Source organism: Cupressus sempervirens, chromosome 8 (assembly GCF_028749045.1).
Source record: "Cupressus sempervirens isolate cs-2001-9-10 chromosome 8, ASM2874904v1, whole genome shotgun sequence".
In the NCBI taxonomy this organism is placed as follows: domain Eukaryota; kingdom Viridiplantae; phylum Streptophyta; class Pinopsida; order Cupressales; family Cupressaceae; genus Cupressus; species Cupressus sempervirens.
Window position 1 is genome coordinate 527,606,713 of NC_143125.1, and position 144,179 is coordinate 527,750,891.

At 32.9% G+C, this 144,179-nt stretch overlaps 2 pseudogenes; both read left to right on the plus strand.

Annotated features, from left to right (window-relative positions):
* Nucleotides 1–55,467: 55,467 nt before the first annotated feature.
* LOC149543516 (uncharacterized) lies at nucleotides 55,468–115,633 on the plus strand (annotated as a pseudogene).
* Nucleotides 103,128–107,665, plus strand: LOC149543517 (protein NRT1/ PTR FAMILY 5.10-like; annotated as a pseudogene).
* Nucleotides 115,634–144,179: the final 28,546 nt, after the last annotated feature.

Below are 144,179 nucleotides of genomic sequence, written 5' to 3' on the forward strand. Positions count from 1 at the left end.
TCTTGCATAACTGGCATTGTTTACAAATTATATTGTCATGATTCTTCAATTTAGGAAAGCCTCTTACTCTTTTCATGTTACTAATACTGACCAAGTTATCAAAGTTAACATGACATAAACTCTTGTGCCATAACCACACATCATTAAATTCTATAACAAGATAAGTAACATCATTCATATCAAGATAAAATAGATTACCTCTAGTCTGGTCACCTTTCCCAATTAGTTTCCTATCAATGTCATAGATCTTAGCTATCTTGTTCTCAAACTCAACTTTGCAACCTCAACTATTTAGTTGTGACACACTCAACAAATCATAGTTAAGTCCTTCAACATAATAAGCATTGTCACAGATTCAATCTTTTTTGTGAGTTTGATAGATCCTTTTCCTTTTACCAGACAGGGTGCATCATTACCAAACCTTACACTATTTCCATCATAATAATTCAGGGTAATGAACTTACTTTTATCTCTAGTCATGTGATGTGAACAACCACTATCAATGATCCATCTTTCATTCTTGTTCACACAAGACACTAGTGTAGTTTCCTCATCCTCATCAGAATCATCCTTCATTGCAACATACACCACCTCATCATCATCATCATCAGATCCATCTCTGGTTTCCTCCTCTACAATGTAGCAAGACTTCTGCCTTTATCTTTGTAATATTTGTTTTTTCGTCATCTCTTTTACTTATGCATTTGTCTCCACTTCTATTGTTATTCTTCTCTGGACATCTAGTAGCAATATGACCAACCTCATTGTAATTAAAACACATGATATATAACTTTCCTTTGAATTTGCCTTTGTCTCTATGAATTCTCCTTGCTAGTAGTGCATCAAGCTATTCTACACCTTTCTTATATGTATCACTATCACTAGAAAAATATTTTACCTTCTTCTTCTTCTCTTTAGGTTCCTTTAATGACAATTTAGCTTTGAAGGCAGATTTAAGATTTTTAGATTTGAATTTATCAAAATTAGAGAGTTCAAAGGTAGTGAGCCTACCTACTAGACCTTCAAGAGTTAGATTAGAACTTGGTATACATCTTTATTCTTGTATGGTATAAACTCTAATAGCATAGATTGGCATAAGTGTTTTCAATACTTTTCTTAATATAGTCTCATTATCAAATTTACTAGTAGCTCCTCTTATAGCATTAATAGCATCTTTTATTCTAGAGCAACATTGAGCAATGTTCTCACCTTCTTGCAACCTCATGTCATAGAACTTACCTGTAATGCCCCGCCAAGGGATCCAAAAGAATTAACCTAAAGTTTTACTAAGTTTTCCAAACATTTCTTTTCCTTTTCAAGAAAGATAAATAATTCATATCAAGCACATAGTAGCGGAAGCAATAACATACAATCAACTAAAAGTGTAAATAATAGGTTACACTTCTTAAGGATCCCATGATGTTGAATTACATTTAAATCTAATCAAATACTAAGTCTAACAACTACCACATCCACATGAAAGAATAATTATAAAGTCCAAAGTCCTTTCAATATACATTTGTTCTGAATGCCTCTTGGAAAATTAATTCGGAATGCTCATTCATCTAGTGTACATGTCACAAGGTATGAAAAGCTTAAAAGAATATACATATGTGAAAATTGAAATACATCATCCTCTTCAAATCCATGATGCAAATGCAATACAATAAAATAAATGAAACCATCCACCATACATGATACATCCATACATCAAAAGATATAACATCCATAATAAAATATAACCATCCATCATAATGATCTACGAATAGAATGAAGGTAAATGCCAACAAAGAATGCTCCAGCCACAGTGACTATGGATGGATCTCAATGGTAAGAGTGAAAAAGAACTACCACCCGACCCTGTGGAACCTAAATGGCCCACTCCCACTGCGCTGAGGAGATAGTCTCAAGTCCCAAACAAGATATCAAATCACATAACACAAATACTCTCTAAGTACAGGAAATCCTAAAAGTATACTAACTCAAAGGTTCCAACATAGATCAACATATAGACCCAGAGGCACACAAAGACACGTAGGAATCTACTATATAAGTGAGCAAGTGTCATCACACGAATCATGTTTGAAGTTACCCAAGCAATCCCTTAGGAATCCCGAGTCCCTAGTGATCCCTGTGGCCACTAGTATCCTCTCATATTGACGAGGCATACTATGGAATGCAAGATCTTAACCAAGCATTCTCTCTACTCCCATCCTAGTTTGTACTAGCACTCAAGGTATGGGTGAGAACATACAATTAATCTTATTAGGTTCATTTTACTCTCATTTAGTGTAAATATTATCACTTATTAAAAAAAATTACAATGAATTACCCTGGCAACCACTTAGGGCCTCGGCCCCCATTGCAAGCCACTTCCCGACACTACATATAGATGACCTACCCTAAGCTCATGAATCACAAATCAAAGAATCATAGTAAAATCATCTCAGTTATATACAAAAGTGACTGGAAAGCATCATGAAGATAATCATAATAGTCACATCAATTCTCCATGAGCAACTGAAAAACATCAAATGATAAATTACAATATCCATTGGTCCTCAACGAGCAACCGAAAAGTATCACAATATCCATTGGTTCTCAACAAGCAACCAAAAAGTATCCCAAAATAATACTGATCAAAGACTCCAAAATGGTCAAGTCAAACATGTCACAACATTACATCATCAAGAACAAATCATCCAAAACATCTCAGTCCTCTCAAAGCAATTAGAAGGCAAATCAAATATAATTGATCAATGACTCAAAAATGGTTAAGTCAGGTATCTCATATACATAATCCTTATCTTCACACAAGAAGACTGGAAACAATAACAAGTAGTAAATACAACCATATCATAGAGCAAACCATCACATTACCATGGTTGAGTAAAAAGATCAAGATCAAATCAACATGAAAACACAATCACATAACCCCTAAGCCTCTGGTAAACGTCCTAAACTGGTCAACACTCTAAGACCACCCAAACCCCAAACATAATCAGTACATAAAAGACATTATAGTTTCACAGTAAATTTGATTTGAAAACACATAGTTTGAGTTAAACAATAACGTTTCAGTTTTCAGTGTTTGTGTTCAAGTAAATAGTCTTATAGTTCAATTTGATTGATAATATACTATTGAGTTAATGCGAGGTTTCCATTTCTAGTTGAACGTATGTTTTAAACAAATAGAACCCATAGTTTACCCTTACAAATTATCTCGTTCCTATAAATGCACAATTACCCCTAATTGATTTCAAGACAAAGTCCTAAAACAATCTAAGGGTAATAATTAAATTATTATTAATAAATAAAATAACTATATTACATTTATTAATAATTTATTTAATTATAAAATTATTAATAAATAATAATATAACTTCAATATGATTTAAATTTAATATAATTTTAAAAAATTAATATAATTGAAATTAAATAATAATTATATTAATAAATTTTTTTTTTAAAACTTTTTAAAATACAAATTAAAAAGGTGTGTTTAAAGGCCCGTTGACCTGCCACTTATTGTGGTCGTCGCAGCTCTTTGTTGCTGCCACAGTAGAGTACACTGCGACAACAGTTGTACTTGCTATGTTAGCAGCAGAGCACACTGCGGCAACAATAACATAAAGAGGAGGGGGGGGGGGGGGGGGGGGGGGGGGGGGGGGGGGGGGCGGGGGGGTTTGGTGCATGGGATATTAAATTCACAAAATTTACTCAAATAATATCGCGCCCCGATTAATATTATAATTTATTTTTTTTAAATTAATTTTTTTAATATATATATTATTAATGTTTCTTTTATATATATATATATATATATATATATATATTTTAAATGTGTTTTATTATAACTTACATTGTAATTTGAATTACAAAATAAATATGATTCCAACTATATATATATATATATATATATATATATATATATAAATATTCAACTTTCTAATATGAAAATTTCTTTTTATTTCAAACCTTTCCTGAATCAAATTCTAAGTTTCTTTAATCTACAAAATAGGATTTTTCGATTACTTTACTGATCACCACATGTGCAGAAGATAATGTCATGTTTTTCAGTAATTTACAACATTGAAAAATTCATTGTTCATCACAGAGAAATTTGGATTTGCAATCCACAGTCATGAAGAAGACATAATTATTTAAATAGCAAAATTAACTATGCAATTCAAAACATAAGAACCTAGCTAGTTCTAATGCTAAAATTGCAACACCCAAAAGATTTGTAAGAGAATTCGCTTCTATCCAAGAACTTCTTTCTAACAGTCTTTCCCAAAATTTCCCTTTCCAAAACTTGCATCCAAATCCGTCTCCAAATTCATGTTCATAAAAAATGAACCCTCTAATTGTGATAAAGAGTTCTCTCCTTAAATTGGGGCATTGATTGTGCTTTCACCCGAGAGAACTCCTTGCTCACAATCCTTAACTCCATATTAACTTTTTATTAATCTTTGCTTTTTTTCTTTTTATGCACGTTAAATAAATTTTTAAATAACTTTATTTAATTTTCACTTGACTTCTATTTTTAATTAATTAATTACTTTAATCTCATGCACACTTTATGAAATTAAAATATCTTTTTATTTAATTATTTTCTTCTATTTAAACTCATGCGTAAATCATGCGAACTAGAATCCTTTAATAAATTAATATCTTTTCACTTTTTAATTTATTTTAGAAACTTAATTGATAAAATATTTATTAACTTAAATAATAATAATATTTAGCATTTATCTAAAAATGAACTCTAAATATATATTATTATTAAATTAAATAAATATTATCGTGTTCTAAATTTAAACTTATAACTTTATCTTCAAATTTAATTCTTGTTTATTTAATTAATTTATCAATTAATTAAATATAATTAAATATTAAAATGTCATAATAATTTTCCATTAAATTAAATCATTAATTTTATCTTTTTAATTAGACTTAATTAATAGAAAATCATCAAGGACTCATAAAACAACATACGAGAACCCATCATAGAAAAACACATACAAAATCAAACTAAAGGGTTATAATCACGAATTAACGTCATTCGACACATTCAAAGGGTACTCAACTCAAATACTTGTCCTAATTTTCAATTAGGACAAATGGCTTAAAGGTTTAGGATTTGGACTCAAGAATTTATCTCCCCTCTCTTACCATTGAGATAATGCGATAGGGTACGCTCATCCTGGCAATTCAGGGAAATCGATACTCGGTACCTGTAACCTACATAAAATTCACACATGTACAAACACAATATTCTAATCTAAACAAGCAATGGCAGGAAGTGGTGCATCGTGTAGATCCCAACTAGCAGGTGACTACGACTCCCTTCCTTAACCACATCAGAAATGCCATACATAAAGAAAACAAACACGCACACCATACACATGCAAGTATGGGGTAAGTATCCATAAAAAAACACATAATAATCCATCTAACTAATCATCATACATACATGAAGTAAGGAGTATCAAGTAATCTCATCCTATAACCAACTGAATGTAAAATAATATATGATAATCTTAAAACAATGTCACTAATCATAAGCATAAGACTAGCCTAAAAGAATCGCACAATGATAACAAAAAAGGCGAACTAGGGGCAGACACTACATTACCTCTAAGACTTTTAGACTTGGCTCTCAAAACATTTGCATCACCTCCATAAATGGTGTGAAGAGCATCCCACATCTTCTTTGTAGTATCATGACCCTTGATTTCATCAGCCTTAGAATAACTTAGGTCAAAGGAAATCTCCAACATTGTCTAATTATGTTCTTTCTTCTCTTTCAAATCATCAATAGTTAGGGCTCCAACAGGGTTAACATGCTTAGTGGTGATGGTAGATTATGCATGGCCTCCAAGACCTCCTAGGTGTAGCTTCATCAAACTTTTCCATGCAAGGAAGTTCTCCTTATTAAGCTTTGGTACCTCTCTTTTAGACATCTTGATCTTTTGCTTCTAGTATGTTCAAACTAGTCCTTTTGAGTATTATGGCTCTGATAGTAATTGTTGAAATTCTTTAGAACAATTGGGGGGGTGAATCAGTTATCCAATGTACAAATAATTTTTTTAAATTTTTAGTAGACCCATATCTAGAAAATCTTATTATGCATGCATCCATTAGATCATACAATACTTAAACCTTGTAGGTTACTATCCTAGGTCAAAATAACTTTGTAGAAATGTGAACATGAAACATAATAGATTCAATAACATATTTGACAAAATAATTTTATGTGGAAACCCAATTTGGGAAAAACCACCAATAATATGCTACTAATTCTCTCTTTTGAAGTGATACCCTGTAAAAGACCAACCATGTTAAAGGTTACAATACACATTGTTAAATGTGACCCAGTTAAAGGTTTTGAATCACCCTATTAGGAGTGAGCCTTGTTATAGGACTTTAGACCATTCTATTAGAATTTCACCCAATTAAATGATTCACAAATTATGACTGTTAGGTCAACCTTAATCCAAAGGACTTACCCTAGATTGACACAATTATTAGAAAGTAATAGTAAGGCTTGATTTAATAACAAATTACAACTCACTTGCAGATTACAGATCTCTATTTTAGTCCTCCTTTTTTATTGGCATTCACACACTTCAACTCTAATAGCTTGTTCATCCTTCAAGAATTCATACTCGTAAACCTCCTTCCTTTTCATGCCAATTGTAATCTCTTCTATTTGGCCATTGAATGAAGCAATACCCTAGACTCCTTATCTTCCCTAGGTTCTCACATGACAACCTTTACTTTTGACCAACTCTCTCTATAAATAGAGAATTAAGATCTTTTTTTCCTTAACTATAATCATCCATTTTAGGGTTAGGTAGGATTAGGTAGAATACAATGAATCTACCCACTTTTCCATTTGGTTCCTCTAAAAAATTCTTCAACGTCTTCCTTGAAATCATGACAAAATAATTTACCTTGAATTTTGTGTCACCAGCTCATCATAGTTATCTTCCACACGCTTCACACAATTCAAGAAAACAAACTAGTTGGTGTAGATTCATCAAATCTTTTATTTAACATAAATATTGGTACTCGGCATCAATATGTTGTCACTCGACTTCGATACTATTCTTCCACTCAGCCAACACTAGTTTACTTGGCAAACACTAAAGTATACTGATGCTCAACATTGACTAAAATTTACTTGGCATATACTAACAATCACTCAGCTTGAACTGATTTTCATCTTTTCTCGACACCTCCTTTTTTTCACTTAGATTCCACTAATTTATGCTTGGCTTGAACTGACTAATTGGCAAGGCTCAATAAACACTTTTCATACTTGATCTTCTTCCAGTCTAAACTTGAATAATCTTTCATTTTAGAATTTAAGTAGATAAATAATACACTATAGTATCAATGTCTTACTTGGTCTTAGTGCTTCTTTTACATACCAAATAACTCAACCTTTCTCTAGGTGCTATTGTTATCTCCTTTTTTCAAATCCTCTTCATCAATCAACCAAATGATAGCTTCCAGAGCATATAGTAATTGTCTCACTAGAAGGTAGGAGGTTTGGCATCATTGACAAAATAATGATTGTTCCATTACAGGTTTTTCACTTCAAAGCAATCTTATTTCAATATATTGACAGATTATAGTTTGTAGGACATATTCTATACCAAATAATTTATTGCATGCTACCACAAGATAGAAGAAGAAATTGAAGGAGAAAATGTTAGCAAGATAAGAAAATATCAATGGATTATCTGATACTTAATATTCACATATTTATGGATGTAGAAGATCATATGGGATAAATTAGAAATTAATTATAAAGGTGATGAATATGTCAAGAAATATAAATTGCAGCAATTAAAATGAAAATACAAAGACGTGAGACTGCAAAAAAATGAGAATGTTACATCCAATATGCAAAGAATAAATGATATGGATTGTTAAATAAGACTTTTTGATGGAACCTTGATAGAAGATGAAGTTATAGATAATATTTTGAAGTGTTATAGTAAGAAATGTATTAATAATGAAGAACTCATAAGGGTTAGAAAGATTTCCAGAGAAGCATTGGTTAGAAGACTTTTCTCATATGAGATGATTGGCCTTAACTAGGAAATTCTAAATGTTGAGACTCCATTCAAAGCCATAATTATAAGAGTTGGAATAATTATTGATTTCATGAACTCTTTTTCTAAAAATAATGATAGAAGCATAGTTGATTCTGACAGTTCTGAAAGTTCATCAAATTCTGCCAAATTTGGAAGGTATTCTAATGATTAGGAAGAGATTAAAGAAAAAGAAAGGAATTTGGATGAGCTTAGAAAATTAATTTCGAGGAGAGTACCTATAGTATTAATAAATATGCAAGAAAACTACCTTTAAGATGCTTTAACTATTGTAAGATCAATGGTATTGCATCTAGATGTCCTGATAAAATTTCTACAAATTAAAAGTATAAAGTGAAATTTAAGAAATAAAAACATAAGGGAAATAGAAGTTACTATGTAGGTGATGAAGGTGTAACTTGGGTAGAAGTGAGAAGTTGGGTCTCAAAACTGCAGAAGTCCTTGGATTAAGATCATCTCAAAACTACAGAATTCCTCGGATTAAGATCATGCTCTTTTAAAAACAAACACTCGTATTAGGCTCAAATGTGTGATCCAAATTTCAAAAAATGGGCATCATTTTTTTAAAACATTGGGTGCCTATTTTTTTATTTTCAAAAATCCATTGCCCATTTTTAAAAAAATAAAAAAATTTGATTTTTTTTAAAAACGAGCACCTATTTTGTAAAAATAAAAAATGGATACCTGTTTTTCAAAAATAGGGTGCCCATTTTTTAAAAAATCAATTTTAATTTTTTTTTAAAGATTTAAAATGTGTTTTAAATGTCAATTTTACTTTTTCAAAATGGGCACCCATTTTTTGAATTTTAAAAAATAGGTGCCCATTTATTACAACATGGGGTGGGATTTTTCCCTCCTGCCTCGGATTTTGCTTTAGAACAGGCTTGGAGAGACCAAGCCTATGTCTTGACCTCTCAAGATTTGGCTAAGGCATTGATATGACAAATTCAGGCCTTGCCATTATTTTTAGAGAGTCTTCCCAATCAAATTATTTTACAAAATAAAATCTCATTAGAGTTCTCACTGTCTTGATCTCAGAAATATAAATCTTATAGTGTTGTGATTTTATTTACTATGTTTGCATTATTTTTTAGTCAAAGGTGCACCCCTAAATGTAAAATAGCAAGGTTCAAAAAAACTTTAATAACTTTTTTTATTTATGGTTTTTCTTAAATTAATTTATATGCCATCAATCTAAATACAATTATTTTGAAGTTAAAAAAAAATTATTATGAAAAATTTGAATTTTGATCAAATTATGGTTTCCGTACATGAGAGGTTTTAAAATTTACCTTTATAGCCAATTAAAAATTGATATTAAAAAAATAGTATTCAATTAAAAATTAAGGAAAAATATTATCATCAATCTTTGTTGTGTTAGGTAACTTCCTTTAAAAGGATTGATACATATTCATTTATTTGTGTCAAATTATGGTGTTTGTACACGAGTGTGGTATGGTCTTGAAATATACATTTTGAAAAAGTGGTTTTTAACAATCTATACCAAAAATATATCTATTATATGGGTACAAAAATAAATTACATATTCAAATAGTAGACTCTAAGCACTACAATTTTTATTTTTGAATATTTTTAATATTCAATCCCCAAATGCCTCAAATTTTGACATCAATTGACAAGAAATTTCAAAACTAAGAAAGACACTTCCACTTTTTGCCCAAAAGTGAGACTTAACTTCTTGCACTTACCCACTGATAAAGAACTTATTACTAGTAAGGAATATATTGTTTCTGTTTCTATTAAAGAGTAAAGTACTAATGAAGAAAGAGCTTTTGTTTACGTGTTATAAAGAGAAAAGAATGGGTTAAGAGCATGTTCACATCATATGACTGGTGATAAGGATAAGTTTGTAAAATTTAAAGACTATAATATAGGCTTTGTTAGGTTTGATAATGATGCTTCTTATTGGATATGAGTAAAAGGGTCTATGTCTCCTAATGGAAAGAATAATATTGAAGATGCTCTATATGATGGAAGTTTGTAATATAACTAGTTGAGTGTTGGAAAGTTATTGGCCAAAGGTTTCAGAATGGAATTTAGGATGGTATGTGCAAAATTCTTGGAAGAAGTGGAAAAATGTATGCATTTTATGAATAAACAATTGGTAATATATTCATTGAAAAATAGTTGAGAATTCATGCTTGGTTTATATGATTGATAGTAGCTGGTTATGATATATAATATTTTTACATGTAAAGTTTGATAATGTGGTATTTAGGTTAGTGTGAGTAACATTGTGAGAGATTTTCCTAAATTGATGAAGCCTAATAATATGTATAAATAATAAGAATTAGGAAATTTGACTAGATCTATTTTTAGAAATAATACATGTATACTTAAAATTTCTTTCTAGATGTGGTGCATGCAAATTTATGTTGTTTTAAAAGAAAAATAATTTACTATGGACACAAATACTTTATTTTATTCCTTAATGACTGCTATATAATGATAAGGGTGGAATTTGTGAAAAAAAATTACAATTTTTTTTTAAAAAAAAAAAAAGATTCTTAAGGTGATTTTTCAGGCTGAATCCAAAAACATTTGAATTGCTTAAAATCGAATAGAGCCGGTGAATTCACATCTAGTGAATAATATTATCTTTGTGAAGAACATGGGATTAAGAGATAAAACTCTTCTCTACAAATTGCATGGTATAACAATGCTACTTAGTGAAGGAACAAATCAATTCATAATACACCCAAAGTCATGATTATTGAAGGAAAAATACCGCATATCCACTTGAGAGAAACAATATGTATGAAAGTGTACACATTGAATATAAAAAAGATTAACTAGGGAACCAATAAGACTTCTTATGAGTTATTATATAGTCATGCTCCTATTATGAAATACTCAAAAATTTTGGAGGTAAATTCTCTATTAAGAGAGATGAATGTGTTGGAAAGTTTGACCTTAGGAGCGATGAAGGAATATTTCTTGGTTATTCTACAGAGGGAGAAGTTAATAAATATTATATGGTCATGCTCCTATTATGAAATACTCTAAATTTTTGGAAGTAAATTCTCTATTAAGAGAGATGAATGTGTTGGAAAGTTTGACCTTAGGAGTGATGAAGGAATATTTCTTGGTTATTCTACAAAGGGAGAAGTCGATAAATATTACTATTTTAGATTGAAGAAAATTATTGAAAGTGGTCATTTTAGATTTGATGAATGTGAAAATATTTTAAAATGATTAAACATATGATAGATATGAGTAAGAAAGTTAGGGTGAGGAAAAGTGGAATCATTTTGAATTGCTATTAAATGGTTTAGTATAAAATACAAAGGATAACATGGAAAACATGGATAACAAGGAAAGTATTACAAGATCTACTCTAAAGACTCCATGATATGTAAAGATTAATTATTCAAAGAATGATACTATTGGAAACATAAATAGAGGTGTTCAGACTAGATGAAAGATTATGAGGAATGGAACATGTCTGGTATTTGAGATTGATCCTAAAGATGTTAATGAAGCACATAATGATGAGAGTTGGCTAAAATATGTGGAAAAAAAATTGGATTAGATTTAGATGCACAGTACTTGGATTCATATTCCTAGGCCATTGAAAAGAATGTGATAATAAGTAAATGGATATTCAAAAAGAAACTAAACAAAGAAGGTAACGTAGGCTAGAATTAATCAAGAATGGTATGAAGCTTATTCAAAAATAGAAGTTATTGATTTTAATGAAACTTTTTCTCCTATCATAAGAATTAAAGTATTTGGATTATTTCATGCAAATAATTCTTACATAAATTAAGATTTTATTAGATGGATGTTAATTTATCTTATCCTGAATGTGAGTTAGAGGAAGATGTTTGTATTGAGAAACTTGATGAATTTACTTTAACTAGTGAAGACATGGTTCAAATAAGTTTTGCAAAAATATGTGAATGGATTGAAGCAAGCTCAGAGAACTTGGTATGATATATTGGACAATTATTTGTTGAAAGTTATATGTTTACTAAAGGGATTATAGACAACAATTTGTATTTAAAAATAACAACTAATAATATTTTAATTGTGGAAGCATTGTTAATGAAGTTGTTAATAATAACAACTAATAATATTCTAATGAAATGCAAAAAAGAGTTTAAGAAGTCTATGGTAGGAGAGATGAAATTATTTCTTGAATTAAAAATTATATAATTGGAAAATGAATCTTTGTTACAATGTTTGAATATGTGAAAGAGTTATTGAATAATTTTAGAATGGAAGACTCCAAACTGGTTGGCACTTCTATTGTAACTGGTTGCAAATTAACTAAATATGAGGAATCCCCTTGTAAAAATTAGACTAGATATAGGTCCATGATGAAAGGATTTATTTGACACAATCTAGACTTAACATTGTAAATGTTGTTGGTAATGTTTCTACATATTGAACTAAACCAAAAGAATCACATGTTGCTTCTCTAAAGAGAATCTTTAGATATTTGAAATGAATAGCTGATTATGGATTGTCATTTGGAAAAGAGAGAAGTTTTACACTTTGTGCATATACTTATGTTGATTGGGTGAGAATTTTTTTATGATAGTAAGAGTACTAATAGAGATGATTTTTTTTGGGGAAAAATTGTGAATCTCGTGGACTACTAAGAACCAAGGTTTTATCTTATAATCTAATAATGAAGCTAAATATGATGCTTCTGCAAATAGTTGTACACATGTCATTTGAATGAAGTAAATGTTGAAAGATTTGAAGGTATGCATTGGTAAACCTAAAGTGATTAAAAGAAACACATTAATCAATAACAAAGTAAGCAATAAATTTTTAGATCATTAAAATATGCATAAATATTAAAACTATACAATTGTGCATCACCTTTCTTAATTGTCATAATATTGTCAACTATAAAAATATAATTACATTCAATAAATATATAAAAACTATTATCTTGGACAAACACTAATAAATGTAAACTCCTATATATCTCAACTAACAATTAAAATCTCAACAACTTAAAATAGAATTGATGAAAGGAACGACTTAAACATCACAAACTAAGCTTAATTCCTAGACCAAAAGTGTTAAATAGTCAAAGTTGAATTTTTTTTCCCAAGATTAATTCATCACTTAGTGTGTGATGTTTAAGGGTGACCCTGATGAAACAATTTCTTTAGATTGATTAAAAAATATTGAGAGTCACTATACAATTTTATAGTGATTTATAATTCATTTAATAAATCAAGAAACTTTAATCTTTAGCATACAGACTAGTTATGGGTGGACATGCTAATGGATTATCATGATGTCTCACCCTTAAAATAATTGATGACTCTGAAACTTTAATCTTTCCTTCTATGATCCCAAATTCTACACAGTCAACTCACTCATGTCAAAGATTTTTCCCAACAAACATAATTCAAACTATTCTTCTTCTTCAAATGTAGCCAAGATCTTCCATTCAAATAACCTAAAGAGATGGGTAATTGGAGGTATATGCATCATAGTATTCAACTTGCATCAAGAGAGGCAATTAGGGTGTAGTCTAAAAAGTCAAACTAGAGTAGATGGACGTGGCTACCCCCCCTACAAACTATCTAGTTGACCAATTTTACAACAATATAAACATGATTAATTTTTCCAAAAAAATTAGCATTTGATCTACGTGATTTGCATAGTTTGTAATAAAAAAAAACAAAAAAATTGAAAAAAAAACACTACATTTTTGTAAATCTGGAAAAAAAAAAGAAAAAAAGTTTGACTTTGTTTTATATTTAGTATATTTTATCTAGAGATTAGACTATCCCAACATAGATGGTGCTTCCACATGCCAACCAAAAAGATAGATCTACTACCAAAATGTAGAGGCCAATGTGGATTTCTTGGAAGAGTTGCACACACTAGGAGGCTTGAGCCATTTGAACTCAGTACCTCTCTTGGATTGCTACCTACGTAGCAACCAAACAATATTCATGTACAAAGTACAAACTCATCAAGAATGGGAGATTAAAAAAATCCATAGAGTGCTCCTCCATTATCATCCATAGAGACATTAGGCCATTAAGGTTCTCTTAGATGGTGCTTTTAATGCCTTCATGACAGACTAGCTTGGTGAGATACTAGAGGAGGTGCATGACATACACCAGCACTCTTGTGGCAGGCACATAGGGGTATGTATTCCTTGAGTACTCCAGGCTACCACCAAAGGTGATGTGTACAACTTGGGGAGTGGTGCTAATGTAGCTTGTAATAGGACTAAGTGTCATCAGCATGGATAATGGGCTAGAAGGTGGGCTTGCTATCTGGGTCAATTACAATCTCACTATATGAAACAACTAGGAGAAAAATCAGCAGATGTTTAATTGTTCTTTTGGTCTCCTGGATTGATGGTCTCGTAGATGTCATTAAAATATTTCATTTCAGTCTTCATTAGAGGAACCTAAATATATTTGATCCACATGTCATGGAAAGTGACACCTGCGATGAGGAGTCAAGGTTGACTACTTGCATTCTTCTTTTTCAATTACACACCGACTAACAACCATTATTATTCTTAGCTACATTGAATGCTCTAATCCCACTTTTACCTTTTCCCTTTGGTAACACTACTTGTTTCGACATATTTTATTGACAACATAATCTTTGTAAATTTTTGTCATGCATATAAAATGAGGACAACATAATAATTGCATTTGGAATTCCACTTGCGGTAAGAAGACTAACTTTTTTAATTTGATTTTAATCAATAGTCTAGCCAAGAAATTATGATTTTTGAAAAAAATTAGAAAATTTTAGTGTTCAATAATATTTTTATATTTATAATATAGAAGATTTCTTATTTGAAAGAGATGGGTTAAAATTCCTATTTAATGGTGGGAAATCATGCATACTAAATGACTACCATCAAACTAATCTTAATTGTTCATTATAGTGTAGTTTGATTGGAAGTAATATAGTTGGGTGTCTAATGAATTGAATATGAGTTTATTTATCTTGTTACTAGTTATTAACAAGGTGATGTGATAGGAGATCAAACCACTAATATAAATTTTTGGGAGACCTGTAAAACTCAAATTTGAGCAAATACAACTTCTTAATCATATTGGTTTTTTTTCTATGGCCTCCTTAAAAAAATTAACGACTGAGACAACTTCATAAGTGTGTGCGACTATTCAACCAATATGAGTCATTTGTTTGTGTTGTGGCATGCATTCCTTTTACGACAAACATTTTTTTATCAAGAGTGTAATGTGGCATTACCAAAGATAGTGACACTTTTTTTTTGAGTTGAATACATGGTTTGTTAAACACTGTGACTCCTCTCAATTTTTTTTTGGAGATATAGTTTGGGTAAAATGTATATAATTTAAAACTAACATAATTTAGGGATGAAACAAATCAAAGGCATGAAGATGACTTGCATATCACATATTTAAATCCCTACCACATCCACCTTTTCTCATATGCTCTTTTCAAAAGTAATCTTCTTGTACGCTTCTAAGGTGAATAAAATTGTCACCTATATTTATAAAAAAATAGTGCAAATTATAAAATATTTTTAAGTCAAAAGTAAAGAAAGATGAAATCTACACTTTTAATTGTATAATACACACTAATACACACACACACACACACACACACACACACACACACACACACACACACACACACACACACACACACACACACAATTATAATTAATTATTAAATTATTTAAATAAATAAATAAGTGATTGAAAATAAAAATAAAAATATCAAATTAATAAATAATTTGAATATATTTTTGGGTTAATATGTGAAACTATATTTATGATTAAATATAATAAATTTTCTATAGATATATTCATGTGGTGAAATCACTATATATATGAATGTTCTATACTTTGGATCAATAAAGACTTTCCTAAATATATATTATGTTATCTATTGAAACAAGTTAAAATATGGAAATAAAATATAAAATATCAAGAAGTCATTGACTTTTTTTATGTGTCATTGTCTTCTGTGTGTGTGTGTGTGTGTGTGTGTGTGTGTGTGTGTGTGTGTGTGTGTGTGTGTGAGAGAGAGAGAGAGAGAGAGAGAGAGAGAGAGAGAGAGAGAGAGAGAGAGAGAGAGAGAGAGAGGCGAGGGGAGGGGTAGTGGGGGAGGGAGATGCTCAACATTTACATCAATACTAACCATTTGTAATAAATTTAGCAAAATTGGAGACCTTTTCTAGAATGGGTGATATAGTTTTATTAATAATATATTTTAAAAAAATCTACATTCATTTGGAAGTGTCGATAAGGCATCATTTTCTTACCTTCTTGGTTCAACAAGCATTCTATTTGGGTGAAAGAATACATATGTGTTACCATTCAGGCTAACTTTCAAGATCCAATGGGACCGAATCCAGTTCGACACCTTTTGGTTGAAACAATTTTGGTTAAATCCAAGTGGTGTTGAGTAGGTTTGCCACATGGCGTGTACATCTCTGCAAGGTTCTAACTGAAACAATCAGTTTGCACTGGGTCTGCTGTATCGATTTTGGTCAAAACCCAAATAATTATATAATCCAAAAAAATCCAATCAGTCGATCATTTGCATGAAACAAGTTTGCTGGAATTGCGGAGTGGGAAGGGCAATAGGAGTAATTCGACCAGATTAGGTACGTTAGTAATTTTTCCAATTTTTTAATATGTTCTAAGATTTATCTTATACTTCCTTAAGTAAAAATATGGTTTTTAAATCTTTACAATTTTAAATAGTTCAAATATTTTTTATTATTATATGTTTATATTTTTAAGTAATGTATTAATTTTTTAAAAGTGTAATATTAGATAACTTAGAAAAAATATTGAAATTTAGTAAAGTGTAGACATTATTAGAAAAATTAGATTAATTATAAAACATTATTTAGAGAAATTAGTAGAAAATTACATAGAAAATTTAGAAACTTTTATAATAGTTAGAAAGTTTTGAAAGTTTAGAAAATAGTAGAAATTTTTTATTAAATATAGAAAATTATTTAGATAGAATATTAGAGAATTAAAAAAAAAAAATTGTTTTTGTTAGAAATCATTAGAAATTGTTAGGTAAAATTTTAGAAACTACTATTTGAAATATTTGATAAAAATTAAAAAAAAAAAGAAAATAGTACAAAACTTTTTCTAGCATAAGTAAAACTCTATCACTCAAGCAAATGAAACTAGTACAACCAAAACCATCAGATTGAACTAAATTAGATGTTACCTCTTATACTGAACCCAATTAAATTCTATTTGAAACCTTAACATTGAGCCTTATAAATTATAGGCAAGAGCAGAACTTAAGATTGAATATAATTAAACCACAACATTAAACCCAATCAAACTTACATTAACTAAAACTCTCACATTGGACCAAGTTAGACTTTAACTCCTATATTGAACCTTAAATCCAAATATGTTGATCTAAACCCTAAACTTTTAACCCTCTCTCTCTCTCTCTCTCTCTCTCTCTCTCTCTCTCTCTCTCTCTCTCTCTCTCTCTCTCTCTCTCTCTCGATCTCAAACTTTTGACTCTATCTCTCTCTCTCTAACTCCCAAACCCCATCTCTCTAACCCCATAATCCCTAAACTTCTTATCTAAATTTTATTTGTACCTATTATTAAAATCAAATTGTAATGTAGTTAATGTTTCTTTATATATTGTACAGTAGGTCTATTTAGCAAGATTCATTTAGTCTATTTTGATTTAATTAGTTTTTAAAATAATGTGTGTATATATGTGTATTCATGTGCAAATCTCTATTATCAGCTATCTTGTTTTTTTTGTTTATACATTTCATCATTATGGCATCTGAGAGTAGTGATTCTAAAGAGGCTAGTGTACATTGTTGTCCTCACAATGGCTCATTGTGTAGATCTATTACTAGTACCCAAGATAGGCAGACATTGTTCACAAAGACTATTCAGTTCTTATAGAGCACACTTGATGCTATTGATTAGAGCTTCCAGGCTTCACCTACCCTACAACATAGGGATAATGTGATTGCTATTAGAGATGGGTTGATCAATATGATGTACACTATCGAGGGTTTTAACCCTTATGATAGTCTCAGTTTGGATACATTTTGTAGCACTCTATCCCATAGTGTCAGTGGTGGTTTAAGGTGGATGAAGATAGATGAGATGGTGTCAATGGAGAGTGTGAAGAGCATGTTCTCATATTATTAGCCTTTTGAAAAGGTTAGAGGGTACCATGTTGTAAGGTGTATTGATCCATTGGTGACACCTTTCATATATCCTTTGGTTGGTTGCACATCACATGTGGCCCCAAAAGGATGAGTTCCCCTTATATTTTTGCAAATAATTATTTATGAAATTTCATTTACATCGAGATGTTGATTACACCGATATCCCTAGGCATTTTGAGTAGGGTCAAGGTATGTTCTCAGATAAATTTAGACACCTAGATGCTCCTGTGCTCATTAATAAATGAGAATTGATTGGTCCAAACCTTTTGGTGATGCCAAAATGTTTGGAGTTAGTTGCACTTAGAGATAGAGTGACAGATGATACACATAGAGATGTGTATGAGAGGATTGCCACTATTGCTACCTAGGTGCATGAGATGTCTTCTGATCAAGTGTACAAATACATGATAGGCTCATAATCTGCATCTACAAGTGGTCACAGTGTTGCATCATCTTTAGCTGATGATATGTATCATGAGGTTGACATCCCATCTCTAGTAGATGCCTTTGTGGAGTTTTTAATAGACCATTTGAGCACTACAAGTACATGTTTTTCTAATGATCTACTTTTAGCCTATCGATCTATTCAGTTGTTGATTGGATAACCTCTTAGTATGGTTCCATCATATGTGAGTGGTATAATTAGAGGCATGTTAGAGGCACAGGGTGGTCAGGGGCAGGAGGACATACATGTTTCATCTATAGCTCCATCGTAGACTATAGCTGAGGAGGATGTAGCCCCCCTACTGAGGTAGGTTCTTACTGACCATGATGTCCATTGTTCATAGATATGCTCACAGATTCTACACTTGACATTGGAGATATGACCTTTAGTGATACAGACTTGAGTGAGATAGGTAGACATGTATTTGTGACGATGATGTCATATGGGGACTTGCAGATACCTACACATCCTGTGCAGCATGAGACATAGGTAAAACTTTACAAATATGTCTATTTAATTGTCTGTAGATATTCTATTTATTTTTAAATATAATATTAAATTCAATTTATTAAAGTATAACTTGTGACATATTTGTTTCTTCTATTACATATAGACTACATCTACAACTCCTGAGGGTGGAGATGGAGAGATGCCTATCGACTCTAGTTATCCTGACTCATAGGTAAATATGATTGTATGCATGTTATTATTTATTGAATATGTACATGTGGTCATGATACATTTGTTCTTATATTGGACATAGGGTTCTAGATCTTGTGGCAATCGATCAAATCGGGGAGCGTGACCTGATTATATTTGATATTTATACATGTCATATACATGAGTTTGGCTCATATTTTTTAGATGTTTGATATTGATTTAAGATGATATCATTTAGATTTATTTCTATGAGACATTTTACATTTATAGAATAGTCATATTTGACATATTTTATATATGTGTCAGTTATCTAACCATTTTCTTTTATAGCAGACATATTTGATATTTTCATGAGTTATGTGACCATTTACATTTATAGTTGACATATTTGATATTGTCATGAGTTATGTGACTATTTACATCTGTAGTTGACATATTTGATATTTTCATGAGTTATGTGACCATGTTTATAAGTAGTTGATATATTTGATATTTACATTTATAGAATATCTTTTACGTAAATGTGGAAACTGTCGAGAATAAATTGAAAACAATAAAAGAGGGATATTGTTTGAGGGGGATCGTTGAGAACATACAAGTATGATCAATATGTTTCAATCATTATTTTGTTATTGATGTCAAACCTACTATTTTCTAGTAAGAAAATTGCTTATATGATTTAAGTACTATCACTTATTTGATTGATGAAGAGGATTTGATCAAAAGATGTAACAATAACACCCTAGAAAAGGTTGAGTTATGTTGATGTAAATAAGTACAAAAATTAGTTAAGACAATGATAAAATGATGTGTTGATAATCTACTTAAGGTTACAAAGGCTGGTTACACTAAGAAAGTTTAGAAAAATAAGTTACACAAAGTTTGTCTACCAAGCTTGACCAAGTGAATAGTAGGTGCCAAGAAAAGTTATTGCAAGCCAAGCAGAAAATTAGTTGGAGCTGAGTAAATGCCTATTCTAGTGTATGCCAAGTAGAATAGGGGATGCTGAGTAAAGTTTAGTTGATGGTGAGCACCAATAAACTTTAGATCATGCTGAGTGATTTTATAGAGGATGCTAAGCAATGTAGTATGTGTCGAGCATCAGAAGAAAGATAATGACAAGTGGCTACATTATTTAAAAGATCATAAATTTAATGGATCTAAGCTGACAAGTTTGTTTTCTTGGATTATGAGAACGAGATGGAAGATAAGATTGATGAGTTGGAGGCACATAATTCAAGGTAAACCATTTTTAGGCGAATTCAAAGAGGATTCAAGGAGAAGTTTCTAGAAGAGATATGGAATGTGGGGTAGATTCATTATAGCCTACCTAATCTATCCTAACCCTAAATTGGACGATCAAGAATGAGCAAAAAAAGATCTTAATTTCCTATTTATAGGAATGGCTGGTCATGAAGCAAGGTTGTCATGTGCGAGAACCTAAGGAAGACAAGGAGTCAAGGATTTTGCTTCATCAAGTGACCTAAGAGAAGAGTCTGCAATGATATATTAAGCAAGAAGGCTTAAGGGTATGAATGCTTGAAGAATGAACAAGTTATCAGAGTTGCAATGAGTGAAGACCGAGCAGAATGGAGGACTAAAACAAAGATCTATAATCTACAAATGGAGTTGTAAGTTGTTATTAGATCAAACCTTACTATTACTCTCTAATAATTGTATCAATCTAGGGTAAATCCTTTGGATTAAGGTTGACCTAATAGTCATTTGTAAATCCTTTACCTAGGTGACATTCCATCTGAATGGTCTAAAGCCCTCTAACAAGGCTCACTCCTAGTAGGGTGATTGAAATCCTTTAATAGGGTCACATTTAATAGTGCACATTGTAACTTTTAGCAATGTTGGCCTTTCATAGGGCATAACTTCAGAAGAGTAAAAAAGAGTAGCATATTACTAGTGGTTTTTCCCAAATTGGGTTTCCACATAAATCATTGTGTCAAGTGTGTTGATGAATCTATTATGTTTCATGTTTACGTTTTTGCAAGTTGATTTCACAATAACCGGAAATTTTTTTGTGATTACATAATCTTATGGATGCATGCATGAAGATAAATGTTTTATGGGTTCACTAAGCTATGAAAAGTTTTATTTATACATCTAGACCTTGGATAACTTATTCACTCCACCTCTCAGTTATTCTAACATATTCCAACAATTGGTATTAGAGCCATATGCTTAAGAGGACAAGTTTGAGGGTACTAGAAGCACATAGATTAAAATTTCAAAAAGAGAAGTACCCAAGCTTAATAGAGATAGCTTTCCTGCATGGAAATGTTTGATGAAGCTACACCTTGGAGGACTTGAAAATCATGCACAATCTACCATTACCATTGAGCATGTTAATCCTATTGATACTCCAACTACTAAGGATATGAGAAAGAAGAAATAACATAACCAAACAATGTTGGAGATTGCCTCTACGCTAAGCTATGCCGCATTTGATGATATCAAAGGTCTTGATAGTGCAAAGAAAATGTGGGATGCCCTAACCACTATATATGGAGGAGACGAAAATGTTGTAAGAGACAAAGTTGAAAGTCTTAAAGGTAAGTTTGATGATATGAGAATGGAAGAAGGTGAAAATATTGCTCAATATCTTGCAAGGATAAAAGAAGTTGTTAATGCAATAAGAGGAGCTACTAGTAAAATAGATGATGATAATGTGCTAAGAAAAGTTTTGAGAACACTACTGCCTGTATATGCTATTAGAGTTTCTGCAGTTCAAAAATTGGGATGTATACCATAGAATGATCTATCACTTGAAGGTCTGGTAGGTAGACTCACTACTTTTGAGCTATCTAACTTTGATAATTACAAACCTAGAGGTATTAAATTTGCTTTCAATGCTAAGGTATCATTCAAGGAACTAGATGAGAAGAAGAAGAAGAAGAAGTACATGTCTAGTGATAGTGATATAGATGAGGAGGATGTAACAACTTGAAGCACTATTGGCAATAAGATTCCACAAAGATAAAGGCAAGTTCAAAGGTAAATTACCTATCATTTGTTTCAATTGTAGTGAGGTTGGTCATATTGTTGTTAGATGTCTAGAGAAGAAGAACTATAGAGGTGGTGAAAAATACAAGAGTAGAAGAGATGAAGACAACAAGGACCCAAAGACAAAGGCAAGAAGTCATGCTACATTGCTAAAGAGGAAACAAGAGATGAATCTGATGAACATGATGATGAAGTGATATATGTTGCAATGAAAGAAAAATTTGATGGAGATGAGGCAACTGCACTTGTGACTTGTGCGAACAGGAATGACAGATGGATCATTGACAATGAGTGTTCACATCACATGACTAGAGACAAAAGTAATTTCATTACCCTAAATTATTATGATAGAAATAGTGTAAGATTCGGTAATGATGTACCATGTTGGATAAAAGGAAAAGGTTCTATCAAGCTCATAGATAAGATTTTATGTGACAATGCTTACTATGTTGAATGACTTAACTATAATTTGTTGAGTCTGTCACAACTAAATAATTTGGGATGTAAGGTTGAGTTTGAAAATAATATTTCTAAGATATATGATACAAATGGAAAACTAATTGGAAAAGGTGATCAAACTAGAAATAACTTATTCTATCTTGATATAGAGGATGCTACTTGTCTAGTTGTAAAATTTGATGATGTGTGGCTATGGCACAAAAGGTTATGTCATGTCAATTTTGATAACTAGGTTAGTATCAGTAACATGAGAAAAGTTAAACGTTTGCCTAAGTTGAAGAAGCCTTATAATATAATGTGCAAACAATGTTTAATTAGGCAAACTAATAGAGTCAAGTTTTAAGAGTAAAGCTTATACCTCTAAAGGAGTACTAGAGATTGTTCATACTGACTTTTGTGGACCAATTGGTGTGCAAAGAGGAGATAAGTACAGTATGCTATTTGTTGGTGACTATTGTAGAATGATGACAGTTATGTTTTTAAAATAGAAATTTGATTCTTTCCAAATGTTTAAGTGGTACATAAAAAGAGTTGAGAAGAAAATAGGTAAAAGTCTAAAGTGTTTGAGATATGAAAGAGGAGGAGAATTCACATCACATGAGTTTGAGATGTTCTATAATGACATTGGAATCAAAAGAAAGACATCTACACCAAGAATCCCTCCACAAAATAGAATAGCTAAAAGGAGGAATAGATCTATAATGGACTGTGCTAGAACACTCATGATGGAGAAAAATGTTGCTTTGAAATACTAGAGAGAAGTTCTAAGTACAACTATCTTTACCTTGAATGTGTACAAGTCAAGAAAGGTACTCATTCAACTCTTTTTGAACTATGGTATGGATACTCACCCAATGTAAAATACTTTAACATGTTTGGAAGCAAGTGATACATTCTTAAAGAATTCAAGAATGGTAAACTAGATGCAAAAAGTGAAGAAGGTATATTCTTAGGATATTCCACAAGAAGTAAAGCTTATAAGTGTTTAAATACTAACACTAACAAAGTTGTGGAAAGTGCAAATGTAAATTTTGATGAATATACAAAAGTACATGAGGCTAAACCTATCAAAGAACTAGAACAATACAAATCATTTGTATACTTTAATGAAGGAATGCCTATTGAAGAAGATGCTATAAATCAAGCTACAAACAAACAACAAGTTTCAGTGATTGTTGAGTCACATACTATGAATGTTGAGTTTCATTCAAGAACCAAGCTACATTCAAATGCCAAGTTACAGAATGAAGTTGATACACATTCTAATTCTAAGATTAGTGTACATGAAAGAGATGCTAAACTACCTGATAGAGATGTACACAATGACTTTGAAGCTAAAAGAAAAATTAAAGAAACTAGAGCTGATCCAAGATTGTCCAAATATGTCAAAAGACATCATCCTACTACACAGATTATTGGAAGTAAAGATGCTTAACCAATTACAAAAAATAGATTGAGAAATGATACATTTTTGCTGAGCATGATGGAACCCAAATTAGTAAGATATAATTTAGAAGATCTGGACTAGAGTAAAGCCATGGAAGAAGATATTGAATGAATTGAGAAAAATAAAATATGGACTCTAGTTCCTAGACCAGAAGACAAAAATGTGATTGGCACCAAATGATTATTTAGAAACAAGCTAGATGAAAACGGTGAAGTCACAAGGAACAAGGCAAGATTAGTTTGCAAGGGATATGCATAAGAGGAAGGAATTGACTATGGAGAGACATTTGCCCTTATTTCCAAATTGGAAGGTGTAAGAACTCTACTTGCTTATTCTGCATACAAAGGTTTCAAATTTTATCAAATGTATGTTAAATCTATAGTCTACATAGAGAAGGCAAAAGGTTTTGTTGATTTTAACAATAAGAACATGGTATGTAGATTACACAAAGATCTATATGGTTTGAAACAAGCACCAAGAGCATGGTATGAGATACTTCATAATTATCTTGTGAAGATTGGATTTCAAAGGACTGTTGACAACAACAATGTGTGCATGAAGATAGAGAAAGGAAAAGGTATCTTGTTATCTAAAATTTTTGTTGATGATATCATATTTGGAGGTCAAGATGCTTTATGTAAGGATTGTGCAAATCAAATGAAGCAAGAATTTGAAATGTCTATGTTTGGAGAGATCAAATTCTTTGTGAGTTTGCAAGTATATTAGATGAAATATGATATCTGCATCACTCAGTCGAAGTATGTCAAGGAAATAGTAAAAACTTTTGAGTTAGAAGATTCCAAACTAGTAAGTACACCTATGGTGACTAGACACAAGTTGTCAAAGAATGACGATTTAGCTGAGGTGAATCACACATTGTACAGGTCTATGATTGGAAAATTACAATATGTAGTACATAGTAGACCTAACATTACATTATCTATAGAGATAGTTGCAAGATTATCTGGTAATCCCTAGGAGAATCATTTGATGGCTATAAAGAGAATAATGAGATATCAGAAAGGAATAGAGGAGTATGCTGTATACTATAAGAAAAATAAAAAATTTGAATTAAGAGCCTACACTAATATTGATTAGGCTGGAAACATTAATGAAAAAAAGAGCACCAATTGAGGAGCATTTTTCTTAGATAAGAGATTGGTTACATGGACTAGCAAGAAACAAAATTGCACCTCACAATCTACTATTGAAGCTGAATATGTTGCTGCTACTATAAATTGTACAAACATTGTATGGATCAAACAGTTACTCAAAGGTATGAAGGAAGATATCACAGAACCAATGACACTTTATTGTGACAATACAAGTGCTATCAATGTATCAAAGAATTATATGATGCACACAAAGACTAATTACATTGCAATCAAGTATCATTACTTGAGAGAATTAGTTCAAGATAAAGAGGTGAAGATGGAATATGTTAACACTAAAGAAAAAATTGTTGATATCTTCACAAAAGCATTACCTAAGGATGCTCATGATTATCTAAGAGGTAAACTAGGGGTGATACTCCTATCAAAGGCTATCTAAGTAACAAGAGGAGTGTCCTATATCAAACAAGTTGTTGTTCATATGTTACACATTGATCCAGAGGATCTTACTTTAGAAGTTTCTTAAAGTAATCAAAGAGTTGACACTTCAAATCAGTCACAAGAAAGGTGGCAAAGAGAGAAATTGAAAGGATTGAAGAATCCCATATTTGCATGTTAAGAGGACAAGTCTTTGACATTATTGTCAAAGAGGGATATAATTTCTAATTAAAGGAAAAGTAATTATTGATCAAAGGAATGATCAAGGGAGATAATTGATGAGGAAGATATGTAGTGATCAAAGGAGATAATAAATCAAGAAAGAGGGAGATACTAAATCTAAGAAAGATAGAGATAGTTATTGATCGGGAGAACAAAGATAGAAGAAATCCTAACAACTACCTAATAAGAGGGAGATATAAGAAGAAATTCTGAGGGATTTATAAGGAATATTTTTGTAACCTATTTAGAAGATGGAAATTGTTGATAGAGCAAGAGATTTCAATAGAAGGAATCATTTTCTTTTTGGTATTATAATACTATTTTAACCTAGTCAGTTTGGTTGATCAATTTGGTTTGTGATCAATGCCAAAGAGGGAGATTGTTGAGGGGTATGTGCAAGATCATGGTGTACCAAACTATGGCCTTAAGTGGTAGTGAAAAATCAGAAAATTAGGGTTATGTCAACTTGACACATAATTTTAAAGTGGTTATGGACTTTATATCAAAAAGTTGTAAGAAAATAATTTGTAGGAAATTGAATGTAGTTTCTAAACTACTAGGCCTTATTAAGAAAAAAAAAAAATTGATTGGTCAAAAGTTTGAATTTTAATGCAGTACTACAAAAATTTTAGGGCAAAAATAAAAAGTAGGTGTATTTCTGACCACCTTAATCAAAATCAAATGATAATATTTTTTTAATATAATTATAGATATGAAAAGTAGACTCATGCCCAGATGTGACGCATATTTTTTAGTATTTTTATTCCAAATAAATAATTAAATATGAATTTTCTATCAAAACTTTTTTGAAAAAAAAAAGTCTCGTGTCTGACCACCTTAACTAATAGAAAATTTTACCAAATTTAATTTATTTTTTCTTATACTAGGCAAAGCATAGAATGTGATGCAACTTTTAGATTTAAAAAATGTTATACCGTTTGAAAATGATAGCTATTTTTCAATCAGTATGTCAATCAAAACTTTACAATAATCTTCATTGATAATTAACTAATAAATACTTATCGATCTTAGAATTTGACAGAAATTATATTGATGGAATCTTGAGAGCGATATTAAAAAACCTTTTTCGTCCCATTCAATTTCAATCAAAATAACATTGTCAGATGACTACTCGAAGTCTAAGTATCACTAAAACCCTCTTCAAACACGTATTTTGGGTTGACCGGGCAGGCTTGGTAAAATACCAAGCCTAATCGGATATCGAATTTCAAATTGGATATCGGATTTGAAATCGGATATCGGATTTCAAATCAGATATCCGATATGGCTAGGTGAATTTTGGTGGGAAATTTGAAATTCCAACCCATTTTGGAGAGAAAATCAGATTTAAGACTTATAGCTTATGATTTATAAATTATTTTTGTTATATTACTATATATATATAATAACATAATATTTTTATTAAATATAATAACCTTATATATATATATATATATATAAGTATGTTATTAATATATATATATAATAACGTAATATATATTATAACATAATATTTTATAGATTATGATTTATAAATTATTTTTGTTATATTACTATGTTAATATGTATTATAATATATATATATATTATAACATAATGTAAAGATATAACATATAATATATTAATATATAATAATATATTATGTTATTCTCATTATAATCTATTAATATAATTTATATTATTATTATTTTTACTAAATATTATAACGTAATATATATATATATATATATATATATATATATATATATATATATATATATAAGTATGTTATTAATATATATATATAATAACATAATATTTTTATTAAATATAATAACCATATATATATGATTAATATATATTATTATATTAATATGTATGTTATTAATATATATGTATATTATTAATATATATGAGTCAAAGGGCGTCATAGGTTGACCTATGACCCCCTTTGACCCATTACATAACAACATATGTCTCTAGAGGTCCTAGGACCCCTAGTGACATATTAGAATCATTCTTATGGGTCGAAGGAGGTCATAGGTTGACCTATGACCCATTTCAATGCATTACATGATGACATATGTCTCTAGAGGTCTTAGGACCCCTAAAGACATATTAGAATCGTTCTTATGGGTCAAAGGGGGTCATAGGTTGACCTATGACCCCATTCAACCCATTAAATGATGACATATGTCCATAGGGATCTAGGACCCATAGGGACATATTAGAATTGTTCTTATAGGTCAAACTGGGTCATAGGTTGACCTATGACCCCCTTCGACCCATTAAATGATGACATATGTCCCTAGGGTTCCTAGGACCCCTAGGGACATATTAGAATTGTCCATATGGGTCAAAGGGCGTCATAGGTTGACCTATGACCCCCTTTGACCCATTACATGATGACATATGTCCCTAAGGATCCTAGCATCCCTAGGGACATATTAGAATCATTCATATGGGTTGAAAGGGCTCATAGGTTGACTTATAATCTACTTCGACCCATTCAATAATGGCATATGTCCCTAGAGGTTCTAAGACCTCTAGGGACATATTAGAATTATTCTTATGGGTCGAAGGAGGTCATAGGTTGACCTATGACCCTCTTCGACACATTACACGATGACATATGTCCCTAGGGGTCTTGGGACCCCTAGGGACATATTAGAATCATTCATATGGGTCAAAGGGGGTCATAGGTTGACCTATGACACCCTTCGACCCATTACATGAAGACATTTGTCCCTAGGGGTCCTAAGACCTCTAGGAACATATTAGAATCATTCATATAGGTCAAAGGGGGTCATAGGGTGACTTAGGACCCCCTTCAACCCATTAAATGATGACATATGTCTCTAGGGGTCTTAAGACCCGTAGGGACATATTTGAATTGTTCATATGGATCAAAGGAGATCATAGGTTGACCTATGAACCCCTTCGACCCATTAAATGATGACATATGTCCCTAGGAGTCCTAGGACCCCTAGGGACATATTAGAATTGTTCATATTGATCAAAAGGGGTCATAGGTTGACCTATGATCCCCATCGACCTATTAAATGATGACATATATCCCTAGGGGTCCTAAGATGCCTAGGGACATATTAGAATTGTTCATATGGGTCAAAGGGGGTCATAGGTTGACTTATGACCCCCTTTGACCTATTACATGAAGACATATGTCTTGAAGACCCCTAAGGACATATGAGAATCATTGTTATGGGTAAACGCGGTCATAGGTCTTTAACACATTACATGACGACATATGTCCCTAGGGGTCCTAGGTACCCTAGGGACATATTAGAATTGTTCATATGAGTCGAAGGGGGTCATAGGTTGACCTATGATCCCCTTCAACCCATTAAATGATGAAATATGTCCCTAGGGGTCCTAGGACTGCTAGGGACATATTAGAATTGTTCATATGTGTCAAAGGGGGTCATAGGTTGACCTATGACCCCCTTTGACCCACTACATGATGACATATGTCCCTACGACCCCTAGGGACATATGAGAATCATTCTTATGGGTCAAAGGGGATCATAGGTTGACCTATGACCTCGTTCAACGCATTACATGATGACATATGTCCCTAGGGGTCCTAAGACCCCTAGAGAAATATTAGAATCATTCTTATTGGTCAAAGGTGGTCATAGGGTGACCTATGATACCCTTCAACCCATTACATGATGACATATGTCCCTAGGGGTCCTAGGACCCCTAGGGACATATTAGAATCATTCTTATGGGTCAAACAAGGTCATAGGTCAATCTATGACTTCTTTTGACCCATTACATGATGACATATATCCCTACAGGTCATATGACACTTAGGGACATATTAGAATTGTTCATATAGGTCAAAAGGGGTCATAGGTCACCCATTACATGATGACATATGTACCTAGGGGTCCTAGGACCCCTAGGGACATATTAGAATGCTTCTTATGGGTCAAAGGGGGTCATAGGTTGACCTATGACCCCCTTTGACAAATTACATGACGACATATGTCCAAAGGGGTCCTAGGAACCTTAGGGACATATTACAATTGCTCTTATGGGTCAAAGGGAGTCATAGGTTGACCTATGACACCTTTTGACCCTTTACATAATGACATATGTCCCTAGGGGTCCTAGAACCCCTAGGGACATATTAGAATCGTTCTTATGGGTCAAAGGGGGTAATAGGGTGACCTATGACACCCTTTAACCCATTACATGACGACATATGTCCCTAGGGGTCCTAGGACCCCTAGGAACATATTAGAATCATTCTTATGGGTCAAATGGGATCATAGGTCAACCTATGAACCTTTTTCACCTATTACATGATGACATATGTCCCTACAAGTCATAGGAACTCTAGGGACATATTAGAATTGTTCATATGGGTAAAAGGGGGTCATAGGTTAACCTATGACCCCATTCAACCCATTAAATGATGACATATGTCACTAGGGCTCCTACGAACCCTAGGGACATATTAGAATTGTTCATTTGGGTCAAAGGAGGTCATAGGTTGACCTATGACCCCCTTCAACCAATTAAATGATGACATATGTCCCTAGGGGTCTTAGGACCCCTAGGGACATATTAGAATTGTTCATATGGGTCAAAGGGGGTCATAGGTTGACCTATGACCCCCTTTGACTCATTACATGATGACATATGTCCCTAAGACCCCTAGGGACATATGAGAATCATTCTTATGGGTCAAAGGGTGTCATAGGTTGATCTACAACCCCCTTCGACACATTACATGATGACATGTGTCCCTATGGGTCCTAGGACCCATATGGACATATTAGAATCATTCATATGGGTCAAAGGGGGTCATAGGTTGACCTATGATGCCCTTCGACCCATTAAATGACAACATTTGTCCCTAGGGGTCCTACGACCCCTAGGGACATATGAGAATCTTTCTTATGGGACAAAGGGGGTCATATGTTGACCTATGAACCCCTTCGATGCATTACATGATGAAATATTAAAATCATTCTTATGGGTCAAAGGTGGTCATAGATTGACCTATGACTCGCTTCGACCCATTACATGATGACATATGTCCTTAAGGGTCCTCGAAACTCTAGGGACATATTAGAATAGTTCTTATAGGTCTAAGGGGGTCGTATGTTGACCTATGACCTCCTTTGACCCATTACATGATGACATATGTCTCTAGGAGTCATACGACCCCTTAAGGACATTTTAGAATGATCCTTATGGGTCAAAGGGGGTGATAGGTTGACCTATGACCCCTTTCGATGCATTACATAACAACATATGTCCAAATGGGTCCTAGGACCCCTAAAGACATATTAGAATCGTTCTTATGGGTCAAAGGGGGTCATAGGTTGACTTATGACCCCCTTTGACCTATTAAATGATGATATATGTCCTTGGGGGTCCTAGGACCCCTAGGGACATATTAGAATCATTCATATGGGTCAATGGGCATCATAGGTTGACCTATGACCCCCTTCGACCTATTACATGACGACATATCTTCCTAGGGGTCCTAGCACCCATAGGGACATATTAGAATCATTGATATGAGTCGAAGGGGGTCATAGGTTGACTTATGATCCCCTTCAACCCATTACATAATGACATATGTCCCTAGAGGTCCTAAGACCCCTAGAGACATATTAGAATCATTTTTATGGGTCAAAGGTGGTCATAGGTTGACCTATGACACGCTTCTACATATTACATGATGACATATGTCCCTAGGGGTCCTCAAAACCCTAAGGACATAGTAGAATCGTTCTTATGGGTGAAAGGGGGTCATAGATTGACAATTGACCCACTTCGACACATTACATGATGTCATAAGTCTCTAGGGGTCCTAGGACCCCTAGAAACATATAATAATGCATCATATGGATCAAAGGGTGTCATAGGTTTACTTATGACGCCCTTCGACCTATTAAATGATGACATATCTACCTAGGGGTCCTAGGACACCTAGGGACATATGCAATCATTCTTATAGATCAAAGGGGGTCATAGGTTGATCTATGATCCCCTTTGACCTATTAAATGATGACATATGTTCCTAGGGGTCCTAGGACCCCTAAAAACATATTAGAATCATTGTTATGGGTCAAAGGGGGTCATAGGTCACCAATTACATAACCACATATGTCCCTAGGGGTCTTAGGACCCCTAGGGACATATTAGAATCATTCTTATGGGTCAAAGGGGCTCATAGGCTGACCTATGACCCACTTCGACCCATTAGATGATGACATATGTCCTTAGGGGTCCTAGGACCCCTACGGACATATTAGAATCGTTCTTATGGGTCAAACGGGGTAATAGGATGACTTATGACCCTCTTTGACACATTACATGATGACATATGTCCCTAGGGATCCTAAGACACCTAGGGACATATTAGAATACTTCATATGGGTCAAAGGGTGTCATAGGTTGACCTATGACCCCCTTTGACCACTTAAATGATGACATATATAGATAGGGATCTTAGGACCCCAAGGGACATATTAGAATAGTTCATATGGATCAAAGGGGGTCATAGGTTGACCTATCACCCCCTTCGACCAATTACATAACGACATATGTCCCTAGGGTTCCTAAGACCCCTAAGGACATATAAGAATCGTTCTTATTGGTCTAAGGGGGATGACCTATGACCCCCTTCGACCCATTACATGATGCCATATGTCCCTAAGGGGTCTTAAGAACCCTAGGAACATATTAGAATCATTCTTATCGGTCAAAGGGGCTCATAGGGGTACCTATGATCCCCTTCGACCTATTAAATAATGACATATGTTCTTAGGGGTCTTAGGACCGCTAGGTAGATATTAGAATTGTTCTTATGGGTCGAAGGGGGTCATAAATCAACCTATGAGCCACTTTGACCCATATGACCTATGAGCCACTTTGACCCAAGGGACATATGTCATCATGTAATGGGTCGAATAGGATCATAGGTCAAACTATGACCCTATTTAACCCATATGAACAATTCTAATATGTCTCTAGGGGTCGTAGGACACCTAGAGACATATGTCATCATGTAATTTGTTGAAGGAGGTCATAGGGGTCATAGTTCAACCTATGACCCCCTTGAACCCATAAGAATGATTCTAATATGTCTCTAGGGGTCCTAGGACCGCTAGGGACATATGTCATCATTTAAAGAGTCAAAGGGGGTCATAGGAAAACCTATGACCCCCTTTGACCCATAAGAATGATTCTATTATGTCCCTAGGGGTCTTAGGACCGCTATGTACATATGTCATCATTTAATGGGTTGAAGGGGGTTACGGGTCAACCTATGACAATCTTTGACCCATATGAAGCATTCTAATATGTCCCTAAGGGTCTTAGGACTCTTAGGGACATATGTCATCATGTAATGTGTCGAAGTGGGTCATAAGTCAACCTATGACCCCCTTACACCTATAAGAACGATTCTAATATATCGCTAGGACATATGTCATCATGTAATGGGTTGAAGGGGGTCATAGGTCACCCTATTAGCCCCTTTGACCCATAAGAACTATTCTGATATGTCCCTAGGGGTTCTAGGGCCCCTAGGGACATATGTTGTCATGTAATGTGTCCAAGGGGGTCATAGGTCAAACTATGACCTCCTTTGACCCATAAGAACGATTCTAATAAGTCCCTAGGAACCCTAGGGACATAAGTTCCTACCCATATATACCATTCTAATATGTCCCTAGGGATCGTACGACCCCTAAGGACATATGTCATCATGTAATGTGTAGAACGAGGTCATAAGTCAACCTAGGACCCCTTTTAACCCATATGAATTATTTTAATATGTCTCGAGGGATCCTAGAACCACTAGAGACATATGTTGTCATCTAATGGGTCGAAGATTCTAATATGTCCCTAAGGGTCCTAGGACCCCTAGGGATATATGTTAGCATTTAATAAGGTCGAAGGGGGTCATAGGTCAACCTATGACCCCCTTTGACCCATATGAAGCATTCTAATATGTCCATAGGGGTCCTACGACCCCTAGGGACATATGTCATCATGTAATGGGTCAGAGGGGGTTATAGGTCAACCTATGACCCCCTTTGACCCATAAGAATGATTGTAATATGTCTCTAGGGGTCTTAGGACCCGTAGCTATATATGTCATCATTTAATGGGTCGAACGGGGTCATAGGTCAACCTATGAGACCTTTTGACTCATATGAAGCATTCTAATATGTCCTTAGGTGTCCTACGACCTCTAGCAATATATGTCATTATGTAATGTGTCGAAGTGGGTCATAAGTCAACATATGACCTCCTTTCACCCATAAGAATGATTTTAATATGTCCCTAAGGATCTTAGGACCCCTAGGGACATATGTCGTCATGTAATGGGTCGAAGGGGGGTCATAGGTCAACTTATAACCCCCTTTGACCCATATGAATAAATCTAATATGTTCCTAGGGGTCATAGGACCCCTAGGGACATATGTCATCATGTAATATGTCGAAGGGTGTCATAGGTTAACATATGACCCCCTTTGAGCCATAAGAATGATTCTAATATGTCCCTAGGGGTCCTAGGACCCTCAGGAAGATATGTCATCATTTAATGGGTCAAAGGAGGTCATAGATCAACCTATGACCCCCTTTGACCCTTATAAAGCATTCTAATATGTCCCTAGGGGTCCTAAGACCCCTAGGGACATATGTCGTCATGTAATGGGTCAGAGTGGGTTATAGGTCAATTGATGACCCCCTTTGACCCGTAACAACGATTGTAATATGTCCTTAGGGGTCCTAGGACCCCTAGCTATATATGTCATCATTTAATGGGATGAAGCGGGTCATAGGTCAACCTATGACACCCTGTGACCCATACGAAGCATTCTATTATATCCTTAGGTTTCCTACGACCCCTAGCGACATATGTCATCATGTAATGTGTCGAAGTGGGTCATAAGTCAACTTATGACCTCTTTTGACCCACAAGAATGATTCTAATATGTCTCTAGGGGTACTAGGACCCCTAGGGACATATTTCATCATGTAATGGGTTGAAGGGGGTCATAGGTCAAGCTATGACCCCCTTTGACTCATATGAATGAATCTAATGTTTTTAGGGGTCCTAGGACCCCTAGGGACATATGTGATCATGTAATATGTCGAAGGGTGTCATAGGTTAACATATGACCTCCTTCGAGCCATAAGAAAGATTCTAATATGTCCCTAGGGGTCCTATGACCCTTAGGAAGATATATCATCATTTAATGGGTCAAACGAGGTCATAGATTAACTTATGACCTCCTTTGACCCATATGAAGCATTCTAATATGTCCCTAGGGGTCTGAGTACCCCTATGGACATATTTCGTTACGTAATGGGTGACCTATGACCCCTTTTGACCTATTAAAAAGATTCTAATATGTCCCTTGGGGTCTTAGGACCCCTAGGGACATATGTCATCATGTAATGGGTCGAAGGGGATCATAGGTCAACCTATGACCCCCTTTGACCCATAAGAACATTTCTAATATGTTCCTAAGGGTCCTATGACCCCTAGGGATATATGTCATCATTTAATGGGTCGAAGGGGGTCATAGGTCAACATATGACCCCCTTTGACCCATAAGAACAATTCTTATATGTCCTTGGGAGTCCTAAGACACCTAGGGACATATTTCATTATTTAATGGGTCAAATGGGGTCATACATCACCCTATAACCCCTTTTGACCCATTAGAACGATTCTAATATGTCCCTAGGGGTCCTAGGGACATATGACATCATGTAATAGGTCGAAGGGGGTCATAGGTCAACCTATGACCCCCTTTGACCCAAAGGAATGATTTTAATATATTCAAAGGGGGTCATAGGTCAACCTATGACCTCTTTTGACCCAAAGGAATGATATATATCATCATTTAATGGGTCAAAGGGGGTCATAGGTCAACCTATGGAACCCTTTGACCCATATGAAGCATTCTAATATGTCCCTAGGTGTCTTAAGACCCCTAGGTACATATGTCATCATTTAATGGGGTGACCTATGACCCCCTTTGACCCATAAGAATGATTCTAATCTCCCTGGGGGTCCTAGGACCCCGAGGGACATATGTCGTTATGTAATTGGTTGAAGGGGTCCTAGGATTCCTGAGGACATATGTTGTCATGTAATGGTTCGAAGGGGGTCATAGGTCACCCTATGACCCCCTTTGACCCATAAGAACAATTCTAATATGTCCCTAGGGGTCCTAGGACCCCTAGGGACATATCATGTCATTTAATGGGTAAAAGGTGGTCATAGGTCATCATATGACCCCATTTGACCCATATGAAGCATTCTAATCTATCCCTAAAGGTCCTAGGACCCCTAGGGACATATGTTATCATGTAATGTGTCGAAGGTGGTCATAGGTCAACCTATGACTCCCTTTGACCCATACGAACGATTCTAATATGTCCCTAGGAGTCCTAAGACCCCCAAGAACATATGTCATCATTTAATGGGTCGAAGGGGGTCATAGGTCAACTTATGACCCCCTTTGATCCATATTAATGATTCTCATATGTCCCTACAAGTCCTAGGACCCCTAGGGACATATGTTGTCATATAATAGGTCGAAGGGGGTCATAGGTCAACCTATGACCCCCTTAGACGCATATGAAGATTTTAATATGTCCCTAGGGGTCCTAGGACCCCTAAGGACATATGTCATTATGTAATGGGTCATGAAAAATTCTAAGACATTCCTAGGGGTCCTAAGACCCCTAGGAAAATTTGTCATCATGTAATTGGTCAAAGTGGGTCGTAGGTTAACTCATAAGAATGATTGTAATATGTCCCTAGGGCTCCTAAGACCCCTAGGGACATATGCCATCATTTAATGGGTCGAAGGGGGTCATAGGTCAACCTATGACCCCCTTTGACCCATATGAACGAATCTAATATGTTCCTAGGGGTCCTAGGACCCCTAGGGATATACGTCGTCATGTAATATGTCGAAGGGGGTCAGAGGTTAACCTGTGAGCCCTTTTTAGCCATAAAATAATTTTAATATGTCTCTAGGGGTCTTAGGACCCCTAGGGAGATATGTCATCATTTGTTTGGTTGAAGGGGTTTATATGTCAACCTATGACCCGCTTTGACCAATATGAAGCATTCTAATATGTCCCTAAGGGTCTTAGGACCCCTATAGACATATGTCCTCAGGTAATGGGTCAAAGGGACCTATGAACCCCTTTGACCAATTAGAAGGATTCTAATATGTCCCTAGGGGTCTTAGAACCCCTAGGGACCCCTAGGGGTCTTAAAACCCCTAGGGACCCCTAGGGACATATGTCATTATGTAATGGGTCGAAGAGGGTTATAGGTCAACCTATGACCCCCTTTGACCCATAAGAATGATTCTAATATGTCCTTAGGGGTCCTAGCACCCGTAGGGACAAATGCCATCATTTAATGGGTTGAAGGGGGTCATAGATCAACCTATGAACTCCGTTGATCTATAAGAACAATTCTAATATGTCCCTAGGGGTCCTAGGACCGGTAGAGACATATGTCATCATTTAATGGATCAAAGGGGGTCATTGGTAAACTTATGAGCCTTTTTGACCCATATGAACGATTCTAATATGTCCCGAGGGATCCTAGGACCCCTGGGGACATATGTCATCATTTAATGGGTCAAACGGGGTCATAGGTCAATCTATGACCCCCTTTAACCCATATGAATGATTCTAATATGTCCCTAGGGATCCTAGGACCCCTGGGGACATATGTCATCATGTAATGGATTGAAGATTCTAATATGTCCCTAGGACCCCTAAGGATATATGTTGTCATTTAATGGTTCCAAGGGGGTCATAGGTCAACCTATGACCCCCTTTGACCCATATGAAACATTCTAATATGTCCTTAGGGTTCCTAGGACCCCTAAGGACATATGTCGTCATGTAATGGGTCAGAGGGGGTTATAGGTCAACCTATGATCCCTTTTGACCCATAAGAACGATTGTAATATGTCCCTAGGGGTCCTAGGACCCCTAGCTATATTTGTCATCATTTCATGGGTCGAAGGGGGTCATAGGTCAACTTATGACACTATTTGACCCATATGAAGCATTTTAATATGTCCCTAAGTGTCCTAGGACCCCTAGGGACATATGTCGTCATGTAATGTGTCGAAGAGGGTCATAAGTCAACCTATGACCCCCTTTGACCCATAAGAACGATTCTAATATATATGTTGTTATCTAATGGGTCAAAGGGGGTCATAGGTCACCCTATGAGCCCCTTTGACTCATAAGAATGATTCTAATATGTCCTTAGGGGTCTTAGGACCCCTAGAGACATACATCATCATTTAATGTGTCAAAGGGGGTCATAGGTCAACCTATGACCCCCTTTGACCCATATGAAGCATTCTAATATGTCCCTAGGTGTCCTAAGATCCCTAGGTGTCCTAGGACCCCTAGGGCTATATGTCATCATGTAATGTGTCGAGGGGGGTCATAGTTCATCCTATGACCCCCTTCAAACTATATGAAAGATTCTAATATGTCCCTAGGGGTCTTAGGACCCTTAAGGACATATGTCATCGTGGAATGTGTCGAAGGGGGTCATATGTCACCCTATGATCCCCTTCAACCCATATGAATATTTCTAATATGTCCCTAGGGGTCTTAGGACCCCTAAGGACATATGTCATCTTAGAATGTGTCGAAAATGGTCATTGGTCACCCTATGACCCCCTTCGACCCATATGAATGATTGTAATATGTCCCTAAGGGTCTTAGGACCCCTAGGGACAAATGTCATCTTGTAATATGTCGAAAGTGTTCATAAGTCATCCTGTGACCCCCTTCGACCCATATAAACTATTCTAATATGTCCGTAGGGGTCCTAGGATCCCTTAGGGACATATGTCATCATGGAATGTGTCGAAAGGGGTCATAGGTCATCCTATGAGCCTTTTTGACCCATATAAATGACTCCACTAGAAATAATATAGTAAAAATAATAATAATATAGTATAACAATCATATATATATATATATTATAATAATAATAACATAATATATTATATGTTATAATTTACATATGATAATAATAATGATTATAACATAATATATTATTATTTATTAATAGATTATATATTATATCTTTACATTACGTTTTATATATATATATATATATATAGATTATATATTATTTTATAAATAATAATTATGTTATTATATTATATATTTATAGATTATATATTATATCTTTACATATTTCATAACTCAAATTAGTTATATCACTTACAAATTTGTTTTTCCCTCTAATTTTTGTGCCTTTCCCTCTAATTTTTATGTCGCCGATATTGAATATCGAATCTCATATCGGATATTTGATCTCAAATCGAATATTCGATAAGGCTTGGGCCTTACTTTCTAGGTTTGGTACATGGATATGTGAAAAAAAGTCAAAGCAGATTTTGAAGTGCTTTTAGACATGTTCAAACTCTATTTTTTTCACATTGCCACTTTTTGGCACACCATGATCCTGCACATACCCTGAGAATAGATTGAAAACAATAAAAGAAGGAGATTGTTTAAGGGAGATTGTTGAGAACATACAAGTATGATCAATATGTTTCAATCATTATTTTTTCACCAACGTTGAACCTGCTATTTGCTAGTAAGATAACTGCTTATATGATTTAACTACTTTCACTTATTTGATTGATGAAGAGGATTTGATCAAAAGATATAACAATAGCACCTAGAGGAAAGGTTGAGTTATGCTAATGTAAAAAAGTACAATAATCACTTAAGATAGTGATAACATGATGTGTTGATAATCTACTTAAGGTTACAAAGGTTGGTTACACTAAGAAAGTTTAGAAGAACAAGTTACACAAAGTTTTTCTACCAAGCTTGACCAAGTAGATAGTAGGTGGCAAGAAAAGTCAATGCTAGCCGAGTAGAAAATCAGTTGGAGCCAAGTAAATGCCTATTCTAGTGTATGCTGAGCAGAATGGTGGATGCCGAATAAAGTTTAGTTGATGTCGAGCACCAGTAAACTTTAGTTTGTGCCAAGTGATTTTATAGAGGATGTTGAGCAATTAGTATATGTTAAGCATTAGAAGTAAGATAATGTTGAGTGGTTGCATTATCTAAAAGATCATGAATTTGATGGATCTAAGATGACAAGTTTGTTTTCTTGGATTATGTGAACTAGGTGGAAGATAAGATTGATGAGCTAGAGGCATAGAATTCAAGATAAATTATTTTTAGGTGAATTCGAAGAGGATTCAAGGAGAAGTTTCTATAAGAGATATGGATTATAGGGTAGATTCATTGTACCCTACCTATTCTATTCTAATCCTAAATTAAATGATGGAGAATGAGTGGAAAAAGATCTTAATTTACTATTTATAGGAATGGCTGGTCATGAAGCAAGGTTGTCATGTGTGAGAACATAAGGAAGACAAGGAGTCAAGGATTTTGCTTCATCAAGTGACGCAAGAGAAGAGTTTGCAATGGAATGTTAAGCAAGAAGGCTTAAGGGTATGAATCCTTAAAGGGTGAACAAGCTATTAGAGCTGCAATGAGTGAAGGCCAAGCAGAATGGAGGACTTAAATAGTGATCTATAATCTGCAAATGGAGTTGTAAGTTGTTAACAGATCAAGTCTTATTGTTACTCTCTAATAATTGTATCGGTCTAGGGTAAATACTTTGGATTAAGGTTGACCTAATAGTCATTTGTAAATCCTTTAACTAAGTGACATTCCAAGTGAATGGTCTAAAGTCCTCTAACAAGGCTCACTCCTAATAGGGTGATTGAAATCCTTTAATAGGGTCACATTTAACAGTGTACATTGTAACCTTTAGTAGGGTTGGCCTTTCACAGGGCATCACTTCGAAAGAGTAAAAAAGAGTAGCATGTTACTGGTAGTTTTTCCCAAATTGGGTTTCCACATAAATCATTGTGTCAAGTGTGTTGATGAACCTATTATGTTTCATGTTTACATTTTTGCAAGTTGAATTGATAGTAATTTACAACTTTTTTGTGATTGCATAATCTTATCAATGCATGCATGAAGATAAATGTTTTATGGGTTCACTAAGCTGTAAAAAGTTTTATTTATACATCTGGACCTTGGATAACTAATTAACACCCCCGCCCCCCCCCCAAATTATTCTAAAGTATTCCAACAGAAACATGTTTTTGAAATCTCTATACATTATTTTTTAGATAATTGTTAATGTGTAAGAACTTTACATGTTCTATAAATTTATGAAAATGTCTTACATAATTTTTGAGGTGTGTTGTAAATGTGTATAGAAAATGTTTTAGATATATTTGCATGTGCTAAATTTACAATTAAGTAAAGATCTACATTTACATATAGCTATTTCATCTAAAGAAATAATTACATTATATCTACATTTAGACACTTAAAGAAATGTAAAAATAAAAACATTTATAAATATTGAAAAAAAACACTTAAAGCAATGTAAACAAAAAACAATTTATGTATATATAAAATTTGAAATATTTTTATGAATCATTAAACATATCTATAAATGTACATGCATAAGAAATACATACATATCTAAAGAAATTAAAACAATATATGTACATTTAGACACTTAAAGCAATGTAAAAAAAAAAGAAGGAACATATAAATATTGAATAAATACTTAAAGCAATATGTAACGAGATGATAGGTAAGTAACTTGTACATGTACATGTTAAAGTAGTACAAATATATAAGACATATATAGAGTAATGAAATATAACTACTTAACAGAAAGCTATGATACATATGGTTGGTATCCTCTCTATCTTTAATAATCCCCAACAATTTTTCATGCTCCTCAATATCTAATCTCCACTTTGGTTTATTGTACGTCCTTATTTTTGGCACAATGTCAATTTGAATCTTTGTGGCTAAAACCAAGCAGTTGTAATGCAAAAAATTGGCCAGGCATGTATTCAAAAAATTGAATACCATTGTGGTCAATTTTCCTTTGTTGATAATAGGTGCCTACAAAATAAGATTTACTTCATTCAGTATTCTTAATAATATAGAATTTTTTTTTTTTTTATAATTTATCTCTCACTCTCTAATTACTTCTATAGATCTCATAAGGGAATAATCGATACCTTCTATAACAATTGTTCCAATTGGATATGACTGGTTATCATTATCTCTAGTTGGTTCAATCAACTTCATTTTAGCTTGTGTGCATCTAAGTAAATAATAATCTACACCTTCCATATTTTCAGGATCCCCATACATAGCAAAGATTTCACCTACAAATGTAAAAAAATAATGGAAACTATAAATAAATAAATATGGAGACAATTAAATTTAAAAATGAAAGATGTTTGTAAAAACTCAACTAGAACAACTAAATCAAAAACTCGCTCATAATTAGCTCAATACATAGGATTATGAATGTCTATGTCATTATCATCTTCTTCATAAGGAAGACTTCTAATTATGTGTTTCTATGTCCATTCAGAGTGATACCCATTTGCAATATTCTCACATTGACCCATCACATTATTTTGAATGTAAACATTACAAAAACATGATTTTTCTCTTTTGAATTATCAGAGGTTTGTGTTGTTTGATAGTCATTAGTTGATGTGATCTTCTAATTCCAATAATGATTTGACAATTGTAAGGATTTCATCGATCAATATTTGTAATACATTAAATTGGAAAATTTCTATGTCAATAATCAAAATATAAAGGTAATCAAATCAAAGAAAAATGGAAAGCTTACCTTTCACTTCCCAAAAAAAGTGTTTATTATATGTCATGTCACGAGGAGAAAAATGAGATTTGCACCATTCAAAAATTTGGTTTTCTTTGTCTATCTTTGCACCTGCATAGGAAAGAAAATTGTATGAATATTAATAAAATATAAAATAATTATCTGGCAAATGGTCATACATCAAATTGGATTAGTACATAACAATATTATACTTGAAAGTTCATGTTGGTGAAGTTTGCACTTTACACATGCTCCTGCTCCATCATGCTCTCCTTTTCCATGACCACTTTCAAAGAAGTTCCAAAGGAACTTAATATTTTGTCTTGCATGTTGCAGTGCAAGCCAATTCAATGCTTTTGTAGACTTTAATTTCACTACGAAAAAAATTAAACTAAATTTATGAGTAATCAAATATATATATATATATATATATATATATATATATATATATATATATATATATATATATATATATATATATATATATATATATAAAATTATTTATTTAATTAAATATGTGCATGAAATTTTAAATTTTAACTTTCAAATACATGTACCAATGCAACCATCAAACATTTATCCTATGATTCACAAGATCGTAAAACAACATTACAAAACAATGAGTTACATAGCTCCTATCATTAACCCTATCATCACTAAGATAAAAATAGACCTCCTTGATGATAATGTGTTCATCTAGATCAATACTTTCTACCCCACCCACCTCAAATTGTGCATGTCTATAGGAAACTTGTACAAAAATTGCAACTTGATTTGAGTAATAATATTTAGCTTGAATTTTAGACTGAGGGAAAAAAGTATAGTTTTCAAAGAAGTCTACAATTGACAAAATACATCCTAGTGAAATAATTTTTTGAATCTCAAAATTGTTTCACTTGCCATCTTGCACCATGACAATGTTAGATGTGTGGATAAATCATGGTTCTGAATTTATCCACAAACTCACCATATGGAAAATTTCTCTCCTTCAATGCTATTTTTAAAAATTCTTCTCCATTATTTGTTTAATATATCTCATACTCAAATCTATTTGAGAGGACTGGTGTTGGAACATCAATATTGTCCATTTCATATGAAAATTTTTACAACTCTCCATAATTTGTACATGCATTTTTAATGTATTGTACATTGAATTCATCTAGCTCTTCAAAATTATCACATAAAAAGACTTTACAAATTATGTTGTGCTTCTAGGAATTATCACATTTGGCTTAAGTGCTGGCATAGCTTTTCTAAAAGATTGCAAATAAAGATGAAACTCAACATGATTTCAACAACAACAAGCTTTACATACCTTATTTATGCATACAAAGCATGGGTGCAACCTCTCAAAAATTCTTTGCAAAATTTGCAAATTATTTTTTGAAAGCTTTAAATAATTCACTTTGTGTTATGTCTACAAAGTGTTTTGGATGTGTTATTTTCATACCTGCCTCTTTATCTTTGATATTTATAGTGTCTCTTCTATTGGAAGAAACACGTGACTGGTTGGTCCAATATTCAACAACCTATCTTCCAAAATATTTATAAATTCTATCATTTTAAGGAAGCCAAAAAATATTAACCCAGTTATTTTCAATGTTCTCAACAAGAACATTTCTCCTTTTTATGTATCTTTGAATAGTTTTTCTAGATAGATTGAGCATTTCAGAAATTTCTTGAACGTTTTTTCTATGACAAGTCCTTTTTCATAATCATAGTAATCAATGCTCTCCATGCAACACTTAAATTAGCTACTTGACTTCTATTATCAATAGCATTTAATGCATTTGTCAAATTTTGAACTATTGTTGCCTTGGCATTATCTTCAGAGCTTCTTTTTATTGTTCACACCTAGCAAGTCCAGAACAAGAATCATTTCTCCTTTCCTAAATAATCTGGAAAATAATTGTGCTTTACCAATCATATATTAATTTAAAAAAAAAATTCTTACACATATTTTCAAATGTAGCTTAACTATACTTCCATGCATCATGTGTTCAAATGATTCAATTTCTCTAAAAAGAGTGTCTTTGTCCATCTCCAACAAAGTTTCCAATCATAAACTATATTTGCTAAATGTCCTACTACTTTTTGGAACTTTAACATGATCTTCTTCAACTTCAATCAATGGATCTTTAATTGGTGGCTCTATATTACATTTTGTTCATCTTTCTCCTAGTCATCTCTTACTCGATCATATATTTTTGCTTTTTTTTTTTCTTTATTACCCATTGCACAAAAACTTGAATAGAGAGCTTGAAATCACCTGCATATAAAAGACTTCTAAATTCAATTACATAAATAATAGTAGATCATAGACAATTTAGAAAAAGCTTTCAAGTTTAGAAGCTTGTTATGTTTGACTATCTGTAAGACTAGAAAATCTTAAGACAACTAGTTGCATTAAAGCATTGCTAAATTTAGATTAAGCAAATTATACAATATATTAAATAATTAAACTATTCAATAATTTTAATAGTTTTTATAAATTTTTAAAATAATTAAATTGATTTACATCAAATTAATTAATAAATTTAAAATAAACAATACATTTAATTAATTGATTTCAATACACAAATAATTAAAAAAAATAATTTCCAAATACTTCTACAATAAAACTGATTAATTCAATAAAACTTAATAAAACTTAACTTTTTTAATAGTACAAATGTAAATATGAATAAAATATACAAATTTAAAAAATTAAACTTTACCTTTAAAAAAAAAGCTTATTTTATTATTTAAACCAAATAAAATATTTAGGCTGGTGTTGGCGCTCAAAATTGCCTTCCCGATTTTGAGCACCATTGAGAAATTTCAGGCCTATAAATGCCTTATGAAGCTTATGTACCCCACTATTGAGTTAATGCATAAATGGTGTTTAATGTTTCTAACACCTTTCATTTAGTGTGTCTATGTGTTCTATGAAGTTAAACTGACATTTTGAATCATTCTGCGAAGTCCCATTTTGAGCTAGTGTCAAAATTTGCAATTTTGCCCAAGTGTCAAATAACGATCAAAGGCCCAGTTTGCATCTGAATTTTTTTAACCCAGGAATGTGTCATGACTAGCTACTTTGGGGATGTTTAGTATGCATAATAAAGAACCTATGTTTCAATTTTCAAGTCATTTCAAATCTATTTGACTAAGTTTTGCACCCCTCAAAGTTGGTCATTTACTGTTTTGTGCATTTGACTAGTTGTTCACAATTCTGGGAAGCCCTGTTCGACCAATCATATCTTTGACCCAGTTAACCCAAATGAAAAAATTCTTTTTGCATTGTGTTCCAGTGGTAAGACACTTCATATGTTCCAATTTTGAGATCATGTTGAATCGATTTGATCAGTTTGCTAACATGATCAAAAACGCAGTTTATATTATCTTGTTACGGCTAAGGTATCCTGATTGATCCGTACCCTTGTTCGACACATTATAACTTTGATCCTATGATTGGTGAGCCTAAATGGATTATATCATTGTGTTGTCTCCTAAAAATCCTTGAAGTATGCCAGTTCCCAAGTTATGACAAATCCATTTGCATACTTTCTTATGTTCGTACATTTGCCAAAAATTACTTTTTAACACATTTCTCAGTTAAAATTTCCAAGTGCCTGTTTTTGAAAATTCACAAAATGTTCCCTATGATTCGTCATGAGCCCAAACCATGGAATTATATTCTCTTTATGGCAAAGAACTTATATCCTAGTTTTCAAAACCTCAAGTGATCAATAACCCAGTTTATAATGCCGAACCCGAGCCCAGTTTATGTTTTTTTTAACATTGTTTGCCTGCAGAGTAATTGAAGTATGGATGTTCGGCAATTAAAATCTTTTTACTAGAAAATCATCATGGGCTAAGAATTTGCAGTATGATAGAGTGTGCAGGATTGAACACTCATGCTAATTTTTATGGCCTGGTTATTTGATTGTATTAGTTTTTAAGGCCAGCTGGTGAGCCTCCAGACACAAATCCACAATTTCCACAATTGATTAAAAGAAGTTGGATAGAATGGAAAAAAACATATTGAAAGGTTTTAGAAGAAGGCAAGTGTTGATTAACCCCAATATTGTTTGCTCTTTTTCACCAAATGAAAATGGAAGCCACAGGTTATCAAAGCAAGGGAGATTTTTAATTTTAATTGTTTTAGAAGTTTGCTGACATTATAAAGGAAATGAGGCATCCATATAATTATAAAAAAGGAGCCGGCCAAGAATAAATTGGCATAAGGAAAAGAAAAGCTGCTATCATTAGGGAGAATCCATGCCAAGTAGAAGGAGCAGCTGGCCACCATTTGAGAACTCAGCATCAAAGAATGGTAAAGGCTCACCGCATGTTTTTTGACATAGTCTATTGCAACCTCTGTGAAAATGAAAATGAAAAGGGGCAGCCCATGAACAGAAGAATAAATGCTGAAACAAAAGCACCAAAATATAGAAAGAGCTATCCAGTTTAAAAGGAGTCGCATTGAAAGGAGCGGCCACACTGAGGTAAGCCATGGTTGAATTAAAAGGAGACATCCATAAATAAATAAAATGCAGCCAGAGGAAGGAGCAGTCCACGTTTTTAATAAAATGTACAGATTTTTTGAAGAAAACAAAGCTCAAGGAAGCATGTATCCACATTTTTGAAGCCCATGGCTTCCTCTAGCAACAGTATCATGTTTTTTACAAGGGGGGAGCTTCATTTTAAGTGACCATATGCATAAGAAATGACCATCACTATGAAAAGTCTACTGATTCATGGCAAAAAATGACCAACAGGCAGGGATATTTACATAAAAATGAAGCTCCATTATGGAGCTATCAATCACAAGGTTAGAGCTCCATGTAAGAATGAGCAACTCATGCCAAAGGAGTTGGAACAGTACACACATATGCAGTAGAAGAAATCAGCATCTACATGATAGAGGGAAAAGTAAAACGAATTATCCCACATCACTTATACAAGGGAAGTTTTTGTTATTTAAATACTTTTGCACTCAAACATGTAGTGTCAACAATATAAAGGCTTTTGAAAGTTGTGTGATGTGTGGTGGATTTTGTGGGTACCAGTCGGTTGGAGGACAGAGTATAATTTTGAATGGGCATGCAATTCAAAGGTCAATGACGTCAGCAGAATGAAGGTGACCAAAAAAGTCAAAAATCTGGTACTTGGCTACTTCGCTAGCCGAAAAATTTCAAAAAATCTAGCTAGCAAGGTAGCGACTAGCCGAAAAACTTCCAAAATTTGGCGAGAGCCAAAAATGGTCATGGGTTTCACTTGCAATGAATCACAAGGTGCCATGTGGCACAGACTTCAAGACAAACATGATGTGGCAAGATCGTTGAATGAGATCATGCCACGTGGCACATCCAGCGATTCTCGTTATCTCGGTAAATGAAGTTGCTCATAGGTTAAGCATGGAAAAGTAGAGAGAAGATGACACGTGCCGCTGATGAGGATGTCCAATCAGAATGTGACATGTGGTACTACTTAGGTTCGAGCCAATCAAAAGATGACATGTGTCAAGCATGGTCAAACCAATTTTGACTCGGACGGAACTTGTGAGGAAAAATTCAAAAGTTTTAGAAAAATTTTAAAAATTAAAATTTAAAGATTTTCCTCCAAACATGCAGGTCAGACATTTTAAATAATGTCTAAACTTTATTTAGTTTAAACTTTAATGAAAGTTTAATTTTTTTGCATAAATAATGCAAAGCCATGAAGAGAGGCCTGATTTTCAAATGGCCATATCTGGGGCAATTTTTAACCAAATTGGGCACTCCAATATACCGTTGGAACTGGGAGAACCTGAAATTTCCAAATTTGGAGATTTTTTTTGCACAGGTGCTTCCTGGTTCAAGTTATAGGACAATTTATGAAATTAGAGGCATTGGTGACAGAATAGGTTGAGTTCTTTAGTGATGATTAAGATTGGTTAGAGGACGGTTTTAAAGGTCTGTTGCAATTTGAAAGTGAAGAAAATCAACTTGAGGTTGTTTTCTTGTCTTCTCAAGGCATTTTCAACTAATTTGTTACTTTTACCTTGAATTCACTTTTACATCAGGATTAGTTACATGCTTTTCATCATCAAATTTTTGAGATATTTCTACCTAGTAGAGGCCAAATGATGAGGATTAGATATGATATGGAGTTGTAGAGAGAAGGGGGAGAGAGGTTTTTTCATCTTCTTGAAGGGAAATTCTGAAGGGACACTTGTCGATTGCAAATTCAATTCGAGAATTGCCCTCTTCATATTTATTCTTTCTTCTCCTTTGAAAAAAGGTTGTTGGTTGGTTTTCTATTTCCAGTTCTTGGAGCTCTGCTCAGGCTGTGAAAGCCACACACCCAACATTTCTCTTTTGTATTGAGCAGCATTCATGTTTTATGCAGATAGTTCTAGTCTGTTAGGTGATTTATGAGTTGTTTTCTATACATTTCATGTAGTTGGTTTCAAGGAAAGCAAATAAAGAGTAGCAAAGGTTTTAAGTTCAGTTTGAATCTTGTCTCTTGATTATGGATCTGTTATTTCTTCTAATTTGTGATCAAAGATCATAGATTAGGTTGCATTTCGTTTAGGAATGTATGTGATTAAAATGTCTTGCTGGTGGGGCAAAGAACCATGTAATTGCTTGATGTTTGTCACAGGGTTTGCAGATTTCGTGATAGGATGTTCTAAGTATGAGATTCATTCTGTAGCAGATGTCTATTCACAAGGTGAAAGATAGATCAGGGATCTTGATGTAGGGATATGTCTGAGGTTTCCAAGAGATGTATGGTTATGATTCATTTAATTTCCTAATAGATAAGGCACTGATCATAGATAGGATATTTAAGTTCTGTTGCTCATACTTGGGTCTTGCTGATATCAACATACTAAATCATTTTTCCCTTTTATGTTGAAAGCTATTCAAATGTTAACCCGCACTTAGCTTGCCAGTTTCATGAGTTATGTTCTTAGCTATTTCATGCTTGTGATTCTTGGTTAAGTATATAAGATTTAGGGGTTTTTATTTTCTTTACATTAGATTCAGTGTATGCTTTGACAACTGGTACCATATAAAGAATCTATAGGTTCACCCGCCTAGGTTTTGTAGAGCCTGAAGAAGAAGAATGGTCTAGCCTTATAGTTGGCCTAGGTTCTTGGTGAAGTGTGTCCATTATTGGAGATAGCTACCCATAGATGCATTCTTGCCTTGCATACTTGGTTGTTTAACCTCTGTTAAATCAGGAGCCAACAAAATGGCGACTTTGCTGGGGAGATAAGATGGCAATCCATTTTGTTGAAAGGACAAGAATCTCTGGTGTTCATTGAAAATTTTAGTCCTACTCTCAGTTTTGTTTTGCCCATCCGAGTCACCAAAAAAATGGTGACTCTTCTGGGGAGTTGCATATAGAAAGAACCAAAATCTCTGCCATGAAACAAATTGGATATAGCAAATCTAGAGCAAGATGTGTTCCATTTTCTTTGCTAAAGTTTCATGTTCCTTAGTTAAGCTTTATTCATTATCAGCAGTATGTTGAAACTAGATGAAAATTGTGTTCTATGACTGTCATAGGTCTATCTTCAACCAATCCAGTTTGCAAATACTATTGAGAAAGTTTCAAAGTCAAGAATTCATTTATAAAGTGTAAATTATTTTAAGATAATAATGATCTGCAAGTTCTCCTACATTGAAAGTCTAGTTCAGATTTGTCAAGTGACAAATTATGTTTTATTTCTCACATGAGTAAGTGGCGACTCTCAAATCTCTGTACCAATTGTTCCTAGTTGATTTCATTCTGAAATTTTTGAAGGATTTTCAATTGTGTGGGCAGATCTAAAACTATTGGTAGTTTCTTAAAAGGAAGTTTTAAATTCTTGATAAGTTTTAAAGTGCTGTTTGAAATTTGCTGCTATAAAGAAATTGAAATGTAAAAAATTAATCATAGTAGTGGTTATTTTATTCCTCTTGCAAAGAGGTGGCAACTCTACAAAGTTTGATCAGTGGTGTGAAGGAATTCCAGTCTTGCACCTGTGCCAAATTAGCAGATCGAGGTTCAACATCAGCACTGGAGCTATTTTGATTTTCATGCTTCTTTTCATGGAAGTCAAGTGTTTAAAAAAGTTGCCTCTATTCAGTGATTTTCAGCACTAGAAAGAAGAGGTAGAAATTTTGTTTTATAATGGAGTCAGATCTTAGATCTGAGATTAGGTTGCCAAATTTTGAGAGTCTAGAAACTGTGAATAATAACATTGCTTTGTTGAATAGACTGATCTACATAAGGATTGTCAATATTATAAGAACTGAAGTAGGCAGTACTCAAGGTCTAAGTGTCGAACAATGTTATTTAAGGCTTAAGTCAGTAATCAATAAGATGCCTTTTCATTGTAGACCTGAGGAATCTTCACTGCCTAGTGTTTTCCTTGATGTTCTAGTACCTGATTCAGTCAATTGGCCAATACCTATAAGATTACAAAGAATTTTGCGAATTGAAAAATTCATTAAGGAGATGGAAGATGATGATTATAGATTTCATGAAATATCTCCTAATGATAATGAGTGTGCTGAAAGCCAAGGTAATAATGAATACAATGAGTCCGTAGAGCAAGATAATCTGTCTTTCGATCTAGAGAGTAGGACTAAAATTTATCTTCTCTTTTATTCTGGCATGAAAAAGATGGATATAAAAGAGAAGATAAATTTTGTTATAGTACATATGAAGTTGAAGAAAGTTGTAACAACAGTAGATCTAGTGATTGCCACGATAAGAAAGAATGTTGTAATAATGTTGATTTTCCATATTGTTACACTAAGGATCTTGCTGTTGTAAGTTCTTCATGTTATCCAAATGATAACCATAGCCAGGAGAAGATTTGTGAGGTAATCTTCTTGAGCTCCGATGAAATCGCAGAATTGTTGGCTCATGCATTTGAAAAGCATGTAAGTATTTCTAAGGATCTTCATATTTTCTCTCATAATACTTTCTCATTTAGTCAAATCAATTCCCCAAAGTTTGATGTAGAAAAAGATCTAGAGTCTAAACAATCCTTATTAGATTTTGGAGGTGTAGATGATAGTACCTCAAATGTCTTTGCAGATGATGATTTGTTGAATGCTGATTATGTTAGTGAAGGGAAGTTTAATGTTGTTTCAGATTCTTTTCATGCTGGTTATGCTACAATAAGTTTTGATATTTCATGTGATGAAGAGGAAAACAGTGAATATTGTTAATCAGATTATGGCTTTTCTTTATATGCTAATAAGTCTTGTGAAGATAAGTTCAAGGTGTATTCTGACTTTCAATTTGATGAAGAAGATGATAGTGGTCAACATAGTTTAGATAAGCACTTTTAGAATGAGTTTCCAATTTTGGTGACTAATCAGTTGTTTGAAGAATGTGAAGAGGTTTCAACAAATGATAAATCTGACTTGATGAGTAACATGGTTGCAAGTAGGCATAAATCATATTCTACATACTCTTCACACCTGGAGGCACAAGGTGAGTTACAAATTGATTCATGTAACTCGTTGAACGAAATAGAGTACCAAGCTTTTGTGTTTCCGGTTAAAGGAATCCATGATTTAGTTAGAAGTGATCAGTTTCAGCTTGATATCAGTTGTTATGGTCATGCTGATCCATTATTTCATAGTGGGCAAGATGAAGAAAGTATGTCTGATTTTTATTCGCACTATGAAGATGATGATAGTTTTGTTTTACCTATTGAGCTGATCGTGAATAATGATGTGTTGGGTAAGAAAAGGAAGAATGAGAGTTTCAGTTTGCCTTAGTAGAATGTGAATGAAAATAAGGTATATGACAGAGGTAAAAAGTTCTAAAACTTTTCAATGGCCTGGGGCCATCTCTTGTACATAGTTAAGAGTAGTTTTCCTATTTTCAATAAAGTTGTTCGAGAAAGTTTTGCTGTTCAAGTGTGTGGTCTACTTCTCCCAGAGATTTGAAATCTTGCCATGCCTGCAAGGGACATGGATCCCTAGATAGAGCCACTATTGGCGCTCAAAATTGCCTTCCTGATTTTGAGCACCATTGAGAAATTTCAGGCCCATAAATGCCTTATGAAGCTTACGTACCTCGCTATTGAGTTAATGCATAAATGGTGTTTAATGTTTCTAACACCTTTCATTTAGTGTGTCTATGTTTTCTATGAATTTAAATTGACATTTTGAACCATTCTGCGAAGTCCCATTTTGAGCTAGTGTCAAAATTTGCAATTCTGCCCAAGTGTCAAATAGCGATCAGAAGCCCAGTTTGCATCTGAATTTTTTTTACCCAAGAATGTGTCATGACTAGCCACTTTGGGGATGTTTAGTATGCATAATAAAGAACCTATGTTTCAATTTTAAAGTCATTTCAAATCCGTTTGACTAGGTTTTGCACCCCCAAAGTTGGTCATTTACTATTTTGTGCATTTGACTAGTTGTTCACAATTCTGGGAAGCCCTGTTCGACCAATCATATCTTTGACCCAGTTAACCCAAATGAAAAAATTCTTTTTGCATTGTGTCCCAGTGGTAAGACACTTCATATGTTCCAATTTTGAGATCATGTTGAATCCATTTGATCAGTTTGCTAACATGATCAAAAACGCAGTTTATATTATCTTGTTATGGCTAAGGTATCCTGATTGATCCGTACCCTTGTTCGGCACATTATAAATTTGATCCTATGATTGGTGAGCCTAAATGGATTATATCATTGTGTTGTCTCCTAAAAATTCTTGAAGTATGCTAGTTCCCAAGTCATGACAAATCCATTTGCATACTTTCTTATGTTCGTACATTTGCCAAAAATTACTTTTTGACACATTTCTCAGTTAAATTTTCCAAGTGCTTATTTTCGAAAATTCGCCAAATGTGCCCTGTGATTCTTCATGATCCCAAAACATGGAATTATATTCTCTTCATGGCAAAGAACTTATATCCTAGTTTTCAAAACCCCAAGTGATCAATAACCCAGTTTATAATGCCGAACCCGAGCCTAGTTTATGTTTTTTTTAACATTGTTTGCATGCAGAGTAATTGAAGTATAGATGTTCGGCAATTGAAATCTTTTTACTGAAAAATCATCACGGGCTAAGAATTTTCAGTATGATAGAGTGTGCAGAATTGAACACTCATGCCAATTTTTATGGCTTGGTTATTTGATTGTATTAGTTTTTAAGGCCAGCTAGTGAGCCTCCAGACACAAATCCACAATTTCCACAATTGATTAAAAGAAGTTGGATAGAATGGAACAAAACATATTGAAAGGTTTTAGAAGAAGGCAAGTGTTGATTAACCCCAATATTGTTTGCTCTTTTTCACCAAATGAAAATGGAAGCCACAGGTTATCAAAGCAAGGGAGATTTTTAATTTTAATTATTTTAGAAGTTTGCTTACATTATAAAGGAAATGAGGCATCCATATAATTATAAAAAAGGAGCGGGCCAAGAATAAATTGGCATAAGGAAAAGAAAATCTGCTATCATTGGGGAGAATCCATGCCAAGTAGAAGGAGCAACCGACCACCATTTGAGAACTCAACATCAAAGAATGGTAAAGGCTCACCACATGTTTTTTGACATAGTCTATTGCAACCACTGTGAAGATGAAAATGAAAAGGGGCAGCCCATGAATAGAAGAATAAATTCTGAAACAAAAGCACCAAAATATAGAAAGAGCTGCCCAGTTTAAAAGGAGTGGCATTGAAAGGAGCAGCCACACCGAGGTAAGCCAAGGCTGAATTAAAAGGAGACATCCATAAATAAATAAAATGCAGCCAAAGGAAGGAGTAGTCCACGTTTTTAATAAAATGTACAAATTTTCTGGTGAAACAAAGCTCAAGGGAGCATGTATCCACATTTTTGAAGCCCATGGCTTCCTCCAGCAATAGTATCACATTTTTTACAAGGGGGGAGCTTCATTTTAAGTGACCATATGCATAAGAAACGACTATCACTATGAAAAGTCTACTGATTCATGGCAAAAAATGACCAACAGGTAGGGATATTTACATAAAAATGAAGCTCCATTATGGAGCTATCAATCACAAGGTTAGAGCTCCATGTAAGAATGAGCAACTCATGCCAAAGGAGCTAGAACAACTCACACATATGCAACAGAAGAAATCAGCATCTACAGGATAGAGGGAAAAGTAAAACGAATTATCCCACATCACTTGTACAAGGGAAGTTTTTGTTATTTAAATACTTTTGCACTCAAACATGTAGTGTCAACAATACAAAGGCTTTTGAAAGTTGTGTGATGTGTGGTGGATTTTGTGGGTCCTAGCTAGTTGGAGGATAGAGTATAATTTTGAACGGGCGCGTAATTCAAAGGTTGATGACTTCAGCAGAATGAAGGTGACCAAAAAATTCAAAAATCTGGTGCTGCGCTACTTCGCTAGTCGAAAAATTTTTAAAAATTCGGCTAGCGAGGTAGCGACTAGCCGAAAAACTTCCAAAATTTGGCAAGAGCTAAAAATGGTCGTGGGTTTCACTTGCAATGAATCACAAGGTGCCACATGGCATGAACTTCAAGACAGACGTGATGTGGCAAGATCGTTGAACGAGATCATGCCACGTGGCCCATCCAGTGGTTCTCGTTATCTCACTAAATGAAGTTGCTCACTAGTTAAGCATGGCGAAGTAGCGAGAAGATGACACGTGGCCTTGATGAGGATGTCCAATCAGAATGTGACACGTTGCATTGCTCAGGTTCGAGCCAATCAAAAGATGACACGTGTCAAGCATGGTCAAACCAAGTTTGACTCGGATGGAACTTGTGAGGAAAAATTCAAAAGTTTTAGAAAAATTTAAAAAATTTAAATTTAAAGATTTTCCTCCAAACGTGCAGGTCAGACATTTTAAATAAGGTCTAAACTTTATTTAGTTTAAACTTTAATGAAAGTTTAATTTTTTTGCATAAATAATGCAAAGCCATGAATAAAGGCCTGATTTTCAAATGGCCATATCTGAGGCAATTTTTAACTGAATTGGGCACTCCAATATACCGTTGGAACTGGGAGAACCTGAAATTTCCAAATTTGGAGTTTGTTTTTGGACAGGTGTTTCCTGGTTCAAGTTATATGAAAATTTGTGAAATTAGAGGCATTGGTGACAGAATAGGCTGAGTTCTTCAGTGATGATTAAGATTGGTTAGAGGATGGTTTTAAAGGTCTGTTATAGTTTGAAAGTGAAGAAAATGAACTTGAGGTTGTTTTCTTGTCTTCTCAAGGCATTTTCAATTGATTTGTTACTTTTACCTTGAATTCACTTTTACATCAAGATTAGTTACATGCTTTTCATCATCAGATTTCTGAGATATTTTTGCTTGGCAGAGGCCAAATGATGAGGATTAGATATGATATGGAGTTGTAGAGAGAAGGGGGAGAGAGATTTTTTCATCTTCTTGAAGGGGAATTCTGAAGGGACACTTGTCGACTGCAAATTCAATCCGAGAATTGCCCTCTTCATATTTATTCTTTCTTCTCCTTTGAAAAAAGGTTGTTGGTTGGTTTTCTATTTCTAGTTCTTGGAGCTCTGCTTAGGCTATGAAAGCCACACATCCAGCATTTCTCTTTTGTATTGAGAAGCATTCATGTTTTATGCAGATAGTTCTAGTCTGTTAGGTGATTTATGAGTTGTTTTCTGTACATTTCATGTATTTGGTTTCAAGGAAAGCAAATAAAGAGCAACAAAGGTTTTAAGTTCAGTCTAAATCTTGTCTCATGATTATGGATATGTTATTTCTTCTAATTTGTGATCAAAGAGCATAGATTAGGTTGCATTTCGTTTAGGAATGTATGTGATTAAAATGTCTTGCTGGTGGGGAAAAGAACCATGTAATTGCTTGATGTTTGTCACAAGGTTTGAAGATTTCATGATAGGATGTTCTAAGTATGAGATTCATTCTGTAGCAGATGTCTATTCACAAGGTGAAAGATAGATCAGGGATCTTGATGTAGGGATATGTCTGAGGTTTTCAGGAGATGTATGGTTATGATTCATTTAATTGCCCAATAGATAAGGCACTGATCATAGATAGGATATTTAAGTTCTGTTGCTCATACTTGGGTCTTGTTGATGTCAATATATTAAATCATTTTTCCCTTTTATGTTGAAATTTATTCAAATGTTAACCCACACTTAGCTTGCCAGTTTCACGAGTTATGTTCTTAGCTATTTCATGCTTGTGATTCTTGGTTAAGTATAGAAGATTTAGGGGTTTTTATCTACTTTACATTAGATTCAGTGTATGCTTTGACAACTAGTACCATATAAAGAATCTATAGGTTCACCCGCCTAGGTTTTGTAGAGCCTGAAGAAGAAGAAGGGTCTAGCCTTAGAGTTGGCCCAAGTTCTTGGTGAAGTGTGTCCATTATTGTAGATAGCTTCCCATAGACGCATTCTTGCCTTGCATACTTGGTTGTTTAAACTCTGTTAAATCAGGAACCAACAGTTGGGACATGTGACCTTGTGCATACGACTATTATGTTAGTCACTTTGGCTAAGTCTAGTCTAGTCAAATTTCTCTAGCTAGATCCAATCCATTTGAAAATGTTTATGTGTCATCTGATGCGGCACTTTCTATGGTGCTTTTTGTAATTATGAAGAACTTAACAATTTAGAGGCTAATTTCATCATCAAAATTAGGGTTTCAAAAAAAAAATCATTGGATAAAGCTTGTAGTCATAATTATGCACATATTTTTAATAGGTGTAACAATATCGTTTACAATAATTGCAAAATAATGCAAGTAGGTATTTCATCATTGAAGATGATGCACATCCGAAAAAATATTTAAAGTTTAGTAGATGGTATAGAATTTAAAAATAAATTGAATTGGTCTAGAGGAGAGAGTCATCTTTGATAATATATAACATTTGTAATGGTTAACATGTATTTACTAGGGAAAAGATGGTGGAAATGAAAAATTGTTAAATTGTGAATAGCTCAACTTAAAATAGCTAAATATATAATATTTTTTGAGTATTTCTTTTTTATAGTTCTAGATACATATGTCATCAAAAATATAATTCAAATTTAGATGGAAAAACATTTATTTGTAGTTATTTCTATGGTGGGAACTATAGAAGAGGAAGGTGGGAGGGAGAGAGAGGGAGAGAGAGAGAGAGAGAGAGAGAGAGAGAGAGAGAGAGAGAGAGAGAGAGAGAGAGAGAGAGAGAGAGAGAGAGAGAGAGAGAGAGGAGCTGATTTTTTACACTATCAAAAAAGGTCATTGAAATTTATAAAAAAAAATATACTTTTTTTATTGTTAATTTTTTTTAAAAAAATAATAGACAGAAACTTCATCATTTTATACACATTTCATCAGTTTACACCAAATTAAAATTCAAAATAGAAATATAATTTTTTCATTGTTGAAGTTTAACACTTTTTTCGATAACATTAGTCTTTTCCTTTGTAAAAGGGTGACACATGTTTGCACTTTTACCCATCATGAATGCTTGCATATATATTAATTTTGTGTGTGAAGGTATGATACATTCAAAGAATCACAAGGAAATGTACTTTTATATAATAATTAATGTGCATCCTTGTTGATCAATATTGTTGATGCCAATTAACACTCTTTGAATAAGAACATAGAAACACTTGTCGTGACTTTCAAAGATGATTTCACTTGTACATATTTATCAATCCAATTTACTTTATATGTATGTATGTATGTACATCTACACACACACACACACACACACACACACACACACACACACACACACACACACACACAAGTTTTATACATGTGATATGTGAGGAAGTAAATGGTTATTCTTAGGTGCAAGTTTGGGTAATTAATGAAGTTTTGTTATGAACTAAATGATGGGTAATGTGTCATTCATCTCTTGTCTACACAAATTCAAGTTAATGTCTAATAAAAAATGTATAGTTTTGAAAGTGTACCACACTTGCTGTCAAACTACTAGTAACATAAGATGTGGCACAACATTTTGCCATTGTCAATATCATATCCTAGATCCCAATTACCATATGAAAATAATGTTTATAACATGAACAAAAGTAAAAATACTTAGTTGACCTTCCATACTTCTACGACGTACCCATTTCACACTAAGGTGTGATTGCTACTTATTGAAAACAATGTTCTAAGGGTTGACCGCCTCCATCTCTTAAAATTATTTTCCTTGACTGCCTTACTCAAGCAACCTCTAAGCTAAGAAAATTATTTTTTGACATCTAAAAGTTTAAAAAAATGAAATCTTGAAAAAGCATTGGTGAAAAGAATGTTTAAAAGAGAACAAGGTTTAAAAGCATGTATTTAATTCCATTTTTCAACAACTAAAATTATCAATTCAATAATTGACAACAATTCCCTCATTTGTAAGTAAAGATTTATTATGTATATGAAATGTATTAACATTAATTTTTTTAATTAATATTATAATATAAATTTGTAAATTATCATTCATATAATTTTTTTTAGATTTCAAACAATTAAATAATTTATTTTGAATAAAAGCTATAATTTTTTGAGGGATGAGTTTATAACACAATGGTAAATTGTGGGTCTCTCATTTGAAAGGTCTTGAGTTCAAATCTACTTGAGCATGACACATAATAACAATTAATTGAATAAATCGTAATAAATAAATAATATAGGCTTCCATAGTAAACCCAAAAATAAAAAGCTATAATTTTTGTGATAATTATATAGAAAAGTTTAGAATTTAAAAAATTATTAAAATATATAATAGATTTAAATTGACATTTGTATATTAATTTTTCTCTCTTTTTATGTATTAAGATTTAATTTTTCATAATGATTATTTATCAACAAATAGCTTTAGAATTAGTATATAAAAATAACAATTTGACCATAACTAGTATTTATATAATTTCATAGTTTTAAATTTTCATTGATCAATTTTTTTCTATTGAATATCAACCAACTATGCTAAACCCCTTAGACTTCAATTGAACAATTTAGAGTTAATGTACATCATGATAAAACACCCAATAACTACTAACACCGTGGAACAAATTGTATGGCCCAAAAAATATTTGTAAGCCTAAAACAACAATTTCTATGCCTTATTTTACCTAGTCCATTCACAAAAAAAACTTCTACTACCCCCAAGAAAGGAAATATAATTGAAACAACTATATCATACATATGACTTCAAACAATTTAAGTAATACTAAGATAATAAAAAAAAGGAAAAAATAATGTAAAAATATTGAGAATTTGTACTTTTAATGAATTTTTTTTTTCATCTTCCTTTTCAAAATCATAACATGATCTTTGATAAATCTAATTTATCATATAATCAATTTGAAATTAAAAAAATCTATATAAAAACGTGTCATGCTTAAAAAATTTAGCCAACATTCAAAATTATTAGTGTAATAGAGTATATATAAGCAAATGATTTTTTATTATATAGATTCATAAATGAAATGGTGAATATTTATGTAAGTAATTTTATCTATATAGTATTCGTCATATAATTTTTAGTAATCTTCTATTATTTTATTACTACTAGTAAAATAATACAATATAACATTTAAACTAACAATAATAAAATAAATTAGTGTAAAATATAGTAAAGCTAATTCTACTTTAAATGTACTCTTAACTCTAATTATGAAATCCATAAACTCGACACTAGCAATAATTATAAATAATTGAATCTAAAACCTAATATTTGATTTCAATTATATACTTTCAATTGATAAATCATCTTCAAATGTTATTAATTCACTTATATTATAAATATTATGAATAATGCATTATTTTTGTGTGCTCGTTAGATTAGTTTTTGGATTTGAAGTCTTTTTGAAAATATTGAAATCAATACATAGAATTAAATTTAAAAATATAAAACTCAAATCTAAGATTTAATGATAAACAATACATGGTAATATTCTTTCAATATTGCAATGATTATTGATTATTTTAAATAAAATGACATTAGGTTCTCAATAAGTTATTGTTGACATATCTAAAACAATCCCAAACAAAAGAAGATTAGTAGTTGTACACTAACTGTGCGAGTCTATTGAAGTTACAACTATTAGTACTATAGGATAAAAATATTAATTTGTCTAGCTTTAAAAATATTAAAAATCAAAATTCAAATAAAGATAGTTTAAATGAAGAATTAGTTTGAAAAACCATGTAAAAATAATAATTTTCTTGAAAAAAAATCTGAAAAATCCTTCCAAACATACTGCACATATCTTTTATATATTTTTAGTATGTCAAATAATAATAACTTAAAAAAATATGTAACAATTTTATTAATTTTGCGAAAAGACTTATATGTTTCATTTTTTTAAATTTGTAGAGGAGGAGGAGGAGGAGGAGATGGAGAGAAGGAAGATGAAGAAGAGGGAGAGGAGGAGGAAGGGGAAGGCAAGCGGGAGGAAAAACGGGAAGACGAGGAAGAAGAGAAAGAGGAAGAGGATAAGTGGTATGAGGATATGAAGGATAGAGGGAGGAGAATGTGGCAGATGAGGAGGAGGAGGATGAGGAGGTGATAATGAGGAGGAGGAAGAGGAGGAAGTGACAGTAAGGAAGAATAAGAGGAGTAGGAGACAAAGAAGAAGAATAAGGGGAAAGGGGAAATAGGAGATGGAGAAGGAGAATAAGAAGTAGAAATAGGAAAATAAGGAAGAGGAGGATAAGATAAGGAGGAGGAGAAGGAGAAGGAGAGTATGAGGAGGAGGAGAATATAAGGAAGAGGAAGAAGATGGAGTCAAAGAAAGTGAAGAAAAAGGAGCATTGACAATTGATTTTACTTTAATGAATTAGCTGAGAAGTATTAAACCAGATATGGAAGTCTCTGCAACAATGTCACCAAAAACAATTAAGAGATAATATATGGTGTAAGTTGAAAAACTCATTATATTCAAACTATTCAAATTTGTGAAATTAAAATGATAGGATAAGTTGTGCAAATAGTTACTACACAACATGTTGGTTGTTGGATGCATATTGCAATTTACTATGTGAATTAAAATACGCTAAGTATTAAAGAGTGAAAATCTTTTCAACATTGAAACATGTAGTCAACATTTTGCAAATGACACAATATATATCTTGTGATCAATGTAATCCTTCACTGAGAGGAAAAACAAACAGAAATTAACTTTCCTATTTGGTGTCTAAGCTTTTTCCTAAAATACTAGAGTACTAAATATATTTTACTATTAACTAAATCATTGCACCTCTTTTAGGTGCAAGTGCTAATAATATGTTTGGGTGAAAATTTATTGTACCATTTAATAAAATGGGTGTATAAAGATAAGTTAGATGGATCCAACTACTATAGGCACTCATTCTCTCACAAGGGGACTTTTAAATAGCACATACTTTACTAAATAGGATTCCATAGAACACAATACTACCAAATTCAAAAACTTTTGAATTTACTACAATAATCTTATACAACTGCTTTGTTTGATCATTGCATTTCATTCAATGGTATTTGGGTTGAGTAGCATGAAAATAGAAATGAGGATGAGTATGTAGTGAGTCCAATAGGGGAGTTTTTGAGCTCAACCAACTAGTTGACATCTCCCATGCAAAGAAAGCCATCCAAGTTCTTCTCCCTCAAGGCTCACGCTTCTCCTCTATTGTGGTACATTTATTTTCCCATTCTCACATATACCCATCATAATTAAATGAGTTTATTGTATTTTCACAATCTATTTTTGTATCATTTAGTTTTTTCTAGACTAAGAATGAGAAGAATCCCATTAGTGTATTATTTAGTTGATTTTGTTGGAAATATCAGGTAGGCAAGGTTACTAAGAGGGGGAAGGGGGGTGAATAAGGAACCAATAAAACTTCAACTTATTTCACAATTAATCCTTCATTAAATATTCTGATCTAATTGCATGCATGAAAGAATGAAAGCAGTAAAATATTCATAACACTTTGACACAAGATATGGTGACCTGAAAACCTTCCAAATAGAAAGTAAAACTAGGGTTAGGATGATAACCACAAGCTTTATTACTACAGTATAAAGTTGGCTGGTTAAGGCTTATAATTGATCACTTTTGATGATCTTCCTTATGAGAAATAAGGACTACTAGGTCTACCTTGTGAAAGGATTTACAAAACATACAATGAGGTATGAATTCGATAAAGAGATTTGTCAAAGATTGTTAAGTTTACCTGGTTAAAGGATTTATTTGATACACCTGTTAGGATGAATTAGTGGCTGATCTCTAATCTATAACTCTAATTTTCTAGTTGAGATTCCTTTGAAATGTAAAGATCACCTTGTTGTGATAGATAAATCTTTGTTGTCCCTTATATTGCTTATAGCCTTCACAATTCACACTTCAACTCTCTATATTTGCTTTATACCTTTTTTTCATATTTGGATGTGATATAATACATTACATATATACCAATCTAAATCACAATTCATCAAAGTCAGCTACAACATAGGTTTCCATCAAGATCACAAAGTTGGCTCAACTAGTGGCACTCAGGTTCTGAAGAAAAACTCGGTGAGGTTCTAATACTTGACAACCATTGTCAACACTCAACATCGTCATGAACTCTATAGATGTAGAAGCTCAGTTCATACTAATCACTTCCAATTAGCTTGAACTCAGTCAACACTTGCATGACTCGATGAGCATTGCAAAACTTGACATATTAACTGAATCACTTGGTTGATGCTTCATGGCTTGGTCAACATTAACCCTGTGATCTCAGTATAAACTAAATCATTTGGGTGACACATCTTGGTTTAGTCAACACTAAATTCACATCACTGATACCACAAGCTTGGTAGATACTGAAGACCACAATTGACAATGTGAAACTCGGTTAATACTATGAAGCTTGGTTAGCATTATCACTGATAAACTCGGTAAATGCTACTCAGCATGAACTGTGTAATGATTCTAGAACTTGGTAGCAATTATAAGACTTAGTAGTACCTAAATTACTTGGTTAACACTGCAAACTACAAGATAAGCTTGATAGCAGTTTAACTAATTGACAAAGTGTGAGTTACTAATAAACAAACTTTGACCTTAATGTCAACAATCTCCCCCTTTGGCATTAGTGACAAAAACACTTATCATTTCTAAACTGAATACTCAAAATTTCAAGTGTAAACATTATTTTTATCTCCATCTTGTATCTACAACTCGGTAACATACTCTATTTTTGAGATTTTTCAAAATTGCTTTTGTAAAAGATGTTTTCTGATTATATGTATGTATGTGTGTATGTATGTATGATATTATACTTCTCCCCCTTTTTGACATGAATGCTAAAGGTGTATGCTACATGGTAATGCCAAAATGTGACAAGAAGTTACAGTGTACCTTCAAAATCAATGCCATTATCTTGTCCCAATTTTCCTGTAACATCTTGCTTGTGTGACATGCAATCCACACTTCTACTGATAACTCCATCATGTGATCAGTTATGGAGAAGTTATTGTCATGGATGAGAGTTTTGGCATGTGCAATGTGTTTTTGCAATGCATCTATGTTCAAAAGAATCATTCCTTGGATGTGTACAAGTGTGGCCCTGATCCTAGCTTCTTCCCTTAATAACTTGACTTTCAAATATATTAGATATCTAATATTGAATAGTAAGTAGAACTATAGCTTGGATCAAGTGACAATTGGTGTGCACTCGCCTTCAAGTCTTCATCTATCTTAGATTTTTTTCTTTGATTTCTTGGGTGAAGATAGATGTATCACACAACTTAATAAATGATAAAGTTACATTATTTGTAGATGTCTGCAATGAACTAAGAATAGTAGACAATTCTACTTGATTTATTTCAATTTTCTACGCTACTTGTTCCAATACCTTATTCTCAAATTTTCTCTCTACTCTTTGTAGAAACTTATCTTTTCCATTTAGATCTTCATTGAATTTCTAGACAACTTTTACTAACTGATCCAAAATAGGTTGTGTACTATCAACCTCAATACTCAATGCATCTACAAGTATGTTCTTTACATCTTCAAGCACTTGGATTTCCTTGCTCTTCTCTTCTCTAAGCTTCTATTTCTTAGCTCTCTTTTGCAATAATTCACCCAGGATGTTCATTTGATCAGGATTCAGAGTAGAGATATCCCAATTTAGGATAACTATATCCTATTCTAGATCAATCTCTTCTTCTTTACCCTTATCCTTAATTGAAACTTTAGTACTCCGTTGAGACTTATGCTCAACTATCCTTGTACTAACTGAATGTGGAATAGAAACAATATTAGAAATTGAGGGGTAAGAAACAAAAGTAGATATTGCACTGATAGTAGAAATACCTTGTTGTTGCATTGTCAAATTTGATGATGATGGAGGCAATAGCTATTTGGTAAATGAAGAGTTGATCACTTCAATCAATGTAGTACTCAGTTGAATAGGTGGAAAGATTGGTTGGGTGTGTGTTATTGGAGTGGTTTCCACAACCAACTTAGCATAAGCTTTCTCTGAGCTTGATGGCATTAAAGCTTTGCTTGGAGAGTAAGGAAATGAGGCCATTATTGCTATTGCTATCTTCTCCAAGTTAGTTTCCTCAATACTCTAAATCTCAGGGAGATTCTCCTCTATATCTTATTGTTCTTCCTCCTCATTATCTAGATTTACATCTTCTATTTCCATATCTTCTTCATCATTATCATCATCTTTACCACTAACATGAACAATGAAGTCACTCAATTCATGCAGGTTGTAAATGTTCTTCCATGTGGTAGTAGCAGATTTTACCACATCTTTTATGTCTTTCATCAACACAAGACATGTGTTGAACTTAAGAGTGAGATTTTCTTCATTCTTCTTCAAAGATTCTTTCACCTGTTTCTCACTAAGACTCAACATGAGTTACCTTAGAGTCTATTCAAATAAGTCTTTTTTTGTCTTGCATTCTCTCATCTGGGTTTTATTGCATGTAAAATCTCCGTAGGAATTCGTTGAGCAAGTTGATTAGGTGAGTACTTCCACTTATCCAATTTTGACATCATCATGTCTTCAATCTGTTTCTTCTCATCTACATTTCTGGTTTCATATTTGAGAGATTTGAAGTTTGTCATTCTAACTCCTCCTTCTATTTCCTTTATTTTTTCTTGAAATGTAGGTGGAAGCTTTTTGAAAATAATTTCCTCGGCATCCTCCTTACCTAACTTCAATTTCTTCCTAGATTTTGATGCTCTTCTTGTGAATACAACAGTGGATGACTTGGTAGGTCTGGTTATCATAACTTTACCTTTCTTCCTTATAGGCTCTTCTTTCTTAGACTTTTTTTCTTCTACTTCATCCTTTGCTTCATCTTCTTCCATGACATCTCCTTTTCCCTCTGTCAATAGGAGAGTAGAACTTGCTTGCCTTAGTTTTTCTATCCTCTTCTTTCCTTTGTTAACTACTTGAGGAAGCTTAATTTCAAGTTTTATCCTTGCCTTTCCTTCTTCATAAGTACCAAAATATGTGTCCTTGGGATCCATAAGTTCATTCAATAGTGCCTCAATGATATATTTGGTGTCATCACTATTAACCTCATAGTTTAAAGGCTTAACCTACACCACTCTAGGTTTGACTGCTTGTGCACTTTGTCATAGTCTACCATGAAACAACTATCATCCTTGTAGTCTTCTACAAGTTTCTTTGGTATTATATATCTACTATTCATCTTTTCCTTGAATGAGTCAAAATAGTTGTCCATGATACTAACAAAGTTTTCACCCATCTCTGCTACATATTCACTAATTTGATACAAAACTAGTACATCTTTTCTCCATACGATTGAACCTTTAGAAGGGAAGAATTTTTGCACATAGAAGAATAAAAAAGTTAAGAGTGAACCAAAATTACATGGATTATTTTTGGAAGTTTTGATGCTCTCCATGTTCTTTATGAACTAATTCAACATTAACTCGGCAAGGTCGAAGGACATGTTGTTCTTCACTACCTTGAGAGCCAGATCAACTACCTCACATGATACACTGTTAAGATGAATGGACTTGTAGATCTTATGAGAGATCACATGAATTCCAAATTTTAGTTCTATGTCAATTACATTGTTGATCTTTATTCCTCTTCCATCCCACTTGGAAAGAGTCTTGTTTTCTAGTTCTACCTAACTTAGGGTTTTGGTAGTCTTGGCTTTGTTCAACATTGGGAGCCTTGTGATTTTATGAATCATTTTCTTTGTGATTTGAATAGGTTGCTCCAACCATAACTGCCTATTGTGTACTTATCTAAGGATAAACCTAATCCATTTTATTTGAAAGTCTTGGGGCATATACAGAATGTGTGTTAAACCCTTGGTCTCCAAATGTTGATGCTCGGGTTTCAACACACCATTCACACATAACTTCTCTAGAGTTTCATCCATCTCTAGGTTTCAAGTTCTTGTATCAAATAGTGAAAATATGAATGGATATCATGAATAAGTAATAGCATGGGCATAATCTATGATTGAGCTTTAATTGGGTCAAGTGCTTTTGCAATTGCCAGACTCAACTTGAAGTCTAGTGCCTTCCAATCAATTCCTCGAACCAACATCTCAGATCCTTTTTTGATTTTTCTACTAGAAGATGCTATGCTCTATAGACTTTATAAAAACATGAATATCTTCAACAAAAAATACACAAATCACATGGAAGCACAGAAATTGCTCTTTGCAAATAGCTCTCAAAAATTCACAATGAAATATAAATTTGATTTCCTTCCTTTTAACAATTATCACTTTTCAAATTCCATAAATGCTTGGTACATTCACTCATTTAGTGACAAACTATCTTCCACTTGGTTCAACCTTAATTCTTAGTAGAGTCATTCATAACTAAGTGTCTACACAATATTTCAATGTATCCTGACCTTGCTTGGTAGAGTCTTGTGACCCAACCTAGCTTGGTAAGTTCTATGATTTCCACAATCTCTCAGTGATCCTTGTGCATCTTAAATGCTGATATGGATCTTTCCTTCTAGCTAGCTGGAACTAATGTGAAATGTCTACTTCAAAGTCTCAATTCTAGTCATTCCATAGGGAATTCAAGTTGAGATGCTTCTGTCACCCAACTCTTGAGTGACATCTGCTTCATGACTCAGACTTGCATTCTTAGGAGATTTAGGTATCCTTTGCTACTTCATCTACTTTCTGATATTGTTGGCTTTGGTTTTCTTTTCATCTTCAGTCCTTCTAGTGTTCATATAGTTCTTGGCAAGGTGTCCAATTTCTATACAAATAAAACATCTTCTAGTGGTTTCTCATTTCCTCATGTGATGTTTCACATAGTTTTCTCCAATGTGCCCAATTCTCCACAGTAGTGGCATCTACACTATGTATTGTAGTCCCATCCAAATATAGCTTTCACAATCTGTTCTATTGGATTCAATATCTTGGTTTTGCATTTAGAAAATTTGTGTTCTTGTTTCTTGAAATTGTGACATTTACCTTCAAACTTAGGTTTCTCCTTGCATTCACTTGCTCTATGTCCATGCTTATTGCAACTGTAACACTTTCCATTGAATTTTTCATTACCATTACCCCAACATTTGTTTGATGTATGACCTAACTTACCAAAATGATTGCAAGTAGTTCTTTGATTATTTTGAGCTCCCTAATTGGATGATTCACCTTTTTCTGTGTATCCTACTCCCATTTTGCCTATTGTCTATACTAACTTTGCTCATTCAACCAATTCATGCTTTCTTGAGATTTCATTATCTCTCATTGATTTGATTCTTAGTGTTTAGATCATTCTATAATCTTTCACTCTCTAATCTTAGATTCATGAGTTCTTCATTTGCATTGATGAGTTGATCAATGAAGTCTACTTGCTGAAGGGATAAATGTTGAGTTTTATTGTTATTTTCTTGTATCTCTTCTTTGGATTTGTTTTTTTATTCCATGACTTCACATAGTTTTATTGACTAGATTTATTGTTCCCCTTTCAACTTTCTAACTAATTGAATATTGGAATACTTTTCAAGAAAATCTTTGATTGCTTCATCAACTTCATCTAAGTTTCTTTTAGGACATATATCTTCAATTCTTTCTTCAATGTAGATATTGTCATTCTTTTGTACTACAAGATCTTTCCTTCTTTTCAATGATTGAGAGAGTTTCTCCTTTACTTTATTCATATGGCCAATAGCCAATTCAATATCCAAATTATCATTCTCAATAGCCTTGTCTAGCTTGTATACCTCCGTTACCTTTGATCTTTGCTCAAGCTTTTAAATTTCTTCTCTAAGAACCACAGAGCTCTGATACCAATTATTGGAAATATAAGGTAGGCAATGTTACTAGGGGGGGGGTTGTGAATCAAGAACCATTAAAACTTTAACTTATTTCGCCAATTAATCCTTCATAAATCATTCTTATCTAATTGCATGTATGAAAGAATGAAAGTAGTAAAATATTCATACCACTTTGACACAAGATATGGTCATCCAAAAACCTTCCAAATAGAATATAAAACTGGGGTGGGGATGATACCCACAAGCTTTAGTATTGTAGTATAAATTTGTTTAGTTAAGGCTTACAATTGATCACTTTTGATGATCTTCCCTATTAGGAGCGATAAGGACTACTGGGTCCACCTTGTGAAAGGATTTACAAAAAATACAATGATGCACTCAATAAAGAAAATTTTCAAAGACCATTAATTATACCTAGTTTTAAAGGATTTAGCTGATACACCTATTAGGATGAACCAGTGGCTGATCTTTGATCCACAACTATGATTTTTTGGTTGAGAGTCATTTTAAATGTAAAGATCACCTTGTTGTGATAGATAAATCTTTATTGTCCCTTATACTACTTGTAGCCTTCACAATTCACACTTTAGCTCTCTATATTTTCTTAATACCTTTTTTCCATATTTGGATGTGATATAATACATTACATATATACCAATCAAAATCAAAATTCATTAAAGTCAACTACAACTGATGCAGGAGAATCCAGAGGTATAAGGGCAATCCTGTGTCACCCAAAAAAAAATGTACTTAGACTTAGTTTTTGTTTCATGTGTTTTCATTTATGGATACCCATTTGGGTCAAATAAAGGTTCCAACTCTCACAATTTCACTATTAGTGTTCTAAGATAGAGTATTTGAGCACCTTGGGATACGTGTAAATGTAAAAAAAAATAGGAGTATGTAATTGAGCCATCATTTTGGTGAACTAGAAGGTGTAAATTGGTTAGATGATTGTAATTATAATTTAGAGCATTCTAGAAAAAGAATTAGGTCAAAAGGCCCCACGGTTTGAAAGTTATTGCAGTTTTTCAAATTTTGGAGACATCCTAAGAATGCTTCAAAGTCGGGTTAGGGGCATTAAATGACTTCGAACAAGGACAAAAATGGGGGATGAGCAAAGCTGTCCATAGGGCTATAGATCGCTTTGAGAGCTTTTCAAAAATGTAAATGGTTTGTCAATCAGAGCTACAGTTCAAAAGTTATGCCTCCCGAAAGTTCAGTTACCATTTCTGGATTCTTCTAATTTTGTGCCGACTTCTAATGCAACTTCTAGAGCCTTCTATTTGGTCGGTGGATGCCAACTAGCACTTTCTAGAATGTATTCCTAATCCTTAACCCTCTGGGGTCTATTTAAGAACATTTCTGGCATTGTAAAAGGCAGTTTGGAGTGGAGTTTGAGAGAAGGTACTGGGAGAAGAATTTATCTCCAAATTTATGCTATTGTAAGCCCGTAGGGCATGTTTTGAAGTCTATTTTCTATGTACTGAATGTATTAGCTTATTTACAAAGTTAATAAAATTTTCCCTTTCCTATTGTGCCCATTTTGTGCCTGGGTTGTGTCCCCATCAACAACATAGGTTTCCATCAAGATCACAAAGTTGGGTCAACTATTGGCACTTGGGTTCTAAAGACAAACTTGGTGATGTTATGATACTCAACAATCATTGTCAACACTTAGCATCATCATGCACTCAGTAGACATAGAAGCTCAGTTCATACTAATCACTTCTAAGTAGCTTGAACTTAGTACTTGCATGACTTGGTGAGCACTGTGAAACTTGGCATAAAAAGTGAATCACTTGGTTGAGAGTTCATGGCTTGGTCAACAATAGGGTAAAAGCACAAACTTGTGTCACCTTTTATAAAGGAGAAGTGATATCAGAATTTAAAGTCTTCAACTTTAACGAAATAAAAGTGGCATTTGTGCTTAGAATTTGAAGATGATGTAAACTAATGAAATGTGTAAAATTGGATGAAGTTTATGTCTATAATTTTTTTTTAAAAATTGAGTGAAAATTTTGTTTATTTTTGAATTTTTAAAGTGTATTTTTTAATTTTTTAAAAATACTAAAAATATAGAGTTTTTTTCCCATCAAACAAATATATGCAAATGTTCATATTTTGGTTTGATTTTGGAATATATTAGAGTTAACATGTATACCTGGTGTACCGAAAAAGAAAAATTGAAATTTGGCTAATATTTTTGAAGTTATAACTGGTCAAAGTCAAAGTTATCAGAAATAGATAGTTTTTTTCTCCCGTCAAACTTTTTCCATCAAATCTACATTTTTTTTATAAAAAATTACATATTCTTGAAGAAGACTCTCTCCTCTAGTGCACCATAAAAAATAAAAATAAAAATTAACATGATTTACTATTTTTTTCTTATTTTTGAATAGACATCTTCCTGAATCTTAAGATACCTACTTGTAATATTTTTAAATTATAACATATTATTCATAATCAAAACTTTAAAAAAATTATACAATCATAATCGTGACTCCGAGAACTACAATAGTATATTTTTAGTTTTAAAAAATACTTCAATTTAGTAGGTCAAATTGGCCTTCAAAGTGAGATGTTTACAGAAGTTCTAATTTTTGCTTGTTTGGCTGCCACATAGACCGTTATGGCCAAAACTATTTCGATCGTAACTGTTTCAGCTGAAACAGTTCCAGCCGAAACCCCCAGTTGGCTTGAGAAATCGCTAGCGGTTAGTGTGACTTTTTGATATAAAAAAATATTGTTTTATCTTTTTTAAATAATTAAATATAAAAGACAGCAAAAATTGGAAGAAGATTTGCAAAAAATAATTAATTTTGAAGCAATTTTCAACAACTGTTTTGCGGATTTAATCAATATTGCGAAGGATCGAATATTTTGAAGGTGCTTTTTTTCTCTTCTAATTATTTTTATTTTTATGTATCATATATTGAACCATTAGCTGATATTTAGTGAAATCTAAATTTTTATTTTTATTTTTTCTATAGGTTGAATTATTCAATGGGTAGTAAAAGGAAAAGATCAAGGAAATATGATAGAAAAAGAGATGACAAAATGAAAGGCCATACAAAACATGCTCAAAACCAACCTACTGAAATTCTTGAACATGATGAGATTCATGAAGAAAATGAAAGTAATTAAGAGGAAGAAATTGGAAGTTCTATTGATAGAGACAAATTAGAAAGCATAAAAAAATTTGATGGATTTGGATGAACTACTTTTTAACCAAATTCCATCTAAAGATATGATAAATGATAACACTATCAAAAAGGATTGTCAGAACATGTGGGATGAATATTTCAAGGATAAAAGTATATTTGGACAGGCACAATTATTTGTCAAGTTATTAAGGAGAAGAGATATGAGACCTGTCTTAGAGTTGTTGGGTGTTGATAACAGGAAAAGCCATGCTCATAATATTAATAAAACAATAGTTGAAAATTTGCAAAATGCTTATAACAAAATTGACAACACAACTCGAGGAGGTGATTTGAGTAATGCACGTAGAGCATTGATGACTACTATATCTAGTAAAAAATTGACACATAGAAAATAGGTACGTGCAATTTATGATGTACTACATATATCTAAAAGAACTGTCCAGAGATACATCAAGAGGAGAAATATGCTAGATGATAACATTGAGAATAACTGGGTGAATATTTGTAGAGTTCCTCAAAAAGACAGGATTTTTGAAGAAGTAAAAAGACAAGTTATTGAATTTTGGACCACACATTCTCATGTTTCTTCCAATAGGCGTGATACTATACAAATTAAAGATCAAGAAACAGAGGCCAAAATTGAACATCCAAAACATTTCATAGATATAACTCAAAGTGAACTTTTTGAAGCATTCAAACAAGAATTTTAAAATGTCAAAATATGTCAGAGAATGTTTGAGAGTTTACGTCCTTCCTTTGTACGCATAAATAAGATGCAAGAAACTTCTTGTTGTAGAAATCATGTTGAATTTGGTCTACACTTGCAATCATTTAAAAAAGTTATGGCAATACTTGATCCTAATTTGGTCATCCCTAGCAGTACAACACAATTTGTGAGGTCCATATTATGTGATAAATTAGAAGATTCAAATGAATTCAAAGTGCAATGCATCAAAAATCAGTGTGAAGTTTGTGTAGATTTACACAAATTTTTTCAAATTATGCAAGTTGAGAATATTAATGAATCCACACCAGTTTCATGGATGAGATATGAATATGAGACATACCAAAATAATAGAGGGGATGAATCCAAAAAAATTGTATTGAAGTAGAGTGAATTGCATTATGATGAGTTCATGGCCAAGTTCTGTCCATTGATATATCCACATATCCAACATTGTCATGGTGCACGATGGCAAGCTAAACAGTTTCGTGATTCCAAAAAAAATTTTCCACCTAGTTGTATACTTTCAATTGTAGATTTTTCTGAGAATTATACATTTGCACCTCATACAAAGCTCCAAAGCCAATATTATCATTCTGAACAAGTTGCAATATTTGTGCAAGTGACCTATAGACATGCACAATTTGAGGTGGATCAGATAGAAAGATTGGATGAAAATGAACGCATCATCATCAAAGAGGTTCATTTCTATAGTAGTGATGATAAAGTTCATGACAGGAGTTATGTGGCTCATTGTTTTGCAATGTTCTCTGAAGATCTCAGAAATCGTGGAATAAATGTTTCAGAGCACTAGATTTGGTCTGATGGATGTGCAGGTTAGTATACACGAAATAGTTACACATTTATTTAACTTTATTTTAACTTGTATTTATTTGGACATGTCTATTTCTATTTAATATATGTACTTGGATAATTGTAGATACTTATCATGTTTCACGTTCACAGGACAATTCAAATCTACAAAAGCATTTAATTGGTTAGCAATGCAACATGCTAGAACCAATGTTAAGTTTTTTATGGAATTTCTTTGAAAGTGGACATGGAAAAGGGGAGCATGATGGAGCAGGAGCATGTATAAAATGTGCGCTTCGACAACATGAACTTGCAGGTAAATATATGCATTTTTTAAATGTAAATGTTTAATACTCTAATAGCATATATTTTAAATTTTATATATACATGCATATTTTATGTACATATAGGGAATAGGATAGAGAGGGCAAATCAAATTGTTGAATGGTGCAAAGTTCATTTTGCTACTCGAGATACTGAATACAATAAGCGTTACTTTTGGGAGGTGAAAGGTGAACTAAGTTATATTTATTTTTAATGTCTTTTTCAAATCAAGTTGAGTTTTTAATTAAATATTTATTTTGAAATATGACAATTAGTTTTTGTATTTGTAACAGATATAGATCGATCTAATCCTTACAATTGTCAAACGATTCCTGGAATTAGAAGTTTACATCAAGTGATGACTACAGGAAACCATAAACCTCTAGTACTTAAAGTAAGAGAGAAAACATGTTTTTGTGATGACTGCATTAAGGACAATGTAGTGAGTGAATGTGAAAATAATGAGAATGGATATGTTTCACATTGGGATTTGAAGGAGATAGTTAGAAAGCCTCCTTTTGAAGATGTTGACATTGACATTGGCATTCATGATCCTGTATATTCAGCTAATTATGAGCGCATTTTTGATTTAGTTGTGGCAGGTTTGTGTGCATATATACATATATGTAAATTAATATACATGTATATTTGTTTTAAAATTAATTTATATTTCTCTTTTTATATACATGTAGGAGATATTTTTGCAGTTCAAGCCTTACCAAATAATGTAGAAAATGTGGACTATTATCTTTTAAGATGCACAAAAGAAAAACACAAGTTGCTAGAAGGAACTATAGATGCTGATGAACAGTCATATCCAATTGGATTAGTTGTTATTGAAAGAACATATTATCAACAAACAAGGGTAATTGGTAGTGGTACTGAATTTATTGAATACAAGCCTGGAGAAAAGGTTTTACACTATAGTAACCATGTTATAGCAACCAAATTACAATTTGAAGCAGTACAAAGAAAAGGATGTCGTGGAAATCAAAAGTGGAAATTGCCTATTGAAGAACATGAAAAACTTCTAGAGATAATAAAAAGTAGAGAGGATCCTAACAATACATTGTTTGTGGAGCTCTAGTTTACCTATGTACTTATTGTGGAGCTCTAGTTGAGTTATGCCTGTATAGCTCTTATACTTTCATACTTAATATTGATAGGATATTTGTTTTATATAAATTTTTGTACATTGGATCATTTATCTTGCATATGCAAAATTAGACATGTATTGTTATTTTTATTTAAATTCAACATGGATATCTCATTTAAGACCAGGTCTCTTAGGACCTCCCCTTAAGACAACCTTTTTAGTATTTGTATGTATTTGTATGTACATATAATCTTCATATGTTCTTATATGATACATTCTTTATGTTTGTATATAATCATTATGTTAAGATTACATGTATATGTTATATGAACTATGTTACATATAATTACATGTACATTATATTTTATTAATTAAATGTTGTTAATTATAGTTAATTAAGAATGTATGTCATTAAATACAGTTAATTAAGTCATTAAATAGAGTTAATTATTAAGACATTAAATATAATTAGATTATATATAGTTAATTTAAAGGTTAAATATTGTTAATTAAGGCATGTCATTTTATAGAGTTAATTAAGTCATTAAATAGAGTTAATTATTAAGACATTAAATATAATTAGATTAAATATAGTTAATTAGATTAAATATAGTTAGTTATAGTTAATTAGGTTAAATATAGTTAATTATAGTTAATTAAGGCATGTCATTAAATAGAGTTAATTAAGTCATTAAATAGAGTTAATTAGTAAGACATTAAATATAATTAGATTAAATATAGTTAATAGGATTAAATATAGTTAGTTATAGTTAATTAGGTTAAATATAGTTAATTATAGTTAATTAAGGCATGTCATTAAATATAGTTAATACATGATCTACATTAAATATAATTAGACTAAATATAGTTAATTATACAGTTAATTAAGACATGTCATTAAATATATGTTATGTTGTTATGTACATCGACCATTAAAATTATATAGTTAATTACACTTAGATTAAGGCATTAAGATGAATAACTATACATATACATGTAAACTTGAACATTGAAAATATGAATAACATATAGAAACATGTGCATAACACATACATAAGTTACATAAAAGATGAAGACATCAAAAGATCAATAAAATAGACGTCTAATTAAAAGATCAATAACATACATGTGCATATATCTGGAGAATATAATGTACCCATATTAAATGTATAAAAATAGATCATGTAGATCAAATGTCTTGAAATAACATATATAAAGCATCAAAATCTCCATATAAGCATGTATCTCGAAATAACATATATAAAACATCAAAATCTCCATATAAGCATGTATCTCGAAATAACATATAAAACATCAAAGTGTCCATATAAATCATGTATCTAAAAATAACATATAAGACATCAAAGTGTCTGGATATAAAATGTATGCATATGGAAATAACATATAAAACATCAAATTGTCCATATAAATATGTATCTAGACATAACATGTGTGTAATAAAATAAAAGGCCACATATGATCTAATCAGCTACATCCCCCCTCCTGATCTTGGGCCTTGTCCCCAAAAGGGTCTATCAGTTGCATCTGAACCCTGTGTCAAATGATAACAAGTGAGCCATTTAATTATGTGTACAGACAAATTATATCAAGATCTACATGTATATAAATAAAATATATATATATACATATATATATTGTAACATACCTGGGACTCACGACGTGTAGGATCTGTCGGTGTCTGCAGATCAGCAAAACGTAATATACTATCACTCAAACCCTATAACACATACACAAAAACACACATATACATTAATTTAAACATATAGACATATTATTTACTATAATAAAAATAAATCTAAACATATAGAGACATTTACCGTAGCATTATGTAATGCTCTGCCGATCTGACTGATATCTGAATCATGTAATGAAAAAATAGTATCAGCATCCAAGTCAATAGTGCGGCCCTAATCTGAAAGCATGGAAGTAAATAGACCAGGCTGTATGGTGCCACTGAGATCTCGAGTAGGGGGGGGTGTTGTAGGGTCCTGAGTAGCTGGGGCTGGTGCTGTAGCCTGGGCCTGTGTAGCAGTAGGGGTAGTAGAAGGTGCATGAATGTCCTCCTGCCTCTGTGAATCCTCAGGGACTGCTATATGTGACAAAATATGTCTAATCTGAGAGCTCATGTCACGAAGTGGAATCCCTGAGAGTGTAGATAATGCTTGATATGCATCTAAAAGATCAGATGCTAAATATTATGTCAAATGATGCAATGCATCCACCTCTAAGACTGCAAAAATGTCTACAGGAGAAGGTATGTCTGCAACTCAATAATCATCATCAACAGGTGTGCTAGATGATGCAGCTGTGGGAGCGGTACCTCAAGACCATAGCATATATTGACTACATCGATCAAAAGAAATCTCATGTAACTATGTGGTGACGATGGCAATGCTCAAAAAAATCTGTGTCCTAATTGTGTCATTAGGAACACTCTCACCTACAGTAGCCATCTATGGACCTCTCGGCATAACCCAAAGGTTTAGACCCACCATTGCCCATTTTTTAACGGGCACAGGAGTGTCCGCAGGTCTAAATCTATCAAAAAGTCTCCCCTGACCCTGCCCAACATGCCCTGGATAATTTGTATAGTCAACATCATAGTGTAAATGAAATTCTGCAAACAATTGTTTGTAGAAATATAGGGGGAACTCATCCTTCTGTGACCATCTATGATGAGTAGCCAACCAACGAGGATACATCAATGGTGGGACGAGTGGATCAGTACACTTTGTTGCAGAGTAGCCTCTAACTCTATGACAATCTGCATAAGATGGAAACATGGTTTTCACCATGCTGGTGGAAACCTCAGTATCAATCTGTGTGTACTTCACAGTGCCAGTGACACTATGAGATAAAGAAGAATAAAATGTCTCAATGCTCATATCATCAAAAGGGTTGTATGATTCAACTGTCTGAATCATACGAAATAACTCCTCTTGCATCGCTATGACCTTCTCCATATTAGGGAGGGTGGTAGAAGAGGAAAGCGAGTTATCCAAAACCTGCATAGCACGAGATAATCTCGCCACTGTATCTCTAAATAACTGTTGTCTATCATGGGTGGAGGTCGATCTACATGCTGTACCAGACTCAGCACTCTGACCCCCACCACGAACACTGGCATCCCCTGAGGATGCAGGAGCACAATCCCCAGAACTGGATGCCATAATGTATGTATGAAAATAAATATGACAATATGAATGTGAAGCTACAATCTGAGTGATAAATATCTAGAGATCTGCATATGCATATATATACAAATATAAACATACAAGTCTATTTAAATTAAAATAATTAAAAGTTAAATTTAATTTGAAACACATGTACATATAAATACACAACATTAAATGTATGGTGCTAAATGAACAATCATGTAACATACATATGTATTTTAAAACAAATTATCTTAGAGACCATATCTAATGTACATTGTAACGTGCTCATGCAAATGTGAAAAATAAATATTCGTACATGTACATGTATATGCAATAAAAATAAAATAAAATTTCTTGATTAAATGATAACTAAGTGCACACATGTACATACATGCAATAAAAAAATATAATTCTTGACTAAAATCTAAATTTTGATGTAAATGCTTTGATGATTATGGGGAGTGTAGATGAGAGTTAGGACATAGGGATAGAAAATTTGTTACTAGATAAGTGAATGAGTTTAGTTAGCAAATGTTAATTTACAATTTAGAACTCATGACTTAATTTAGTAGTTTGAATTAGAGTTAAGAATGTTAATAAAGTAAATGGGATATAGTTTTATTAAGGTTGATAGTAAGGTCAGTCTATTATGTGCTAGTTTAAACATATGAATACCTATTACAACCTATAACAAACGTAATGACCTAGTAGGAGTCCCTAGGTCCCCTTAACATATATATGGATAAAAATACCTAAAAATGTATCATGAGGTAGTTATGTGTCATTTGGTAATGTAAGAATCATCATTACCTAATAAGACCTATTATATCCTAATAATACATATTAAGATTTATTAGAATCTATAAAAAATATTATGACCTATTACAACTCCTATGTCCCCTTAAGACACACATGTATGGATAACGTATTGAAAAACGTAGTTGACATAAGTGATCAAGTAATGTGTTGTTTGGTAATGTAAGACTCATTATTACTTGACAATACCTATTATGTGCTAGTAAACATATAAATACCTATTACAACCTATAACAGACGTAATGACCTAGTAGGAGTCCCTAGGTCCCCTTAACATATATATGGATAAAAATACTTAAAAATGTATCATGAGGTCGTTATGTGTCATATGGTAATGTAAGAATCATCATTACTTAATAAGACCTATTATATCCTAATAATACATATTAAGATTTATTAGAACCTATAAAAAATAGTATGACCTATTACGACTCCTATGTCCCCTTAAGACACACATGTATGGATAACCTATTGAAAAATGCAGTTGACATAAGTGATCAAGTAATGTGTTGTTTGGTAATGTAAGACTCATTATTACCTGAAAATACCTATTATGTGCTAGTAAACATATGAATACCTATTACAACCTATAACAGACGTAATGACCTAGTAGGAGTCCCTAGGTCCCCTTAACATATATATGGATAAAAATACCTAAAAATGTATCATGAGGTCGTTATGTGTCATATGGTAATGTAAGAATCATCATTACCTAATAAGACCTAGTATATCCTAATAATACATATTAAGATTTATTAGAACCTATAAAAAATAGTATGACCTATTACGACTCCTATGTCCCCTTAAGACACACATGTATGGATAACGTATTGAAAAATGCAATTGACATAAGTGATCAAGTAATGTGTTGTTTGGTAATGTAAGACTCATTATTACTCGACAATACCTATTATGTGCTAGTAAACATATGAATACCTATTACAACCTATAATAGACGTAATGACCTAGTAGGAGTTCCTAGGTCCCCTTAACATATATATGGATAAAAATACCTAAAAATGTATCATGAGGTCGTTATGTGTCATATGGTAATGTAAGAATCATCATCACCTAATAAGACCTATTATATCCTAATAATACATATTAAGATTTATTAGAACCTATAAAAAATAGTATGACCTATTACGACTCCTATGTCCCCTTAAGACACACATGTATGGATAACGTATTGAAAAACGCAGTTGACATAAGTGATCAAGTAATGTGTTGTTTGGTAATGTAAGACTCATTATTACCTGACAATACCTATTATGTGCTAGTAAACATATGAATACCTATTACAACCTATAACAGACGTAATGACCTAGTAGGAGTCCCTAGGTCCCCTTAACATATATATGGATAAAAATACCTAGAAATGTATCACGAGGTCATTATGTGTCATTTGGTAATGTAAGAATCATTATTACCTAACAATAACTAGTTGTTAAAATGAACATCATCAATATTTAAGTGTGGTTCATTCGGTTAGTAGAGGGCCTATGTTATGGTTAGAATGGGGTATGGTTTATGATTGTAATTAATATAAGGTTATGTTAGAAGGTGTATTTAATGTCAAAATTAATTTCACCATAAGATATTATTGTTTCACCTCTAGATCCATCAGGTTATGTTAGAAACTCAATAGTGTTCCCTAAAAGTTTGCTACATTTTTTACTAATATTTTTTTACATGTTTACTTCATAACCTAATATTTTTCTATATTTTAACCTAATGTTTTTCTATATTTTAACCTAATGTTTTTCCTAATATTTTTCTACACTTTTAATTAATGTTTTTCTACATTTTTATCTCATGTTTTTCTACACTTTTAACTAATGTTTTTCTATATTTTACCCTAATGTTTTTCCTAATATTTTTCTACACTTTTAATTAATGTTTTTCTACGTTTTTTTCTCATGTTTAACTACATTTTTGTGAACAAATTAATTTAAATACCATTCTAAAATAATTTAAACATATTAAAAAATAAACAATTTAAAGCATTTCACTCACAAAATACGTAAAAAACAACTATTTTAAGTATGATTAACATCTATTAATCAAAAAATACATTTAAAAACTATTAAAAAATAGGGAGGAAAAAACCACCAACCAGTTATGGCCGAAACCCTTAACCCACTCTCCAAACATTCAGGAACCGCAACAATAACAATGATAGCCGCTAGAGGTTTGCACCGGGTTTTATTCTGCCTTGGGGTTTTGGCCAGAACCCTTTCGGCCGAACTTGTTTCGACTGAAACAGTACGCGCCATGTAGGTGTGCAAAACTGCCATGTGTGTACAGCCGGATCTGTTACGGCCGAAATCGTTACGACCGAAAGGGTTCCGGCCAAAATAGTACAAGATATCACAAAAGGTGACACAGGTTTGTGTTTTTACCCAATAACACTATGAGCTCGATATAAAATGAATCACTTGGTTAACATATCAACACTAGATTCACATCACTGATACTGAAAGCTTGGTAGATACTAGAGACCATGGTTGACACTGTGCAACTTAGTTAATACTATGAAGCTCAATTAGCATTGTCACTGATCAACTCAACAAATACTACTTGGCATGAATTGTATAATGATTTTGGAACTTAGTAGAAACTATAGAACTTGGTAGTACCTGGATTACTCAGTTAACACTACAAACTACAAGATAAGCTTGGTATCAGTTTAACCAATTGAATAAGTGTGAGTCACTAATAAACAAACTTTGACCCTAATGTTAATAGATTCTAAATTTGATTAGGTACAATTTTTTTTTTTACATTGTTTGGTTATAGGCTAAGAATGGGAAAGGGAAGCTACAATGGAAGCCGACAAAGGTGAATGTTGATGACCATGTATTTGTTCCACAATTACCTGTCGGTCACATATTTTATGATAAATTTGTGGAGGAGTATGTATTTGATATGCATTCAAGACAACTTCCCCTCTCTCACCCTCTTTAAGAGTTCTACTTCCTTAACTACAAAACCACAATGGTAGAATCCACACTCATTATAGATTTACATCATATGCTTAGAGATGGTGTTTCTCTTAAGGCTTGTTTGGCTGTGGAAATACAAATATGGGAATAGGAATTGTTATTCTAGAATAGAAAATAGGGATACATTTTCCTATTTTCTATTTGGTTTAGCTAGAATTTGATGGGGAATTCATGGACCCAAAAATTTATGTTTTCTAAAATAAATAAAATTGGAATAGGAATACATATTCCAATTCTACCTATTTAGGTAGAATTGCAAGTGCTCTTTTTGGGCCAAAATTGGAATACATATTCCTATTTTATTCCAATTCTCAATTCCAATTTGGTGCACCTAAACAAAGAATTCAAAATTTTAAGAATTTTTATATGACTATTCCACTCGTATTCTCATTTCCTAATGGACCCTTATGTCTCTAGCAATAGCCTTCACTACCAGGGTCCATAATCCCACCATTCCACCAAGATTTCCTCTTTCTTCATAGTAGAAAAAGCCTCCTACACAAATTCATGAAAGCCCATACATTGGTTTTCTTGGTTTTCAATTTCTTTACAAGATATGGAGTCTTCTTTCCACACTTATGGTTGTGATGGTTTTCACTTTTAAAGACCTTATTACTAGTTTTTTACATTTGAAAATATGGTATTTGTCCAAAAAATATTATCCTATTATTGTTGTATGTACAAAAATGCTCTTTTAAGGTTGTGGTTATTGATAAATACCAAATGATAATTGAGTTCTATTATTTCTAACTTCTACAAAAAAATGGTGTAGAATCTAGAGGAGATGAAGCCAAGAACAAAAATTCCATGGGGAAACTAGTCGGGATTAGAGCGCTTAAATATAACATAGTAAGTTTCATTCCAATACTAAAAGTGTTAAATAGTCAAAGTTGGCTTTTTTTTCCAAGCTCAATTTTCTCTTTAGTGTATGATGTTTAAGGGTGGTTGGTGGGGATTTATTAGGGAAAAGTGGATAGTAGATAGGAAGAAATTGTTTTGGCAGCCAATATAACCAATAAATTGATAGGTTACATTACACGACTCAGAGGTCTTAAAGTAAGTACTACACCTCATAAATATGTATTATGTATTCTTTGAAGAATTGTATTATGTATTCTATGTTTTTTTCTGGCAGACCACAACTAAGGCTCTGTATAGTACTATGGCCAATACCATGTTTATTGCAACAAATATGAATGGACTTGCAGAGAAGGTAAAGTTGGCAGGATACAGAGTTAAAATTTGGTAGTTTTCAGTGCTAGACGGTTCTTAGGTGAAGTGATTTTTGTACGTTATGATTTAATTGACCTAATTTAATTTTGTAATTATTCTCCTTGCTATTTTTACCATAGTGGATATTACTAAAATTATTATTAGATTCTTGGATAGGGACATAGGTATCCTCTCAATGTACTAAAATGCTAGCATTATGCATACATACCATCCATCTTTGACATAACAAATGGAGTAAATGGAGTAAATAGAGAATACTTTGTCAAGGAAAGCATAGCTAACTTCATCTTTTATGATTTGATTGATGAAAATTCATCACACATAGAATGCATACTTTAGTTTTAAAAATTAATCCTTCTTTTATATTTATATTATTATTAAAAAAATTCAATTACTATTATTTTATATTATTATTTTCTCATTTTAAAATTAGAAGCCTAAATTGTGTGTTTTGACATTGAAGGAGTGGCTTATCGTATGAAGATTTTATTGTTAGTTTCACATGATCAAAGGTTGAAATTGTTCTCAGGTGCTAAAAACCATAGTGTTTTTTTGACATCAATGGAGTTTAGTTTATTGTAGGAAGATTGTATTTCTCATTCGACATGATCATGTGAAACAACGTGTATTACAAGATTTCAAACCAAAAATATCCCATAGAAGATTACCCAACAATATTGTGCATTGCAAGATTGTGACATCTCAACATCACAATATTGCAAATTCACAATATTGAATGAGCGAAAAACTATTCCTTCGATGCATGAAACCACACAACATTGTGAGATCACAACAAGGAGTCCCTTCACTTCAAACAATCTTGGGATTTGTAGAAACAAAATGTACCACATTTTTGACCTACAAATTTTGAATGAGTAGAAAGATATTCATTTGATATTTGACTCATTTTATGTATCTCCTTTGATGTACAAAACTACACATCACAAGATCGCAACAAAGAGTCCCCTCACTTCAAACTATCCTAGAATTCTGTGCAAGCATGAAAATGCATGACAATTTTTGACGTATGAATGACAAATGAGAAGAAAGATATTCATTTGACATTTGACTCATTTGGTGTAGCTGCTTTGATGCATGAAACTATACAACATCATGAGACTACAACAAGGATTCCCTTCCCTTCAAACAGTCTTGTGATCTTGTGCAAGCATGAAAATGCACTACAATTTTTGACCTATGAATGTCGAAATATAGAAAGATATTCATGTTCTATTTGACTCATTTGATATAACTCCTTCAATGCATGAAACTACATAATGGCTTTTTGCACCCAAGAATTCTTGAAACTGCACAACTATATATTGCCAAAAATATGTCAATTTTTCTTCAAATAAGGATTATGATTTGAGGTAGTTGTTATGCTAATATGTTTTCGCATGTTGTATATAGAGAAAACCTTGATATAAATTTATTTAAATAATAATTTTTAATGCATTATTATTATTTTAAAAAAATAAACATTTAATGTGTTCAATCATGTACAAATTTGAAAGAATCTTATTTATTTTTAAAACATAAAATAAAGATTTTAAAATTATTTGTAAAGAATAAAAGATAGACAAGTTTATAGTATCCAAAAAAGAAGAATATTGATTTAGCATTTTATGTTGAATTTGTTATTGACATCACATAGATTCTAAAAATATATTTTAAATAAATAGATTAAAATATTAAAAATCTAATAAAGAATGCAAAGAACCTTGTAAAACATAGTTCCAATTTATTAATAAAATAAGATAGATAAAAATTGTTTTAAAATAATCTACACTAGAAACATAATTTCCCTCCAACCAAAAGAGTTACCTTAATTTTTTAAACATCCCTTTTAATTTAGAATCTTTATCATAAAAAACATCAAATGACTCTATTCATTAAAATTGAACCTTAATCATTTTGAACTCGATTAAAATGTGTAGTGCCTGCCCCTAAGTTGCATTGTTGCTATCATGGTCGAACTCTTTTAGGACAAGCTTTATGTTGATGGTTAGTAGCATTGTTTTGAGATTATCAGATATTGTGCTATGGATTCAGTTTATATGTGATGAGATTACTTAGACTGTACATTTCATGGATGCATGATGATTATTACATTGCTTTCAGTTATTGATGATGATTAGATTAGATGGTTATTATCACATGTGTTTTATTATGGATACTTACCCCATACTTGCATGTGTATGGTGTGCATGTTTGTTCTTATGTATGGCATTTCTGATGTGGTTAAGGAAGGGAGTCGTAGTCACCTACTAGTTGGGATCTACATGATGTACCACTTCCTGCCATTGCTTGTCTAGCTTAGCATATATATATTGTATGTACATGCATAGATTTTATGTAGGTTCTAGGTATCAAGTATCGACTTTCGTGAATTGCTAGGATGAGCATACCCTATCGCACTATCTCAATGGTAAGAGAGGGGAGATAAATTCTCAAGTCCAAATCCTAAACCCTTAAACCTTTTGTCCCAAGAGGTAGGACAACTATCTGAGATATTTTACCTTCCAAATGTGTCAGATGACACAATTCGTGATTTTTAACCCTTTAGACTGATTTTGTATGGATTGTTCTGTGATGGGTTTTTATATTTTATCTTGGAGTTCGATGGTGAATTTTCTATTAATAAATTTTTTAATTAAAAGATTTAATTAATAATTTAATTATTTTGAAAAGAATTAATATAATATCATGATCTTTAGATATTTTGATTTTAATTAATTAAATGGGAATTAATTGAGAAAATAATTAAATAAAAGAAATTAATAATTAATAATAATAATAAAAATAATAATAAATAATAAATAAATAATAATAATAAAAGTAATAAAAGAATTAAAATAAAATTTATAAGTCTACCTAGGAGTAGATGCACCTCTTCAATGCACGTATGTCAACAACATAGGAGTTAGTGCACAAATTAAGCACATAGTGTCTACAACCTTGTGACTCATCTAGAAGGTCGGAAAAGACTCATGCTTAGTTGTCAACACCTTCTGGTTGTTTCTAGAGACATTCTAGGTGCTTCTTGAGAGTTCTTTATATTTAGGCACTCCTAGAAGCTTAGAGAGCATTTTTGGAGGACCTGGGAATGTTGGGGAAGGAAGGACCTTGCTCTGTGGATTTTGAGGAGAAGTGATTTAGCATCAGTTTTCAAGTAGACACTTGTGATTTTGGCATATGATATTTCGCTTCTTGCACTTCCTATCTTCTTCGTGTCTTCTAAATGCTTTCTGAGGATTTTTCATATCTTGATTGCATGCTTTTTCATGGGTAGTTAAATTTTATATAAGAAAATCCCTCATGCGTAGATCTAAGAATTCTATGGGCTAGGTTCTAAAAGTTTATAGGCAAACCTATTAGGAGGATTAATAGGTAAATCTAGAGATCAATCAATATAGGGAGAATTCTTAACTTATAAAATTGAAAAGCCCTATTTCTTTAAAAAATTATGTTATATTGCAAGCGTTATTGTAAATGTTTTCCTTGTTTAAAATATACATATATGTTTATTAATCTGCATACACATGCGCGCACGCGCGCGTGCACACACACACACACACACACACACACACACATATATATATGTATATATATATACATATATATATGTATATATATATATATGTACATATATATATATATATATGTACATATATATATATATATCTACATATATATATATATACATATGTATATATACATATATATATGTATATGTATGTATACATATATATATATATATATGTATATATATGTATATATGTATATATCTATGTATATATGTATACATATATATATGTATATATATACATATATATATATACATATACATATATGTAGATATATATACATATATATGTGTAGATATATATACATATATGTATGTAGATATATATACATATATATATAGATACATATATATATATATATATATATATGTTTGTTAAAAAAAATGCAGTGGAAAAATCATTTTTATAAAATTCGAATTGCGCATTTGATAAACATTTATTAAAAACATTTTTAATTAAAAAAATTTAACAAAATAAAATGGGGAGGGACAAACTCATACCCCCTCCTCTCTCTCTTACCGACAGCAACATTTGCTTCCGTGCAGGTAGGCGTGATCGCAGGGTACCTGCAATCAGCAGGCCGCACTTATTGCAAGGGTCGGCAGCGATTTTTAAATTGCTTTTAATGATTGTTTTTTTTTCAATTAGCACATGTTATTATATATTGTATTATTTGTTAATAATATATGTTAATATTAATGTTTTATAATTATTATTATAATAATAACAATGTTAGATATAAATAATAATTTATTAATTATTATTAAATTGAAAAGAGATATTAATATTCATGAATTTGGTATTGTAAATTTAATTAAGATTAGATAATATTAGGTGGAGTGTAGTTAATTATTGGTCAATTTAAGTGAATGAATTTGAAGAGAAGTTGTTTTAAGTCTTAGAACCATCAAAAGATTATAAATTTGATTTTGATAGAATTCTCAGAAAATCATTAAGTGATTCTAATTTTCCTTATTAATAGATTTTTGCTTACGTATGTGATTATAGTTCTTTTTTTAAATAAACTTATTAATTAATAATAATTAATGGTTACTGAAACAATGATAGGATACTATTAATGTAATTAATTGTGTAATGTAATCAATCTATTAGATAATCACATTATGCAATGGGGTTGAAGTTGAATCATTATATCGATCTTAAGGAAATTGTAAGTTATTTTCATCGAAAATAACAAGTGTCATTCTAATGAATAGAATAATGGAAGACGCTTCTTAAAATTAGGGAAACTTAATTTAATTGATTTTAGTAAAGTCATGCAAATGTTTTGATTAAAGTCAATGGATACTAGCTCAATAATGCAGATAAGTAAGAGCATTGTTTTAAATAATGAAGATATAGATCTATGTTTCTTTTATCGAGGGATTAAACAGGTTGGATTGTAGATCAAATGATAAATCTTATATTTTTGGAATATACTTAAAACAAAATCTTAAATAAAAATTGGAAACTCCATACTTTATTCAACTATGTAATTTTAGCAAACCAAAACATGTGATTGCATTGTAATTTCTCTATGCTTCTTGTTTTGGGTTTTTGGGCTGTCTAGTTGTTAACTAGTTATAGGACATCTACCAGAGGCTTGGGGGTTATGATTGTGATGTCATGATGATGTTTCATGTATGACATATGATTATATTTACCTTATTGCATCATGGATTAGAGTAGGATGATGTACTTTATTTCACATATATATATTCTTTTAAGCCTTTCATACCCTGTGGCATGTATAGTGGATGATTGAGAATTCAGAAATGTGATGTATAGACATTGGACTTTTAATTATTATTTCATGTGGATGTAGTGTTAGATGGAATCATTAATATTAGTTGATTTAGATGTAATTCAATGTTAAGGGATCCTTAAAGAATGTAACCTGTTACGTATGTTTATGTTTACTTTCACTTGAATTGTTGCTATTGCTTCCGTTATCATGTGTATGATGTAGATGGTTTAACTTTCATGTTCAAAAAAAAAAATGCTACCAAACTTAGTAAAACTTTAGGTTAATTCTTTGGATCCCTTGGCGGGGCGTTACATTTGGTATTAGAGCTCGAGTTTCTACATTGGGAGCTATGGGTATTTTGGAACAAAACTAGGACTTTGAACTATCATGTGTATCTTCTCAAACTTGAAAACTAGGTGAAATGAAACAGAACTTTAAACTGTTACTTGCATATGCAACACTTAGCTTTCAAACTGAAAATTTTATTTAAACCTAAACATAGGCAAAACTAAAATTGAACTTAGTCTATTTGCAAAAACATGTGTCTTTTGGTTGTAATAGTATTTTATATTATGGATATTGTTGTAGGATGGTATCTAGGACTAGGTCTTCTGTTAGAGGCCATGGTAGAGGCTGTGGAAAAGGCTATGGTCATGGCAGAGCTATTAGTGTCTATGAGTTTGTCTGCGGTGGATCTACTCATGAAGAGAGTGGAGGAGAGCATGTTAGTGAGCAGCAGGAAGAGAGCCATAAGGGTGACCAAGATGAGTCTAAAGAGTTTAACTTGAGACAATTGATGCAGACCATTCTTGATCGCCTACCTCCTACTCATGAACATCATAGAGCACATTAGATAGAACAAGAGCATAGACCTAGGTCTAGGAGCCCTCAGAAGGATCGACAGAGATCCATTGTATCTACTTAGATGAAGGACCTTTCGAGATCCAAGGTCAAGCCCTTTGATGGGCAAGGTTTTGGATATGTGTCTAAACAATGGCTTATTGCCCTTGATAGGATTTTTTCTATGCAGGACTTTGACAGTAATGTTAAGGCAAGATTCGCCATTACCAACTTGGAGAATTTTGGGGCCACTTGGTGGACAATTGAGGAAAAGAAGCTAGGCATAGATATGAATAGTATCACTTGGGAGCTATTCTTAGAGAGTTTCTATGAATGATTCCTACTAGAGGAATGGAAGTAGCAAAGGGAAAATGAGTTCCATAACCTCAAGCAGTATTCTATGATTGTAACATAGTATGAGCATAAATTCTATGAGCTCATGTCCTTTTCCAGATTCAATGACAACTCAGCTCAACTGACACAACACTTTATTAGAGGATTGAACAACCGTTTTATTGGGGGTATTAAGGTTTTTGAACCCAAAACCCTCAAGGATGCAGTACATCGAGCCATCCTTGTAGACCAGAGTGTGAACCTAGGACATGGGGGTTTTGTAGGAGAACCTTCAACATTAGGTTCGAAGGGTGGTCAGGGAGCAAGTGTTAATAGGAAAACTCCTTTTGTGGGTAATCAGTGGCAGGGAGGAACTTACCCTCCAGCATAGAGTGGTGGCGGTGGTTCCAATACTAGGAACTATCACAACTCTCAGTGCAACAAGCACAACTAGTATGATCAGCCATCTCAGAGTGTTCAGTCTTATCCTATTGGGGGTAGCTTCCAATAGTCTAGCGCACCTAGATTTTAGAGGAGCTTCAATGGAGAATGTTTCTCATGTGGACAATGTGGACACAAGTCATATCACTACCCTCAAGGAAAACCACAGTTCTTAGGCCAGGGAACCACAGCTTCAGAACCTACAGTTAGTGACATGGGTAGAGCCCAGAGAGTGTACTTAGTGGAGTCACATCCTCTTACAAAAGGAAAGGGTCCAATGGGACCTGTACAGTGAGTTCTTAGCTTTACTTTTCTTGTAGGCTTCCAGGAGTAAGCCTAATTCTAGGGGGTGTGGGTGTAGTGCCTGCCCCTAGGTCACATTGTTGTTATCATGGTTGAACTCTTTTAAGACTACTTTTATGTTGATGGTTAGTAGCATTGTTTTGAGATTATCAGATATTGTGCTATGGATTCAGTTTATATGTGATGAGATTACTTAGACTCTACATTTCATGGATGCATGATGATTATTACATTGCTTTCATTTATTGATGATGATTAGATTAGATGGTTATTGTCACGTGTTTTATTATGGATACTTACCCCATACTTGCATGTGTATGGTGTGCGTGTTTGTTCTTATGTATGGCATTTCTGATGTGGTTAAGAAAGGGAGTCGTAGTCACCTGCTAGTCAAGATCTACACGATTTACCACTTCCTATCATTGTCTTTCTAGCTTAGCATATATATATATTGTATGTACATGCATGGATTTTATGCAGGTTGCAGGTACCGGGTATCGACTTCCCTAAATTGCTAGGATGAGCGTACCCTATCGCACTATCTCAACAGTAAGAGAGGGGAGACAAATTTTCAAGTCCAAATCCTAAATCCTTAAAACTTTTGTCCTAAGAGGTAGGACAAGTATCTGAGATATTTTACCTTCCAAATGTATCGGATGACATGATTCGTGATTTTTAACCCTTTAGACTGATTTTGTATGGATTGTTCTGTGATGGGTTTTTATATTTTATCTTGGAGTTCTATGGTGAATTTTCCATTAATTAAGTCTTAAATTAAAATATTTAATTAATAATTTAATTATTTTGAAAAGAATTAAATAAAATAAATTAAAAATTATTAATAATAATAAAAATAATAATAAATAATAAATAAATAATAATAATAAAAGTAATAAAAGAATTAAAATAAAAGTTATAAGTCTACCTAGGAGTAAACACACCTCTTCAATGCATGTATGCCAACAACATAGGATTTAGCACACAAATTAAGCACATGGTGTCTACAACCTTGTGACTCATCTAGAAGGTTGGAAAAGACTTATGCTTAGTTGTTAACACCTTCTGGTTGTTTCTAAAGACATTCTAGGTGCTTCCGGAGAGTATTTTATATTTAGGCACTCCTAGAAGCTTAGAGAGCATTTTTGGAGGACCTGGGAACGTTGGAGAAGGAAGGAGCTTGCTTTGTGAATTCTAAGGAGAAGTGATTTAACATCAGTGTCCAGGTAGACACTTGTGATTTTGGCATATGATATTTTGCTTCTTGCACTTCCTTTGTTCTTCATGTCTTCTAAATGCTTTCTAAGGATTTTTCATATCTTGATTGCATGCTTTGTCATGGGTAGTTAAATTTTATATAAGAAAATCCCTCATGTGTAGATCTGAGAATTCTACAGGCTAGGGTCTAAAAGTTTATATGAAAATCTATTAGAAGGATTAATAGGTAAGTCTAGACATCAATCAATATAGGGAGAATTCTTAATTTATAAAATTGAAAAGCCCTATTTGTTTAAAAATTTATGTTATATTGTAAGCGTAATGTTTTCCTTGTTTAAAATATACATATATGTTTATTAATCTGCACACACACACACACACATATATATATGTATATGTATATATGTATATGTATATATGTATACATATATATGTATATATGTATACATATATATGTATATATGTATACATATATATGTATATATGTATACATATATATGTATATATGTATACATATATATGTATATATATATATATATATATGTTTGTTAAAAAAAATGTAGTGGAAAAATCATTTTTATAAAATCTGAATCGTGCATTTGATAAAAGTTTGTGGAAAACGTTTTTAATAAAAAAAATTTAAGAAAATAAAATGGGGAGGGACGAACCCGTACCCCCTCCTCTCTCTCTTACCGGTGGTAGCATTTGCTTCCGTGCAGGTCTCCATGATCGCAGGGTACTTGCGATCAGCAGGCCGCACTTATTGCAAGGGCCGACAGCAATTTTTAAATCGCTTTTAATGATTGTTTTATTTTTAACAATTAACATGTGTTATTAAATATTGTATTAATTGATAATAATATTTGTTAATAATATATGTTAATATTAATATTTTATAATTATTATTATAATATTAACAATTTTAGATATAAATAGTAATTTATTAATTATTAATAAATTGAAAAGAGATTAATATTCATGAATTTGGTATTGTAAATTTAATTAAGATTAGATAATATTAGGTGGAGTGTAGTTAATTATTGGTCAATTTAAGTGAACGAATTTGAAGAGAAGTTGTTTTAAGTCTTAGAACCATCAAAAGATTATAAATTTGATTTTGATAGAATTCTTAGAAAATCATTAAGCGATTCTAATGATCCTTATTAATAGATTGTTGTTTAGGTATGTGATTATAGATCTTTTTTTTAATAAAATTATTAATTAATAATAATTAATGGTTACTGAAACAACGATAGGATACTATTAATGTAATTAATTGTATAATGTAATCAATCTATTACATAACCAAATTATGCAATGGGGTTTGTAACACTACCACTAACGAAAACAAATAACTTGAAACAAAGAACAAGAACAAAGAATGAACAATGACGCAATAATTTTTTTTTTTCCAATTCAACTTATTACAAATACAAGTACAAGGATTGAGCCATTCTAAATCTGAAAATATCAAAAGATACAAACACCTATGCCCAACATATGGACCCTACAAGTAATTATATGCTGATTTAAGAAGAACTTCAATAAACATCCTTAGCTACTTGAAAACTCGAAGCACTTGAAAAACACACATAAGCCAACACGACACAAAAGGGGGCTCAGTACACATTGTGTTGAAAAAACGTAATCCACCTGCATACATGTTAAAATAAACATATACCTAACCATAATGCAAATATCTGATCCACTTAACATAGTGCAATTCTGAAATTAATATGCAAGAAGTAAACATTTACTTAACAATGCAAAATTAAACTCTCACTAAGAATAACCCATAAATGAATCATATATATACTGAGGTGTCATCGTTATGGCACTAAGATTCTGCATCCATGTATGGTATGCTCATAGTCAACACATAACGGTAATCTCTATTATACTTGTCAATGACAGAATAAAGATATGCCTTGTTCTTCGTACTTAACCATATAGATTTAAGTCATAGGTAAGGCCAATTATCTTTTAATAAGTAATTAACCCATCCAATTCATTTTAAATTATCACTAAATTAATTAACTGAATAGGACAAATTGATATTCAGCCACCTCGATATATGATCATTACAGATATCCTTAAAATACACATCAAATAGATATTCTAAAAATGCACAAGTAACGAATAACAAATCAGTTTACTCATGATAATTACAATCTTCATCTTTTGAAAATCTCATCTTTTACTGTCAAATTCAAAAGTAAACTTAGACTATTTTAATAGTAGAAATAAATGCTTACAATATTATGTTCTCGTAAATATAACTGAAATCGATACAACAATTCAATGATATTTACCAGTCATAGTACTATACTACATATTCCTACTGCTATAATAAACTAAACTTATCTTTCGAAATGACCAAGATAATAAAACAATGCTCATATGATAATCTTTCTTTAATTGATACATTATCAAACATTTATCATAAATCCGCCTCATACACAAAATAGCTTTCCATTTTGATTATGAATTGAAATACATCTTTATAATAAACAAATTCTATTTCAAACATCTTATGTCAATATGACCCGTAAATGCTATTTAAGCACTTCATAATCAAAATTAAACATAATAGAAACTAAGTACAGCCAATGCTTAACACATGACCATTAATGAGGTTATTAAAAAGTAAGTGTCTATTTAAGTTTTACCTCTGTTTGACAATAAGCCACCACTCAACTATAAATACAACAACATATAAAATCATAATATCTAAAACAATATAAAACACAATTCATAGAATTAGCATTGTAACTTCATCATGCCAACAACTAAAATAATTAGGATGTAATCTTTCCTATACTATAGGATGTAAACTAATTGTTCACACTATGACCACATTGACGTTGAAATAACAACATTTCCCTATGTCTTTGTTTATCAAATAATTTCATATACTATTGTGAACTATTTCTCAAAACATCAGTTAATAATAACTTAATTTCCATCAGATTATAATGAACAAATGATACTATCTCCATGTTATCACTGTAATTACGAGTTTCACATTAAAATTTCTCATAACGCTACCTTTGAAAACTAACAGAAATCTTAACCATCCAACATCTAAATCACAATTAAATATTAACTCATAATTTCCTTATCAAAACAATTTCCATAAATATTTAAAAAGTGATTTATAACGTTTGCATAGAACTTCTACTTGTTTCCAATTTACCTCCTAACTGTCTGACCAAATGCCGCCCTCAGTATAATGTATGTGTTTGATGGTTTACCTATGTTTTAAGTTCATACAATTTCACATACCAAACTAAACTTTTAAAATACTAATGTTTAAAAACAAACACTGTGGATTGGACTGAGTCTCATACTCATATGCAACTATAAAATTCAAGAGATAGACTCAGGTTTTTTTATACCCCAATTCTTTCTGCAAAATAGAGATACATCCACTCTAATATTCACAAAGCTAACTAAGTATGACATTTGCAAAAAATTTCCAAATTAAACTTATACCTTAACTTCCTGCAAACCATATGACAAAATGCCTCGGCTTTTACTATACAGTTCTACAATGTTCAGTTTCAAACTAACAGTCGAAAGCATGTTTTCAAAGACAATACGACTTGATAGAAAACATGAATAGATTTATATACATATATACAAACTGTTTGCCCAAAATCAAGTCAACTAAAAACCCAGCCCAAATCTTGCTAAAGTTCTAACAGAATAGTCATATTAAGAATGCATGCAAACTATTTCTATCAAAATGTTCATTAACAAAATGCACTGAAGTTTCAAACACACAGAGCATGACTGAAAGAAAACTGAAAACATCACTATAACACTTATTACCATAACCCATAACAAATATGCTACAGCATGGCTATGTTACCATAGCAATCTCACCATACCCACATCCAAATGTGGAAATATATAGAGTCCAACAAATTAATTGCTGACCCTGCATACTTCCACCCTTGGGTGTCGATATGCGAGACCCTAAACAAACCATTTTAAACCAATCTAGTTAACAATTTTAAATGAAACACACACAACCAAGAGAGAGTAGGGTTTAAGAAAGGCCCCCTACCTCAAATCACAATTGATTCCAAAATGCTCGATGCAAAGCTTCTACAAATAACTCATTGCCAAAGCCCCAAAACAAAAACACACTCCAAAACTAGGCACACTGATATGCGAAAGAAGGATAATGATTGATAGGGAGATCCCAAACTAAGCCCAGGTTCATAAACATGAATGCTCTACCGACTAATTCCTCCATGCTGCTATTTCTTAGCAACCATCAACCCAGATGCATAATAGAACAAAGTTGTGAGGCCAAATTTTTGGCCCATTTCAACAAGAAAATCCCAAATCACATACAGATAAGGTTAGCCAAACTTCAGTGCCATAAAAACTCATAAATATTCATTGAATACAATTGCAACACCATCATTATATCGAGTACACATAACAGATATTTGCCACCACCATATATGGCTTTTTAAAACAATAAACATAATACCTTATGGAAAACACTCGACGCCCATCTAGGGTTACTTGCCAATAAGATGTAATTAATCCTACTTAGGGTGATGAGCAATAATCCAATCCCTTCTTAGTCACACAAATGTGGATATAATAATAGGTTTCAACACATACAACATAAAGCATACAAATTTAAAGCTTTCTTTCCAATATAATTAAAACAAAAAATACTATTTACGTCCAGTCTAAAACATAACAAACATGACCAATACCCAAAAAACATGAAATTATAGTTTTCAAATCATAACATTATAAATAATCTTCAAAACTAAACAATAGTTTTGAATAGAAAATACATTCATCATAAGTCTCAAATTCCAAAAGATACAAAAATATAACCAAGTAGCGCAATCAAATACAAAATATCAACTCAAATGATCACCAAATTGTAAAGTCTAAAAATACTGAAGAACAGAAGTAGTGGTCAGGCATGACAGGGTTGAAGTTGAATTATTATATCAATCTTAAGGAAATTGTAAGTTATTTTCATCGAAAATAACAAATGTTGTTCTAATGAATAGAATAATGGAAGATGCTTCTTAAAATTAGGGAAACTTAATTTAATTGATTTTAGTAAAGTCATGGGAATGTTTTGATTAAAGTCAATGGATACTAGTTCAATAATGCAGATAAGTAAGAGCATTGTTTTAAATAATGAAGATATAGTTCTATGTTTCTTTTATCGAGAGATTAAATGGGTTGGCTTGTAGATCAAATGATAAATCTAATATTCTTGAAATATACTTAAAACAAAATCTTAAACAAAAATTGGAAACTCCATAATTTATTCAACTATGTAATTTTAGCAAACCAAAACATGTGCTTGCATTGTGTTTTCTCTATGCTTCTTGTTTTGGGTTTTTGGGTTGTCTAGTTGTTGACTAGTTATAGGATGTCTACGAGAGGCTTGGGGGTTATGATTGTGATTTCATGATGATGTCTTTTGATCTCGATTTATAAACCAAACCATGGTTATGTGATGGTATGCTCTATGAGATGTTTGTATTTACTGATTGTTATTGCTCATCAATCTTCTTGAGTGAAGCTGAGTTATATGTATCTGAGACACTTGACTTAACCATTTTGAGTCATGGATAAGTTATCCTTGGATTACTTTCCAGTTGCCATGATGGGACTGAAGTGTTGATTTATTTCTTGATGTTGTCATGTTGGGACATGTTTTGACTTGACAATTTTGAAGTCTTCAATTAGTATTATTTTATTTGAGATACTTGTTGGTTACTTGTTAAGAACCAATGATTATTGTGATTATCAGTGATACCTTCAGTTGCCGATAGAGAACTATTTTCGTCATGATTACCAATGGATTCTTTTAAGTTGCTCATGGAGATTTGATGTTCTTATTTGGATTATCTTTTGGTATTTTTCTAGTTGCTTGTATAGGACTGTGGTGATTTTATGATTATGATTCCATGAGCTTAGGGTAGGTTATCTAGTTGTAGTGTCAAGAAGTGGCTTGCAATGGGGGTCGGGGCCCTAAGAGGTTGCCAGGGTAACTCATTGTAAGTTGTTTTAATAAGCGAAAACATTCACACCTAATATTGACTTAATGAACCTAAAAAGATAATTTTTTGTTCTTGCCCATGCCTCGAGTGCTAGTATAGACTAGGATGGGAGTAGAGAGAATGCTTGGTTTTGACCTTGCATTCTGTAGTATGCCTCCTCTATATGAGAGGATACTAGTGGCCACATAAGGATCACTAGGGGGCCGGGGTCTATTGAGAGACTGCCAGGGTAACTCTAGCATGATCTGTGCGATGAAACTTTCCCACTTGCATAGTAGGTTTCCTACATGTCTTTGTGTGCCTTTGGGATTAGATTTTGATTTGTGATTGGAACCTTTGAGTTGGTATACTTTAGGATTCTTGGACTTAGAGAGTTTTTGTGCTATGTGTTTTGATAACCTATTTAGGACTTGAGATTATCTCCTCAACGCGGTGGGAGTCACTAGTACATTTGATCCCATTTTTAGACCAAAATTTTTTACCATCTAATAGAATGAGGTCAAATTGGTCATTTTATGCAAGGCAACGTATATAATTTTTTTAACTAGAAGCCCATGTTGGTCAAAATTTTGACCAACACGAACTTACACTATGTCAAAATCCAAAAAAAGCTCTTTGTTGCGCCCTAATTTCAATCTTGCCGCGTGACCGAAAGAAAGGCTCTGGATGTGTGGTTAATATTTATTGTTTACTACATTTTGTGGTGCCAGCAGAGGAAGGGTTTGAAGATTACATGCCAACAGTGTTTTACTGCTATTGCCAACAGCATTTGACAACTTTAGTGCAACCTCCGCCGGAACAGTAAGGAAGTTTTCAGTAATCAAAACTATATTTGCATTGCTTAATGTGTATGTTTCATATTGCTTCCACATTGTGTACCATAGCGTTGTATAAACTTTTAAGGAAAAAAATAGTTATAACTTAATAGATTAATTTTTGTCGGCTACCTGAGAGAGGTGTCACAATAGTTGGATCATAACGTTGCTTAGTTTCAATACATTATGTGCAAATATGAACAGTGACATGCTTATCATATTTGTGAAATGGAAAAACAGTTTACCTTCATTTATTATTCAGTAATTGAGTGGTATAAAAGTCAAGACATTACATGCTCCTTATCAATTTACAATAGGCCATTCATTTCTTATCAATTTAGACAAAGGCCATCCATTTGAATAGATCGTTCATCTGAAAGGTCACTTTATGTTCCATCGTCCAATTATTCCTTTCACTATATCACTAATTGTCACTAATTGTCAAGATTATGACTAATGATGTAACATTATAAAGTTTACCCTCCCATGAAAATTTTTGTAAGCATCTCCATTATTTTTCCTTGAGATTTCTCTACATCAATGTTCCCCTTACTACACTGTGGTATTATATTGCTGACTTCATGCATCTAGATGGGGCTAATTTTAATTCGGATATCCATATCGAGGTTGAAAATTGTATGTTTTATTAGATATTTGGTTCCCAATCTCTTAGATAAATTCCAGTGCCATCCATCATCCATGGCAACCCTCAATAATTTCTACTAGTTGTATCCTTCTTAAAACAGTCAGGAATAAAATTAACTTGACGATGTTACCCAAATTGTTTTGGATCTAACAAAGAAAACTCTCTATAGAAGGCCATGACTTATCACTTGAACTAGGAATTCCCAAGAACAAATTATCAATTCCACACAATTGGTTTTGGTTATGAGAAATTCTTTGGAGATGGAAATTTGTATCTCTACTCCCTCTTTGTAGGATTTTAAATTTGATTCCACTATCACACCTATGGGATCTTTCATTCTTTTATTATTTCATCTTCCAAAATAATTTTTTTAGAGGAAATTAAGATTAATCGAATATATATCAACAATCAGTTTACACTATTCCACATATAATGATAAGGAACATTTGCAATAGACAATCACAATGAATGTGATAATGTTGGAATGGGCTACAATCAATATTAATGTTATTACAGAAGTTGTGTGATACATAAAATGGAATAAATAAGATGCTTATACAATAATTCTCTTTACACAATGTTTCTGACCTTTAATTCCCCAATTCATGGCAACCTTAAATAGAGGAGTTTTCTAACACTTGTGTAATAGAACTTGATGCTATTATACTCTGCAATAGAACACATCAAAGTCAATAATCATTGAAAGCTACCAATTTTAACAACTTGAGAGAATTCTAGGTCGGAGATTAGTATTTTCTTTTATTGTTTTATAGGTTTGAAATGTCTATAACCCAACCCCCAACTCTAATTTGGGTGAATTGGGAGGATACTAGTCAATAATAAATAGGCCCACATCTTATTTTAAAGAAGAATGACCAAATTAAAAGTTAAATATAAACTTACTGATCATATTCAATATTGATTGTCCCTGTTGTGGAAGTAGCAATATCTCTAAAGGCATCAGCAGAGAGTTGGAGTGTTCCATTGCAGTTAGAAGAGCAGTAATGGAGTATCTTGACAACAGTGGAATTGGTGTTGTCTGAGCATGGATTTTGTGATATTTGATTTGTACCAATGAGACATCTGACACTGTACTGTCTCCCACAAGCTGCTCCATTGTCCCAAATTGCATCACTCACTGCTGCAAACAGATTTCCAGCTGGAAACTACTTTGCATTACTACTTGTGTTAGTAATGTAAACATAGAATAGTTTCTTTGGATACAGTCAGTGATTGCTCCTTCATGGTTTCCAATAGATTAAATGCTATATGAGCTCTGCTATAGTGGAGAATAATAAAAATTCAGAACTGTTATCTCTTGAGTTTTCATATTGTTTGCACATTCCTTTGGTCTTGTTACTATGTTCCCATGAGTGATTTCTTACAGTAGTATCCAAGCTTAAGACTTGGGTTACATGCTAACTATTTGACAAAATACTTCTAGCCCAAACTTGATCTCCTTGATCAGAGCAAGCAGGGATTATTACACTGTTCCTGATATCAGTTATTCTCATTTCAATTTTATGAGTTTCATTGGTACATTCAGCATTACAAATTTGATTCTCATATTTAGAATTGGCTTAGTTTGATGAATTTTTAGTACTGTCATTTCTTTCCAACATATTATCTAAAATTCAGACTAGAAGAATCACTTAAAAATCCCATAAGAAACTACATAACGGTGAGGGTTAGTCATTGTCAAATTGTTTGATGAAATATCAAACAACTAGATTGGAAAGGAAATTGGTGCTTATTGAAGCCATACCCAGTTGGGGTTATTACATAACATTGATCTTTATGCAATTTTGACAGTTTTCTTGACCACTTAGAACATTTTCATTGATTGTTCTATATGGCTCATTTGATATTCACTGTTTCAAATCACAGAGTAAGGTAGTTCATTTTCTTGTTTGAATACTTAGAAATTATTTGATATTACCTCGTTGAAAAGGCTTATTTGCCTTCCATTCTGAATGGATAGATCTGATATGTATCAGTCATTGTAAAGAAGTAAAAGTTGTGCTTTCATTTTCATAATCTAAATTGAGATAAGATTGATTTGTTCAGAAGGATTTTGAATTTCTTGTTTAAATGTAGACCTAAGTCTTTGAGTGTATATACAAAGTTCAACTAGTCATTGAACTAAGACATATCTTCCTCATGTATGTTGGTATTAAGGATAAAGGGACCTGCATGGCACATAGTCATTTAAAGACTTTTTGACATTTTGTTAGTAGGGGAGTAGTGAATGGTATAATCGTCCCATGTTGAGATTTTCACTATCTAGCCACTTGTCCTATTGACAAAGCATTTTGGGACATGTGATTCTCTATATGTTATCCTTGTTATTTAATTTTGACCAATGTAGGATTTAATTCAACGACAATCCAATTATATATTTGTGTTAAGTAATTGAAGGCTTCTACCAGTATTTATGGTTACATTTCATTTAGAAATTTGATTATATTACTATGAGTTTTCATTTCAAAAATTTCATTTTTCCACATATATTTTGCAAATAACTACAAGAAAAGGGGTTACAATTAGCACACAAGCACCTTTAGTCATCTGGTAGTAGGAGGAAAGGATGTATAATCCATTACATTTACAATTTCACCCTCTTTCTTGGGTCATATATTATATTCATGGGTCAATGGGTTTGACTCAAAAAATGTACAATTGAATCGTGATAGCAATATCACAATTTCACTTGCTGTGGAAAATATCTTAGGCTTATCTATTGATGAGCTCAACGGGCTTTCTAATGAATGGTTCATAAGGCACAACACTTGTTGTAGGTTTTGCAAATGGGATTCCAAGTAGAGTGGTTTAAACCATGGAGGAAACTCCATAGTTAAGCCTTCTTGAGCTGAAGTAGTACTGGAATGGTTGAGCCTTTGAGCAAGTCATGGTGCTTTATCTTTGTGAGCACTCCCTCGATGCAATGAGTGCAAAGTGTTCATTCATTCTCATGAGAAATGAGTCTGTGTGAACTACTATGCATGAATCATGGTTCAATGAGTTTGACTCAAAAACTACACTGTTGAATCTTGATAGCAATATCAGAATTTGACTTGATGTGAAAAATATCTCCTACTTATCAATGATTTATGTGTCTTAAGTTTTAACATATTACTTCAATAATAAATACACCTTCAAAGTTCAGAGTTCAGACAATTCTGCTTTTCATCTTCCTACAACTTTTTCTTAACTTTTGCTATCTCTAGTCCCTTGTGGACATTAATATAATTTTCTTTTCTTTCTATACACAAGGTATGGTTTGACTGTTTTCTTTTGAGATTTTATCCTAAAGTTCATTTGGTAATGCTAAACTATATTGATATTTAAGCTTCCTTTGGAACTCAATGATTTCTTTTTGGAGGCTGATTTCTATTTACTTGTTCTGCCTGCAGTTTCCATCGTCTTCTTTCTCATGGGACATGACAATATTGTAGGCATAATCTTCTTGGTTAATTGGAACGTGCCTTTTGATCCAATGCATGTGGGATCCAATTTAAGTCCTTTGTATGATGATAACTTATAAAGTGGCTATAAACCCCAGATGTAGTTCCTTCAAACAAAGAGTAGCACAAGAAATTTATTAAGTTTTTCCATAATCTGTACAATATTTATTAATTATTGTGCATTATAGTCTTTATTAATTATTGTGCATTATGGAATATGTGTAAATGGTATTGCATCTGGTCCAATTGAAGGTATTACTAGAATGGGCATACTTTCACCCAAGGAATTCTTACGTGATCTTCAGAAAAACCAACCTCTTTATAAAGAAGGAGAAAAATGGGATGTTGCTATGGTGATCATCTATTTGGCATCTGACACTGGTTAGTATCTCTTGAACCTATCTAATAATCAATATTCAAATCTACAACTCTGGCCTCATGTTGATATTTGCCTACAAGTCTACAAAATAATGTTTGAATAATATAAGAGGGCATTTGTTGATTTCAAAGTACATCATTTCAAAGTACATCTCTTAAAACCATTTGACAATGGTCAAAGCTCTTGGTGCATAGCAACGAGAGTATAGCCATCGATTGTTCTTGTTCCTTAGGGGTGCCTGTATCAAGCAGCTCTGCTATAGTCATGATGCAACCATTAGTATTGGCAATCACTATTCTTCCATCTTCAATGGTAGCTAGATTATATAAGATGCTAATGCAAATTTCTGTAAAATCAACTTCATAGACAGTGAGGAGATGAACAATCTTGGAAACGACATTTGCTGACACCATTCTAGACTAATTTTCAGCATTTGTGGATAAATGATATAATGAGTTTAGAGCATCTTGTCTACATTGGTAGGAGTTTAGGAGTTTGAGCTTAGTAGTTTAATTAAGTAGTGGCTACTATATATTACATTAAGATTTCTTCTGGGAAGACAAGACTCTTTATTGTTATAGATTGAACATTGGGATTGGAGCTGCCTTGAGTAAGAGAGGTCTTAGGAGGATAGCTATTGACTATAGGATCATGAGGGTTTGCATTGGTGATTTTCTTGGTTGATTTAGCTGACTCACTCTACCTATTTTTATTTTTTTCCCACTTAGTATGACAGAATAGGAATTTATAGGAAGTTCACTTGATTTTCTCTAAGAAAACAAGCTAATTGGGTCTCATTTTTTCAAAGCTGTATGCGTTTTGTATTAGAAGTGGTAAAGCAGTCATCATTAATTTGTGTATGAATAGATAATCTCAAAGCCCTTAAAATAAATTGAAGCAGCATGCTTCTTGTGCAACATAAAACTGACATTATGAAATGAAGATGTTGGATTTGATTGGAAACAAGTTAGGAAGCAGTGCATGAAATGAAAAAAATCAATAAAAGGAATCAGAAAAATTGCATTTAAGAGAATATATATCAAGAAGATGAATTAGTCGTTGCTTATTTTGTGCAAAATGATACTCTAGGAATCAATTATTTCTCTGATGTATGGATCATACCCACATCAAGAGAGTTCTATAAGTGTCATGCCAATTGAATGAGAGGAGACGTGAAGCTCATCTAGACTCTAGTAACATCCTGGATAAAAAAATAGTGGACGGAACTGGAATTAACTCATTTGATTTTCTAGGTCATGAGGCATACCTTCTCTAACAAAATTTTAACCCACTTAGTACACCAGTACATAAATTTATGTGAGCTTTGTGGCAAGGTAAGCATATTTTATGATGATATTGTTGTAACTGCCACACAAGACAAGGGAGAAAAATGTGAATACAACAAGGGGGACAAGAAAAAAAAAATAAAAATTATATCAACTTGTGGAATCAATAACTACAGTTGTTTTCTAGGATTTACTTGGAACAAACACAAAAATACTCACTGCCAGTGTTGATCCATATGGAAATTTAGAGTTCTGAAAAAAAATAAGAACAAGCCTATTAGCTCAACTTCGTGTTCATAATTTTGCAATTACAACTCAAAATGACACCATTCAAAAAGTGCATCGGAAAGTTTCACCAATTATAACATAACAAAGAGGTGCAGAACTTTGATTGCCACACATCTCACACTATGTAACAACATGAGATGCATGGTTGTATGATTGATTGTGCAATTATCCATGTAGATCAAAATATAGACAAGGTGATTTGAGATAAATCAATCTCACACAATGAAGTTGATTTTTCATCAAGTTCTACCACCTCACCTTGCCCCTAAGACATTAGTCATTGATTCAAGATTAATCAATGATGGATCACAAAGATGCGCATTAACAGTAGTTGTGATGTTCTTTCTACTATCATCCACTCCCCAGTAGCTCCATGATCCATCTTCCTTATTGAAGAAAGCTGACCTTCAATTACCTTCTGTAAGGATGCAGATATAATTCCTCATTGTCAAGAATCTGTACTTGGATAGACCATCAAATAATAGCTGCTTACCTAAATTCAAAATCCCATACTCTGGGAAATGCTCCTCTTACCATAAGATGTGCTTCATCAGATATTTAGAAATATGCATATGCTAGTTGTGCCAAGGATTAAATGATGTCATGTTTTCACTACACTCTCAACTCTCAAGTTTGCATTCAATGTAATAAATTTAAAGTATCTAAAGGCTAAATAATAGTGTTCTCTTTAAGGGGAGCAAACAGTGTGAGGTGGAAAGGTCTTTAGTGTAAGTGTTTGTTAAAATTGCTCTTGGTGTTTCCTATTGTATTGCATTGCTTACCCTTGCTATCAGAAGTGGTTTTATAAGTTTTACAGACGATTTTTTTCAGTTATGTTTTCTCCATCTGGATTAGTTGAGTTTTCCTTTGCTGTTGAAGCCTTGAAGGTTCTTTTCAGCTACATTTTCTCCATGTGGAGAGAAGTGGACAAGTATTTTTAAACATGACCAACCCTTTTCTCCTTTGGTTTTGAGGAGTCTATCCATTCAGAGGCAATTTTCAACCATTAAATTTATTTGTTAATAACAAGGGTGGAGATTGCAGAGAGGTTTGCTCATGCCGACATATCTTCAAATTTGATGATTTATCTCACAAGTGTTTTGAATGAAAGCACTGCAACTGTTGCATGCAATGTGAACATATGGTCAGGGGTACAATATATTTTGCCTTTTTTGGGTGCTTTTGTTGCTGATTCATATTTGGGTAAGTACTGGAAAATCCTTGTTTCTTCTCTCATCTACCTACTTGTTAGTATTCTTTTCCTTCATAAAATCCTTTTCCTTAACGGTACAATTAATGGGTAGAGTAATTTGGAATAAAATTCCTTAACCAGTATTATCTACAGATTTAAGAGTTTTTGTGAATAAAGAAACTGAATATGCACTTGTTGGAAATTGAATCAGATGTCCATTTGCTTTCAAAGTAGCTGAATAAGTTTTCATTTTCTAGTGTTTTAACATGCCCAAGTAACACTTCATGCAATGCAACATGGCAGGGGCTAATCTTGGTGACTCTATCAGCCTCCCTCAGGAGTCTCAAACCCTCACTATGCAAGTATATGTCAGAGTTTTGCTCTAGACTCAAAACATCACATTTTAACATTGGTTTTTTTTTCTTCTCACTCTACTTGGTTTCTTCTCACTCTACTTGGTTGATGCTAAAAACTGTCCCAGGATCCCAGAAAAGAAAGCAAACATTTAATATGGATTGTGAAAATTTGATAGACTTAGATGATAAGTTTTGTGTTTTCAAACTAGGAATGGACCAAATTGGTCGTGGTTTAATATGAGGCTGAGGGGAATTTCAGAATGTTTGCCAAGTTTCCATTATAGGCATGCCAAACAAAAGGGATGTTGGATGCAATTTCAAATTCTAGTTCAGTAACAACATTTGGGAATAATGCTAGTTCAAATGCTTGGAGTTCTCAACTGTGTTTGTTTTGGGCCTATATGCTTGGGAGATTCCTTTTTGATGAAACTCATAGTCTTGTTTTTTCAAGTTTCTTAACAAAGCAACAATTGAAGATGAACTAGACTTTGAGTGCAAAATAGCACGCAATTGGAGACTTTGCACAGTACAACAGGTCGAAGAGGTAAAACTCCTCCTGGGCATATTACCCATTTGGATGGCATGTTTAATGTATGGCGTTGTCTTTGCACAATCCTCAACATTCTTCACAAAACAGGGCAGCACAATGGATAGAAAAATTGGCTGACATTTTGTGATCCCTTCAGCAAGTATGCAATGTTTCATGAACATATCTATAATCCTATTGCTCCCTGTCTACGACCGTATCTTTGTTCCAATTGCAAGAAGATTATCAGGGAATGAGAGGGGTATAACATTGCTCCAAAAGATAGGAATTGGTATGTTCATTTCTGCCATTTCAATGATTGTTGCTGCAGGGGTAGAAATTAAGAGAATCAATGCAACAAGGGATAGTGGACTCATAGACGTTCCCTCGGCAACAATCCCAATAAGTGTTTTTTGGCTACTTCCACAATATGTTCTTTTTGGCATGGATGATGTCTTTACAATGGTAGGAATGCAAGAGTACTTTTATGATCAGATGCTAGACATAATGAAAAGCTTGGGTATTGCTATTTATTTGAGTTTTTTAGGAGTTGGTAGTCTCCTCAGTAGTTTCCTCATTTTGATCATTGAGAAGGCTACTTGTGGAAAGCAGGAGCATTGATGGTTTGCAAACAACTTGAATAGATCTCATTTAGATTACTTTTATTGGCTTCTTGCTTCTTTGAGCTTACTCAATCTGGGCATGTTCATGACCTTTGCTAGCTGTTACAAGTACAAAGAGACTACATCTACTGACACAGAGAATGCTTCCTAGAAACTAACTTCATGTTATACCTATGAGGGGTGACACTACTGCTTCATGTTATTCCTAGAATGACTCTATTTTATGATGATAGTGTAAATATTTTGTTTCCATCAACCACATTCATATCATTGTTCAGTCTTTTTAAGCAAGAATGTTTACATTCTTTCCTCTACGATTGATAGAGAACATTTTATTAAACAGAATTTTACTATGAATTATTTCCTCTCGATTATTTGTTCTCTACATGAGTGCATTTTTTTCAACATATAATTGACTGAGAATAAATATATTTTCTTACAATTGTTCAATTGAACCCCTTCTTTAGGTCTAAGTGATAATTGAAAAGCTCATTATTTCTCTTAATTAGACTATTTGAGAGTTATTTTTTTATTCATAATCCTTATTAGGCTTAAGAGTACAAATTGTTGTTCATTTTTAACACCTAATTAAATTAGTTGAGTTATAACTTATTCAAAATGTCTAATTAATTTAGATGTAGATTGTAGAGTGCATGCACACATTGGTTAGGTTAGACATAAATAAATATGAGAGAAAAAATAATCAATTGCACAGCTGCTAGTGAACAACATTGGGTAGTAAGTGATTCTATAATTGTGCAAAAACCAAATCAACTGTATTTACTCTTACAAACATAAATAAATCTTGCATATTCATTAGATTCTTGGCATTTTTACGTCAAGTTCACCAAAATGGGGACTACAAAAAGGGGTTACATATCACATGATATTAAATGCGGGCCACAAAAAGCTAAATAGCATCGTGATGGCATCAAAAAACCCATAAAGACAAAATGTAGACAAGCACAAAAATTCAAGCAGTTAATTTTATGTTTGTTTTCTGTTGTTGGACTTGAGATTGACAATAGTTGCCTTTTCAGGTAATTTCAAAGCTTCATTTGATTCTTCGGCCATTTCTCCTCAGAAGACTGAAGGAAGAGGTAGAACAGAATCTCCCAAAGAAAAAATAAATAATCCTGTATGCAAATATGATGGAACATCAAAAATAGATACAAGAGCATTTAGTCAATAAAACACTTGAGGCCTACCTGCAGAGTAAGGTAGAGAGAGGTAGGGTAATGTGTTCTCTAATTTTAAAAAGTTATTTTGTAGAGCTCCTACATAAGTTGTGTTCCTTTATTAAATTGTACTATCAGCCATTTAGCCAGTCTTATTTTCTTGAATAGTAAAAGCTTGGTATGACTTCCTTCATCCATTTTAGGAACAAGTATCAGAACAAAGCTACAAAATTTGATGATTCAACTAAGAAAGAACTGCAATCATCCTGATCTGTTGGAATCACAGTTTGATCAATCAAGTAATGTTTTAATTAGTAATTAAGCTTGGTTGTTTTGAAACTAATTACTAGTGGGACAAATTGATTTAGTGTTATGTCTAACATTGAGCTTTCTCTTCAGTTGATTACCCACCAGTGGCTCAGTTGGTTCAGCAGTGTGGCAAATTTGGCTTGTTAGATAGACTTATATTGCATTTGAAAGATTGAAAACATAAGGTACCAATATCAATTTGCATTAGTTAACCTTCATTTTTACTGCGCCCTTAAGTTTCTTGTACTGATTTCAAGTAACACAGCAATCAAGAGAAGAGTTTGCTTGTTGTTCTCAAGTCTCTGATTTGGTCCTAGATATTTGTTAGATTTTTATTAGCATTCTAGAAGTAAAGTTTAGGTGCAATCATTGTCCCTTGTAACTCTTATTTGGTTTCCTTTGTACTGTATTTGTTTAGATTCCTAAAGGAGGGTTTAGTTTGTGGCATAGTAGGAGATAGTATGCTACAGTGACATTAGGAAGTTTCACTAAATCCATTAAATAGTACTGTCAGTTAGAAACTCAATTATATATATCTATTTAGAAGTTTACATAGATATTATCTTTATAGTTGAAGAATCAATCATGTGATATGTTCAGTGAGATTTAGACATTCACATGCTGCCCACTGCGCACAACCCAAAAAGCACTGAGTCTTGCATGTGCTCCTTTACAAGATGCCCACCTTCTCTTTATATGTTTAATGTATTGAAAAGTCTTCTAGTATAGGTGGGTCATTCTCTTGCAGTTTATTTTGAATCTTTTCTCTCTGAGAGAATGATGGAATGAGATATTAAAGTTGCAATAAAATCATGTTGTAGTGTTTCAAGGTACTGTTCTTCTTGTGTGTGTGTAATGTTTCACAATTTCATGATTCTGTAATCTACCTGTTTGGCCTAACTTTTTTGGTTTCTACAGTAGTATTTTTGCTCCAATAGTACGGACAAATGAATTGTGTCATCAGTATTTTGAAGCTTGTGTGCAAGTCTACAAAGAGATGGGTGTCAAGGTTATAGATTCATTACTACACTCAGGAATGGGCTCATCTTCAATCTTCAGAAGATTGAATATGAGCCCATTCCCGACTGTGGTAATGAATCTCAAAGCTCCTTCAGCCTGAGCATATCATGTCCTTCGGATGATCTTTTTGAAGCTGCTTCAACATTGTATCCTTCAGACTTTAGAAAAATTTATGTGATATGATTGTGAATGCTTTTCTGGAGATAAGTTTTACTCAATAAATTGTGAAGCGCATGGAATCTTCTATGATTAATCCAAAAAAATACATATGCCCCTTTATAAGTTAATTATTTGTTTGAGTATATATAATATATTTCTTGATAGTGTCTTTGGTTGATGTGCAGCATCAAGATTTGGGTTCTGGTATTTCTTCTGCAGTCACAATGAAGGATTGTATATTACTTACAGCTTGTGGAGTAGATGAGATTCTTCCTTAGAGTCCTGAATTTCTAGTTGATATCTTTACTTGATGTCTCACAACACCTATTAAAATTGTATTGTGATGGTATTATCTTATTCTCATACCTCTAATCATCTCATTCTTTTTACACATGATTGGGAAACTGCAATTTGTGATGTGCTAATGGCTAGCTCCTTTGCTGGGTACAACAACTGGACATATTAGGGAGTGAATTAATAGCATGGTTTCTCATACAAAATAAATTTAATATAGAGTTTTGGTAATGACTATTTATCTATCTTGTATCTTAAATTATTCTCATTTCCCTCAAATATGTGTCGCAATGGATATAGTGTTTACATGTATCATAATATTGAAACGATTCTCTGAGGCAGGAAAAAGTTGTTTACTATGCACAAATAGGTCACTTCTAATGGAATGGAACTTAAAAACATTGGGATACTAAAATTAGTGATCCTTTTATTCCTGTCACATGAAATTTTTGGTTTTTGCAATGTATGTTACTAGTTTTGGATTTCTATTTGCTAAACATGATTACATCTTTATCTAACAAGACATAAAGAATTACCAAAATGCTTGTCACCCATCCTTGTACAATGCTAATGATTCTTAGTTGGAGTAGTTCCAAGATAAGTCACCTCTTGGGAAGTCTTGATGCTTACCCCTTAGAGCATTGCCTGAATTGAAAAGTGACAAGTGGACCATTCATGCCCATGAGATGGTTTTCCACGATCCGCATTTCATGAATTATGGGTCAACAACTTTGATTCAAAAAACTATGCAGTTGAATCCTGCTATGGCATAATGTAAAAATTACCTTATTTGTCAACTTGATTTCTGTGTATGATTGATAATACATTAATAAATAGCAAATTAAGAGCTAAAATTCAAGCCATAGTATGCCGATTTCGCACACAAAAACTTGGCCTTATCTGTCCCAGCCAAAACATGGCGAGCTGACTTGGTGAGCAAGCTCGATGAGCGGACCTAAAGATTGACCTTGATGAGGCACTTTGGTGGGGTGACTTGATGACCGAACTCAAAGAGTCAACTTGGTGAGCATACTTGAACAGTTGACTTGGTGGGGCAAGTTGGCGAGCTGACTTAGCGAGTCCACTTGGTGAGGCAAGAGGTGAGTCAACTTGGTGAGCTGACTTGGTGAGTGAACTTAAAGACTAACCTTGATGAGGTGCTTTGGTGGGGTGACTTGATGAGCGAACTTAAAGAGTCAACTTTGTGAGCGTACTCGAACAATCGACTTGGTGACATGACTTGGTGGGCTGGCTTGGCGAGCTGACCTAGCATGCATACTTGAACAATAGACTTGGTGAGCTGATTGAAAGAGTCAACTCATTGAGGTGACTAGGTGGGAGTGACTTGGCGAGCTGACCTGGAGAGTAGACCTAGGGGATGGGCTTGGTGGGCTGACTTGGAGAGTTGACCTAGGGGGAAGACTTGGTGAGCGAACTTAAAGAGTTGACTTGGTGAGCGTACTTGAATTGTCAGCTTGGCGAGCTAACTATGGGAGTTGGCCTGGCAAGCTGATATGGCGAGTCGACTTAAAGTGGTGACTTGGTGGTGCAAGTTGGTGAGCTAACTTACCGAGGCCACTTGGTGAGGTGATTTTGTGAAGCAACTTGGTGAGACGACCTACTAAGTGTACTTAAAGATTGACCTTGATGAGGCACTTTGGTTGGGTGACTTGATGAGAAAACTTAAAGTGTCAACTTGGCATGTCGACCAAGTGAGTTTACATGGTGAGCGAGCTTAGAGAAGAAACTCTATGGGGCAAGGTGGTAAAACCACTGGGTGAGTAGACTTTGTGAGGTGACTTAATGAGTAAACTCATTGAGGTGACTGGGTGGGGGTGACTTGGTGAGCTAACCTGGAGAGTTGGCCTAGGGGGTGGACTTGGTGAGCGAACTTAGAGAGTTGACTTGGTGAGCATACTTCAATTGTCAGCTTTGCAAGCTGACTTGGGGAGTCAGCCTGGTGATCTAACATGGTGAGTGGGCTTAAAGTGGCAACTTGGTGGGGCAAGTTGGCTAGCCGACTTAGTGAGGCCACTTAGAGATGTGACATGGTGAGCTAACTTGGTGAGAAAGCTCGATGAGCGGACCTAAAGATTGACCTTGATGAGGCACTTTGGTAGGGTGACTTGATGAACGAACTCAAAGAGTCAACTTGGTAAGCATACTTGCACTAGTGCATTTGGGTTCATTTTTTGACCTTCATTGATCAAATTTTCGACCCAATTTTTGACCAAATTTGACCAACCCATTGGTCAAATTTTTTATGGTCAAAATTTTGACCAACTCACTGGTACATGATTTGTCTCAATCATATAACTAATTATATGTTTATCATATTAGTTACTATCAGTGTTTTTCAGGCATTCTGTAAAACAGTTCACATGCCTTGCGTATGATATGATATTTTGCATGCATCCTGCACTCTCACTCATCTGGCTAATGATGGATTACATAGAGTGATCTGAAACCATGATGCTAAAAAACACACAATCAAATCCAAAATGAACTTGCACTACAAATGGATTGTAGAAATCTAATATTGGTAAAATTGCATGCATGTCTACCAAGACAATAACAACTTAAATATATATTTGTCCTGGTAGACATGCATGCAAAATTAACAATATCAAATTTCCACAATCCATTTGTAATGCAAGTTCATTTTGGATTTGATTGTGTGTGTTTTTTAGCATCATGGTTTCAGATCACTCTCCGTAATCCATCATCAGCCGGATGAGAGAGTGCAGGATGCATGCAAAATGTCATATCATACGCAAGGCATGTGACTGTTTTATAGAATGCCTGAAAAAAAAATTTTAGCTACCTGTTGGTAGAAATTTCTACCTTCATTGGTCAAAATTTCTACCTTCATTGGTCAAAATTTGTGACCTTCATTAGTCAAAATTTCTACCTTCATTGGTCAAAATTTTTGACCTTCATTGGTCAAAATTTTCTACCATTATTGGTCGAAAGTTTGACCTTCATTGGTCAAAATTTCTACCTTTATTGGTCGAAATGTTTCTCTTCATTGGTCAAAATTTCTACCTTTATTGGTTGAAATTTTCTACCTTCATTGGTCAAAATTTTGACCAATTCCTGGCAGAACTTGCACCATGGCTATGGAGGTTTTTCGACCAACCAGAAGGTTGGTCAAAATTTTGATCGAAAAAATTCCGACCAATGGGTTGGTCAAATTTGGTCGAAGTTTGGTCAAAAATTGGGTCAAAATTTTGACTAATAATGGTTGAAAAATGGTCTCAAATGTACTAGTGAGTGGACCATCTAGGTACCACGCAGTCAGGTGGTAGTGCTTTTTCACTCTTATCATTTGAGATCTGTTTGAGACACCGTGGTTGATGCATTCTTTGTTGGCATCTATCTTCTTTCTGTTCATGGATTATGATGGTGGACACATATCCTTATATTGATGATTTGCATATGTTAGATAATGCTATCTTATGCTTTACTTTGCATGTTAGATTTCTTTTCTGCATATGATATGGTATGATTTAGGAGTGACATTCCTAATATTTCAATACCAATGATCTCTTCAGTGATTTGGAATGTTACACACGGAGGGATGGCTAGGACCCACGATGGTCTAATGATGCTATTTACAATTGGGAGGAATTGTGCACTTAGTTAGTTATGTTTGTGATGATGATGTTTCATGTATGACATGTGATTACATTTACCTTATTGCATCATGGATTAGAATAGGATGATGTACTTTATTTCACATATGTATATTCTTTTAAGCCTTTCATACCCTGTGGCATGTACAGTGGATGATTGAGCATTCAGAAATGTGATCAATAGACATTGGACTTTTCATTATTATTTCTTGTGGATGTAGTGTTAAATGGAATCATTAATATTAGTTGATTTAGATGTAATTCAATGTTAAGGAATCCTTAAAGAATGTAACTTGTTTGTATGTTTATGTTTACTTTCACTTGAATTGTTGCTATTGCTTCCGTTATCATGTGTATGATGTAGATGGTTTAACTTTCATGTTCAAAAAAAAAAAATGCTACCAAACTTAGTAAAACTTTAGGTTAATTCTTTGGATCCCTTGGTGAGGCGTTACAAAATGGCATAAATTGGTTGAATGCGTAACAAATTATAATAGATTTATTTTATAAGAAAATTGTTAGCAGAGAAATTTTTCATATGGGCTAACTTTGATATCAACTACATAAGTTGATTTAAATCCACACTCAATAATTTTGTTTATTCCTTATAAACTAGAGAGAAAAACTATATATTTGTCTTTTGCCTTGACTTCTTTGTAACCTACAATAAAATAAAAAATCTTTATAAATTAAATGAAAGATAGCTGAGATTTTTTTTTAAAAAAAAAGCTATCATAATATTTTGTTAATAAAACATAGATGAAAAAAGAGACAAAAACTCTATTTTTTAATCGTCAATAATCATTTTTTCTATAAAAGATATTTGAACCACAAGCAAGGCCAAATATATGCATTTTCCTATCAATTTGTTTTGCAAAAATTAAAAAAACAAATAATAAAGAAGTACAAAGTGGCAGATCATAAAGGAAATATTGCTTGTGCATCTCTAGAAAAAAAGATATATATAAATATGATAACAAATCCCGTACATGGAGGATTTTTTGAGAGATTACCTAGTCCCAATTCATCATATAATATTTGATGGATAGAAATTCATCACACATAGAATGCATAATATAGTTTTCAAAACTTTTGTTACCATCTCACCCTTTATCATATTTGGTATGGGATGGTATGATATATTTTCATGTCTTATAACATGCATACATGGATGATTTATTGGGAGATTTAGTTAGTCCCTCTAGATAGATTGTCCATGAATCTAATTATAGATCAAGCATTCAGATCTAAAATGTTAGTGATAAAACACCAACATGATCAAACTAAATTTTTATCAATAATATTTATGGATTGCATAAATTTGATTTTATTTGAAGCATAAATTTTTACAATGCATTTCAAAAGAAGAATTAATACAATGGTATCCGAACTTTTCTTGTTACATGTATTAGGTATGCAAACAACATAAGAATGTAAATGATCATGACCAAAGGTTATGTGGATGCAAAAAAACTTTCTATTGAGAATAGATTGAAGAAGCTAATCAAAGAGAGAGATTTTTGAGAGCATACAGGTATGACTAATATGCTTCAATCATTGTTTTGTCAATGATGTCAAACCTACTATTCGTTGGTAAGACAACTACTTATAAGATTTAAGTACTATCACTTATTTGATTGATGAAGAGGATTTGATCAAGAGATGTAACAATAGCACCTAAAGGAAAGATTGAGTTATGATTATGTAAAGGAGTACAAGAATCAATTAAGAAAGTGATAACATGATGTATTGATAATCTACTTAAGGTTACAAAGGTTGGTTAGACTAAGTAAGTTTAGAAGAACAAATTACACAAAGTTTGTCTACCAAGCATTATCAAGTGGATAGTAGGTGCCAAGAAAAGTCTATGCAAGCCAAGCAAAAAATTAGTTGGAGCCAAGTAAAAGTTCATTCTAGTGTATGCTGAGTAGAACAATGGATAACAAGTAAAATTTAGTTGATGTTGAGCACTAGTAAACTTTAGTTCATGCTGAGTGCTTTTTCAAAGGATTTCGAGCAACATAGTATGTGTCGAGCATAAGAAGTAAGATAATGTCAAGCTACTACATTATTTAAAAGATCATGAATTCGATGAATCTGAGTTGACAAGTTTGATTTATTGGATTATGTGAACCAGGTGGAAGATAAGATTAATGAGCTAGGCATCCTACCTAATCTATCCAAACCCTAAATTGGGTGATGAAGAATGAGTGGCAAAAGATCTTAATTTCCTATTTATAGGAATGGTTGGTCATGAAGTAATGTTGTCATGTTCAAGAACCCAAGGAAGGGAAGGAGTCAAGGGTTTTGCTTCATCAAGTGACCTAAGAGAAGAGTCTATAATGGTATGTTAAGTAAGAAGGCTTAAGGATATGAATGTATGAAGGGTGAACAAGTTATCAGAGCTGCAATGTATGAAGGCCAAGTAGAATGGAGGACTGAACAATGATCTATAATCTATAAATGGAGTTATAAGTTTTTATCAGATCAAAGCCTTACTATTACTCTCTAACAATAGTATCAGTCTAGGGTAAATCCTTTGGATTAAGATTGATCTAACAGTCATTTGTAAATATTTTAATCAGGTGACATTCCAAATGAAAGGTCTAAAGTCCTTTAACAAGGCTCACTCCTAACAGGGTGATTGAAATCCTTTAATAGGGTCACACTTAATAGTGTGTATTGTAACCTTTAACAGGGTTGGCCTTTCACATGGCATCACTTCAAAAGAGTTAAAAAGAGTAGCATGTTACTAGTAGTTTTTCCCAAATTGGGTTTCTACGTAAATCATTGTGTCAAATGTGCTAATGAATCTATCATGTTTCATGTTTACATTTCTACAGGTTGATTTGATAGTAACCTACAAGTTTTAAGTGATTTCATAATCTTATGGATGCATGCATGATGAAGGTAAATGTTTTATGGGTTCATTAAGCTGTGAAAAGTTTTATTTATACATCTGGACCTTGGATAACTAATTCACTCCCACCCCCTCTCAATTATTTTAAAGTACTCCAACACATTCTTGTTTCAATTTTTTAGAATAAGAGGGAGGGGGGGTTCAATTATCTAAGGTCCAAATGTACAAATAAAACCTTTCAGTGCTTAATAGATTCATGTCCATAAAACCATATCATGTATACATCTGTTAGAACATCAAATACCTTAACTTAGTAGGTCACTATCCTAGGTCAAAATAACTTTGCATAAATGTAAGGCATGAAATACAACAAACTCATTCACATAATTTGATACAAGGATTTTATGTGAAAACCCAATTTGGGAAAAACCACTAGTAACATGCTACCCATTTTCACTCTTCTGAAGTGATGTCTTGTTAAAGGCCAACCTTGTTAAAGATTACAATACACACTATTAAATGTGACATGCTTAAAGGATTTCAATGTGAGCCTTATGAGAGGACTTTAGAACATTCCATTAGAATGTCACTCGGTTAAAGGATTTACAAATGATTTTTAGGTCAACCTTAATCTAAAATATTTATTCAAACTAATATAGTTATTAGAAAGTTATCCAAAATACAACTCACTTCTAGATTATAGATCTTTAGTTTAGTCCTCCATTGTGCTTGGCATTCACACTCTTCATTTGTGAAAGCTTTTTCACCCTTTAAGCATTCATCCTCTTAATCATCCTTGCTTTGCATGCCAATTGTAGTCTCTTCTATTTGGCCACCATATGAAGTAACATCCTAGACTTCTTGTCTTCCTTAGGTTCTCACACATGAAAACCTTTTCTTCTAGCCTGATATCTCTATAAATAGAAAATTTAGGTATTTTTCTATTTAACCACTATCATCAATTTTAGGGTTAAGTAAGTTTTAATGAATCTAACCACTTTTCCATTTTAGTCCCTCTAGAAACTTCTCTTACAATCCTCTTTGACTTTGCCACAAAATGGTTTATCTTGAATTATGTGCCACTAGCTCATCATACTTATCTTCCACATGCTTCACACAATTCAGAATATCAAATTAGATGGCTCAAATTTGTCAAATATTTTATTTAACACTTTTTCTTGTCACTTAGTATCTATACTATTCACTTGTCAATAATAGTCTTTTGATGCTCGCCCAACACTAGGTTGCTCAGCATCAACTACTATTAGAAAAAATATAGTCCACCAACATAACTAAGAGTTTCGAGGGGGGGGAGTGGAGGGGGGCAGGTGTGAATCAGTTATCCAAAAATTAAAACATTTATCTTCTTTAAACAAAATTAACCATTCAACCAAAGTAAACAACAACCATAATAAGATGTGTATAAACAATTAAATTAGATATGTTAACTAGGGAAACCCTTGATTAAAGGAAAAATGCTAATGGGAACGATGTCCACAAGATGATGTACTAATTTAAATATTCCTTGTTAGATGATGAACCCTATTAGGAGTCTATTACAACATTTAGTACATATGAGTCCTTCTTAGGAGACTTTGAGTCCCTATTAGGAGATTCCAACCCTATTAGGAGATGTGCCAACCCTATTTGGAGTTGTAGTACAATGTATGCAAGATGAGCCCACTGCCTAAACATGCAATTTTAACTACAAGAAGAGCTCACTACTCAAACATGCAATTTACTTATATGTTATTCTTTCCTTTTTTCTATTAACTGAACCAAACACTATCAAACCTTGTAGACTAGGTCACAAACCATAGATCCAAATACCAAACCTCAGATCACACAATAGAACCTCGGCAATGAAGTTTCCTTCACTTCCAATCTACTCTGCTCAACTTTTCATTCCACTCTCTTTGCTGCTTACAATCACTTCTCATCAATATATATTCCCATTTTTTATAAAGGAAAATTTCCTTCCTTTATACTGAGTCCGTAAAACCATTCCCTGAGTCGACTGTTACACCTTCTCAATTATTTATTATAGGACCACATTAAGAACACATTACACTTAGTGATAAAATTAATCTTTTTCCTTTCAACTTGAATAATTTTCCATACATGTAATATAATGACAAGAAATCTTGACCACGTCATCATCAACATGTCTTCTACACATCCCCAACCTCAATTCTCAAAATAATAATTATGCTAAGAGATATAACAAGTTTACCAGAACATGCCTATGTAAACTCTATCTCATAACATACATCACCAAAACTTACATAACTTCTTCCAACATTAACTACATATACTAGATACACAAAAGTATCTTCCATAACCTTGGATAGTGAGAATACTCAACTAATCATCTATACTAGCTTGATCTTTCTATTATTCTTTTGTCAGATACAATAAAAGACTGTTATGTTGACATCAATGACAAACTCAGTCATGAATATAACATATCATCATAGTAACATATCTATAATGCTCCCCCATAGGAATATCATCAACATTTATGCTTCCAAAAATCTCCCCCTTTGGCATTAATGGCAACATAGATTAAAAATATCTAGTTCCAGGAATACCAACAAAACATTATTAATCTTTCTTTTCAAATCCTCTTCATCAATCTTTCTCCCCCATTGATATACCTCAATGTGCTTTCCATCAAACTGTGCTTTTTTCAAACACGCTATACTTCTTCTTTCCATGATGTTCTTCTTCATGCTCTTCTTCCCCATGATGTTTTTCATGTTGTACTTCTCCCCTATTGACATCAATGTTAAAAGTTTCAGCAACCATCAAACTCTAAAACAACTAATTCTTACTAGCTCAAGTGTCCAAAGAAACTATTCAAAACAACATCCAACAAGAGCCCTAGATGACTCTATCCATCAAAAATCCTCCCCCATATAGGAAGCATCAACATTCATTCTAGACAAACAATGGTGCTTTGTTACAATAGAATAATGCACTCTTATATCTTCTACTCTAATGTAGGAAGAGGCATAACCCCTAGCATACCTCGCAAATACTCAAAAGTCTCTTTGGGAAGAGGCTTAGTGAATATATCTGCAATCTACTCTTTAGTGCTCACATAATCCAATCTAATTTCTTTTTCTACAACTTTCTCTCTCAACATGTAATACCTGATAGAAATGTTCTTAGTCTTCAAATGAAACACTAGATACTTAAACATATTTATTGTTCTTGTATTGTCACAATGTATGAGAATAGGTTCATTGATTTCTATCCTTATATCCTTCAATATCTGCTTCATCCAAACAACTTGATTATAATTTTTTTTTGTTGCAACATATTCTACTTCTATTGTACTCTGTGAGGTATAATCTTGCTTCTTGCTTAGCCAAAAAACCAATCTTCCTCCAAGAAAGAAGGCTTCACCACTGGTGCTCTTTCTTTTATCTATACTACCTACCCAATCAGCATCAGTATAAGCATATAGAGTGAAATCATTAGACTTTTCATACCACAATCCAAACTTTGGTGTTCCTTTTAGATATCTAAATATCCTTTTGATTGCCAAATGTATTTCTCTAGGATTAGTTTGAAATCTTGTAATAATTTCAGCTGCATTTGCTATATCCAACCTTTTATAAGTTAGATATTGCAAACCTTCGATCATAGATTTGTACTTCTTCTGCTCGATAGTAGGTGTCTCATCCTTTTTACATAACTTGTGTTTGGTTACCATAGGTGTTCCAACAGGTTTACATGTTTATGAACTAAACTTTTTAGTAAATCCTTCAAGTACTTAGTCTAAGAAATGAATATTCCTTCTTTATTCTATACAATCTTTAGTCCTAGAAAATATTTCATTTCTCCAATCATACTCATTTAGAATTATTTCTTCATTTCTTATGCAAACTTTTCACTTTTCTCGTCATTTCCTCCAAATATGATATCATCAACAAATATTACCAAAATCACCAAAGCATCATCAATTTCTTTCCAATATAGATTACTATCTTTCATACCTTTTCTATATCAAATCTTTGTCAAATGCTTGTCCAACTTTGCATACCAAGTTTTAGGTGCTTGCTTCAAGCCATACAATGCTTTCTTCAATCTACATACTATGTCCTTGTTTTCTCTCAAAGGACATCCTTCAAGTTTCTCTATGCACACTTCTTCAAGTTCTCCATTTAGAAATGTTGAATTTACATCCATCTGATACACTTTAAATTTCTTACATGCTACATATGCTAAGAATAATCTTACTATTCTATTGTTTCCACAATAGTCCACTAAGATAACTGAAAGGGTGGGGGGGTTGAATCAATTATCCAATAGTTAAAACATTTATCTTCTTTAAAAAAACTTAACCATTTAACCAAAGTAAACAACAACCATAATAAGATGCACATAGATAATTACACCAGATATGTTGACTAGGGAAACCCTTGATCAGAGTGAAAACCCAGGTGGGAATGATGCCCACAAGATGATGTACTAATATAAATATTCTTTTTTGGAAGATGGACCCTATTAGGAGTCTATTACAAAATTTAGTACCTATGAGTCCCTATTAGAAGACTTTGAATCCCTGATAGGAGATTCCAACCCTATTAGGATTTGTAGTATGATGTATGCAAGAAGAGCCCACTGCCCAAACATGCAATTTCAACCACAAGTAGAGCTTGTTTCTCAAACATGTAATTTACTATTATGTTCTTCTTTCATTTTTTCTATCGACCGAGCCAATCACTATCAGACCTTGTAGACCAGGTCACAAACCTTAGATCACTCAGTAAAACCTCAGCAATGAAGTTTCCTTCACTTCCACTCTACTCTATTCAACTTCACATTCTACTCTCTCTACTGGTTAGAATTCCATACAATACCATACTTTAAGATAAAGGAAAATTTCATTCCTTTATACTTCTTCCAGACTTATCATTTCTTCTTTTAATGTTAACCACATACACTAGATACTTAGAAGTATCTCCCATAACCTTGGATAGTTAGAATAGCCAATTAGTCATTTATACCAATTTGATCTTTCCATTTTTCTTTTGTCAGATACCACATAAAACTACTATGTTGACATTAATGACAAACTCTCATGAATGTAACATATCTACAATACTCCCCCATTGGAATATCATCAGCATTCATGCTTCGAATAATCTCTCAAGATAGGTCTTATCATAGTATATTCCTTCTTGTTGTGAGTAACCTTTACATACCAATCTTGCTTTGTTCCTTACAACTTGTCCTTGTTAATTTATTTTGTTCCTAAATACCCATTTAGTTCCCATCACATTCTTGTCTACTAGTTTGGGGACCAATTCCCATGTCTCATTCTTTACTATTTAATCAAATTCTTCTTTCATAGCTTGTTTCCTATAATCATCTTTACATGCTTCATCTACATTCTTAGGTTCAACTTGAGATATCAAGCATAGTTCTTCATTGACTCTCCTTCTTTTCATCACACCTTTATCTCTGCTTCCAATGATCTTCTCAGATGGGTGATTCTTTATCATATTATTTCCTAAAGTAGGAGATACTATCTCAACTCTTGGCTCTACTAAATGTTCTAAGCTTTGCTCCTACCTTAGCTCTCCCTCATTCTGCAAATTATTGTTAGTCTTGAGAAATACTTCATCAATCCTTGGCTTAGTAACAACATCATCATATAAATTGCAATAAACTATTCTCTCTTGTATTATAAATTTATCATCAACTCTTACATTTATAGTTTCTATAATAGTCTTAGTTCTCTGATTATAACATCTATAAGCCTTGCTTTTCAATGAATAACCATGAAACATACCTTTATCACTTCTAGTATCAAACTTACCAATATCATCATCTCTTTTGATATAACACTTACTGCCATAAATTCTAAAATACTTAATTGTAGGTGAGTAAACAAACCATATTTCATAAGGGGTCATGTTTGTGTCTTTGCTAACTTGTACTCTATTTAGAGTGTAGACTAATGTATTCATAGCTTCTCTTCAAAAAAAACTTGGATACATCATTCTCAACTAACCTAGCTCTTGCAACTTCTATTACTAATATGTTCCTTCTCTCTACTATACCATTCTATTCAGAGGTTCTTAGAGCTGATAACTATCTTTTGATTCTATTTTCTTCACAAAACATGTTAAACTCATTTGAGGTAAATTCTCCTCCTCTATCTAATCTCAAAAATTTAATCTTCATGCCTGATCCATTCTCAACTCTATTCTTGAATATCTTGAAATTATCAAGTGCATCATATTTCTCTTTAAGAAATGCAACCCACATCATTCTAGAAAAGTCATTAACTAGAATCATGAAATACCTTTCACCATAGAATTCTTTAGTCTTTATATGACCACTGAGATTTGTGAGTACAATCTCCAATTTTTCTGTAGTAGTAAACTTCTTGTAGGGAAAATAAGTTCTATTATGCTTGGCCAAAACACACTTCTTGCAAATTGTATTAGAAGGTTTTACAATCTTAGGAAAATCTCTAACTGTAAACATACTACTAGTCTTCACAATGCTGTCAAATTTTATATGACAAAATCTCTTATGCCATAACCAACTTCCATCTACTTTTGCAACCAAACATGTCATTTCAGTAGGATTCAACTAAAATACATTACTTCTAAATTTGGTTCCTATTCCAATTACCTTTCCGTTTTTGTCTTTGACCATGCATATTTTCTCTATGAACTGCAATTGATAATGTTTGTCCACTAGTTGTCCAAAACTCAAAATATTGTGCTTCAAACCATCAACAAAATATATATCCTTAGTTTTACTTTTACCATCAAGAGTTATAGATCCAATATCTTTAACTTGGCATGATGCATTATTTCTAACTCTGACAATGCCTCCATCCTAACTTTTGAAGTCAAAAAACTTGTTCATATCACTAGTCATATGATGTGAACAACCACTATCAATTATCCAATTAGAATTCTTTTCAACTCAGGACAACAAAGCCACTTTCTCTGGATTTTCTTCTTTGATTGCTATAAATCCTATTTCATCATCAATAGAACTTATTGCTAGTTCATCAGTTTCATCTTCTTCATTTTCATATTAACACTCTCTATCTCTTCTAGGTTTGAAATTTCCTTTATACTCTTTCTCTCTTTTAGTACACCTAGATGCATAATGTCCAAATTCATTGCAACTCCAACATTTAAAGATTTTCTTACCATCTTTTTCTCTCCTTACCAGAAGGGCAACTCCTTCTTCAATCTTTCTATCCTCATTAGATTTGTTGCTGCTAGCAAAATCTCCTCTAGCACTTGTGCTCCTTGATAGAGTAGGTCAAATATTCAAGGCACTAGAAGTTGTTTCTATTCTAGTCAATTCTCTGGACTATCTAAGCTCATTCTCAACTACTTCAATTCTTCCAAGCAATGTCTCCTTTTTTAAATATTTGGTACAAGATATCAAAAACTATATCATTTGAATTGCTGGCTTAAATGGTGGTGTTAAACTCTTCGATATCTTCCATATCACCTCATCATCTTCTTTGGTTCCTCCTTGAGATCTAATACCTGTAGTGATTTCTGATATTCTACCTACATATGATCTTATAGATTCATCTTCCATCATTTTAGCATCTTAAATACACAAATTCAATTTTGTAGCCTCAACTTCTTAGAATGTTCATCACTTTCAAAACTAGTTTCCAAAGCTTTCCAAATCAAATGTGAAGTAACAAGTGACTTTACCTTATTGTACTCAATTTTAGGAAGTGCATTCAATAGTTCTTCTCTAGCTTTCACGTTGTACATTAAAAAATCTCTTTCATTGTTGGTACAAGATTCCAAATCTTTTTCAGAATTGATTGTCTTTGATGTTTTTGTCAAGGTCTAATATCCTGAACCCATATGCAATAGATGTGTATTCATCTTTTCCTTCCAGCTATCATAACTTGGTCCATTGAAATTTAGCCTATCTTTCCTAAACATTCTTTCCATAGATCTCCCAAAGTTGTTAAACTATATCTTCAAGGACCTGATGCTCTGATACCAATTGTTAGAAACAATAGTCCAACAAGAGAGGGTGGGGGGGTGGGTGGAATCAGTTATCCAACAATTAAAACATTTATCTTCTTTAGAAAAACTTAACCATTCAACCAAAGTAAACAACAACTATAATAATATGCACACATAGACAATTACACTAGATATGTTAACTACCATTGATAAAAGGGAAAACCTCAGTGGGAATGATGCCTGCAAGATGATGTACTAATATAAATATTCCTTGTTAGAGGATGGGTCCTGTTAGGAGTCTATTATAAAATTTAGTACATATGAGTCCCTATTAGGAGACTTTGAATCCTTGTTAGGAGATTCCAACCCTATTAGGAGTTGTGCCAACCTTGTTAGGAGTTGTAGTACAATGTATGCAAGATGAGCCCATTGCCCAAACATGCAATTTCAGCTATAGAAAGAGCTCACTGCTAAAAAATGTATTTTACTATTATGTTCTTCTTTCCTTTGTTTTGTTAACTAAACCAAACATGTTAGACCTTTTAGACCTGGTCATGAACTTTGGATCCAAATAGAAAACCTCAGATCACATAATAGTACATTGAAAATAAAGTTTCTTTCACTTCTACTCAACTTTGCATTATGCTCTCACCATTGCTTACAATCACTTCTCATCAATATATATTCTCATTTTTTGATGAAGGAAAATTTCCTTCTTTTATATTGAGTCCATGAAACAATTCCCTAAGTCGGTTGTTAGACCTTCTCAATTAATTATTATAGGACCACATTAAGAACACATTACACTTGGTGATAACATTAATCTTTTTCCTTGCAACATGAATAACTTTCTGTACACATAATATTATGATGAGTGAGCTTGACCACATCATCATCAACATGTCTTCTACACATCCTCAACTTTGATTCTCAGAATAAAAATTATGCTAAGAGATATAACAAGTTTACTAGAACATAGCTCTATAAACTCTATCTCATAACAAACATCACCAAAACTTACAAAACTTCTTCCAAACTTATCATTTCTTCTTTTAACATTATTTCATGCCCAAAATATAAGGGCAAAACACACACAATTTTTTTTTTTTTTAAATTTATAATAATAAGGTTCTCAAAGGTTTAAGAGTTTGATTCACGAGAATGCATCTACTCTGTTCATCTAAGTTCATGCTCGAGGGAAGAATTACTTTGATAAAGTTACATCCTCATCATTAAAATGGTATCAAAATTGATTCTTTATTATATTAATATAACCACAATGTATTAAGATTATTCTAATATCGATCGATGGAATATAAGAACAACTATTGCATGGCCTAGACATCAAGGAACTAATTACTACGTTATCATGAAATAAATTGTCTAACTACATACAAACTCAATTCTAAAACTAATTATAATTAGGTTGATGATCTATTGAGAAACGATGATAACGAAAATAAAATATATAGCTTCAAATTGAGTTAACTAGAATCCAAAACTAAATCCCCTATGACAATTTATAATTACAACATAACCATTAACTTTTCTTACCAAAGAGCACTAGAGTTACACTAATTAAACCTTTACTAACCACTTAATTTTAAATCTAAACTCATTGGAAATAAAACATTTCTAGGAGTAACAACAATATAATTAATTTAACTACGATTAGATAAAAACTAAAACAAGCTTTCATGACCTATCAATCTAACATTTTAATTTAAAAGTTATCTCCAACATACTTATATCAATCTAATTTATATTAATCTATCATTACAATTAAAATTCGAGACTAACGTTAATTCAAAAGGATCTATAAGTCAAACTAAACTTCTTCTTTTGAATAAAACTATTATAAATTTAGTACTACTCTTAATATGAAATATTAACAAATCTTAAAACTAACCAACACAAAACTATACTAACCTAAACTTCATACTAAATATTACTATCAAACTACACCACAATATAACTCTAATAATTAAGCAAAATTAGAATAGCATTATCTATCGATTTATGCTACATTAATATTAATGCTAACGAATCTACTACATTACTAACTATCAAAATAAAAGAATTACAATCTAAAACATACTATACTAAAAGAATTAATTATACTATTATATATATATATATATATATATATATATATATATATATATAACTAATTAAAATTTGAAACTAATAACAACTTTAATAGGAACTAACTTCAATATGCTAACACTAAAGCTAAATGATGAAAACTTAAACCAACTTAAATGAAAATTAAAAGAAAATATACTAACTATATTTAATATAACTAATCATCACAAAAACTAAAACTAACCTAAACATCTAATACTACTAACTAATACTAAACTGACAAACCTATTTCAAAACTAACTTACTATCTTAACAAGGTAACCTACACTAACCTCTCACTGACCCCTACCCACCAACCTAGCTCTATCACCATCATGCTTGGGCGAATTCCCAAGCATTGCTCACTGCCCCAAGCCTTCAAGTGCAGACTTGTCCCCCTTACCCCTTGCATGAGTGTGTTCAAGCATTTTATCTCGCGCAAGAAGGAAGTTTAAGAAAATCTGAATGGAGAGCAAGGTTAAAATGGAGTTCATAAATCCTTCCAACTGTCCACTCCTCACCAACGACTCAATCTCCAAGGCTCTGATAATACAGATTTAGATGCGCTGCCCAAGGAAGTGTAAGGCACTGAAAACGTGTGCTCTTTCTTCTTCTTTAGCTTGTGCACCATCCAAGGGGTAACCTTCTCTGCCATGCTTACATTGACCAAGGCATGATTTTCCTACTTTGCAATGCGTGATGCAAGTATGGCCACTCAATACTTCTCCCTGATGCTAAAGCTCTCCACGCTGATAGGGTGGGAGGGAGACTTTTGGAACCCATCATTCATTCTCGGTTGATGCACCCTTCAATGGAGAGATGTGCAATTCTCTTGGGTTCTCCTCCAACCACATTGAAGTGCAACCAGCTCTGCATTAGGCAGTGTCAGCATTAGTTATTGCGCCTAGGGATTTGCCTATGATTTAAGCTTGCCAAAATAATGATGATTGGATGCAAGTTGAGGAAATTCGATAGGCTAAGCTTATTCTATTGTCATTTATTATTTCATGTCTGATTGACTTCCAAATGAGACTTTCCTTTATGTTCAATTTCGAGACTACCCAATTGAAAGATGCTGATACGTACCTAGTTGTAAATTAATGAGATATTTTATTGTACTATGCCATTCTATGCTAGTATCTTGTTATTAGTATTATTTATTTAGCTAGAAGATACTTGTGCATATTCTTTTATTATTATATTTGTCTGTAATAGGAAGAATACTAAATTCTTGTTCTCATATAATTTCCAGAGAACAAAATGTGCACCTACAGCCATAATATTTACACCTTATACCCCCACTATCATCTATTCAGTTCTCTTCTTCTATAGGCTAGGATTCTCATAATAAATTATTACCATGATACTTTAGAGGTTACTAAATATGTTGAGATAGCCTATACCAAAAAAATTTACTGGTTCATTTGGGCAATAAATCCATACAAAAGCACATATAGAAAGCATGACATGATTCTTATAAGGACAAAAGATTATTCATATCTTGCAAATAATGAAATTTAGTAACCCTTTTACATGCAAGAATCCATTTCATTGATGCATATACTTTTATTGTTCTAGAGATTTGAATTGATGATAATATTCCATAAAACCAATTCTCTTAACAAGGCTATTCATACATAGTAATTGAATTCTAACTTATAATCTACATAGGAGTAAACAGACTCAATATCTTTAAGAACCAAGATGACTTGATTTCCAACACAATACAGGCTTCTACAATAATTCTTACCATACTCACAAGGTGGTGGAATTTTTGTAGTATGACAACACTTTTCATATCTTACAACTAAAATGTTTCACCACTAAACACCAAGCAACTCTTCCATTCTCATATGATTGAGGAGATACAAATATCAAGGGATAATATTCACGCTTTTCTTCCAAGGTAACATTATACAAATTTCCCTCTTCAGCTCTTCCAAAATTTAAACAATAATAAAACAACAATATTACATGGGAGCAATACAAGGAAGTTTTCATAATCTTTTTCATTTCTCTATTATGCATCCCAGTTTAAGGCTCCATTAAGAAAGAACTAGTAAGAAAAATTGATGGCGTTGCCAATACATCCATATTCAAAATACAATTACATAGGATTACATTTCAAAAGAAAACACTTTCAAATCCTTCACAAATTCTTTCTTCCAATACCTTCAAACTTCATGAAATACAAGGAGAAACCAGAGCTGACCCGGGGTAACATCACAATGTCAAACAATTCAAGCATACAACCATATCCAATTTTGCACAATAGATCCAAACATAGGACCTAACTGGGGGGGGGGGGGGGGGGGGGGTGGATTTTCCCCATGGGAGATGTCAATCACCATACCTTAACATAGCCCTTTCAGGGCTAAAATCTCAGAAACTTTCTTTGTTCCACAAATGCCCTTTTGAGGCCAATCCAACAAGGATTTTCTCTCCTTTTCATACTCATGATTTCACAATATCAACAAGGTATGCGATGACCAGTAGGGGCCCATACACCCTACCCTTTTTCCCTCCTCTCACCATGAAAGGAGACTCTGCACCATTGAGGTCCAACTAAAGCCCTACCCCCGTACATGGCCACTTCTTACCTATCCAAGGGTGAGTAATGCCAAAACAATCCCCATGAAATCCCCCTCAAAAAAACCATTCATCAAGATAAACAAAAGAAGCATCAAGAACAACCGCAGAACCCCTCCAAATCAAACCCAACAAATAAGCAAGAAAACAAATAACAACTCAACACTATATGCAAGAATCAAGCATGATCAACATGGAGATCAAAATACAAGAGCCAAGACTCCTACCTTCACCAAGAGTGATGGTAAATGAAAATTTGAGGAGAGCTTATCCCTTTCCTTCCTTCCATCCCCAAACTATCTTCCAAACCTTCTCTAAAACTAGAGATTGGGTGACCAACCCAAAACTATTCCAAAATGCCACTAAATAGGATTTCTTAACTCAACTAGACTTCATGAAACCTCAGGATGGAGTTTGAGTCCAACTCAAGTGGATGACAATCCATTTTCGAAATCAACCATGAATAGGATTTTTAGGTGACCCTAAAAATCAAATAAGGTGGCTAAAGGGGTGGAAAGTACTCCCAACCCATACCCCTTACCCTTGGGTGCTTAAATTTAATGATTCAAAACCTTAAAGTCTTAATATGAACACAGACAAAAGCTAGGAGAAAATAATAAGACCAAATAACAACCTATAAAGATGGACAATGCAAAGATAACATAAAATAGACAAGGGGTTCAGCTTTGTCTTTCCATTGGGTTTCCTAGCTAACTTTCTTGCACACTCATTGCACACATTAGTAGTTGAAGAAACATATGTATATACATATAAAAATACGCATCAGAATTTTATGTAATTTAAAGCATCCATTCCTACAATTCAATTATTCAACTTATTCTATTTATTAAAGTTGGAAGGTTGAACGTGTTCATTCGCATTCATTCACTTCATCAGCATACATGTTTATAAAGCATTAAAGATGAAAATCAAGTATCTAAAAGTAAAACATCATAAAACATACAACATTCCTTCATATCCATTACAATCTCCTATAAAAGTTTTGACAGAGAATTCATATTTAATAAGTACATGCGAGAAGGGACCTAACACATTAATTTCATATACTAGATACTGAGAAGTATCTCCCATAACCTTGGATAGTGAGAATACTCAACTATCCATCTGTACCAACTTGATCTTTCTATTGTTCTTCTATTAGATACCACAAAAGACTGCTATGTTGATATAAATGGCAAACTTAACCATGAATGTAACATATCATCATAGTAACATATCTACAATACTCCCCCATATGAATATCATCAACATTCATGCTTCCAACAACAATGTCTTCTCAGCTTAATTGCCACTTTTATTTCCCTGATGCTTAGGACTTACTATATTTTCCTAACACTCGACATGTACTAACTTTCTTCTCAGCCTAAACTAGGTTTTCTTGGCTTACACTATTTTCTCAGCCAAGCTTGGTAGACACTTTTTTATGAAAGCACTTCTTGGCTCAACTAAAGTAACCATTTAATTTAGCCTTAAGTAGATCAACAAAATGATAGCATCAATGTCTTACTTGGTCTTAGTGCTCCTTTTTACACCAAATAACTTAACCTTTCTCTAAGTATTCTTATCATCCTATCTTTCTAAATCCTCTTCATCAATCAAACAAATGATAGAATACAGACCAATAAATTAGTTGTCTCACCATCAAGTAATAGGTTTGACATCATTGAAAAAATAATGATTGTTCCATGATAGGTTCTACACTTCAAATAATCTCTTCAACAATCTCCCTCTTTGGCATTGATGGTAAACCAATAACAACAACAATACCAAAATGAAAATTAATATCTTTGAAATATCTCTCTCTATCAATATGTGTCCCTCCTCTATATAGGGCAGTGTAATCTTTGTCAATCTCCTTCAATTTATATTCTCCCTCTGACTTCTATTAGTAATATTCTATCAGTGATATCTTCCTTAGCAATGTATCTCTCCCTCATTCTATGTATCTCTCCCTCTTAAGATGTTCCATATATATCAATCTCTATCTCCCTCTTTAGGGTACATCTCTCTTTGAAAACAATGCCAAAGACTTATCATCTAATCGTGTAGATATAATCAATGCAAGTTCTCCCTTTATCACATTGTATGTGACTATAAATCTTCTAATTCAGCTCCTTCATTACTTTAGGTAGCTCCTAAAGTAAGATCCAGTTCACCAAATAATAAAATATGACATTCAACTCAGTTTATGCAGGGCACTATTCTTTCTTCTTAAGTAGCTTTGGATAGGGGAATTACCCCTAGTTTACCTCTAAGATATTCATGTGCATCCTTAGGTAATTTTTTTGTTAATATATTAGCTATCTATTTCTTTGTATTCACATATTCCATTCTTACTTCTTTGTCTTGAATTGACTCTCTCTAGTAATGGTACTTGATTGCAATGTGTTTTTTCTTTGTGTGCATCACAAGATTATTTGACATGTTCATAACACATGTAATGTCACAATAAAGTACCATATTTTCAGTAATATCTTCCTTAATTCCTTTGAGTAGCTATTTGATCCATACCACAATTGTACAATTTACTACAATAGCCACATATTCAACTACAATAGTAGATTGTGATATATAATTTTATCTCTTATTGGTCTAGGTGACCAGCCTCTTTCCTAAGAAAAACACTCCACCACTTGTACTCTTTATGTCATCAATGTTTCTAGCCCAATCAACATCTGTATAGGCTCTTAGTCCAAACTTATCATTCTTCCTGTAGTATAGACCATAGACTTCTATTCCTTTCAAGTATCTCATGATCCTTTTATAGCTATCATTGTTGACATTTGGCTAATAGTGATATGTAATTTTTGTCATTTATGGCAACACATGATGTACATGCTTGCAGGAAACCTCAGAAACAAAGATACTTAGTGTTTGGTAATCAAAAAATAATCTAAGTATAGAATTTGGTTTATAGCAATGTATTTTTTTGTTTATAACTTGTTGTTGACGTCATATTATGAATAGAAAAGTTAGCTGGAGATAGCATACATGTTGATGATGACATGTATAACCTTGAAAGTTAGTACAAACTATACAAAATAGAGTTAGTCATTTTTGAAGTGAAATGGGACAATGGAATTGAAGGAAACAATTAATTTATTTACAAAATAATTACTGGTCCAATTAGGGCCGACATCCTAGATGTTTACTCTAAGGTTAAAAAGTAGATTGTGGTCTTAGTCAACCCAGCAAAAATATGTGTAAAGGCATGGTATTTATCCAAAGGACATTGTGTGATAAGAAGTGTAAGTAATGGTGATTGCAAGTGCTATCTTGTAATTGTGATTACATGTGAACTTTTGTGAAAGCGATATATGCAAAGTTTTATATGAGCTATTTTTTCATCCAAGATTGAGCTAAAGATTAGAGATCAGTTAAGGAAGAAGTTATAGTAACTATATTCTAGAATTTTGATTACTTGTTTGGGCAATGAGCTCTTCTTGTAATTGGAAGTGCATGTTTGGGTAGTGAGCTCATCTTGCATTTACCGTACCACAACCCCTAACAGGGATTCAAAGTCTCCTAATAGGGACTCCTTATACTAAATTTTTTGATTGACTCCTAAAAGGGTCCATCTTGTAACAAGGAACTTATATATTAGTATATTATCTAGTGAGTATCATCCCCACTGGTGTTTTCCCTTGGCTAGGGTTTCCCTAGTTAACAAAATACGGTGTTATGAGTTATCTTTGTGTATTGTTACTGTTACTATTCAACATTACTTTATTTCTTTTTTATGCATGGTTCAAAGTAAGAAATAATATCTAGTTGGTGACTAAAGTTTGTAGATTATTGATTCAACCCCCCCCCCCCCCCCAAGTAATTCATATTTCTAACAATTGGTGTCATGGCACAGTTACTTTGAAGAGGCTTAATAACTTGAGTAAGATCTCTATGGATATGGAATAGTTGATGAATAAACCTTGAAGAAGCTCTTGAAAAAATTGATCTCCTTATTGAGGAAAGAGATAAGTTGAAAGATAGATATGAAGACTCCAAAGTATACATCAGTCAATTGAAAGAAAAGATTAAACATCTCAAATACAAGCCTAAATCTACTAAATCTAGAAGTAGTGATGATGCTTATTCAAAATTAAAGAAAAAATACAAGATCTTGTAACATGAATTGAAGATTATAAATCTAAAGTTGACTTTGAGGAATGATCCTGGCAAAGTTGAATCCAATTTGAAGACTAAAAATGAAAATCTAAGAACAAGTTTGGCAAAGAAAACATTTGAGTTTGAAACATTGAAAGAAGATCATGAAGAACTTCACAAGTACAATACTACTGTGAAAGGTGAATTAACCTAGTGTAGGCAACAACTTGATAAGCTTTATTCTAGCTGAAAAAAGCTTGATGATTCAATTTCAACACAGAGACCTACTTATGATAAGACTAGTCTAGGTTATCTAATTAACATGTTTGCTAAGAAACTTGAGATTAGATCAAATCCAAAAGAAAAAGGCAAATCTAATGATAATATTGAATCTAGTCAATCTTCTGATAAATCCAAAGAAGTTGGACAAGACAAGGAAGTTAAAATTTTGGATGAACCAAAGCAAGTGGAATCTCTTGAGGAAACTAATAATGAATCTAAAGGTAAGTGCTTTTTATATAATGAAATCGATCATATGAAAATAGATTGTACGAATAAGTCATTTAATCATGTTAAGAAAATTTATTGTCATAATTGTCATGGTATGGGTCATAATGCAATTGATTGTAGGAAACCTAAGTATGATAATGATAGAAGAAATAGTAAAATGTCTAAAAATACTAACCCTATAGATAGAAGAAGATCTAATGAAATGACATTGAGAGAAGGAAGATTTTATGAAGATAGAAGATAGATAATGTGTTATAAGTGTAACAACTTAGGACTTATTGCTCAAAATTGTCATGTGCTTGATTATCAACAGAATCTTAGAAGCAGAGCACTAGTATGTTAGTTATGCAATAACTTCAAACACACAGCAAAGTACTATAGAATGGAAAGAAACTTTGGAGATAGAAGGAACAATGGAAGAAACTTCACGAATAGAAGGAATGATGGAAAGAACATTGGAAATAATAGAAGGAAGAATGAAAGGAACTTTGGAACTAATAGAGAGAATGAGGAACCAAGAAATATTTTCAATGAACTTTGAGAAGAACTTATGAGGAATTTGTAAAAGGAGTAGATATCTCAAAGGAAAAACTAGATGATTTTGAGATAGGAAAATCAAAGTCAGTTGTTGAGTTTGATTTAATTAAGTTCAATTAAGCTTGTTCACAGACTCAGAATTTGAAAACTCCTTTCATAGATGGAACTAGAGGTAGTGAAGTTGGGAAAGGTATATTTAGCTATGTTTAGATGGTACCTAAGCTCACTTGTAATTTGGAGCTTATGTAAACAAGTTATGAAGGAATTCAAAGTTACTAGTATTATAGAAAAAAGGTCAATTCTATAACAAAAGATAAAAAATATGTTTTTACAAATAATTTCATGATGCGAAGTTCAGTAGAGTTTTTTCATGATGGAGACTAGCTATGGCAAACCTTGAGTAACATTTCACAATTAGATAAATAATCTTGAGTAGTTATTTGATTACAGAAAGTAATTGATAGCTTTTTTGTGTTTGCAAAGTATGAAATTAATGGAAGTTCAAATTGACAGAATAAGTGAAGGACAAAATTTAATTTCACTTCACTATGAATTCATTTGAAGTAAAGAGCACTCAGAAGCAACTTGTTAGAGCAATTTCAAAGAAAACAACAATTTTTTTTGGTAAAAGTTTATAATTAATAGAATCATGGAAATGTCAGTAGTGTACAATGTTGAGAATGAAGATAGACCTAAGTTGAAGGTTGTTTTTGTAAAACCTACTGAAGGAAACCCTAACTCAACATTGTCTATCACTCTAAACAACATAGTATATCTTGGAAATGTAGGAAAATATCTAAATAGTAAGCTTGAGTCTATTGGTAGTGAATTCATGAACAAGGATATGGAATTGGTTTTCAACCGTGACATGACTGTGAAGCCCAAATTTGAACATCTAAGGGAACTAGAGCTATTTAAATATCACTTCTACCATAAATTAGATACAGATGAATGGACACATATCATATTGAGTGGGATACATGATGGTAAATTATAGATGCAAGATAATTTAATTGACATTTTTGTTGACCTTATTCATGAGGAAATTGGTCTTAGTAAAAAAGGCAGTGTACCTATAGGTGAGAAAATGGTCAAGAAGAAAGTTGAGAGTTATACTAAAGCAATGTATAATGGAAAGGCTATGGTGATCAACATCATCAAGCAAGATGATGTAATAATTTTAAGTAGAATTATTGCCTATTATGTTTGTGCAATCTCAAAAATTGATGAAATATTAGCCGAATTCATCTATGTAGCATATAAGATATGTATAGAGAAGGACCAAGTGAATCTTAGTGAAATTCTGAGAATGCAACTCTTAGAAAACCTAGAAAAGATCAAGAGGACAAAGAATGGTGTGTTTAGATTCCAATCATTGATCAATCACACATTCTTTCATCTATTAAAATATTTCCTTACTTATTGGTCATAGACATAATGAGTAGTGATAGATGTAAAATGGAAAATATTACAAAAGAGATTCTACAGATAAGATATTGGACAGTGGCAACTTGATAATGAGAACATTTTAGAATGAAATAAAACAAAGATTCAGAATTGTACATGCAATTGTAGATAGATTTAAGGAAGACATTTGTATTTTGGTTGATACAAATTATACCTATATTCAAGTAGTGGAACCTTAGGAAACATTTATTAATCCCTTGAGTTATGAATTAAATGATGATATAACAGTTGGTTACATTGATTCATTGTTGAATTTAGATAAAGACAAAGTAGAATACATATTTGGTACCTATGATGAGATCACTTAGACAACTCATCAAGTAACCTTAGAGAAGGCATCACACAAAAAGGTAGAGCCTATAATGAAGAACGCACTATCAGAGGCTGGAATGATAGAAAGTGAGGCTGAGGCTATAAGGCAAACAATGAAGCAAGGAATACTAAATATTCAATCTTTGTCAGTATCTATTGCAGAGACATCTTTGTAACAAAGCATTCCATATGTAGTAGTGTCAGATGTGCAACCCAGTGAACCTAAGAGAAAATCTAAAAAATTGGTGGAAGAAGTAACTATTAAAATAAAGTGAGTAAAACAACAAGCCATCGGACTAGGAAAAAGACAGAAAACATTGTTGACAATTTTTGAGTTCAGTGATGAAGAAGAACAAGAACAAGAGATTAAGAAAGAAGAGAAAGTAACTCCATCCAAGCAATCATCAGGAAAACCTTGGAAACCCTAGAAGCCAAAAATGGAGAAGATCAACACAATTATTGCTAATGAAGGTAACTTTGTTCAGATGAACAAGTTTTATGACTTGTATAACAGTTTTGAGAAGGATCAGATTGATATATCTACTGTGAGATATATTATAGCAAACAATTTGAATTTGAAGGATCTTGAGAGCATAATTAACCAAAAAGTCTATGAAAGACTGATTCAAAAGAAGGCTCATGCAAGGAAAGAAGATCTAGAACTTTAGAAATCTATGCTTAGAACTATTTGCAAGATTGATGATGAAGAAGAGATTAAAATATTGTTGAATAGCCTCGCACCATATTTAAGGAATAAATTGAGACAATTTTTATTTATGGTTGGTGAAAAAGATAAACTAAGAAGTGAGACTATGGCACCAATCAATCAAACGTTGATAGAGTCAAAGGAAACATCTCCTCCAGCAGCTAGAACCTTGGAAGTCTTAGTGAGTGGTAACACTATGCAAATGTATCAAACCAATGTTACCATTAACATTGATGATACAAGGTTTCAAACTTAATGAACTAGATACTGAGGATATTGAGGACAAATTGAGATAGATTGAAGAGGAGAAGAGGCTACTTGAAGAAGAGAAAAAGAAAATAGAGCAGCCCAAGAAGAAATTATGTGAGGAAGAAAAGAAAAGAAAGGAAGAAAAAGAGAAGAGGAGAATTGCATAAGAAAAGATGAGAAAGAAAGTTGAGGAAGATGAGAAGAAGAGATTCGAAGAAAAGAGATAAAAGGAAAAAGAAAAGAAAGAAGAGGAAGAGAGAAGAACAAAAGAGGCAGCTAAGAAACAAAGGGAGGATGATACTAAACCATCTAGTTTATCCACTTTTCTCTCTTGTGCCAATTTAGCTACTGATGGTGATGATCAAATAGATTTGATCTCATCCTTGACAATGCATATTGAGAAGAATAGGAAACTGAAGAGCCTACAAAGAACTCTAATGAAGTTAGTAACGGACTACACAGTACCTTGGTAGTACAACACACTAAATTAGATCCTAAATAGAGGGCACAAGTAGTGCTAAAATCATTTGATGAAGAGTTTACAAATTTTTTGAATGTTGTGGAAGTAAAGGCATAGATTTCCCATGATGCCAAATTTTTTAGCACCATCCATCAAAACATTAAGAATGATTTGGTTAATCTTGATACTTGTATCAAGGAACTTCATAAATGCAACTAGGATGGGAAAATTTTGTATGTCAAGTGTACCTTATCAAAAAAATTGACTAAAGACATTGATAGTCAAATAGAAGGTAAGATGAGTGAGCTAGAGGCTCTATCCAACCAAATCCAACATCCATCTTGCAAAGTAGATGATTTTGAAGGACAAGTGGCCAATATCCACAAGGATATCAGGAAACTAGAACTTTAGAAGGAACAAATTTTGAAGAGGATATTAGATTTTAGAGAATCTATTGCTCTAAAATTATCTTTTTTTGAGAAGTAGTTGGAGGAATGTGTCAAGGCCAAGGACACATATTCTAACTTTTTGTATTCAGATCTTAATGCAGTTGAGATTGCATCATATGCTTTATGTGAAATTCTCACCTCAACTAAATCCACCAAGGAAACATGGACTAAGGTTATGGATAGTTTGAAGGAAAATTTTGATGATTGCATGAAGATCATATCAGCATAAGGAAGGACAACAATTTTTATTTTATTTTATAGTTTTGGACAGGTTTTTAACATTTTGACCCTTGTCATTGATGTCAAAAGGGGAGTAATTGCAAAAAATTGGAAAGTACTTGAATTATCAAAAGAGGAGAATATTGTAAGTACATAATGTGAAGCATATTGTAAGGGGGAGCTTATGTAAAGTTGGAAAAATTGTAATAGATGTAATTTTATATGTTTTTTTTTTTTGTATGTTAAGTTTTTGTCACTTACCCAATTTTCCCTATTTTTTTGCCATCAATGCCAAATGGGGAGATTGTTGAAAATTGGCCAATAGAGACATGTAATTGTTGTCATTTATGGCAACACATGATGTACATGCTTACAAGAAACCTTAGAAATAAAGATACTTAGTGTTTGGTTATCAAAAAATTGTCTAAGTATAGAATTTGGTCTACAATAGTGTATTGTTTTGTTTGTAACTTATTACTGACATCATATTATATCTAGTGAAGTTAGCTGGAGATAGTATACATGTTGATGGTGATGTGTATAACCTCAAAAGTTAGTATGAATTGTATGGAACAAAGCTAATCATGTTTGAAGTAAAATGGAACAATAGAATTGAAGGAAAGGATTATTTTGTTTACAAAATAATTACTTGTCCAATTACGGCCGACATCCTAAATGTTTACTTTAATTTGAAAAATTAGATTGTGGTCTTAGCCGACCCAATAGAAATTTGTGTAAAGGGATGGTATTTATGCAAAGGACATCTTGCAATAAGAAGTGTAAGTGATGGTGATTGTAAGTGCTATCATGTAATTGTGATTACATGTGAACTTTTGTAAAAGCGATATATGCGAAGTTTTATATGAGCTATTTTGTGATCTGAGATTGAGCTAAAGATTATAGATCAGTCAAGGAAGAAGTTATAGTACCTATATTCTAGAAATTTGATTACTTGTTTGGGAAGTGAGCTCTTCTTGTAATTGGAAGTGCATGTTTGGGTAGTGGGCTCATCTTGCATTTATTGTACCACAACTCCTAACAGGGTTGGAATCTCCTAACAAGAACTCCTTATACTAAATTTTCTCATTGAATCCTAATAGGGTCCATCCTCTAACAAGGAGCTTATATATCAATATATTATCTAGTGGGTATCATCCCCACCGAGGTTTTCCCTTGGCCATGGTTTCCCTAGTCAACAACATATGGTGTTATGAGTTATCTATGTGCATTGTTACTGTTACTATTCAAAATTACTTTATTGCTTTGTTATGCATCATTTAAAGTAAGAAATAATATCCTGTCGGCAACTAAGGCTTTTATATTACTGATTCACCCCCCACCCCCCGTTTCTAACATCTTTAGGATTTGCAGAAAACCTTGCAACAATCCTAACAACTAGTAGTACAAAAACAACAATATGTGACTAAAAAAAACCACTAAAACCTATTTATGTGACTAAAATCAATCAAGTGACTAATAGTACTATACTACTAAATTTAGTAGTATATTTTAGTCACAAATCAAAATTTGTGACTAAAATTTCTAATTAGTAGTATATTTAGTAGTGTTACAAATGACTAGATATTAACTACTATTAGTCTCTTGACTAATTTGTAGTAGTATATTTTAGTCGCAGATCAAAATCAGTGACTAAGATTTCTTAGTAGTATAATTAGTAGTGTTATAAATGACTGGATATTAACTACTATTAGTCACTTAACTGATTTTAGTCACTAATTTTGATTGTTGATATAGACACACATTTAATCATATAATTAGTAGTATATTTAATCACATATTTAGTCATAAATTTGAAATTTTTTGATAAGATAAATAGGTTTTAAAGGGACCCTAAAACCTAAAAGTAGCTACATAAACAAGGCTGATAATAAGCAAAAGAAGTCCAACCATAATAAAACAAGTCTAATGGTTGATAATAAGCACGAGGCCTAGGCAACAACAAAGGCCAACAAAAAGGCCAAAACAAACTATCTTTTACAGAACAAAGCAAAACCTAGAAAAAAAAGCCAAAAGAGAAACAACATAAACATAGAAAGACAGAACAAGAGGGCTACTCTTCATTCTTCTTCTCGAGATCCTGCAGGGTCTAGGTAGCCTCATAAATCTTTTGGTGCTCCTCGGCCTTCTGCTCCTTGACATTATCCATATCTTGGTCCAAACTGGTAATGGTGATATTAGTGGCCATATCATCCTCAGACCTAGCCCTTCCTTTTTCCTTTCTGTCCTTACCTACCAGCATGCCTCTATCTTTGAACACGCCGATTAAAGAGACAATATTATCATTGATCAAATTAAGGAGAGAGATCATCTAACTAGCCAAATTATGATTGTAGTTTTCAAGATTCTTAATTCTCCTCTCAACCAAAGTGGCTCTATCATTCTGATCCTCCTGGTTCTCATTTTTAGTCTTCTTGTTGTTGCCCTCCAATTGACAAACCTTCTCTTTGACCTCTTCCAACTCATGGTATAGCCACTTGATTGATCTAAAATTATCAATCATACCATTACGAGCATTTTTTAGAAGGTTCATACCTATCTCCCTTGCATTATCAGAGATGGCCACAATAGCAAGGTCTATGAGCTCTTCAAGCCGGGGCTCTTCCTAATTTTCCACCAAAATTTGAGGATTCATAACTTCTCTATAAATTCCCAATGTCGTAGTCGTTACATTGATATTCCTCCAAGATTTTCTCCTATTTTTGACAAGCACTTCCCCCTCTTTAGCACTAGTATTATCCTTTTCCTTCTCCTTGAGGTGAGATTGAGGATGGGGATGAACAAGGGAAAGGGGAGAATCATAACTTTCGGCCCCTGATTTGAAACCCTCTCATCATTTGCATCATCCCTCTTCCATTTTTTCCCTACATGGTCCTCTTTAATCTCCTCTTCCATCTCCTTGTCTTCATCATCAGAAGCCATGTCCTCCTCATCCTCATTATAATCCATATCATCTTTACTAGAGGTTTGGTCGTGATCCCTTGGGCTCTTTCTTCTTGGGTTAAATCGAAGGACTGCTTCTTAACATGACCCTTAATTTTCTTTCTAGAAGAAATGTTTCCCTCCTCCTATGAGCTTATGCTCTAAATATCATCAGAGTGTGAGGAGTAGCTAGAGCTACCATTGTCCTCTTTTGTGTCCAGTGAGGGATTTTTGCTAACCATCTAAGCTTTGAAGTACTCATGGATAAGCAACAACAATCCCTCATGCAGAGCAAGGTTGACAATGGGTTTCTTCTTAAAGCTAGTGATAGCCTTACTCATGGAGTTAAGTAAATAGTAAGGGGAAGAAATTTTCTTATCATGGTAGAAATGATTAAGAAGAACGAAATGGTATGTTCTTACTCAATCAAACCTAGGGTCCAGAGTAATATATTCAATGATAGCATGCAACACATACCTCCAGAGCTTCTTGATGGAATTCATCACATAAAATGTCTCACTTTTAATCAATTCATTCATTTCTTTGGTGCTCTTCACAAAATCCTTCACTGCATTGGTTGAGAGTTTTTTATTCCTGTAAAACTTGAAACTGTCCATAAGAATCTTGGTGACCGTAGTGACAACCTCCTTAGTGATCAAAAAAGAGACACCATTTACTTTTACCTTGCCATCTTTCCATGAATTCACCATACTGTTGGTGACCTCAGGATTGAAACCATGAAGTTTGGCAATGTAACTTGCAACCCCTCCCTTTTTTAGCTTTTTCCAAACTTTTCCCCTATTTCTCTATTTCTTCAAATCCCCCACTGGCTCCTTTATACAGTGTTCTCCCACCATCTCTTCAGTTTCAGCTCCTACAATTCTCATAAACTCCAGGCTCTGCAACTCCTTCATAGACAAAATTTTGGCATTATTTCTCCGGTACGCACCAAGATAATTCACCTTACTAAAGCACAAGTAGTAAATGACAATTTTGACCCACAAAATGTGTCAAAAAGACAAAGATAAGCTCACATGCTTGCATAAACCAAGAAGGCCTTTATGACTTGTACACATATTCCATATTCCTTTAATATTCATTATTACCATTAGATCTGCACCATACACCCTTGGATTTTTTCCAGGTTGATAAGATCCCAACGGAAGACAAAAAGTTGCAACTCCCTCACCAAAATTATTTTTTATTATTCCACCACTTCTCGAGGGACCTAGATTTTCTTTTGAGGCATTGTTGAAGTTAGCTTTGTACCATCCCTCCAAGGGAAGAAGCCATTTGGCTTCCTATCTTGTTAGCTTCCTATCTTTTTCCTTATCCATCTTACTGCCACAAACTTCAAAATCTCTCCCCTTCTTGACTTGATTGTTTTCCTTAAATTTTTTTTCAATCTTCCTCCCAAGAACAAGAGTTGGCTCCTCTCTATCCCTAAAAATTCTTGGTGTTCGTTTCCTTCCAGATACTCCAGCAAAAGTGGGGTAGAAACCATGTACTTAATTCCTACACAACAGAAAAATTAAACAAACTTTTCCATTGACTAAAAAAATTTAGAAGATTGTCTAACATGCACTAGAAAATCTTAAAATCTTGGGTTAGGAACTCCCAAACCTCACTATAGCAAACACAATGAATGAAATGATGGTTTTTCGACTCTAGATAGTTTTACAAAGAGGACATCTATTGGGCATAACATGTCCTCTCTTTAGAATATTATCTTGAGGGAGGATTTTATTCAGAAGGGCTAGCCAATAAAAGATGTTGATCTTGGGAATGAGACAAGGAAGCTAGGAATTCGCCCAAGGGGGTTTCTCCCTCATACACCATAGAGAGTTATAGCCTGAAGCAATAGAATAAGTAATGTTGGGATTATCCCCGCAACAAAATAAATTTGAAAGTTGGTTTAGTAATATATTTAGTGTTATATGTAGTGATCTATTTGATCACATAATTAGTATATTTAGTAGCATATATAGTAGTACATTTAGTAGTATATTTAGTTATAATAGGGCATGATGGAATCAAACCACCATCCTCCTACTTTAAAAGCAGATGCTCTTCCATTGAGCTAATACCCTTTGAAGAATAATCATACAATGTGTAATCATAAAATAACAGAATAATATCTCTAAAACCAACTTGGAGTTGAAAAATGATGAATTAATTTTCTTTTAAGATTATTTTGGCAATTATCCATTAAGTATATTAGAGGATCCATTATGAAATGTAAAAATTGGCAATAAACCCTTGTTTTGAAAGTTCTGGCAGTGTTTTGATAATACTTGTTTTTAATCTAATGATTTTAAACAATGTTGGACAAGATGGAATGATTGAAAAATGATCAATAAACATAGTTGGTGTTGATTCTACAGTTTTCAAAGGTTCTAGTGGTTGGGAACTTATTTAAAATGTCACACTAGGATAGTATAATTATAACTTAGGTACATATTAGTTTAGGATTGTATAATTTCATCAATTTAGGTGCTATAATTTAGGCATATAATAGTGCACTAACAGTTCAAAAGACTAGCA